The sequence below is a fragment of the Podarcis tiliguerta genome, assembly GCF_965153285.1.
Source record: "Podarcis tiliguerta genome assembly, chromosome: 10".
Lineage (NCBI taxonomy): Eukaryota > Metazoa > Chordata > Lepidosauria > Squamata > Lacertidae > Podarcis > Podarcis tiliguerta.
The window spans coordinates 46,259,526-46,390,139 of NC_139543.1; the positions used below are offsets into that span (position 1 = coordinate 46,259,526).

Here is a 130,614-nt window from a genome sequence, read left to right on the forward strand (position 1 = left end):
GTGTGTGTGAGAGAGAGAGAGAGAGAGAGAGACAGACAGACAGACCAGCAGACAAGCAGGCAGACAGACAGGAGGACAGAGACATGGCTTGGGCCATGATTTTTGGTTTGAGGGTATGTTATGTACTGAGTTGAATAGGATCCAAAATGCAGCAGTCTGATTGGTCCTAGAACAATAGGGTCCAAAATGCAGCAGTCTGATTGGTCCTAGAACAATAGGATTCGGAATGCAGCAGTCGGATTGGTCCTAGAACAATGCAGCAGTATGATTGGTCTGCAGGAGCCACCCAATCCGGCTCCAGATGGAAGTGAATCCAGAACCTGATTGGCCTACAGGAGACTTCCATAATTATCCAATCACGTGCAGCCCATTGTGTAAATAATGTATATAAAGCAGATACTTTGAGGGGACATTCATTCCTCCTCACCACTATGAGCTGAATAAAGAGCATGAAATCCACTCTCGACTCTGAGTATATTTCAGGGTAGTATTACAAAGCATCTCTGTTTTCGCCTCTGCAGTGCCACGAGGAAGGGCCACAGCTCAGGACAAAGCATCTGCTTTGCTTGCAAAAAGTCCCAGGTTTGGTCGCTGGCATCTCCACGTGGAGTCTGGAATGTCTCCTGCCTGAAGCCCTGGAGAGCTGCTGACAGTCAGTGTAGACACTGTTGAGCTGGGTGGGCCAGTGGCCTGATTCTGTATAAGACAGTGTCACAGAATGGGTGGATGAAGAGGAGTGGTGGAACCCCCAAGGAAAGAAGGCTCAGAGCTAGGGGATCTGTGGTGGGATGACGACAACAGGACAGTCTGGGAGGAGGAGGAAGAAGCTGAAGGGGCAACAGGGTTTAGTGAGCAGGAAGAGGCTGGGGCAGAGAGCAGTCCAGACTCAGAGGCAGGAGAGGAGTGGGGCCAGGAGGCAGAGAGGAGGCTGGCTGCTGAAGAGTCCAGGGCAGGCATAGGCAAACTCTGGCCCTCCAGATGTTTGGGACTACAACTCCCATCATCCCTAGTTAACAGGACCAGTGGTCAGGGACGAGGGGAGTTGTAGTCCCAAAACATCTGGAGGGCCAAGTTTGCCTATGCCTGGTCCAGGGAGTCTCCCCCTCCTGCTGCAACCAGCTCGCCTCCTCCCTGGTTTCCCAGAATATCTGGAGGAATGAAGAGGGTGGAGCAACGAGAGGCAAGACAAAGGAGTCTGAGATTGCTTGGGAAGAAACCAGAGAAGTCTTAGGGAGAGGTGGGAAGGCAGGGACCTTCAGCCCTCGCAACTGCCTCATTGGGGCAAGACTTACTGGGAAGAGTTGCTGTGGCCTCCACTTTATTCTTTAAATACAGAGTTAACTTCACTGACACTGGTGGTTTTATTGCTGACCTCTGCCTGACAGATGGCTTCCTCTGTTGGAGGTTATGCTAGATATCGGGTCTTACCACATGGTATCTACTCCTGCATCACACACTTAGGTTGTATCCCCCTTTCTGTTCTTACTGGGAAACTTGTATCTCCCTTGCTTGTTCCACAGATATTGCCTACCCGACAGTGTCTCTCAAATTTGGGTCTCCAGAAGTTGTTGGACTACAACTCCCATCATCCCTCGCTAGCAGGACCAGCAGTCATGGATGATGGCAGTTGTAGTCCAACACAGCTGGAGACCCGAGTTTGAGAAACACTTGTGGAAGCTTTCCAGTTGTCAACCGTGACAGATAGATGGGCAGTGACTACTTGCAGATTTTAGGGTACCTGCTCTCTCAAATATGAATTGTGCCCCAAACAGAGCTGCAGGGGGTGGGGTGGGGGGTGTTGATTGAGGGAGGGGGGCCAACTAAGCCAGGTGGGTGTGAGAGCAGCTTATCTTGCTCTTCTGAGTTTAACAGCAGCCCGAAGTGCAGAAATCAGCAGGGGAAGCTGTTCGCAGCATGGAGCCAACCACAATCTATTGACTGCGCATTAAGCTGTCAAAGGCACAGCTAGAGTGGCCAATATATACGGTGTGTGTGTGTGTGTGTGTATCTATATCTATATATATCTGGAGACTTAAAAAGAAGAATGGAGTGTGTGTGTGTGTGCGTGCGTGTGCATGTGTGTGTCTGCATGCACATGAGCACCCACGCACACCTTCATGTGTGCACTGTGTGCGAATAGAGTTTTAAGAATGAAAGACCTAGAACCACAGAAGGATAAAGCTGAAGTACAATGGAATAGGTCTGCCGCATCTTCCAGGGTTGGAGATAGGTTGCTGCTCCTATAAATGGCAAACCACTCTGATGTGGGAGGGGCTGTGAACAGGGCCAATGAAGAACATAAGAAGGGCTGGATCAGGACAATGGCCCATCTAGTCCTGTATCCTGTTTTCACAGTGGGAAACCAGCAAGCAGAACATGAACACAAGGGAACTCTCCCTTTCTGTGGTTTCCAGCACCTGGCATTCATAAACATTGCTGCCTCCAACTGGGGAGAGCCGCATACATTTAAAACACACCCAACACACTTTTAAAGCACATGTCTCCCCACAAAGAATCTTGGGAAACTGTAGCTTGCCCCTCACAGAACTGCAGTTCCCAGCACCCTTAGTAGACTACAAAATGTGACCCCCATCTCAGGGTTGTCCCACGGTGACAGCCTGGAGACACCATGCACCTCCTCCCTGCCAGTGGCGTAGCGTGGGGGGTGCAGGGGGGGCCGGCCGCACCGGGTGCAACATCTGGGGGGGGGGCGCTTGCACTCGCAGCTCTCTGCCCCTACCTGGCTCACTCACTCTCTCTCACTGCAGTGCTGGCTGTGCGAATCCGATCCGAGCCGCCGGGTCACCGCCCACTGTGGAGGGGAGGGTGCGGAGAGAGAGCGAGGGACTATCTGGGGGAGGGACAGTGCAGCGGGGGGGGGGGCGCAAATTACTTGCCTTGCCCCGGGTGCTGACAACCCATGCTACGCCACTGCTCCCTGCACAACAAATTTGAGGCTGGGGAAGGGAGGGGCCTGAAGTGTTTGGATTTGATATCCCGCTTTATCACTACCCGAAGGAGTCTCAAAGCGGCTAACACTCTCGTTTTCCTTCCTCCCCCACAACAAACACTCTGTGAGGTGAGTGGGGCTGAGAGACTTCAGAGAAGTGTGACTGGCCCAAGGTCACCCAGCAGCTGCATGTGGAGGAGCGGAGACGCGAACCCGGTTCACCAGATTACGAGTCTACCGCTCTTAACTACTACACCACACTGGCCTGCTCTGAAACACACCAGGCGGGTGCAGACTGAGCCTAGGAGACCCCAGAGAGCACCCCCTGCCATTCCCTCCCTCGGGGTTGGAAGAAAGCAGCAGAGCCTCCGACATGCCAAGTGACAACGCCGGCCTCCAAGGATTGTGCCACAGAAGCAGTGGGCGATGCCTTCCTTGGAGGTCTGATCTGCTGCCCCTGTGGATCCTGCCACCTGAGGCAGTTGCCTCACCTTGCCTCATGGGTGGGCTGGCCCTGGAGCAGGTGAATCACAGCAAACACTCAGGAAACAAGTTGTCTGGAGAGTTGTTACACAGACTAACAGTTCCCCCTTTGAACAGCAGAGGGCAATGTTGGCTCAGATTAGGTGCACTGCCATTGTGTCAAATATGAATTCACATTCTCTGCTTTTTCCGGGGCCTTGGAATTTGATGAAAATTCGCACTCTTCCCTTAAAAGGGAAAGATGTGACAATTTTGGCCAGTCCTGGATATTCTTGCCCCCGCAACTTCGTGAAATGTATTTTCTCCTCCCCTCAACTCACGGGAAGCCAATTCATATACTACCCGAGTACAGAGTGAGAGAGAGAGACACCTTGTGGCTGTTTATGGCAGTGCAAGTCCTTTTTTTTTGGTAGGAGACGGGAGTAAATGTGAGCTGTCAATTTGTAATCCCGAAAGAGTGTCAAATATATTGTTGTCAATATTTGTCAAACAGCCTTTCCTTCATCAAAGTTCGCTTATCTGTGCTGGGAGTATAATATATAAATGATAAATTATCTCTCTTGGCAAAAAAAGCCTGATTAGTCCTGATTTATATATTTGCATATGGTGTTAATTAATCTCCCAGCTGAGAATACATAAATACATAAAAAATACATAAAATACATAAAAAATAAAAAGTGTGTGAAATAGACATAGGCCTGTATGAACCTATTGCTGAATCTTTGCCTATTACTGTTATGGTTGGATCCTGCCATGCTTATGGTGGTTTATTGATCGTCAGTATTCTATCCATTGTTCCCCCACCCCAATAGATTTACCAGTACAGCTGAGAAGGTTTTGTAATAACGTGAAGTAAAACAATCTGATCTAGGAGCTTTATTTCCTCTTCTCCCTACCCGTCCGCCCACCACAAATGCTTAAATAGCCTCTAATATTTCATTTTCTGATTTTCTTCAGTAAGACTCCAGGGAAACTCCTGCAAGAAGCAGCGAAAACACCAGCCCCCCCCCCAACTTTACTCGGAACTAATAAAAGGAAAAGAGAACTTACAAATAAAAAGGGGGAAATAAACTTACAACCAGCACACACAAAACTCTGGCAAAGGAATAGGTCTTTCTCTGGCACCAAAATGATAGCAGGCAGGGACACTGTTATTCCACAAATGGGGTGCCATAATTGAGAGACGCACCTCTCCAGCCAGAAGGCAGGGGATGATGGAGAAAGGACCTCCCCCAACCCCAGCAACCAGGATTGGGCCGCCTTAAGTGGTAGAAGGTGGTCTTTCATGTAACAGAGGAACCTAATATGAGCTCTGCAGGATGGGAGCAAAGGTCTTGCTTCTTAGCGTGGCCCAGCAGAGGTTCCTGATAAGTCCTCAAGCAGGACTTGAAGGCAACAAGTGTTCAGAGGGGTCCTGCCTCCCCCCCCCCCGGAGGTGGGTACAGACCCTCCAGTTGCCCCTATTTTCTGGAGAAAGTCCTGGATTTACAGAAGCTATCCTGGTTTTGGATTTGATCCCAGAAAGTCTTGCTTATCCTTAGATTGTCTCTATTTTCATCAGAGAAATGTTGGTGGGGTGGAGGAATAGGACGTCTCCAGGTCTTTATTTCACCTGGAACTCAGTTCTGGTGCCTCTCTGGAGGGCACCATTGCCATTCTAAGAGAATGAGGTTCACTGTGAGTTCTGGCACCTCTTTCCCTAGAAAAATAACACTGGACACCCTTATTTTCATCAGCGAAAAGTTGGCGGTTATGTGGGTTATCGTTATTATCATTTTTTAGCATAGACACAGGTGGTGCATGCAGGAGAGAAATTAGTTTTCCTTTCCAAAATGTTCCTTTTAAGCCTTCAGCAAATAATTTAGTAATTAATACACTGGCTTTTAACTATGCCCCACAGGAACCCCTGACATTCCTGGCCAAATTTTGTTTGCTTTGAAACGGGAGGATAAATCGTGGCAGTTTGCAGCTAGGTCCTTATCTCAGGCACTTTTTGCTTAGGCCAGCTGTGGAGAGCCTTTGGCCCGCCAGATGAAACTGAATGACAACTCCCATCCATCTTAGTAAGCAGGGCCAACAGCCACGGGCGATGGGAATTATAGTTCAACAACATCTGGAAGGATAAAGGTTCTCCGCCCCTGGCCTAGAGCCAGTCCTCTGAGTTGCTTTTGTCTCTGAGGCCTGTGCAGTGTGGACATGGGCCCCGCTTGTCAAAAGATGGAACGAGTGGGGGGTCTTGTCATCTGGGCAGCCCCAGACCTTCATACCCACTGCCCAGGCTTGTGCCCCAGCAAGGTCGCTTCAGAGCTGCTAACACAGTAGTTTGACTTAACCCTGGAAGCACACTCCATTGTCTCTCAAGACAGACAGAGGCCAACAATTGAATCCCACCCCAAAATAGTGACAGTCTGGAAGCATCCTTCATAGCCACCCTAGGCCTTGGGGCTAGTTTATGCCTTGGGGCTGGCAATCCACCTGGCATGGACTTCCACATCCCATGTCTTCCCTCCTTACCTGTGACTGTGGCAATAACCTGATTTTTTGATTTTTTTACAGACACTCTGTAAGGCTTCAGTGTAATCTTCTTTGAAAAGAACTGACCTTGGGAAAGCAGCTCTGAACTCCCCGCTGCTCCAGAAAGAGAGGGAAGAAAACAATATCTTTCTGAATTTACACATCCAGCTGGGGGACGTTAAATATTTATTTTGGGCCTCGGAGGATGCCAACATGCATCCGAAATGCGGCAGTCATTAGTGGGCGACTGTGCGGTGTGGGAGAATCGTAAATAGAACCAAAATCTCTCAATGAATTCATACAAGCTGCTAGTTGGGGAGCTGTCGATGGAAGTGCGGAGTCAGCAGCAAACCTCCTACGGAGCAAAGTGGAGCAGGATTAGCCCCAGAGCCCAGCAGATCATCTCGCTCTTCTTGCTTCATTTACATTGCAGTTGCTGAACTGTGTGCATTTCAGAGGGCTCCCTCCCTCCAGGGGTAGATGGGGGCTGGTCAACCTGGGAAGGTAATCCATCTAGAACAGGGGTCTGCAACCTTTAAGACAAAAAGAGCCACTTGGACCCGTATCTGAAGAAAAAAAAACCTGGGAGCCGCAAAACTCGTCATTATAAAAATAACTTTTTTGTCACTTTTTATTATTTCTTTGTTTGACCCCTCAGAATTGCTCCTCCTCATAGAAATAAATGTTAAATTAACAAGTTACCTTTTTGTGTGTGGGTGTTCTTCACTCCCCTTCAAAACAGTGACCAGCGTACATGCCCCCTTTCAATGCAGTGACCAGCGTACATGCCCCCTACAATGTAGCGGGCGGGCGGGAAGGTGACGTCGGGACGGTGTGTGACTAACACATGCACTGCCCCCATGCGACGTCACAGCCAGTACAGCGCCCGCCACAGTGGGGAATGTCGGGGCACACAATGCGCCTCCTCCCCTCGCTAGTATCCGCCTCGGAGCCGCGGCAAAGGTGTAAAAGAGCCACATGCGGCTCCGGAGCCGCGGGTTGCAGACCCCTGATCTAGAAGAAGGAAAACTCTGGTCCAAAACCTCCACTAACTGGCGGCATGTGTTTGGGAGAAGAAAAGGCTAAGGAATAAACCCTGCACAAATTTGGAGCTGTCGTTCAGGAATTTGCAACTGTGCCATTCCAGGCAGAGGGCCTTCTGGGCAGTGGTGCCTGCCCCGTGGAACACCCTCCCATCAGATGTCAAGGAAATAAACAACTACAGTGGTACCTCGGGTTATATACGCTTCAGGTTACATACACTTCAGGTTACAGTCTCCGCTAACCCAGAAATAGTGCTGTGGGTTAAGAACTTTGCTTCAGGATGAGGACAGAAATTGTGCGGCGGTGGCGGCGCAGCAGCAGGCCCCATTAGCTAAAGTGGTGCTTCAGGTTAAGAACAGTTTCAGGTTAAGAATGGACCTCCGGAACGAATTAAGTACTTAACCCAAGGTACCACTGTACCTGACTTTTAGAAAACATCTGAAGGCAGCCCTGCTTAGGGAGGTTTTTAAGGACTGATGTATTTATCGTGTTTTTAATATTCTATTTGGAGCCACCCAGAATAGCTGGGGAAACCCAGCCAGATGGGCAGTGTATGTTTAAACAAACAGACAACAAACAAACAATTATTCCATTGCCCCACCCTCCAGATTTTCCCCTACCCACCCCATAGTTGGTCAGCACTCCATGGTCACTGTGCATGCTCAGTCCCCTAATGGCTATTTTTAAAGCATATCTACCCTTCCTTGAGGGTTTTTTTTGTTTTGTTTACTTTTACAAACCTCTGTTTCTCCACCCCCCCCCCAGCTGACTCTGCAGATGCCTCTCTTGTGCATGAAGGCTCCCATTTTGGTTAATTAAGCCATGCCCCCCCATCTGCACATTGAACATAGAAGGCGTTACGGAAATTACAGGGGGGGGGAGGGGACATATTTAAAGTTAAATGTTACAAATATTATGCCTGAATGTATCCTCTCAACTTGACAGCTCAGGGAAGTTACCTAGCTTTAAAAATAATATAAAATCATCTCCTTTGCCAGTTTCCTCCATTCCAAAGCTATTTTCCCCTTGAAAAAGGACTCCAGGAAGTTCCCAGAGGTGATAGTTGGTGGGCTCATTGTTAGTCAAGGGAAGCCAAATCTCATCACCTGACTCGCCTCAGGCTCCAGACATGCAAAGGAAGTTCTATTGTACTTTTGGGTGGTGGGTACTTAAGACATATTTGTCTATGCTAATCTTATACCTGAGTCTTGCCCTGCCATGTCTGCTTATGCTAATCTTGTACCATGGACTTGTCTGGACATGTTTGCCAAGGTTAACCCCTCCCCTTTTGTGACATGTCAGTGATGTAGCAATGATGTAGCAATGATGCTGTATGAACTGTATTCTGGGATATGGTGGGAAAGTTTTAAAAGTCTTTGTTACCCCATCCTCGGGGTTCAAGTTTCCTCTTTGAACCTATTGCACAATAAACTTTGGTCTACAGCTATTTGCTCTGGTTGTTGGCTGGAATCCTTTTTTTATTCCGCAGGGACCCACGGGCTCTGCCTGACGAGCTGGGTGACTGAGCAGCCTCACACCTAGATTTTTCTGTAACTGTTATGTACTGAGTTGAATAGGATCCAAAAGGCAGCAGTTTGATTGGTCCTAGAACAATAGGATCCAAAATGCAGCAGTCTGATTGGTCCTAGAACAATGCATCAGTATGATTGGTCTGCAGGAGCCACCCAATCCAGCTCCAGGTGGAAGTGAATCCGCAACCTGATTGACCCACGGGAGAATTCCGGAATTAGCCAATCATGTGTGGCCCATTGTGAAAATGATGTATATAAAGCAGATATTTGGGGGGAACTTTCATTCCTCAGTACTATGAGCTGAATAAAGAGCATGAAATCCACACTCGACTTCGAGTATATTTCAGTAACATTGGAGTAGCTAGATCTCACACTGATAAAAGAAAGCCACGCTCCATCCCGCAGCCTTAATACTCCCATTGTGGCCCTTTCAATATTTTATCCGTCCTGTAACTTTGGCTTGTTCCCTTGGTAAGCAATGGACACCTCCAGTTTTGGCCTTCTGTTCGCCAGCTACCTTTGAGTGCAATGTGGGTGTGGGCGTTGTTGCAATCAACAGCCAACGTGTAATTCCAATTTGTGCTTCAAGTCTACAGGGAGGATTCCAGCTCCTTGCTGTTTCAAGGCCAGACAGTGAAGAATCAAGCTCTTATGTATTTGCTAATAGAAATGGCAAAGCTTTTCGATTAAGCTGATGCACAGTCTCTGAACTGTTGCTTAGGGGAGCCGGAGAGCAGAGAGAGGGTGTTTAAACTGGATTAAATTGTTAATTTCTTTGATCACTTGTTTTGTTTGCCTTCATCTGGCACGCAGGGCTACGTGTTGTTCTTTGTTCTGCCAGTGAACAAAACAAAAGAAAAACTCGGAGCAACTTCTCAGGCTCTTAATTTCAAGTTGGCATTATAGATCCCCGGTGCAATAAATGCAGTATTATAAAAATTTGGGCAGCGGTGTGGGAAGGATCATGATTCAGGGGTAGTGCACGGGATTCTCATGCAGAAGCACCCAGGTTCAGTCTCAAAGAAATGATCAAGTAGCAGAGAATCGTGGGGAGGGGCACTGCCTGAGATCCTGAAAATTTCCAGCCCATAGGAGCAGGAAATAGGGAGCTAGATGGATGAATAGTCTGACCTGACAAAAGTTGTATTCAGGATTATCTTGTATGATAGTAGAGAGTTTGGATTTGATATCCCGCTTTATCACTACCCGAAGGAGTCTCAAAGCGGCTAACAATCTCCTTTTCCCTTCCTCCCCCACAACAAACACTCTGTGAGGTGAGTGGGGCTGAGAGACTTCAGAGAAGTGTGACTAGCCCAAGGTCACCCAGCAGCTGCATGTGGAAGAGCAGAGAATCGAACCCAGTTCACCAGATTATGAGACTACCGCTTTTAACCACTACACCACAAGAGAGGATGAGACATACATAGAATCCTAGATTTGTGGGGCTGGAAGGGACCCCAAGGGCCATATCTAGTCCTACCCCCTGCAATGTAGGAATCTCAGCTCAAGCATCCATGGCAGATGGCCATCCAACCTCCAAGGAAGGAGAGTCCAGAACCTCCTGCATGAGACCGTTCTGCTGTCCAGCTCTTACTGTCAGGAAGAGGGAGCTATGGGGCAGAAGAGGGGCAATTAAAAGCCTTAAAGGTAAAGGTACCCCTGCCCGTACAGGCCAGTCTTGACAGACTCTAGGGTTGTGCACCCATCTCACTTTAAGAGGCCGGGGGCCAGCGCTGTCCACAGACACTTCCGGGTCACGTGGCCAGAGTGACAAGCTGCATCTGGCGAGCCAGCACAGCACACAGAAACGCTGTTTACCTTCCCACCAGTAAGCGGTCCCTATTTATCTACTTGCACCCGAGGGTGCTTTCAAACTGCTAGGTTGGCAGGCGCTGGGACCGAGTGACGGGAGCGCACCCCGCTGCGGGGATTTGAACCACCAACCTTTTGATCGGCAAATCCTAGGCGCTGAGGCTTTAACCCACAGCGCCACATTAAAAGCCTTAAACACCTGCTATTCCAGGAACAATGAGCCCACCACATGCCGTTGGGCTACGATGACCACCATCCCTGACCATTAGCCAGGCTGACTGCCGCTGGTGAAAGCAGGAACATAGGAATGTTCCTTACAATGAATTGGATGTTCGGCCTATCCAGCTCAGTATTGTCTGACTGGCAGCGGCTCTCCAGGGTTTCAGACAGAGGAGATTCTCAGCTCTATCTGGAGATGTCGGCGATTGAACCTGAGACCCTCTCCATCCAAGTCTGATGTTCTATTACTGAGCTATAGCCCGGACTCCGCAACACTGGCAAAGTGAAAATGCTTTATATGCGTTGTTTATGCCTTCTAACACTGTCACACCAGATGGCGCTGTGGAGTTCCATGTTTGCTTACCTGATTTCTCATACAGTTTGCAACATGTTTCACTGAAACGCTTCTTTGATGTGTCTAGATCCTTCTCCTATGACATCTGCGGGGCCACAGGTTCCCCTGTAGCATCCTAATCAGCTTCAATAATACTGAATGCTTTGGGACCAGGGACTAAAGCATATGTAGGCAACCTAAAGCCTAGGGGCCGGATCCAGCCCAATTGCCTTCTAAATCCGGCCCTCGGACGGTCAGGGAATCAGCTTGTTTTTACATGAGTAGAATGTGTCCTTTTATTTAAAGTGCATCTCTGGGTTATTTGTGGGGCATAGGAATTCATTCATTATTATTTTGCAAAATATAGTCCGGTCCCCCACAGGGTCTGAGGGACAGTGGACTGGCCCCCTGTGAAAAAGTTTGCTGACCCCTGGACTAAAGTATGCTTTGAAAGTGTGTGTAGGTGTGTGTGTGTTTGTGTGAGAGAGAAGGAGAGAGAGAGAGAAAATCGGCTATTTTATTTTATTTTTTGCAAACACAACAGTATTTTAATAAGAAGTCAGTATTTTAATAAGAAGACAATTCGGAAGCAGAGCCAGGGGTATACCTATCTGAAGATGGAGATTTATGGTTTAATTCTGATTCAGGCTTATTCATCACTGGCTGAAGGATGGGCCGAGCTTTGCACTGAGAAATGATTCAGTTATGAAAAATGGATTCCATTTAAAAGACCGTATCTAAGATTTGCTTTTGCTGCAGGCGCTCAAGCCTTGCTTTCCTTTGCCCCGGCACATGGCCTGTGGTTCTAATGAACACAGGAGGAAACTGGCCATAATCTAGTAAGGGGCTCATACCAATCCTTTTCTCCCTGGGGACTGGCGAATCGTAGGCCTATAAAAGACATGGAGGTCATCTAATTCAGCTGCCTGCATGCAGACCAGTGTGATGTATTCAGGGGAAAATACAGTTAGATACGAAGCTGCACATCTAGTTTGGAACCCTGTTGTTACTTAAGGGCAAGTAAAGCCATTAAGTTGAACCGTGTTTCCTAAACTTTTTTGTAGCTGGAGTACTTCTGGTTTAAGAAGGATATGCTACTCTTACAGCCAATTTTTTGTGTGTGAACATTTTGTCCCCCCCCCCCCCGAGAACTCAGGCATATTTTGCTTAGAGCAGATAATGGTATCTCTCCCCCACTCCTACCAGGTATAGATTTGGGAAGTGCTTTTTTCCTCAAAAAATGTTTAGGGGTACTCTCATTTTGACTCAAGAAAATCACCATTTTATACTTCTAATTGGGAAAAATAAATACAGTAAATGGACAAAAGTACAAAGATTCGCAAAATGTTTAGGGCTATGCGTCCCCCCCAGAAAAAAAGCACTGGACTTGGGTGTGTGGAGAGTGTTATATGACATTAACTGTGCTTAGCTTTTTTTAAAGATTCTGTTTTGTTAATGTTGCTAATAATGTTTTATAGATTATAAATGCCGTATTGATTTTTTAATCATATAATATGATTTTTGCTGTAATTAGTTGCTGTTTTGTTAGTAGTGTTTTATTGACGATTTGTTAATTATTTTATATGACTCATGTGATATTCTGTTCTGTTACTGTTATTGATTGATTGTAAGCCACTTTGATATTCATTTGAATGGAAAGCGGCATAGAAATAAAATAAATCAAAATCAAATCAAACAGGGTTAGCACTATGTGCAAGAAATCTCCCTCGCCAACATAATTAGGCCTTCCCTCCAGGCATGGCCAAAATTGGCCAGCCAGATGTTTTGGGACTACAATTCCCATCGTCCCTGACCACTGGTCCTGTTAACTAGGGATGATGGGAGTTGTAGTCCCAAAATACCTGGAGGGCCAAGTTTGGCCATGCCTGCTGTAGGTCAAGAGTAGCTATTATGGTGCCCTGCAGATGCTGAACCACAACTCCCAACCAGCCAATAGGTAGAGATGATGGAGGTTGTAGTCCAATACCTGGTGGTAACTGCATTGGCTGCCCCTGCTGTCAGCTCACCAGTGCGAACCTGTGAACAGCTGCAAGCCACACTACCCAACATAACAGGAGGACCCAATGGCAATGAAATGCAAAACATGCAGCCTACAGCAATTCAACTAAAGCTTAAAATGTATAGAAGTTAGAGATTGCTGCTTAGAAGCTACCAGTTTAGAAATTATCAAGAGAATCGCTTCCATCACTTCTGGCTTGAATCAGGATAGTGTGTTTTATCAAGTACTATGTGAATTTTATTTCCCTCTGACCTCTCTGTTTGCGGCTTCCCACCCAACCATGTGTATACCAGAAACTCAGGAAAACACTTGGAACTGCAGCTTGTTAAGAGTGTAGAGAAGCGTAGCTCTCTTTGGGAGACGTCATGCACCTTAAATGTGTGTTGAATGTGCTTTAAACATTTGGTGTGGCTCTGCAATATGTATCTGAGCAGAAGGGAAGCTTTGCTGCACTACAACTCCCATCATCCCCCATCGTTGGCCATGCTTGCTAGAGCTGTTGGGAGTTGTAGTTATGCAGCATCTGGCGGGCCAAAGGTTCCCCAGTCCTGATGTACCGGATGAAGTGGACTCTTGTTCATGAAAGTCCTTGTGCCATAATAAAGGTGTTTGCCTTTAAGGTGCTACAAGACTCTTTGCTGCAATAGACTAACATGCTGGCCACTCGTCTGGAAATTGTTAAAACTATCCTAGCATTGCTAAGCTAATTAACACATGTAGTGAAGTAAGGAATAGGGAAATTAACCTTATCATATGCTTTCATTTTTTTAAGTGTTGATGTTCGTTTTAATGCAGCATTTTATGTGACTGCTTTGTATGCACTGCCTTGGTTAGCAGAAGCTGAAAAGAGGCATAGAGATCTTGAAAACAAACCAGTAAAGGTTGTAGCTTTGGGGCTGTCTGGAGTCACCCAACCCCAGGTGGGCAGGGAGAAAGTCATCCCCATACTTTGAACTTTTCAAAGGCAGAATATATATATACCCTATTGAGATTAGTCCTCAGCTGCCTTGCAGGATATCTTTGGGAGAAGAAAACCCTACACAAATCTGGAGTGAAGTCTCTAAGATGGTTGGATGGAGCCTTGTATGCCTCCTTCTAGCAACTCCTGCAGCCAAGCTGGTGCCAAACATATTGCTCTGCTTTCCTTTGGACCACATTAGTGAGGCCAAGAGGAGGGTCTTGTTCTCTGAGCAACCCAGGACCCCCAGACACACTTCCCAGGCTTGCACCCTGAGAAGAAGAAGAAGAGGAAGAAGAGTTTGGATTTGATATCCCGCCTTTCACTCCCCTTCAGGAGTCTCAAAGCGGCTGACATTCTCCTTTCCCTTCCTCCCCCACAACAAACACTCTGTGAGGTGAGTGGGGCTGAGAGGCTTCAGAGAAGTGTGACTAGCCCAAGGTCACCCAGCAGCTGCATGTGGAGGAGCGGAGACACGAACCCGGTTCACCAGATTACGAGTCCACCGCTCTTAACCACTACACCACACTGGCTCTCAGTGTTACCTGAGGAGGTCACTTCGGTGCTGCTAACACAGCAGTTTGAATAAATTAAAAAAATTACACCCAGAACAAACTTAGTTGGTCCATAAGGTACTACTGGATACTTTTTAAAATCATTTCGACTGCGTCAGACCAACACGGCTACCTACCTGAATCTAGAATCACAGCAGTTTGACTTCACCCCCATTGTCTCTTGAGAGAGATGGATGCCAACAATTGAGATCAGCCCTCAGAACAAGCCTGTTTGAGGGATGGAGAGAGGAACAAACAAATAAGATGCTAATTCTGTGAGTCAGGAGATCTGCTTAGAATTTTTTAAATGGGTATCAGTCTCCTACTCTCTTAGGGACAGCCCGTTGGGGAAATTACCTGGGTACTTGACTATCTGGTGCATAAGTAAAATAATTCCTCATTTGCTCATGTTTAGACATTCAGATGTTTCCCCTCCGCCACAAGAGATGTTAAGCACACCTTTTAATCTGGAATGTACATCTTTTAAATGCTGGATAAAAACCCAAAGTGTCTTTGGAGGGAAATGGCCAATGGTCAGAGAGGATGGGAACTGTAGTCCATTGATACCGGAAGAATCAAAGGGTCCTCATCCATGACCTAGACTTTTGGGTGCTTGCCGCTTCAGTAAATATGAGGAGGGCAGGGAAAGTTTTGTGTTGTTCAATAGAGTGGCATTATATAATGCATTGGCCTTGACTTCATGGTACACTTCCCATAAAGGTTCCCCATCTGTTCTAGTCAATATGCGCTTTGCATTTCAGTTACAGACACAGGGAATGCAGAAAGCTGATTTAAGCGTGACGCCTCGCAGCTGTTATCTTGTGGGGGGCTTATTTGTGACATTTGAGTAAGCTCGCTTCAGATCGCTGAATTAATTTGTACACAAAGCCCACCCCGACCCAGCGCTCTTGATGGATTTGCATAATCCCTCGCCCTACTGACCCTTAATCTCACACAGAGCTGCGGATATTACAGGAGGACAAATGCAAAGTTACAATTCCGACAAGTTTAGAGGGTGCAAAACTGATTGGTGCCTGAACCATAAAACCTTCAACCGGAGGCGGCCTGCCCCATATCGCAGGGTGAAGCATTCGCCTCATGCCGCTGAGAGGGAGGCATTCTGGAGCATAGCGTTTGGCATTCACCTTCCCCGTCCCCAAGTGGAGAAGTCAGACATGAGGCAGCACTTGGAGGGGTGGCCTGCCTCCTGCCAAGTTTGACAAGAACTGGAATGCAGTGGCGGAGAAAGATGAATGCGGCAGGAGGGGCCAGGAGGTAGCAATTCAGCGTCACCCCTGCCCCTGAACCTATGCTATAGGGAGCAAAGAGTCCAATGATATATTGAGGGCCGCAGGGCTTCTTGCCACTGCTGTACTGTATCTGTCATGAAACTAAAACTGAGGTACAGGGGTACCCCTCAAGACAAATGCCTCAGAAGACGAAAAACCCGCTAGACGAAAGGGTTTTTCATTTTCTGAGGTGCTTCGCAAGACGGATTTTCCAAAGGGCTTGCTTCGCTAGACGAAACAGCCCTGCCTCTCCTGTCATGGCGACGGTCGCACGCTCGCTTCCCCGCTCCTCCGGCTCCCTCCCACCTTCCTGCTGACGGCTCCTCCGGCTCCCTCCCACCTTCCAGCCGACCTTCCGACCTTCCGGCTGCCTCGCGCCGCTGCCCACCGCCCTCACACGCTCCCCTCAGGAGCCGTTGCCGCCAGCAGCCAGCGTTGCAGCCAGAGTCGCGCTCCTGAGCCCCGCCGCCCTCCAGCAGCCGCGTCGCGTGGTGTCCACAAGGTGTGGGTGAGTCCAAGGACCGGCTGTGGCAGCTGCCCTGCTTCTCCCCACCCCTCCCCGCCGTGGTGCTTCACAAGACGAAAAAACTCGCTCTATGAAAAAACTCGCAGAACGAATTAATTTTGTCTTGCGAGGCACCACTGTATTCTAACAACAACGTATGCTGGGTAGACAAACTGTGCTACTCTCTATTGCTGCCTCTGTGAATGTGATCACAACTATGCATACAGCTATGAAGTTGCACAAGACTTTACTGCGCATTGTGCACATATACAAAGGAATGTGTGGTCGGTCCCCGGTATACTTGGGTTCTCCCACATGTCATGCACACTCTTTCTTATGGTGGCATCTTCATGAGCACGCCCAGCATGAACTGACCTCCAACGTAGTGTCTGAACAGGGCTTAGGGAAGCAAGGAATCAGATGAGGAGTGTGTGGTCAAGTTTACTTTGGAAAAACCAGAAGCAAGACTTATTGTCAGTGCCAGCTTCCCAAATCGTTATCTTGACCTTGACCGGAGACAAATATCCAATGCATTGACTATCCTTTCGTGTATGTTTTCTGGTCTCAGATCTGATCCCAGGTCCTTTTTATCAAATAGATATAGGTCAAGAATGGTGAAAGTAGCGTAGATTCCTAGTGAAGATGGAAACAATCAGGTCTGTATGCTTATTTCCATTTTGGTGGGATAATGCTATACTAGGAGTGAGGCACATCTGGCCCATGTGTTGATCTTGGGCTGTTTGGCCTTCAAGACCTTAAAAAATAAAAGTCATGCAAAACTGTCAATCAACTGTGATGGCCCATTGATGTCAGCTGATGGGGTGTGTGGGCTGCTTCCCTGCAGGATTATCAACCCCCACCCCACCCCTGCTCCACGATAATGGGGAGTTTAAATCCTGCTCAGTTTGACTGTGTGAGTAAATTCCCTGTGGGCAGTCAGATCTGACCTTAAGAATCTGGCACATAGTGGGGTCCAAAAGGTTTCTCAGCCCTGTGCAATATCATCCCTTTTCAGGGGAAGCTATCATTCCCTTTTGCTTTAAGCTTTGACCGTTTCTTTGCCACATGCCCCCCGTGATCCTTGTGCAAGAGATCTTGTTAAAATAAGAAAAGCAGAGGGAATAAATAGTCATTCTGCGGGAGAGTCATTCTGGTTGGCTGCTGTGGAATAACTAGCAGCAACAATTGCCAAAGCTCCATTTGGTCTCAGTTCACTGAAGACAGTACAGCTTGTACTGGCTTCTGATCATTCATTTGAAACTGGCGAATTGATTCTTCTGACTGTAGGCAAAGAAGCGAGACTGGAATTTAACGCTGACTAGATGCCTTCGGTTGAGTTCTCTCTCTCTCTCTCTCTCTCTCTCTCTCTCTCTCTCTCATTCTCTCTTTTACAGCTGCATCCGAGAGGGAGAAAGAGAGAGTGCACAATAGATGTGCGGTGACTGGCAGGGAGAAGACAGGAGCTGCCTTGAACATACCCCCACCTCTGTGAAACTCTGCCACTCCACCAAAATTTCCCTTCCCAAAGATGAGTCAGCAGCAGAGTTAACACCCGGCTGTGTTAACTGGAGCTTAATGGAGCAGAGGAAATGCAAATGCTGAATTGTGCTTGTTCGCAAAGGCGCTCCATTACACACACACACACACACACACACACACAGAGCAGATTAAAGACTGCACTTTTCAAGCAATAGAGGATGGAGGCCACAGGTGCGTCTCTGCAAAGTCTGTAGAACAGGACTACACGCTGAAGTAATACAGGAGCTGCTAGAGGCACCGACTCTTTGAGCAGCTCCTGGTCCTGCGCTTAAAATTCCAGATATGGATTTGAACCAAAAAGTGAGATTTTTAGCTCAGTTTGCTAGCTGAAACGATTTGAATAATTAAAGAGGCTGTATTGATCTGGATGGATTTACTACTGGGAATATGCATGTGATTGGCTTGCATATGTACAGAAATAGATGTTTATTAGCTGAGCCTGCAACAATTATTGCTGGACGTTGATGTGTTTGTGGTGTCTATTTCCTCCAGAAAGATCGGGTTTGTTGGGGAAAGGTGGGAAACTGATCACTCATCTAAAGTTGGATAAGGAGAATGTATTCCCTGCCCCCAGTCTGTCCCAGTCCTATAGACATTGTATTATGATCCAGTGTTGCCACAAACCTCTGCCCTCCCCATTTTCAATGGCTGCCAGTTGATACAAGGAGGCTTCTCAGCTTTTCTGACATGCTGTGTCTTTCCCCTTAAAATGTGCTTCCTCTCCTGGCAACCGTGCACATTTTGCAAGGAGGAACGGAAACCCATTCTTTGCTGAATCTCTGCAAGTGTAAATTGAGCTCCTAATTAACTAATAGGCATCCGCTAGACTTTTGAAGAACTGCCTCTTCTGGAATATTGCACTGTAAGTTGCATAAATTGCTTTGTGGAACAAGTCCCCAGGTCCACCAGTTGTAGCTCCATGACTGAGCCCATTTATGTAAATCCTGCTAATGTGATGATCATTTCAAATATGGAAATCACCTGTGGCCCTAGTGATGAACAAGTTGCCCACCCTCTGCAATGGAACATCCCTCCTTGTTTCAGAAGCTCAAAATGTGCAGCTTTGGTCTTTTATTTCTTTTTTCCTTTTTTTAAAAGCTTAACATTAATTTGCAAAAACCTGTGGGCATGGAGAAATGTTGGCAAGACTGACCCCGATATGTGTTATTATTACCAAAGGGAACAACTCTGAGATATCTGCTACAGCCTTTTCTCCTCCATTTAATTATAGAAACATTAGTGCAGGCAATTAGGGACAACAAAGAAACAGAGGGAAGGAGGGAGAGGAGCAGAGGAAACGCTCAAAGTTCCTCTTTGTGCTTTTTGATACTAAACCGGAGGGTCTGTCTAAATTAGCTGGTTTCTCAATGCAATTTGTACCTGGAAATATTGTGAATGGCTTGGGAAGCCCGCACTTAATTTTTGCAGTCGGTTTTGATCAGTGCTCTACTTCCAGTATTATTAAGTGCAAAAGTTAGGAGATAGCAAGCTTGCAGCAGTGCTTGTTTCTTAACTATCAAGATGTACCTCATCTGGTGCATTATCTTGCTCATTCTCGTCCCTTACCACAGTATTTTTCTTTACCATCATAGGCATCCTTCCAATTTTTTCCTGTTAATATTCTCCAGCAATTGTGGAAACTTCACAGTATCTTCTGGACATGTTACAAAGTCTCTTACTGCATCCTCTTTATTTGTACTTGCAACAGACTTAGGGCAACAAAGAGTCTTGTGGCACCTTATAGCAGGGGTCAGCAAACTTTTCCAGCAGGGGGCTGGTCCACTGTCCCTCAGACCTTGTGTGGGACTGGACTATATTTTTTTTGGTGGGGGGAGGAATGAACAAATTCCTATGCCCCACAAATAACCCAGAGATGCATTTTAAATAAAAGGACACATTCTACTCGTGTAAAAATACGCTGATTCCTGGACCGTCCGTGGGCCAGATTTAGAAGGCATTTGGGCCACATCCGGCCCCCAGGCCTTAGTTTGCCTACCCATGCTTTAAAGCCTACCCAGTTTATTCTGGGCTTTGAACAATAAAAGTTTCGTACATTCAGTTTGTGAGAGCATAAACTTTGGGGAGACGACAGTCCATTTCTTCAGGTACATGAATTGTCATACACATGATAAGATAAGAGATAAGGAGGAAATGAAATGCAGAAAAGTACAGATGAGATGGTAATAATTACATTATCATACAGTTGGGTGGATATTGTTGCCTGAGGATTGCCTGATGTAAATGTTTCAGTTGGTAATTTCCACCTAAAGAGTTTGAACAGTTGTGGCTGTAGGGCAGGGATCAGCAACCTTTTTCAGCCATGGGCCAGTCCACTGTCCCTCAGACCTTGTGGGGGGCCGGACTATATTTTTTTTTTGGGGGGGGGATGAATGAATTCTTATGCCCCACAAATAACCCAGAGATGCATTTTAAATGACAGCACGCATTCTACTCATGTAAATAATAATAATAATAAATTTTATTTATACCCCGCCCTCCCCAGCCAAAGCCGGGCTCAGGGCGGCTAACAACAATAAAAACAATCCGACATTCTAAAAACTTTTCACCATAAAATCAATCAGAAACAAATTGATGGCAACCAGCAAGCAGGACCCTGTGCAGATTGCCAGAGGAGGGGGTCAGGCTGCGCCCTGACCAAAGGCCTGGTGGAACAGCTCTGTCTTACAGGCCCTGCGGAAAGATGTCAAGTCCCGCAGGGCCCTAGTCTCTTGTGACAGAGCGTTCCACCAGATTGGTGCCACAGCCGAGAAAGCTCTGGCTCTAGTTGAGGCCAGCCTAACCTCTCTGAGGCCTGGGACCTAAAAACACCAGGCAGGCCCCACAAATAACCCAGAGGTGCATTTTAAATAAAAGGACACATTCTACTCATGTAAAAACACGCTGATTCCTGGACCTTCTGTGGGCCAGACTGAGAAGGCGATTGGGCCGCATCTGGCCCACGGGCCTTAGGTTGCCTACCCCTGCTGTGGGGCTTGGCTGTAGACAATGGGTTTGATGGTATGTTTCGGGTGAAAGGTCGAAGAAGTGTGTCAGCGTGCATAGTAGGTTTCTTTCATATGGTAGTGCTTACATGCCTGTTATATGATCCTACAAATGTTGCTATACTACAACTCCCATCATCCCTAGCCATCTGTCATGGTGCCTGGTGCTGATGTGAGTTGAACAACTATGTGGTTAGAAAGCAAACTTCTTCAAGGGTAGAAGAGTATTGGGAAATGATACATAATGAATTGGAAAAAAAATATGTTCAAGAGTACTCCCCTGCCCCAAACACACAGAGTCCTTTCTGTTGGGGATAATTCAGACTGAAATTCCCAGGTTTCAAAAAAAAAAAAGGTTATTTATGTATGATTATTTATGAAATACATAAATAAATATTTATGTTTACGTACTACTGAGATCCATGTTTTGTTAGCCCCAAAATGGAAAATGAGCGAGATCTCAACCTAAGAAGAATGGATAATTAAATTGACAGAAGATGTGCAGCTTGCAGACTTAACATATAGAATAAGAGAACCAGAAAAACACACATGTAGAGAAGATTGGAAAACGTTTACAGTGGTACCTTGGGTTAAGTACTTAATTTGCTCCAGAGGTCCGTACTTAACCTGAAACTGTTCTTAACCCGAAGCACCACTTTAGCTAATGGGGCCTCCTGCTGCCGCCGCGCCACCGGAGCACAATTTCTGTTCTCATCCTGAAGCAAAGTTCTTAACCTGAAGCACTATTTCTGGGTTAGCGGAGTCTGTAACCTGAAGCATATGTAACCCGAGGTACCACTGTACTGAATATATGGGAAATAACTGTGTACAGCTGAAAACACTGGCAGCATTAAGATAAATTCAACAGTGTAAATCAGTTTTGATGGATGTAATAATGGAATACTGAATGGTGTCGTTTTTGTAAAATATTCAGGGATTTATGTTATGCAAAAATGAACCATGGAAAGAGAAGAAGAAGGGAAGTACGGTACTTCTTGCATAGCCTGATCTAGGTGACCCCTTTGGAAATTGTAGCAAAGTATGGGTATTTGTAGGAGATGGAGTGTGTGTCTGTTCTTACATATTTATCTGTACTGTAAAACAAATAAACAGTGGACGGGTATACAATACAGAGTGGGAGGAAGCACACATAGAGGAAGCCACTGCAGTTAGTGGCTTGCAGCACAATCCTAATCAAGTCTATTCAGAAGTAAGTCCTATTGAATTTAGTGGGGCATACTCCCAAGTAAGTGGGGGTTAACCTAAGTGATTAAACCAACCATGCTTGTAGTTCAGATCTCAATATTGCAATGACTGAGTTGCTTTGTTAGGCAAGTCACTGTATTCTGGGCTCTGATCAACAATAAGGAAATAATAATGCTGACCTACTTATAGAAGTGTTTTCTGAATTAGTCAGATAACATTTGTGAAGCACTTTGGATACACATGAACACCATATAAATTCTTGTCATTTAACCAGTTTGTAACAGTTGTTAGACAATGGAGACTCAGGGTCAAAGCCCTATTGCTAACCCACAAAACGTATTGGGTGATATTGGGCTAGTCACCATCTCTCAGTCTAATCTAATTTACAGGGGAAATAAGTGAAATCATTTATATTTCCAGGAGATCCTCAGAGGAAAAATGGAATACACTAAATGGGAGAGTCTATCTTTAATGTGAGGAATCTTCAAAGGGTTACAGCTGGCTATCAGGAGATAATCACCCCAAAATGAGAGATACGGGTAAGTTCCCTTGAATTAAACAGTTTGAATTTACTTCTGAGTAGATAAGAGTAGTGGATTGTACTGTAATGCTGCAATCCCTCACATGTTTCTGGAGTATCACTGAACATGATAGGAGTAAACATACATTGGTATTGCACTGCACAACACACCCTAATGCCAATGAATGGACAGTATTATCTGGAAATGCAAAATAACCTCCACAGATGGATGCTATCATCTTCTCTAACACTGATTGGTAAAATTCAGGTTTGGTGGAGTCTGAACAAATATGGTGGATGGTGGGTGGAAGAAATTAAGTCATAAATCTAATGTAATATATGGATGGTTTTGCTGTAAATGTTTTATTATTCCATTAAGTGTTTTATGAAGACTTTTATGGCGAGTCACACTATTTATGGGATTATTTTACCCAGATATCTTTGCTGTTTATTTTTACTTGTTCTCTGCTCCTGTTATAATATGTATTTTATCTTTTATCACAGTGATCAATAGCCAAGTCACTGCTAAATATATATGTGTTAGTCCACGAAAACCTTTACTGTAAATTATTGTTTATTCCAAGCATACACAGCAGAACGAGCTGTCTGTGTCTCCCCCTTTTAATGCAGTATAACAACTTCCCTGAATCGCTGACTGCTTTAACAATGTACCACTAAGGCTGCAATCCTACACCCCACTTGCCTGGGAGTAAGTCCCACTGAGCCCAATAGAGGTTGCATCTGCATAGGCATCCATAAACAATTATGATAGAACATAATTGTTTTTCAGGGTGAGAGGGGGCTGAGGAATAATGATTTTCTGAGTCCTGAGCTGGAGGAGCTATGAGCTGCTAGGCCATGGGTAAGCAAACTAAGGCCCGGGACCTGAATCCAATCACCTTCTCAATCTGGCCTGTGGACGGTCCAGGAATCAGCGTGTTTTTACATGAGTAGAATGTGTCCTTTTATTTAAAATGCACCTCTGGGTTATGTGTGGGGCATAGGAATTCATTATTTATTTATTTCAAAATATAGTCCGGCAGTGGCGTAGCGTGGGGGGTGCAGGGGGGGCCGGCCGTACCGGGCGCAACATCTAGGGGGGCGCGCTCGCACTCGCAGCTCTCTGAGCGCTAAAATCCACGGGTTAGGAGGCGCAAATTACTTGCCTTGCCCCGGGTGCTGACAACCCATGCTACGCCACTGTAGTCCAGCCCCCCACAAGGTCTAAGGGGTAGTGGACCGGCCCCCTGCTGAAAAAGTTTGCTGACCTCTGTGCAGCTAGGCAGGGCTGAATTTAGATGAAGAGAGGCCCTAGGCTGCTCCATTTGTGAGGCCCTCACAAAGTTCCTCATCCCCCACCCTCACAACTGGAAGAAAATGGAAGAGTGTTATAAACAAAATTGAGTGAAGCCAAGGATGATGACGGGTATTTAAAATTCTACAATTCACAATTTCTCCTCGAAAGGACATAAGATATTATTGTTAAATACCATGGTGATTTTAAAAAATGCATAAAATTAACACTGAATTTTTTTTGCAATAACTGAACTTTGTAAACGTTTTGTGGCCTGGGCAGGTCTGGAACTAGTTCCCATGTCTTGTTCCTCTCTAAAGAGTCAAGTTCGGCCTTCATGGCATTTAACCATGGCTCAGCATCCTCTGAGGTTAAACTTTGGACCTCTTGGAAGCTTACACCAATATACCAACCAATATACCAACAGGACACAGCACACCCACCATCCTAAGAAAACTCCTTAATCCCGATTGTATTTGCTTTTATGCTTTGGCCGATTTACAAAAAGAAAAACATACACCAATAAATAACTTTTAGAAAGGGACAAGATTAGATGCGGATGCACAAAGCATGCCTGCCTGTCCCTCAGAGCCCCCACGTCACACAGGGCTGGGCCTCTGCGGCTGCAGCCTCTCTCCTCCTGCTTGCCCGCTCTCCAGATAGATGCCACTATGAGCTGCCCAAGGGAGGAGGCCAGCAGTGGTGGCCATGGAGAGGCAATGGGATGCTCCTGCCACCATCACTTGGGACAAGGACCTGCTCATCCTCCTCTCTGAACTCAGCAGCAATGGAACTGGTGGGGGAAATAGGGACATTCCAATATAAAATCAGAAGCCAAGATGGCTTTTGTACGTAATTCCAGGACTGAAAATTGGGACACTTGGAGGGTATGTCATTAAGATGACTGGCTAATCAACCTTGATTATTATGTAGTTGCTATATCTCCCTATCTTACAGAGCCATTGCTAGGATTATTAGTAAGATAATGAAACTGGAAAACTCAGGAAGAATGCAATTTTTAATGCCCAGGTACAATGGTACCTCAGGTTAAGTACTTAATTCGTTCCGGAGGTCCGTTCTTAACCTGAAACTGTTCTTAACCTGAAGCACCACTTTAGCTAATAGGGCCTCCTGCTGCTGCCGTGCTGTCGGAGCACGATTTCTGTTCTCATCCTGAAGCAAAGTTCTTAACCCGAGGTATTATTTCTGGGCTAGCGGAGTCTGTAACCTGAAACGTATGTAACCTGAAGCATATGTAACCCAAGGTACCACTGTATTGCTATTATTAGCATCAGTCGCAAGGATTCTTTAGCTGAGATTCCTGCATTGCAGGGGGTTGAACTAGAGGAGTGTAGGGGACCCTCTACAATTCTATAATTATATGGCAAATGATTGTAAATACACAAGGTAAAGGTAAAGGTACCCCTGCCCGTACGGGCCAGTCTTGACAGACTCTAGGGTTGTGCGCCCATCTCACTCAAGAGGCCGGGGGCCAGCGCTGTCTGGAGACACTTCCGGGTCACGTGGCCAGCGTGACAAAGCTGCATCTGGCGAGCCAGCACAGCACACGGAAACGCCGTTTACCTTCCCGCTAGTAAGCGGTCCCTATTTATCTACTTGCACCCGGGAGTGCTTTCGAACTGCTAGGTTGGCAAGCGCTGGGACCGAACAACAGGAGCGTACCCCGCCACGGGGATTCGAACCGCCGACCTTTCGATCGGCAAGCCCTAGGCACTGAGGCTTTTACCCACAGCGCCACCCGCGTCCCACTATGTAAATACATAGTGACGTTAAATAAAGCTTGTCCTTGTGAGTTTAGGTCAAGTAAAAGGGGATGGAGGTGACCTGCCACATCAGACAGGGATGGGTAATCTGAAGTCCTTGGCCTAATTTCATGTGGTCCTCAGTCTGATTTCTTGCAAATGGGGTGGAGTCTGGAAGGGGAAAAACGGGGAAGGTTGGAATAATGAATGTGGAAGGGGAGTCCTCAGTGATCAGTTCAGATCTCTGGCCTGTTCCTTCTGATATGCTGGACAAAGAGGAATAGTGGGATGGGGGGGAGGGGAAATAAGGGGCTGGAAAGAGAAAAAAATGGTATCTGATTAATAAGTCTCTGCCATGTATCCCCCACATCTTTATATGCAGTTGCCCCTTAAGGGGATCAAACCTGGAACCATGGTATTTTTAGCACCACATTCTAACCAAGTGAGTTACCCACCTATGCAAATAGGTGAGTTTGTACCAGTGGAGGTATGTTGAATGCTTCAGATTTAGTGAAATCTACCTTCAAAACTATCCATTTGGAAATCAGCCCTGAGTGCTCACTGGAAGGACAGATCCTGAAGCTGAGGCTCCAATACTTTGGCCACCTCATGAGAAGAGAAGACTCCCTGGAAAGATGTTGGGAAAGATGGAGGGCACAAGGAGAAGGGGACGACAGAGGACGAGATGGCTGGACAGTGTTCTCGAAGCTACCAGCATGAGTTTGACCAAACTGCAGGAGGCAGTGGAAGACAGAAGTGCCTGGCGTGCTCTGGTCCATGGGGTCATGAAGAGTCGGACACGACTAAATGACTAAACAATAACAACACCTTCAAACCTGCCATCTCCAGTATCTACTCTGTATTGTTTTTAAATATAACTACCATCAATTTCTGCGTTACTCTTGACTGTTTTCTAGCTAGTTTATTGTGTTTTGTACATCAACTTGAGACTTGTGGGAAAGGTGACTGATAAATATTAATATTAATAATTCCTGCCATAAGGCCAGGAATTCCCACCGGCACAGGAATTCTCGCAAGTTGCTGGGTGTTTTTCACCTCCACTTAAAAGCTTGGTGGGGAGGCAGGCAAACTAGTTGGGACAATTTCACAATTCCTTTGAAGTCTTGAAACCCCTTGGCCTTGAATCTGAACTGGGCTTATTCTAGCTACCCCTTTGCCTTGGCTATTTTCTGTTCTTTCCTTCATGCCAAGTTTGTATCACTAGTCTGCAGTGATAAACACTTCTTTACTTACAAGAAAATGCACCTGTTGTCTTTTTGGGTGGAAGGTGGAATCCTACCTGCCTGTTCGTTGGCTCTGTCTTGCAAGCCATTGTGAGGCACAAGAGTAGCCAGCAACAATGGCAGTAAGGAGGGTAGGCTCACTGAGGGAATGGGGTCACATTGAAGGTCTCCTATCTAGGCCTCCCCCTCAAAATCTGCCTATTTTATTTTTGGAGCACTCCTTGATTGGTTAGCAACCCTAATGTGGAGAGGCAATAATTTTTCTCCTCCACTCAAACGCCACTGCAGATCAGACAAGAATATCTACATCTATTATTAATATTTTTTACTTTTAAAAAATCCAGAATCTCTACATCTAAAGCAGGATTTTTCTGCACCCAGGCTCCACCTTTAACCCCAATCTTCAACATGGGACTTGCTTCTTATTTTTGCTGCTCTTCTTCATTTTCTCCATCTCTGTCTTCCTGGTTTTCTGCAACTTCTTTCCTCCTGCAGGCTCATCAGACCTTCCCTGTTTCCTTGAGGTGCCAGTTTCATACTTTCCTGTTTTCAAACGCTTTTAATACTTTATACTGCTGTGTGTGTGTGTGTTTAAAATGTTGTAAATAGTTAATGTTGCTGGGTGTTGTTGCCAGTTTAATGTTTTAAATTGGTTTTATTGCTTTTTAAATCCCTTTTAGGTTACCTTGGATGCTTGCCTCAACACAATTCCTAAAATAAAAATCAAATAGCAAATAGCAAGCGCTTTTGTATTGCCTGCTTGAGTCACCCCCCCCCCAGCCAAAATAAACTTCAACACACATGCTTCAGGTGGTAGATTTCTTTGGGGGCATTATGAAAGGTCAAAAATATATCATTAATTTATTATCATAATTATTTTATCACCAGGGGCACCACTAGTTGTATTTTATTTTGCCATAGGCAGCACAGTATCTTGGGCTGTCTTGGCTATCTGCATTTGTGTGAGTGTTCAGTGGCAGCCATTTTAGATTCGTTCCCCCACCTAGCTACCCACCCCTTTCCTCATGCCAAGCTGGTAATTCTGCTTCGTTTCTGGAGTTTGCATCTTTTGTTAATAGCTGCAGATTCAAAAGGCCTTCAGGAGTCTTTATTTGTCTTTCATAAGAAAAAAAAGGGGGGCGGGGATATTTATAGCCATTACTAACTGTCAGCCAATATTAGCTCTTCAGAAAATGTATGGTTTCAGAAACACATAACCTTTGCTTATTCATTTATTTATTGAAAAGTGTTTATAAGCTGCTTAATATTTATCTTTAAGCATAGCGCCACATGAAAACAACAATCAGTATCATTAAAACAAAAATGCTACACAAAACAGCTGCATAAAAGCATATAGAAACAAATATGCATGAAATACAGATGGAGAAAAAGAGCACCCCCGCAGTCCAGTTCTATGTGTCAGGGAAAGCCTGCTCAAAAATATAAGTCTTTACATGATGTCTGAATCAACTGATGGCTGCTGCTTCACGTATGACAGAGGGAAGGCTATTCCATAGTGCAGGCGCAGTAGCAGAAAATGCCTGTTTTCAGGTCAGCGCCTATGGTATTTAGTAGGGCAGAGCTTTCCAAACTGTGTGTTGCGACACGTTAGTGTGTTGGCTGCAGTGTGTAGGTATGTCACGCAATATGTGTCCATATCTCCTACAAGGAGTTAGTTTAACCTCCGGCTTGACAGTAAAACTGAATTACTGTGTCGCGAAGTGATGCATGTCTAAAAAGTGTGTCACCAATTTGAAAAATTTGGAAAGCTCGGCGGTAGGGTGTGGTAGAATTTCCCCAAATGATCTAAGACAAGCGATCTTTCAGGTCTATACAGGGGCAGGCGACCTTTCAGGTCACATCATTCACTTGGCACTAGTGCTTGAAGAAAAGCAGATCTCCTTCGCCCCATGCCCATGATTTACCGTATTTTTCGCTCCATAAGACGCACCAGACCACAAGACGCACCTAGTTTTTGGAGGAGGAAAACAAGAAAAAAAATATTCTGAATCTCAGAAGCCAGAACAGCAAGAGGGATCGCTGCGCAGTGAAAGCAGCAATCCCTCTTGCTGTTCTGGCTTCTGGGATAGCTGCGCAGCCTGCATTCGCTCCATAAGACGCACACACATTTCCCCTTACTTTTTAGGAGGGGAAAAGTGAGTCTTATAGAGCAAAAAATACGGTATTTCTTTCCAAGGTTTCAAGTTGGCGGTTCTACAAAAGTGCATGCAACAATCCAAATCGGTGTACTGGAGCAATTGCTTGCCTTCTTCAGCAATCAGCAGGCAGAAAAGGAAGAGGCTGGTACGAAGAACCAGGGAAAGTTCTGTACCACATCTCCTGAGAAAAGATGCTACAAGCCATGTCAGTCTTTGCCAAGTGGTGCAAAATTCCAGGGATCTTGGCACTTAACCAGGGTTCATGTTTCCTTTGAAATGAGGCACAGCACAGACTGTAGTGTCTTTAAGATATATGGTTTTCTTTACATACCCACCCACCCACACCAGAGCCTTGATGGAGGGAATGCAGAACTTTACACTTCAAGAGTGTCTCTTGTTCCCTCTCTCGTAGCTTCAGCAAAGCTTGTGTACAGAGCAGAAGTTAGCGATGGTCCCCGGTCTCTGGGTGCAGCCTCTCCCTGCCAGTCTGCATGGCAGTTCTGCCCCACCTTTCTTCAAGCTCTTTCCGAAAACCTCCAGCAAAAGGACACAGCTCACCTTAATTCTCAACACACTGATTAAAATCCCAGCACCCAGGAATCTACGAGGTCAGGGCACCCAGACACCTGGAGGAGTCACAGCACCCCCAAATCCATAGCAATAAGGACCTAAGAAATGTCTTGCATGATCAGTCCAAAGGTATATTCTAGACTTCTGCTGTTTTACCAGTAGTGAGCCGTTAGATAATGGGAAGCCCCAAAGTAGGAATTGAGCATCGTAGTCTTCTCCTACAACTGATATTCAAGAGCATACTGCCTCTGATACTAGAAATAATGTATGATCATAGTAGCCATTCTTACTCTCTACAAATCTGCCCAATCCCCTTTTAAGCATCTTGTAGTAGAGAATTCTATAGTTCTAACAACCTTTTGTACAAATAAGTAGTTCCTTTCGTCTGTCCTGAATCTCCCGATATTCTGCTTAATTGGATGACTCCAGGTGTTACTCTTATGAGATCTACTTTCCCCCAACCATGCATAATTTTATACAGCTCTTTTACAGTCCTCTTTTACTTGCCTTTTTTCTGAGATAAAGAGTCCCAGACACCATAACCTTTCCTTGCAATTGAATTGCTCCAGCCCCTTGATCATTCCGGTTGCCCTTTTCTGCGACTTTTCAATATTCTTTTTGAGATGTGACAACTGGAAGTGTACAAAGTATTCAAAGTGTGTTTGCATCAAAGATTGGCATAAAAGGGCATTGTGATATTGGCAGTTTTATTTATTTGACTTTATGTTTCCTAATGATTCCCAACATGGAATTTGCCATTTTTTCACAGCAGCCGTCCACATATTGGGTTGAGCTACACATCACAACTCAAGACCCAGAGGATCCCTTTGCAATATTGCAAAGCAACTCTGGATCCTGGGCAGGTGTGACAAACACCTGGGAATACACCTGACCTCTTGGATCACACATAACTTTCTTGTAACCCAGGCAACAGCCAAGACAACAGGTTGTAACAGAGGAAGGATGAGAAAGGATGCAAGGCCACTTCATCTGAGCAACTTTTGGCTCCTGGTTCTTGACATTTTCCACCCCAGCTTGTCATTAGAAGAACATTTAACTATTGCATCTATATAAGACAGATCAACACCATACATTTAAAGCACACCCAACACACACTTAAAGCACATGGCTTCCCCCAAAAGAATCCTGGGAAGTGTAGTTCAAGGTGCTTGGAACTGTATCTCCATGAATGAAAAACTAGAGTTCCCAGGAATCCCCCCCCCAAGGGGGGGAGTAATATACTTTAACTGTGCACTTGATGTGCACATTTGAACAGATTTCTTATAACTGCCAACTTTGCGTGGACATTTGCATAGCACATACCGTTTAATATGTTTACATTAAGATGAACATATTGATGACTGCCTTTTTAATGTGAACGGATTGGTTTTTTCTGCTTTTCTCTCACCCCTATTTTTATATTTTTCCTTGGTTTTAGTTTTCTTTCTGTTTTGGCAAACTTTGCTATTATATATATAAACAAAAACTAACAGAACTTGTAACTAAGACCTTGCACTTGGCTTCGCTTATTTCCTCCTCCCTTCCAACCTACTGTATTTGCCTTTCGCGTGGCGTCTTTTAAGATTGTAAGCTTCCCGGCAGATCCGTGGGCTGCTCTGAAAACATTTTTGGGCTGATGGGAAGGATGAAAAACAAAGAACCACGACCAAATGCAACCTGCTCCTATAATCCCATGGGCCTGTTGAGCGACAAATCCCCTTGCTTGAACGTTGCCGGTGCCAAGAGGTCGCAAAAAATAAAATAAAAATTAAAAAAAATCCACAGAAAGGAATAACAACAACACGGACCTTCTCTACAGGATAATACAAGATGTGAAACATTTAGGCATTGTTACGTGATGGCTAAATGCCCCTTCGCGCCACCGGCCGAGCAGGGAGGAAGCACATGTGTTCCCTAAGGGATCTTGTGGACCGATCCCTCCGGACCCTCTTGGCTTTGGGATCCCTTGCTCCCTTTCGCCGCCGTCCTCCCCGCCCGCCCCCCCGGGCGAGCGCCTGTCTCTCCCCGGGGAATGGCATCCACACGGCGCGCATTCCTGAGCCGGCGGAGGGGCTGCTGGGACTTGTTTTGGCTCGGAGGGCGAATTCCTCCATTCAAACGCCAGTGTGCAAATCTGCCCTTGCCTGCCTATAGCCCGGCCCCCTTTCCGGCCCCGGGACCAGGCTGGTGACTGGTGATTGCTCCCGCCAGGTGTGCGTGTGTGTGCAAGGGATGAGTAGGCGAGAGTATGCAGGGGCGAGAGGCGGGCCGGGTGCGGGGCTAAGACGGAAGAAGGCGAGGAGGGAGGCAAAGGGCGCGCGCGGAGCGGGGAAAGTGGACCAACTCCCCCGGCTGCTCCTTCCGGCTCGGGAATTTGCTCCTTGGGATGCCCGATTCCTTGCGGAATTAATGAGCCGCTCAGCTCAGAGGCTCAAGGTGATAGTCCTCATGGTGCACAGAGGAAGCCGGTGAATGACTGTGCGGGGCCGGGCTTGCAGGTACACTTTGTGTGTGATACCCAGGAATGTTTCCTGAGACCCTTATTGTGAGTGTGTGTGGCTGATGGTCCCAAGTCCTACTGCAAAGTATCCTACATGTAAGTATGTAAAAAGGAAATATTCGCGTTTCTTTTCTTCCTTTTCAAGCCTGCCTCTTGTTTCCCTCCGTTGCCCCCCCCCCCCGCCTGTTTCTAGATTGTAAACCCCTGGGAACAGAGAAACGGCTTTTGTATTTATTTTCGCTAACACCCTTGCATAGAGATAGTGTTATTTAAGTAATTGTGTGAGTAGTTATAGAACTACAGTGATGTGAGTGGTATTTAATTTCTGCAGTGAGGCCCAAGATTGCTTGGAATGGCACTCCCCTTGCCCTGAGAGCTTGAACTCTCTGCACCTTCCTCAATATCCGTGCTAGTAGTATATGCGTGGGAAGCCACCTGTAATTGATTTTTGTGAAGGAGGAGCATGTCTGCACATGGTCAGATGTATGCTCATTTTAAATTCTCCCAGTGCTGGATCTAGGCTGCACACACATTGCCAGCTTAAAATGCAGCAAGGTTGTTCTTTTTTTCTCAGTTTGGATCAAAGCCAGTTTGGAAGGAAAGGCATCAAAATGCCGTATGTCATAAGAAATGACAGGATACAGACAGAATAGATATGGATTGTGGCTAATGTTGTGCATACACTGCTTTTCAAAACCAGCCATGGGAGTGCACTGGATGCAAAATAAGAGGGGTGTGTGTGTGCACTAAATTGTGCAGCAAGTCCTATAGATCCCTGGCTTAAATTAAGATCTCTTGAATCCCGTAAACTGTTTTTGCCACCTCAGATCCTTCCAATAGCCCATGTTGAGCTGCATCTGGCCATACTGAATATTTGATCAGTGGCATTATTTAAGGAGGCGGTGAAAAGTGAAAATCACTGTGCCACTTTCAAAACAGTTTTTTTTCCTCCCTTTGATCGACTCAGAGATTTGTGGTGGGCTGGCAGCAATTCTACTGTGTGTACTTTGGACACACAGGAATCTCAGGGAGAGAGATGCGTGAGGACTGAGCAAGAGAAAAAGGGGGGGGGGGGGAGCCTGCATGTGTGGAGAAGAAAAGAACCATTCTTCATGTCATTAAGAATTAGTTAATGAAACAGAAGGGAAGGACCTTGCTGTAGAAAATAACACAGGCTTTTGTTGTTCTGTTGCCAGCTGTACTTAGGATAATCCACCCTTCCCGGAAAGTGAGATGGCCCATGGATGCATATCATAACTAAAAGGGGGATATCAGAAGCGGTCGCCAAAGTTGAAGTTTTTATCCTGGGCTGGTGCTACCTGTGATTCTTCAGCATGATGGGTAAGTCAGTAGAGGTGCAACGGGCTGCAGAGCTGATTGGCTTATTTTGAGATTGAAGTTGTTCTATATGGAAGTTGTGTATGTGTCGTCTCCCTTCCTCTCTTAAATATATAACCCCATAAGTCACTTGGGATTTATGGCAGAGAAGCCACTGTAGGAAATACTTGCCCTGGGGGGGAAGAGGCAAGACCTGCGACTGATGACTCAGCAGATCATTTGTGTGTCTGAGATTGATGACTCATCCTTGGAATGGCCCTGCCCTGCTTAATCAGCCAGGATGGGGAGAAACAGAGTACACTTATTCGCATTTAGTTCAAGGAGGGATGGGATTCCCCCCTTTTACTGTCACAGGCAAACTGTAGTTTGTCAGCTTTCTTTAGCTTCAAAGGGAAGCTTTGGTGCTCAATAGCTGCCAGCCTATTGTGCAGCTATTAATACCACAGAATGTGTGTCTAGGATCAGTCAGTGCCATCTCTTTAGCTTATCTTTATCAGCCGCCAATGGGCTTATTGAGATGTTAGAACAAAGAAGTGAATGCTGACCTTAATGAATGAATGTATAAAGTTGTATTGCTCAGAACATTGTTCCATAACAAGACCCTCCGGAATCAGACCAGGAACCTTTCGGGTCCAGCATCCTGTTTTCCACAGTGCCTCATCTGGCGCTTAAAAGATTGCAGTGTTGACAATACAGTACCTTGAATTCTTTATGGTGAAATACTCAATGCTTCAGCCTTGTGTACGTGTGAATACAGCCTAGAATTCTCCTCACCAGTCGCTGTTCACCCCGCCCCGCTCCAAATCCATTATCCCTGTTTTGTCTAGATACAGTCATACTTCATGTTACGTTTGCTTCATGTTACGTTTTTTCAGGTTGCATCCCACGGTGACCCGGAAGTACCGGAAAGGGTTACTTCCAGGTTTCACCGCTTGCGCATGTGCACAAGCACTAAATCGTGCTTCGCGCATGCGCACAAGTGCCAAATTGTGCTGTGCACCTGCACAGATACAGTGCTTCAGGTTGAGGGCTTTTTATGTTGTGAACGGGCCTCTGGAATGGATCCTATTTGTACCAGAGGTACCACTGTATTCAGTAATATCGTCTGCAGGGCCAGCTCTACCGTTAGGCAGAGAGAGGAGCATAGGAAGTTGCCTTTATATTGAGTTGAGTCACCTGGCTCAGTGTTGTTTACATACTGACTACATGCTGCTGTCTGGGATTTCAGACAGCGAACATTCCCAGCACAAACTGGAGACACCAGAGATTGAACCTGATGCTTTATGCATGCAAAGCAGATGCTGTACAAAAAAAGCTATATCGTCCATCCTCTCTGAGCTCTGGCTTTCCTTCTGCCTTAGTCAGCGAAACTTGGGGTGCCTCCCCAGTCAGCAGTGGAAGAAACCCAGTCTGCTTCTCCTGTGGATAGTGCTGTATGTTTCACATGCTTTGCTTGCCACCCCTAAGCTATCCTGCTGCCCTCTGGTGCTATAGAAGATGCTGTCCCATCACCAGTATTGAAATAGGATTCAGATGCCCGTCCAATTGGCTCTGATCATGGGATATGAGAGGGGACGCCGTTTTGTGCTTCACTTCAGGAAACAAAATGTCATGGACTGGCCCTCATTGTAAGAAGACTGCAGACCTAGCCGTATTGCTGAATATAAATTCCTCCACAATCATTTCCTCTTTCCTGGGAACCATAATAAAAATAGGAATAAATTACTTGTACTCCACCCATCTGACTGGGTTGCCCCAGCCACTCTAGATGGCTTCCAACATAATTTAAAAACACAGTGAGATATCAAAATTTAAAAACTTCCCAATACATTCCCGCCTTCAGGTGTCTTCGGAAAGTCGTTTGTTTGTTCATTTCTTTGACTTCTGATGGGAGAGTGATCCACAGGGCAGGTTCCACTATCGAGAAGGCCCTCTGCCTGGTTCCCTGTAACTTTACTTCTTGCAACAAGAGAAATGCCAGAAGGCCCTTGGAGCTGGATCTCAGTGTCTGAGCTGAACTCTGGGGGTGGAGACATTCTTAGGAATTGCAGAGCACTAGTAGCGGCAGCAGCAAAGACATTTCTTAACAAAATTCTCAGTAGCTCAATCCCTTGATCCTCGGAGGAAACTGTGACAATTAAAAGTGCTATAAAACCAATATTAAGTTTGCAGACAAGGTCAGCTAGGACTTCTGAGTCAAACAAAAAGTTGTGTAAAAGTTCCCTTTTAAGTTACTTAAGGAATTCAGCCCTGTTCATGACTTGGAGCCTACTGGGTACCATATGTCCATTTTATTTATTTATAAAAATATTCATATACAGTGGTACCTTGGTTTATGAACTTAATCTGTTTGGAAGTCCGTTCTTAAACCGAAACCATTCTTAAACCAAGCTGCGCTTTCCCTAATGAGGCCTCCCGCCACCGGTGCCCTTCCACCATTCAGATTCCGTTCTTAGACTGAGGTAAAGTTCGCAAACCGGGACACTACTTCCAGTTTTGCGACGTTTGTAAACCGAATCGTTCGTAAACAGGGCTGTTTTTAAACTGAGGTACCACTATACAGGTACCTCGGGTTACATACACTTCAGGTTACATACGCTTCAGGTTACAGACTCCACTAACCCAGAAATAGTGCTTCAGGTTAAGAACTTTGCTTCAGGATGAGAACAGAAATCGTACTCCGGCGGCGCGGCGGCAGCAGGAGGCCCCATTAGCTAAAATGGTGCTCCATGTTAAGAACAGTTTCAGGTTAAGAACGGACCTCCGGAACGAATTAAGTACTTAACCCAAGGTACCACTGTACCTCTATAGCATAAAAATATCAAAGACCTTTACAGCAATATCAATATATATTAAAGAACCACATTAAAAATTGTAATTGGAGACCATCAGTTTCCAGTTATGGGAAGGTGCTTTTCTGATTGTTTGCATAAGCCTGGTGGCATCAAAAAGTTTTCAGGAGGCATTTAAAGATTTAAACAGAAGGCGGCTGCTGGATCTCTATGGGCAGAACATTCCTCAGGATTGGACTGATAACACTAAAGGCTTGGTTTTTGCTGACTGGTGTTTGCTGAAAGAGGTTTCCGTGGGAAAGCAAACATTTGACTCTGGGGCTCTGCATTACGTATTTGTTCTAATCTTCAATTTCTTAGAAAAGGCAGGGGAAATGGAGCTCCAGGGAGCTGCAGGTCAGGTTCAGGCCTGCTGTTATGAGCAATGTTGATACTGGGCTGCTTTGGAGGCCCTGAGGTTGGGGATTTGCTCCTGTTTGATGGCGTGATCGCAGTTTTGTTCCCCGGAGACTGCTGACTTTGCCCATGTAAAGATTGCCATTTTTGAGCTTTGGAGGGAGGGAGTGGAGGCAACATTTTCTGCTTTATGGGAAGGTGTTTAGTGTGTGTCCGTATTACCAAACAATTGGGGATGTCTATTTGTCGTTGAGCAATCAGATTTATCAGCTTGGTTCCTTTCAGGGGCCTTTAAGTGCTCTCACATTCCTGCTGGTTTGGCTTGGTGGGAACAGTGCACCACTCTGGTTTGCCTTAAGGTGGGCAGCTGCCAGAGAAGGCGAGGCTCCTGCTTCTTCTGCACAAGGTCCACTTTTGTGAATGCCAGCTGCTTGGAGTCACACCTGGGGAGGAGAGTGTTCATGCAATCAGGTCTGACATCCCATAAGCATCAGGGTGCGGCCTCTGTGAGAGCGGGATGCTGGACCAGGTGGGCCATTGGCCCTGATCCAGCAGGGCTCTCCTTATGGTCTCAGCATGTTTTTATCTGTTACGTAGCATTATCAATACACACGGTGGTTTACAGACTAAAATTGAGACACCTGCTTTGATAAAGTTAAATTTCCGTAAGGGTGCAGAGGAGGAAGAGCAGGGTGTCCTTTTAGTAATTAAATGTCAATGCATGGCAAAAAGGGGAAAAATATGAAATGCATCAGCACCTGAAGAGAATAAACAAGGCTACTCTAATCTATTTATGTCAGGCATGTCCAAAGTCCGTTTTGGGGGTCTAATCCGGCCCACTCGTCGGTTTCATCCATCCCCTGTGGCAGTTTATTTCCTGGGGTAAAATTTCCAAAAAAGCTCAGCAACTTTGGTTGGCCCTCACACATGTTCAATTCATCAAATCTGGCCCTCTTTTAAAAAAGTTTGGGCACCCCTGATTTATATAGATACAAATTTAATAATCATTTACTATAATTTTATGGAGTCATGTTGAGTTGGAAGGGACCACGGGGGTTATTTAGTCCAGTTCCCTGCAATTCAGGGATCTTTTTCCCAACATGGGGCTCAAACCCACGACCCTGGGGTTAAAAGTCTCATGCTCTACCGACTGAGCTATACATCTCGCCATAGTGAGGAAGATTGTGGCCAGGTGTCCTGTGTGCCTGCTTGGTCTGCCACTCAGGTGCTCCCTGTTGCTGATGGGCAATTTCAAGGCCCTGCTCTCCCTTATAATTCATTGTTTTCCCACTGGACTTGTCCTCTGACCGCCCATCAGATAGAGGATTGTCTTTTGGAAATCAGGGCAGATGGCCACCGTAGGCAATAGTAACAAAGAGGAAAGGGAGCAAATGCAGTTCTTTCTATTTAGTTCTCAGGTGGAAATGAGAACAAAAGGGTTAACCCAGCTTTCCCTCAGGCTGATCCCTCCAGATGTTTTGGACACATAACACAATGGGAGTTTTTGGCTCTATGGCACCAGGTTGGAGATGGATGCCTTCTTTGTGGGCTTTGAGAAGGGACTTGAAAGATGCTAAAGAGGAGACATTGTAAAGGCCTTTTGGCAGGGAGATTATCTCTGTTGCTTCTGGGCGACTTCCAGACCATCAATAGTGTGTAGGAGGAAATCAGTCAGATGCTGGAAATTTAGGTTTTTGTAATTAAAGTGGTGCAACAAATCTACTTAAAAACAAATAAAAAACCCAGATGTCTTGCAATTAGGGAACTGATGAGAAAAAACACTAAGAAGTGTGAGTTAAATGATTCCAAGGAAGTCAGGATGAATACTCACTGTGGTATAACCACCCCACAAACATTTCGGACCTCATGCTCAATAAACAGCAAGCAAGTTGGGATGAATGCTGAATAAACTGGTTTGTCTGGAGGAGCACCTGGTCACTACAGCAGCAGCAGCAGCAACAGCTTTGTTGTTTCTTCCTTTGGGTTTGGTTTTGCAGTCAAAGGGTGCTTGCAGGCTGTCACAATTTTCAGGTGAGTTTCAATCCATATACCATCAAATTCAGGTTGTGTGGTTGTGGTTGGCCAAGAGGTCTCGTACAACAAACCTGCTTCTGCAAAAGGCTAGACTTTTTTTTTTTCCAGTAAGGAAGGTGATGAGTGAATGCTCTGGAAACCATGGAATATTTGCTTTGATGCAGCGTCATCTAACCTCTGTGCTAGCAAGTCACAATGAATGCTTGGTAAATTGGCTGCCTGGAAGCACCCCAAGAACTGGTGTCAAGTCCAATGCCAATTCCTTCATTATCCATGCAGTGTAGCCCATACTTTTTCTATGTCGCCTACGTAAGAGCACATCGCTGCGCTCCCTGTAAATGGAATGAGAACAACAAACAGACATGTGCCTCCATGTTGTCCTAAGGCTGGCATTCTCCATTCACCCAGGAGAGGTGGGAAATAGCCATCCTGATTGTGAGTATGGGAGACTGGCTGAAAGCTCATCAAGGCGAAACGAGTTCATTTTTTTAAAAAAATATTTTTATTAAGCAATTTCAACATAACAAATTATCAAACCATATAATCACACAGATTATTCCCCCCCCCCTTTTCCCCACCTCCCTTCCATCCCTCCTGCCCCCCACCAGGGACTTCCCTCAGTTCCTCTCTCTGATTTCTCTGCATGTTATAAAATTATACATATCCTTGTGTTGTCTATCTATCATGTTATCAACCAATAAATTTGTGTATGTTTATTCAAAACATGCCAAGGAGTCCAGTTCATTTTGTTGTCTTTTTAGATAATTTGTAAAAAGTTGCCATTCTTCCTTAAAGTTGCAGTTGTCCTTGTCCCGCAGTTTATATGTCAATTTAGCCAGTTCTTCATAGCTCATCAATTTTTCTCACCACTGTTCTTTCGTTGAGATTTCCTCATTCTTCCATCCTTGTGCTATCAAGATTCTTGCCGCTGTTGTAGCATACATAAATAAGTTCTTTGTTTTTCTTGGCAGGTCTTGTCCTACAATCCCTAACAAAAATGCTTCTGGTTTTTTTTTACAAATGTCATTTTAAACGTTTTTTTCAATTCATTGTATATCATTTCCCAATTTTTTAAAACTTCTCTACATTCCCTCCACATATGGTAAAAAGTCCCCTCTTTTTCTTTACATTTCCAACATATGTTTGACGAAACGAGTTCAAATTTAATGACCCAGTCTGTGAACCCCTAGGGCCTAAGGAGATAGTAAACGAAAGCCTCTCGGAGGCAGGAGAGGAGGAAGATGCATTGTGGGAAAAGATTGAGAGTGTCCGGCACAAGCTGACCCGCTCCCTGAACCCAGCCAAACTGACTCCATACCTCCGCCAGTGCCGTGTGATTGATGAGCAGGATGAAGAGATGGTGCTGAGTCCCCATCAGTTTCCATGCAAGAGCAACCGGACAGGTGAGAGAAGTGAAGAACTCACATGGAAAGTACAGCGCTGGGGGTGAAGGCTTGCTTTGTATAAAGCAGTCCTGGCCCAAAGCCCTAATCCAGGAATGGATCCCAGACACATGTCTCTACAGTCCTGGCTTATTGCTTTTATTTATCATGGCTTCCCATTGCATTTTAATATGAAAAGAGCTTCTCTCTCTCCCTTTCCTTCTCCCCCTCACTCTGCCTTACCCACACAACAATCACTATGATTTATGCTCTTGTTCCCATTTTACAAAATGGGGCTTAAGATTCATGCAGGGAGACTGAAATGAAATTGGGCTCAAGCCTTCCGGATCCAGCAGCTTCTGCATGGTTTTGGGACAGCGGGAGAAGGTTGGAGTAGTATCTTTGGATACTTGAAGCTGCTTGGTTTTTGGTTCAGCTCGCTGCTGATCGTGTGGCACTCATTTGTTCTATTATTATTATTACTTATTGTCTTCCTCCGCAGGACTCCTCATGGATATCTTGCGAAACCGAGGGAAAAGAGGCTACGAAGCATTCCTAGAATCCCTGGAGTTCTATTACCCTGAGCATTTCACTCAGCTGACGGGGAAGCAGCCAGTTCAGCGTTGCTCGATGATCCTGGGTAAGAAGTTGTGGAAGCCTTCTCCTTATAGGTCCCTTGGCACAGGAGGCCAACAGCCTGCTTATGTTAAGCAGGTCAGTGTTGGGTCAGTGCCTGGGAATCACATGCCGGGTGAATGGGCATGTGGTGACCAACCTAGTGCTTCCGCTGCCTTTGCCGCCACCTCTCCCTGCCCCATCCCATTCTTGACAAGCAGCAGTGGTGCCACATCTGGGAAGGCAGGGCAGGAGCAGCACCCCAACTCCCACTCTGTGACTGCTGCAAAGTGTGAAGCAGAGATGTGTGTTTGTGTACACGCAGTGGGATGCTTCAGTTGGACAGCATCTTCCTGGCACGTGGCCAGTGTATGTTTATAAAGGAATATCTCCACATGTGGCATTGTCTACTGCTGCAAATGCCAGCCAACATGTGGTGAACATGTTCGTCCTGTGAATGTGTGATTTGACTGCCCTTGGTTAGAAACATAGCAAGCTGCTGTACACTGAGCTGGACCGTTGCTCCATTTGGCCTGGTACACAATTCAAAGTGTTGGTGCTGACCTTTAAAGCCTTAAATGGCCTCGGTCCAGTATAGCTGAAGAAGCGTCTCCACCCCGATTGTTCAGCCTGGACACTGAGGTCCAGCTCCAAGGGCCTTCTGGCCGTTCCCTCCCTGCGAGGTTGCAGGGAACCAGGCAGAGGGCCTTCTCGGTAGTGGCGCCCTCCCATCGGATGTCAAGGAAATAAACAACTATCTGACATTTAGAAGACATCTGAAGGCAGTCCTGTTTAGGGAAGTTTTTAATGTCTAATGTTTTATTGTGCTTTTAACATTCTGTTGGGAGCCGCCCAGAGTGGATGCGGAAACCCAGCCGGATGGGTGGGGTATAAATAATAAATTATTAATTATTATTCCTAAACTTCCCTCCACCCCGTGGTCTGCTTGCAAATTGCTGAGGATGTTGGTGGACCACTTAATGATTTTCCTGCCTGTTGCAGCAGTTGTGATATGCTGTGACAGATGCGGCATGATTTTTAATTGCATTGTTATTGCTGCTTTTATTTCATATGTTGTATTACAGTGTGAATTCCATAAATACAACATAAAATAAAAATCCGTATGAATATTAAATGCACTGTGCCCGCTGTTCACATCTGCTGCTCCCCCTGTTCTTCACAGACACACCATGGGCCACCTGTATGAAGCTTATGGACCACAATTTGAGAACCCCTGGTCTACGTGATTGGTAGCCAACATGACTACCAGTCAGATGTTAACTACAACTCCCAGGTGTTAACTACAACTCCCATAACCTTTGGACGTGCTGGCTGGGGCTGATGGGAGTTGTAGTTCACCATCTCTGGAGATCATCAGGTTGGCCACTCTTGATCTACACCAGTGTTTTCCAACCTTGGGTCGCCAGCTGATTTTGGACTACAAATCCCATCCTCCGTAGCTAGCAAAACCAGGGGTCAGGAATGATGGGAATTGTAGTCCGAAAACATCTGGAGACCCAAGGTTGGGAAACACTGATCTACACGTACTGATTTTTGGGCAGGAGGCTCATCCCAGTGCTACCTGCATATGCTGAACATTGACTCTGGGAATTTTTTTGCAGACAAGACAGGCACCCTGCTATTGAGCTATGGCCCTTGAGAGTCCATGGGTTATCTGCAAAACGAGTCCTAGAGTAGACCCACTAACCAACATAGGCCCATTAATTTCAGTGGGTCTACTGTGAGTGGAAACATGGTTGGCTGTAACCACCATGTGCCCAGTTTGCTGAGCATCCTCTTGCTTTCCAGACGAGGAGGGCCATGAAGGCCTGACTCAGTTCCTGATCATGGAGGTGAAGAAGATGAGGGCTCAACGGAGAGGGCAGTTGGAAAAGGAACAAGGGCTCCAGGCGAAGAACCGGGCCTTGGAGGAGGAGGGCGCCCAGCTGAAGCAGCAGCTCCAGAGGCTGCAGAAGGTGCAGGAACGTTACCAGAGGTTCCAGGAGGAGTGGGACTCCCACAGCATGGAGCTCCTGAAGCTGAAGGATGACAACTACATGCTGGCCATGCGCTACACCCACCTGTGCGAGGAGAAGAATGCTGCTGTTCTCCGAAGCCGGGACCTGCAGCTGGGGGTATGGAGAGCAGGGGGAAAGAGAGAGGTGGGGACTCTTGGTGAATGCATGCAGGTGTTAACAGGGCAATGGAAACAGGTGTACACACCCAAGATAAACCAAGACCGCTTCCGTGTGCCAGGAATCACTGTGTTAACGATGCACTGCCTGCCTGGATGTAGGTGCTTTGGTTTCATTGGCCCCGGCCTGCCAGCCACTCCTTTATAGGGAAATTGGGAGAAGGTGTCTGAAGGCTGGCCAGCGAGTTGCTTGACTGTTGTCTCATATTTGAAGGTTTAAAAAAGTTTCCCCAGAGTAGTGCTCGAGGAAATTAGGCAAAGGAATGCAGTGATTTGGAATGAATGCCACCACCAATGGATTCTAAGAAACACAGGAGTGTATATGCAGTGGTACCTCAGGTTACAGACGCTTCAGGTTACAGAAGCTTCAGGTTACAGCCTCTCCTAACCCAGAAATAGTACCTCAGGTTAAGAACTTTGCTTCAGGCTGAGAACAGAAATGGTGATGCGGTGGCAGTGGGAGGCCCTATTAGCTAAAGTGGTATCTCAGGCTAAGAACAGTTTCAGGTTAAGAACGGACCTCCAGAACGAATTAAGTTCTTAACCCAAGATACCACTGTACCAGGAAAGGGAACGCCTTATATTTTCCAAATGACACTATGTTATGGGTGTGTGAACTTTTGTCGTGCAATCAGTTTTGGAGGACTGGTGTCATAAGAGAATATCCAGGCTGCTGTTTTTGCATGAAGGCCAGAGCGTGCATATACTTTAGGAAAAGCTCCAGGTACAAATAAAAGGTTCTGAATTATAGAGAAGTAGCTGTGTTCTCCAGCAAGTCTCATAACATGATAATTCTTAAGCTGAGGTTTACTGGGGTAGCGAGCCCGTCTTATACCCAGTCAGATTATTTGTCAGTCTTGGACATTTTTGGAATGTAGCCAGTGTTTGCCCTACTCAGAGCAGACCCATTGACATTGCTAAACAGGACTAACTCACTGATTTCTATGGGTTTACCTTGAGTATAACTGAGTTGGAAACAACCCATTGTGTCTGATCTGGCTGGCAGCAGCTCTCCAGGCCAAGGGTCTATCACAGGCATAGGCAAACTCGGCCCTCCAGATGTTTTGGGACTACAGTTCCCATAATCCCTGACCACTGGTCCTGTTAGCTAGGGATCATGGGAGTTGTAGTCTCAAAACATCTGGAGGGCCAAATTTGCCTATGCCTGGTCTATCACCTCACCTGATCCTTTGAACTGGAGACACCTGGGATTGAACCTGCTTCCTTCTGCATGCAAGGCATATGTCTTACCAGGTGTAGCATTTCCTGATGTTCCAAATATTCCCAGCCAGCTTTTTCTCACTTTCCAAGTCCCTCCTTGGGAGTTTTGCATTCTCTTGGGCTCCTCTCAAAGCTCTCTCTCCCCCCACTTCCCCTTCAGTTAATTTAGGCATATGTATACACCCTGTTTGCTTTCTGTCTTGTGGTTTCTCTTGTGTTTGTATCCCTCCCTACTTGTCCTCCCCTTCCTTTTATTATCTCTCCCACTTGTCCCCCTGTACGGCACGGCCACTGTGGAGTAAGCAACTGTCTGCTATTTTGCTCCGTAAAGCCCTATGCATATTGATGACGCCGTAAAAATGATTGATGGCGGCAGTCCTCGCCTTCGTTGGTTAGATCTGAGCCCTGTAGTTACTTTCACATTTGCTCCAGGAAGGCATTAATACGCAGACCATGGCTAAGGCACTTCTTAATCTTCTCTTTAGTGAACTGAAAAGGCGCTTCGTTTGTGTTTATAGCAGAGCATCTTTTCATGTAGGATGCAAGTACCAGAAAGTGAGGGCCTGCTTCTAGGGTACCTTTGTGTATGTCTGCCTGCACTTATTCACAATGGAACATGTATATAACATGTCATTCTTCTTGTAGATTATTTTTATTATTTCCACATTTCCCACTCTGTCCCTAAAGGTTCAGGATAGGATGCCAACAGCAATTAAAATTACGATATTTGACATTTTTTATAGTGGCTCACAGTATTCAAAATGCTTCATGTAAAATAATAAATTATTGTTATTGGGAACCAGGCAGAGGGCCTTCTTGGTAGTGGCGCCTACCCTATGGAATGCCCTCCCATCAGATGTCAAAGAAATAAACAACTATCTCATGTTTAGAAGACATCTGAAGGCAGCCCTGTTTAGGGAAGTTTTTAATGACTGATGTTTTAATGTATTTCAATCTTTTGTTGGAAGCCGTCCAGAGTGGCTGGGGAAACCCAGCCAGATGGGCATAGTATAAATAATAAATTTATTATTAATTAATTATTATTATTATATCAGTAATTCCCTTAAAACTCCCCAGTTGGGTAAGGTTGGTTTTATCAAATATACCATGGGTAGGGAACTGGATCAGATTGGCAGGTTGGACCCAGAATTCCTTCACCTTCCAAGGGCCACTCTGGCAGCTGGGCAGGGCTACTCACCTGTCAATCAGCTGACATGATATGATGTCAGGTGTTCCAACTTTAAACCTGTAGCTTTCAAGAAGATGCTTCCTTTGCAGCCTCTTTAATTCAAGCTGCATCTGAAAAGAGCCATCCTTTGTAGCCGTGTCTTGACTTCTAGCTGCGGCTGCAAAGGAAAACCGCTGTAAGTGCACTCCTGATTCTATGTTTCTAGCTGTAATTCAGTAGCTTTTGAATGGGGTGTGGTGACCAAAAAAGGTGCCAGTATTAAAAAGCTCTGAAATCTACCGGCAGTTGCCTGAGCTGCATCAGTGGTTGTCAAATGCTGGCTGCCTGGTGGGAAATAAAGAAAACCAGGTGGATGGGGGGAACAGAATGAAGTGTTGAACCCTGAAGAAGAAGCATTTTTGCACTGCAACATTTTATTGCAAGTCCCACTAGTCACCCCCATTTTACAGAAGCGGAGGCTGAGGCTGAAGAGAGGAATTTGCCCCAGGCCCTCTGCTCAGCTCATGGCAGAGTCAGGATATGAGCCTAGCAAAACCAACCCAGATCTGCAATATCAGTATGTAGCAGCAATTAAAGAAAGCCTCATGCTTATTTGCTGTTGCTAAAACCTGTGTTCATGTGAAATGGTTTAGTGTGTGTGTGTGCTCACGAGAGAGATGAAAACTTCTTTATTTGCCCTTCTTGTGATTTATGGGACAGAACGTTGATCTTTTCCACATTTGTTTTAATCAGATAAAGAGTTTGGTGTACTGTGGTTTAAGCATAGTAGGTTTCGTGTGTGCTTGTGTGTTGTTATGCATGCAAGGCAAGCTTAGGATTTCCCCCGTTGTTGCTTGGTATGTAGATGTGTCATCTGATTGTTTTTGTGCTCCCAATCACTTCCCAGCTGATGACTCATCAGGAAATTTGTAGGTACTCCAGGTGAGATAAAAACATGAATGGACCTTTAATTGAACTTGTAAGGCCACTAAGGAGATGCTGGTTAGAAAGTGGTTGGAAGCTTAAACGGTTGGGTGATAAACCCACATCCTAAGGAGTCTTATCATTCCAAATACCTGAAGGAGTTTATAGGGCTGCAGCTTGGTCACCTGGCTTTCACCTTGAGCAACTGACATACCCCTTTCCTCTCTCCGAGACAGGAGAGTTTCACTATGAGCTAATCTGTTCTGATCTGATTTTACTTATCTGGAATAACTTCTTATCTGGAATAATAATAGTCTTCTGGTTCCTGGGATTCTTGCCACAGAGCTCTTACTCACTGTTGCCCTGCGGTATCGTCTTCATCTTCATTCCTGGGTTTACCTAAACTGCTCCTCCCTGTTTACCTGTATCCTGTACTCCTTCCTGTTTATCTTGCACCACCTCTGCACTTTCTGTCACAGCACTATGGAAAACAATGTCGAATGTGGGTCTAGTGCAGAGATAGCCAAAGGGGTCGTCCTCCAGTTGTCAAACTACAACTACGGTCAACCCAGCCAACTTGGAACAATGGTCATGGATGGTGGGAGTTGTAGTTCAGCAACAACTGCCACACTGACTGCCCCATGCTGAGAGAGAGAGAGAGAGAGAGAGAGAGAGAGAGAGAGAGAGAATAACTTGATTGATCCTGTCTAAGTTGGAGTATTTCTGTTTTCATATTAATTTAATTCACAAAGGAGCAACCCCCCTCCCGTTTTTGCAAGCCTGTTTTCCAAACAATATGACATATGTCATAAAATTTATGTACCACTTGCTTGTTAAAAAAACCCTAAAAGCAGTTTACAAAAGATAAAATCAAGAAAAAATTGCAAACCTACTTTGTCAGATCAACCCTGGTCTTCTGCTTTGCATCTGAGGCTGTCCAGGCATCTGGCAAGTCTCTACTCCTCCCCCAATTTTGGGAAAAGGGAAAGACAGAGCCATTGAACATGAAAAGAAGGTTGGGGGTTGGGAACGAGGAGAATGCCATCCTTATAGGACCCTGATTTTTACTCCAGTAGAATGGCCCAAGGCTATTAGGAATAGCTGATCAGTCCCAATTTCTATCTAATTCTTGGCATTCTTTCTTCTTAATCAGAGATATTGAGTGCCTGTCCTAAAAAGAGAAGTGGTTGTTTTGGCATCCTTCCCTTTTGATCTGGAAGTTCTGATTCCGATCCCCAGAATCGTAGGATGGGTTATGGGGAGAGAAGCTCACTTTGCTCAGATTCATTCATGCTTAGTTCATCCCCTTGTCTTTATTATCACTTGATAGGTTTGAGCGTTTTAGACTGCGGCTTTATAATTTGTAATTACATCGTTTTATGTTTTCAAAGTGTTGTGAACCACTTTGAAGAAGTTAATCCTTCAAAGGCAGCCTGCCAATCAATCAATCAATCAATCAATTAATCAAATCAATCAAATCAGTAAAGAAAAGGGGATTGAGCGGCTGTGGCCTTTGTTTCCTATATTTCAGGTAGACCAGATGAAATGCAAGGTCAGCAGCCTGGAAGAAGAATGCTCCCTACTTAGGAAGCAGGCATCTGCAGCTCCCCAGAGAGAAGTGGAGGATCGTGGCCTTGCTGACACTATCTGTGAGTTGCGAGCAGAGAACCAGAGACTGATAGCTTCGCTTCAGGAGCTGCAGAGCAGCCTGCAGGTACTTGCTGAAAATGTTTAATGCTAACCCGTGGAGGGGCTGTACTGAATTGCATCTAATGTCTCACCGCTGAAACTTGAGCTTCTCCTGGATGGTAAGAGTCAGCCTCTGTGTGTGGGAAGTTCTTCTCGGTCCAGTAATGTCTTCTCCAGTCTGATGGGGATACCTCAAAGGCAGAGCATATGGTTTGAATGTGGAAGGTCCCAGGAAAATTAAAAAGACATAGCCCTGCTGGATCATTTAGTTCTCACAGTGGCCAACCAGATGCCTGCAAGAAGCCTTTCAGCAGGACCTGAGGGCAACCTGAAGATCAAAAGGGCCTGGGACAGTTGGTATAGTTCAGGATGGGCATAAACAGTTGCTGGACTACAACTCCCATCATCCCTGACCATTGGCCATGTTGGCTGTGGCTGATGGGAGCTGGAGTCTTAACCACACCTGGAGGTGGTGCAGAAGGTATATGTTTGTGGGATGCAGGCTGCTGGAAGGTCTGGTTCAAGACACCTGCCCATCACAGTGCTTCAGCCTCATCTCCGTTGCCTCTACCTGTCTCTGCTATCTAGCTAGATGTTTGATTTTACGTGTGGCCCTCCAACAAGGCTGCCCTATTCTCATTGCTGCTGTGCCTTGCCTTTTTGCGAACCTTTGTTTTCCCCTGACCCAAATAAACCCTTTTCAAAGCTCCTAATTTCACCTTTGTGTTGCTGGAGCTTGCACCACCCACGATTCGTTTCGAAGAGAAAATGTGCTGAACAGGCAAATCTCCTGCAGCAAGGCTGGTCCCTGATGCTGCATCCAAGGCGACCACAATGTTTCTCATGGAGGATGGATCTCAGTGCCCCTGTTGCTAGATCACGGCTCTAGCCCTAGTAAAATGCTAAGAGAAATAAAATCTGTTTAAAAGAAAGGCGTCTAGTGTTGGCTTAGAGATGTAGGTAGAATACCAATGGGTGGTTTCAACAGCTGTGACTGTTTAGGAGATGAAAGCTGCCTGTTGATATCTGGGTTACAAAATCTTAACCCACAGATAGTATGTGAACACATTATTTTACCGTTTCCCCCTGTTTTGTTTAAAAAAAGGTATCCTGCATCACAGACCTCTTGTGGTTTGTGAAATCTCTTATCTCTCCACCCTAAATGCTGTTTGTACGACCTTATATCACGATACACAGCCTATTTGCAAAACCTGGAGAAAAATGTTTAAAACACATTTTCAGTTTGAGATTATTTCCAATCCCCCAGCCCCCCAAAGAAGAAAGGTTTAACCAGGAGAGGACATAATTTAACTTGGGGATGTGAAAATAAATTGATTGGTGAGGAGGCAGCATCTGGATAGAATCAGTTCGTTATATAAATCTATTACATGCTCAGCAAAATGTTGATATTGCCATTTAAAACTGTGTAATTTAAACTTGGAGTGGTTTAAGAGCAGGGCCCATAAAGCATGAAATTATAAGGTTCTTATCGTGGAAGACGTGACCCCATCTTTCCGTGTTCCTAATGAACCATAAAGCATTGCTTAGTTACGACATTTTGACATTACAGCTTCAATCATTCACAGTTTGGTTCTTTAGTTTGAGATGGAGGGTATATTTTCCATTCAGTATCTTGGATATCCCTACCGGCATGTTACGTGCAAACAGAGCTAGCATGTGAACCAGCTGTTAGGGCACATCCACCCTGCAGACCTCCCGTCATTCCTTTCCCCAGGAAACCTTGGGAGTTGTAGTTCTGTGAGGTGGTGGATAGGGAGTCACCAAACTAGAATTCCCAGGACTGAGAACATAAGAGCAGCCTGCCAGATCAGGCCAATGGCCCATCTAGGCCAGCATCCTGGCATAAAAAATGGTGTGGCGCCTGTAGTGTAAGAGGCACCTGCAGTTTGTGGTGGGGGAAATTATAAAACAAAACAAAAAAAGTATATATAGATGACGTTTTCTACTCTGAAGCCCCCAGTGGGAGATACTGTAAACAGCCATCCTGCAAGTGCTGACTGCTGTTTCTCTCTCTGTCCATCATGCTATCCCTAACTCGGCTCATCCCACTAGGCAGGTGATTCTGCGTTTCTGTCGCTTAGGTAGCAGGTGAAGGTCCAGTCCCAGGCTCTGAGAGGATCCTTCTAGACATTCTGGAGCACGACTGGAAGGAAGCGCAAGCAGACAGGCAGGAACTGTGCCAGAAACTGGACTCTGTGCAAAATGAGCTGCAGTGGGCTGAGGAGCTGAGAGATAAGGTCAGTTGCCCCTTCCCCGGGCATCTGTTTTGGGGGAAGCTTTGATGCAGTTGTGGTCTGAATGCATTCAGTTGTCTCAGCCAGGTTTTGCAGGGCCCTTCACCAAGTTGCTTTCAAAAGTCACCGTTCTCTAAGTGGGTCCTCTCCTCGCTATGGCTCTTTTGCTTCCCCTTCACTCCGGCCCCAGCCCAATCTGCTTCACAGAAACATTAGGAGCTGCCTGATACCAAGGCAGCCCATAGCATCATCTAGCTCAGTGTTGTCCATAGTGGCAGCAGCTTTGCAGGGTTTCAGACAGAAGTCTCTTTGTCAGCTGGACCAGAGATGCTTGAGATTGACCCTGGGACCATCTGCGTGCAAAGCGGATCCTCTGCCGCTGTGCCATGACCCTTCTTGGGCTTCACTGCCCAGAAGGAGAGGGCAAGATGAGTGGATGCTGCCGCCTGCCCCTGCCTTTGCTCTTTCCACTGCTCACTTGCTTGGAGAGGGGAAGGTGAACAAGCAGAGGTAGCCAGGAAGAAGAGGAGCAGGACCAAAGTGCTGGCACCGGGTGTGGCTCTTGGCAGCTGCCCATCAAGGCTGACTGCTGACACTAGCCCTGTTCAAAGCTACTACCATGAAGCCAGGCTCTCAACCCCATTAGCTGGTGTATGCTGAGCCGTGTGTGCTTGCAAAGAGGTGACAATAAATATTTGCACATGCATCCTTCTTTTTTTCCACTTAATGTGTTACAGATCTGGTTGCACAGGTTGCAGGTCTAAACCTGCAGCAGTTTTAAGCCCTAAATATATTCCTTGAAAATGTAACCCTCTGGATTCTCTCCCCGCCCCCCATCCCACCTCTCCAGTATCTGCAAGATAAGGAAGACCTCCAGCTGAAGCACCAAACTCTGCAGAAGAACTGTGACCTGTACAAACACAGAATGAATACCATGCTGGCTCAGTTAGAGGAGATTGAGAAGGAAAGAGATCAGGTGAGCGGCTTCTTTAAGGCAGTCTCCCCTTATGCTAGAAGCAAGGGTCTCTGATAAGAGATAGAATCCCTCTACTATCATTCTGGGTTGCTAGGTGAGGACGAGTGGTACTGATGTAGTTAGTCATGAGAATCAAGAAGCCAAAATGGAAGGAATGCTAAGAAAAGTATTTGGAAGCAGAGGAGATCAACTGGAATGGAGACCTTTTTGGTGGCTTCCTCCTCTCCTTAGTTCTATGTCACCATATAAGGCAGTGGCTGAAAAGCTCATCACTACATTGGGCCACAGTGGAGAGAACCTGTGTCCCACCTGTTGTTGAACTCCAGCTCCTATCATTCTTGACTATTGGCCATGCTGGTTTGTGGCTGATGGGAATTGGGAGTCCACCGGTATCTGGAGGGCAGCAGTGTCCAGTGAGAAGGTGCTCCCATTAGAAGCTGTCATGCGGAGGACCCCCCCCCCCACTCTATTCCTGAAGCTGCAGGGAGTTGAGGATTAGTATCCTACCAGCCAAGTATGAGCCTTGCTGTACCTGTCTGCGATTTGTAGTCCGTAAGTGTGGGATATGATACTGAGCTCCAGAGCTCAGCATCTGGGGAAACCCAAAATTTCTCCAGAAAGCAGGCTCTCTAGTCCTTAAGACACCAATGCATACAGATGGCACCTGGTTGGCAGAAGAGGACCTTGCAGTAGCCAAGGGTGGGGCATTATTGTTCTTGGTAACTCCTTGTCCCTGTCCCCTGGCTATGGAAAGCAGAATCGATAAGCTGTGCAAGATAAGCAGAGGCATGCAAAGTTGCTTAATTTGTATACTCCATTACAGTATACAAAAAACAAAATCAGAAGAAAGTGTCTGTCTGCGTGTAATTCCACCTTCCCAAGGTATGTCAACCACCCCCCACCAGGAATGTGTTTCGTTTCAGGCAATCCAGAGCCGAGATGGCGTTCAGCTGCAGTACTCCCAAATCCTCATTGAGAAGGACCAGTACCGCAAGCGTGTCCGGGCCTTGGAGGAAGAGAGGGATGAGCTGCTGGGCAGACTCACAGAGGCCGAGGGGAAGATTGGCACCCTTGAAGCCCAGGTCCAGCGATGCCATTGCACCAGGGGCCTAGGCAAGAAGGTGCGTTTTGAAAAGAGGAGAAAGCTTTTGGGCAGAAAGGAAGGGGAGAAGGTGGATATTTTGGAAGGTGGGAAGGTGCGGCAGCTTAGACTTGAGTGGAATAATGTTAGGAGGGAAGGACAGAATTCCTTGCACGTTAAGGGGATGGGCTGAAGGTAAACTAGCAGCCGATAATTTATCAAGCTCTTGGTTTGTTACTTAAGCCCTCAACTGCAAACTTGCAGTTTTACCAGCTGTCCATCTTCAAATTCAGGTGGGTCTTTCCTGCTTTTCTTCTTATGGAGCTTGAGCTGGCAGGCCTGGGTTTCCAAGGTGGTCTCTCATCCAGGCCCTCACTCGAGCCACACCTGCTTTGCTTCAGCAAGGTAGTGTCAGTGTTTGTAAAAAGCAAAAAAAAGGAGGAAAGGGTTCTGACCTCCCTTTGTCTCCTCGTCGGCACAAAAAGAGTCCACGAGAATATCCTTGCAGAGTTTTATTCTTGAAAGTCCTTGTGCAAAACACAACTGAACAACTATACACACCAGCACCAATCAACCAACCCAAACACCAGCCTCAGCACAAACCAACATTTCCCACTTATATATACAACTTGCTGCAGGCTGCTGAGTCATGCTGACCCAGCTTTATTCGCATTAAAGAAACAGCGGCCATTTTAGCCGTGACACCCCTTCTGTTTCTTAAATGCGAAAAACCCCAACAGAAACAATACATACATACATTATATGCATAAACCCAGTTTTGTCATCAATTCATTATGGCATGTTGCTGGCAAAGGCTTGGTAAACAAATCAGCAATATTATCTTGTGATTGACAATACTCCAGTTTGATTACCCCATTCTGTACACAATCTCTCACATTCGCATGACGGATAGCAATATGTTTTGATGCGGATTTCATTATTTCCGAGCCCGCTAATGCAATGCACGATTGGCTATCTTCATACACTTGGATAGGCAAATCTACTTTACAGTCTAGATCTTTTAGTATCTGTATAAACCACAAGATTTCATTGCATGCTAGCGATAGGCTCCCATATTCTGCCTCACAGGATGAGGTCGCAACAAATCCTTGTTTCTTTGACCTCCATCCAATTATGGAATTGGCAAACATCATAACCATTCCACTTGTAGATTTTCTGGTAGCTACACAGCTTCCCCAGTCCGCATCAACAAATACTTCTAGTTTTTCGTCTTGTGTACTAGATATCTTCAAACAGACATTTAATGTCCCTTTTAGATATCTGATAAGCCTTTTCAAAGCACACCAATCGGCAGTACTGGGTTTAGATACACGTTGGCTCAGAACATTTGTAGCACATGCAATGTCTGGCCTTGACCACTGGCTTAAATACAACAGTGATCCTATTTTTGAGTGATACAACTCAGGCTGATCAAATTCATCATCACACACTGTCTTTGGGAAATCTGGTGTCATGGGAGTCTGAACTGGCTTGCAGTTTTCCATGCCAAACTGCTCTATCAAACGAAGAATTTTCTCTTTCTGACTCAATAGGAAGCTTCCATCTGCCTCCTGCCTTACTTCTACTCCCAAGTAATTGCTTACAGGCCCTAAGGCTTTAAGCTTAAACCTCTTTTCCAGTTGACTTGTGAGCTTCTGGATCTCATCTGTGGAACTCCCTGCCACAAGCAAATCATCAACAAAGACCAAGAGCATTAGATATTTGTTGCCTGTCCCCTTGGTGTACAGGCATGGATCAGCCACACTCCTTTTAAAACCAAGTTTTACAAGAGCTTCATTTAAACACTGGTTCCAACACCTTCCACTTTGTTTGAGACCGTAAACAGCCTTTTTCAAACGCCAGACTGCACCATTCCCCTCTTCAAACCCAGGGGGTTGTCTCATTAACACTTCATGGTCTAAATTTGCATGCAGATATGCAGCATCAACATCAAAATGGTGCACTACTAGTTGTCTTACAGCAGCAATGGAAAGCATTAAACGAAAAGTTTCACTCTTTACAGTGGGAGAAAACACTTCATCATAACTCTCCCCTTTAATCTGAGTGAACCCTCTGGCTACTAATCTGGCTCGAAAACGTGGTTCCCCAGATGCAAGGGTTTTCCTTTTGTAAACCCACTTGCATGACACCACTCTGCCACCAGGTGGCGGCATTATGACCTCAAACACTTTGTTACGCTTAAAAGAGTCCATTTCTTCTTTCATTGCTTGTTCCCACAAAGCACGTTCCCCAGGGGGTAAGTCTAAGACTTCATTATAACTTTGTGGTTCTACACAACTCACATTGCATACTCTCACTCCTCCTAGGGTCAAACGCTGAGGAGGTACACCCTTGTTTGAACGCTGGGAGCGTCTAGGCACAACTACTTCTTCTTCCTCCCTTATCTCTGGCTCTTCTTCCTCTTCCTCTAGAGAAGAAGTATTATCTATTGCCCCATCCTTTGGGGAAATCTGTGCCTCCTCCTCATCCTCATCCTGCTCCTGTGTTGCCAATGGCTGAGAAGAAGCCTCTTCTCTCACTTGCAGGGGCAGTAAGCAATCTGGGTTGGCATGGATCGCAGTCCATCTGTCCTGGTCAGCGAAGTCTGCACTTCGTGACAGAACCACACGTCCTGGGCATAGATTGAAACGCCACCCTTTGCCATAGGACTGGTATCCCACAAACCGCAGTTTCTGCGCTCTAGCGCCCCCTTTCTGGCGCTGAGCTTTGGGAATATTTACATGTGCCCAAGAACCCCAGTTATGGAGCATTTTCCACTCTGGTTCTTTCCCAAACAATACACGATAAGGAATATCTTTTATAGAGCTAGACCAGGTTCTATTAATCAAAAAGTTTGCTGTGAGAAAAGCCTCACCCCACAGCCTATGGTTGTGACCCAATCCTGCATCCACTAGCAGGCAGTCCTTTACTGACTGTATTACAGCCCCACGTCTTTCACACAGACCATTTTCAGCAGGGCTATAAGGGTTAGTCAAGCGATGAGTGATCCCCTTACGTCGCAACCATGTCCCAAATTGTTTGTTCAGAAATTCTCCGCCCCTATCTGTTTGCAGCTGCACAACAGGGCGAGCAAAGAGCTTTTCAGCTTGGGCAACCCATTCTCTGAATGTGGGGAAACACTCAGATTTCTGCTTTAACAAAAACAACCAACTAAAACGTGATTTATCATCAATTACCAGAAAAGCATATCTGGCGCCCCCTTCAGTCTTCTGTGGAAAAGGGCCTATCACGTCACAATGGACAAGTTCTAAAACCTCTTTAGATACTCTGTCGCTTTTAGAAGCCACAGGCTTTCTCTTAGATTTGGCCATTTTACATACATTGCAATCTAGGAAACAGTTACAGCTATTTACTTTTAGGTTCTTGCACACCTTTTGCATTTCTGAAAGCACACGGAAATTGGCGTGACCCAGTTTTCTGTGCAGTTCATGTACACACCCCTTATGAACTGGCAAATTATCCTGAACCACCTGGGCTGCTTTAACAGGCTTGTCCTGCATTACATATAACCCATTTTCCAACTTTGCATGGCCACATACCTGAGTTCCATTCTTTATCAGACAGCCATCCTGCGTGAACTTAACACTATACCCTGCTTTAATCAAACAGCTTACAGACAGCAAACAATAGTCCAAACTGCTGACAAACAGAGTGTCTGGTAGAGTAGTGTTCAAGCACTGCAGGAAACATGTTCCCTGGCCACCAATCTTGCTTCTACGACCATCAGCAAGATAGATTGAGTCTTTTCCATCGGCTGGCTTCCCCAGGGTTTTAAAGTCCTCCCGACGGTTGCAGATAATCCTGCTGCTCCCAGAGTCCAGCAACCATGTTCCTCGAGGTATTTTCCTCTCCTCTCGAGAAAATGCAGAAACAAACTGAGCAGAACGCATGTTCTTCTTCTCTGAAGAGAACCCCTTCTGCTTACGTTTCTGCGTCGATTGCTGTCTCTGCTCCACGTCGTCTCCTGGAAGTCTTGCCCTGCATTGATGTTGGAGATGCCCAGGTTGGTTGCATCTATAGCACCTCCTCACCACCATGGCCAAGTCCAAGCCTTGGCGTTGCTCCATTGGCAGATTCTGCTGCTGGCCCCCTTTGCTGTAACTCCTCCGCTCTTGGAGTTCAGCCTGTCTATCTGACCTTCTTTCTGCTTCTTCGGTCAATCTTCCCACCACATACTCAAGGGTCAGATCTTGGGGACGCATACTCTCCATGCTGTTAATCACAGGCAACCAGCTTTCAGGCAAACTTGAAAGGATAATGTAGGTTTGGTCAGTCTCATCATAACGCTTACCTCTCTGCTGTAGTTGAAGAAACAGAGATTTCAGCGTTTGAAGATGAGTTGCCAAACTCTCACCTTCTTTCATAACAGTCCTGAACAGCCTTCTGGTCAGAGAAATGATAGTTCCAGCAGTTTCTCTGACATGCATTGCCCTTAATAAATTCCAGCACTCAAACGCTGTGCTGGCATTTGCTACATGCAATAACTGAGAGTTGCTCAAACACAGCATAATTTGGGCACGGGCCCTTTCATCCAGCCGTTTTTTCTCAGCAGAGTCAGTTCTCAAAACCTCAGTTTCAACACAGTCCCATAGTCCATCTCTCCTTAACAACTGCTGCATTTTAATTGACCAACTCAGCCAGTTGCTTTCTGAGAGAAGTTCAAAAGGGATGCCTCCCCCAATATTTACAACTTGGGAAGACTGGAAATCTGCCATCTCTGCTGGTGCTTGCTGAGCCCCTTCTGTGGGGCCTCCAGCAATCTCTCCTGACTCTCTCTTTAGAGTCCAACTGGATGGTCCTGGCTAGCACTCACCGGCTTCTAGCTGCTGCCTCTGTTGACCCTCAGGTCCCGCCTGGCTCTGCAACTGGTGTAGCCGCTCTGTGAGTCGCCTACTGTGGTCCTCTAGCAGTTCAAACTGTTCCAGTAGCCGACGCTGAATGCTTTCCTGATCCTCAGATCCTAGCCGCTCCAGCGTCACTGCAGACAGTTACAGCTTGCCACCAACTGCTCCAACGCACAGCCACTGGCTCCGTACACCACCAGGACTCACCAGCTCCCTGCTGAGATGCTGTCAGTCGTTTTGCACTCTGCACATGCTCAGAAACACTGGGCCCATAACCTGTCAGTGTTTGTAAAAAGCAAAAAAAAGGAGGAAAGGGTTCTGACCTCCCTTTGTCTCCTCGTCGGCACAAAAAGAGTCCACGAGAATATCCTTGCAGAGTTTTATTCTTGAAAGTCCTTGTGCAAAACACAACTGAACAACTATACACACCAGCACCAATCAACCAACCCAAACACCAGCCTCAGCACAAACCAACATTTCCCACTTATATATACAACTTGCTGCAGGCTGCTGAGTCATGCTGACCCAGCTTTATTCGCATTAAAGAAACAGCGGCCATTTTAGCCGTGACAGGTAGCTGGATCATGCGCCTTCATGCCACAACCTGGGAGGGACCCTGCTGTGTTGTGAAGCACATGTCATAATAAAGTAGGCCATGAGTATCTGCCGTGTACATCCGTAGTGGAAGCTTTCCTACCATTCAGTAACAGAATAGCTCTGGTTGCAGCTCCACCTGCCCAAGATAGACAAACAATAGCTCAAGCGTGTTGAAGATGGTGTGATTTCAGGGAGCCTCATTACCTGTCGTATGCACATATATTTTTGAACCATGCAAGCCTGTGTGTGTTCACTCAGAAGTAAGCCCAATTGTTTTCATTAGGGCTTACTGCTAAGTAAGTGAGCATAGGAGTGCAGCCTGTGTGTTAGTTAATTTCAGTGGTGCAGTCTTGTGGTGCAGTTAACCTTTGAAGTGGCTCATGGTCAGAGGTGTTGTGGCCTCTCCTCTGTCCCCCCTAGAATCACTGCAGGAGGTGCAGCTTGGAGAGGGCAGCTTCTTGTCAAGTTTCAACAGTGCCACCTCTCTCGTTGAGGAGCTGACCCCTGAGACGTCTTTTGTTTTTCCACCCTGCAGATGTGTTCCTCCTCCCATTCACTTTGCTCCATCCTAAGCAGCACTTGGAGCATGGTAGAGAAGCCTCCATCGCTGGAGGGTGGAGTGGTTGATACGCCAGGCGTCTTGGATGTCGTCTTCCCTGATGACTGTATAAGCCAGAACGGGGTAAGAGAGGGGTTGGATAAAGCCAGAATGTAGTAGAACTCATGCCTTGCATGTAAACTTTCCCCAGATTCAATCTCTGGTATCTCCAGTTTAAAAGAATCAAGTGATCTAGGGACGCGGGTGGCGCTGTGGGTTAAACCAGAGCCTAGGATTTGCAGATCAGAAGGTTGGCGGTTCGAATCCCCGCGAAGGGGTGAGCTCCTGTTACTTGGTCCCTGCTCCTGCCAACCTAGCAGTTCGAAAGCACGTCAAAGTGCAAGTAGATAAATAGGTACCGCTCCGGCGGGAAGGTAAACGGTGTTTCCATGTGCTGCTCTGGTTTGCCAGAAGTGGCTTAGTCATGCTAGCCACATGACCTGGAAGCTGTATGTTGGCTCCCTCGGCCAATAAAGCAAGATGAGCGCCACAACCCCAGAGTCGACCACGACTGGATCTAATGGTCAGGGGTCCCTTTACCTTTACCTTTAATCTTGGTAGGGCTGGACAATATATCAATACATCATCCAAAACCTGTTTGAAAGTCCATATTGTGATAATCGGTTTCATCATTTTTGACCTGGCAATATATTTTGAATCATGATGTGTATGTGTGCTATGCAAAAATTATGATGTGAGGAAAACCGTGAAGCCAGCCAAAGCTTCTCTCAGTTCCTGCAGCTCCTTTAACTTAGCCAGCTCAGCTCTCCTCCGCCTCCTGCAGGGGCCAGCGCATCACAAGAGCAGGTGCTGGCAAAAATCACTATGCGGTGGAAAACGTGAAGCCAACCAGTGCCTCTACATAACTCCATCCTCATTTCAGACATTGTGATATATTGGTATATAATTGATAATATCACGATGTCGAAAACCAGATATTGCCCAGCCCTAAGTCCTGGTGGGAAAGACCCCTCCCTGAGAGCTGTGGGCAGTCAGAGGAGACAACGCAGTCCTAGCTGGGCCAATGATCTGACTTGGAATGAGGCAATTTTCCTCTGTTCCTGAGAGTTTAGGCAGCTGTTTCACTGTTTTGCAGAGCAGTGGGTGTGGATGTAACCTTTGTATCCTAGGCTAGTTTCTGCACACTCCCTTGTTTATCCAGAGTTCAAGAACATATTCCAGTCAGGCTGAAAAACACTAAATGAGAGTATGAAGCAGCAGCTGGGAAGCTTATACAGTCTGAGAAGAGTCTCAAGGGCCAGGCAGGTAGGCTTGGAGGGCTGCATTCGGCCCCTGGGCCTGAGGTTCCCTGCCCCTGCTAGAACTCCTGCTTTGCAGGGGGTTGGACTAGATGATCCTTGGGGTCCCTTCCAGCTCTACAATTCTATGATTCAAACTCTTCAACCCACGACCCAATTGGTGGCGCAACTCTGCCCTTCATGCTGCCTGTTGTAACATGCACCCCCACCATCCAACCAACCCCCATAGGCTTTCTCCTCATATACAAACTTATACAGTGGATCCTCAGGTTGCGAACGTGATCTGTGCAGGATGCACGTTTGCAACCCACGTCTGCGCACGCGTGGGTTGCGATTTGGTGCTTCTGCACATGCATAAAGTGTGATTTAGTGCTTCTGTGCATGCGCGACCACCAAAACCTGGAAGTAACCTTTTCCGGTACTTTCGGGTTTCGGCGGTCCGCAACCCAAAAAAACGCAACCTGAAGCGGCTGTAACCCGAGGTCTGACTGTACACACACTTGATTTACAGTTTACTAGGTTTTAATCTGGCTGATGAGCAGTGAGACAAGGAAGTTTGTGGTGTGTGTGGCGTTTTGGCTTTCAGGTCTTTTCTCCTCTCTCCTTAGGAAGTGACTCCAGAACGCGAGAGAGAAATAAACCGCCTTTCCATCTTCCCCTTCCCCCCCTGCACTGGCTCCATTCTTCGGAGGCAGCGTGAGGACGGACCGACCCCCATCAAGAGGTGACACTTGGAATCCCAGCACAATGGCACTCTCTCTTACATGTTGGTGTCTTCAGCCTCAGGCAAAGCCTCAAGGGATTTTTTTAAAGCATTGAACTTGAATGCTTTAAAATCCCAGTTCTTCCCCTTCTCCAAGTCTCCAGCTTCTTAAGGGGGGGGGGAGGGGGGAGAAGGAGGGAGGTAGAATCTGTGTAGGAGGGCAGGAGAGTAGCCATATAGGGCCTTTCATTGGATGTGATGATGCTCTTTTCATAGTTTCCCATCACGGATCCCAGGCTCTTATCCCTTTTCTGTTCTCCCACTGTCCTGTTTCCTGGACATAAAGCTTTTTTTAAAGGTGGGGCTGTCATGGAGAGCAAGGAGGCAGTGAAGGGGGGGGGGAACAAACCCCATTTTGAGTTGAGTGCAGCTTGAAAAGGGCTGGATCTGACTCCAAATGCAGCCAGCCTTCTTTGAGCAGGAGAAGATTCCCTTTCAAACTTCCCCCTCCCCATGTCTACATGGGACAGGAGCCGACGGGCAGGTAGGAAGAAAAAGGGACTCCGTGGGCAGGACCTGAGACCTCGTGGTCTGTGCATGCTGTAGGATGCAAGGGGGTGGCAGGCAGCAAATGTGGAGGACCTAAGAGGTTTTCATTGCAGCTAGGGAGATACGGGTGCACCAGTTATAGTAGATCGCAGGGATAAATGCAAGGGAGGAAAGGTGGGGTGAATTCAATATGCCCTCTCCGGAGAAAGTGGGGTATCTTTTTTGGGTAGGACCAGATGATGTCTGTGTGCAGGAGGATGGATGAGCAGCTGTCGTTTATGAGAAGGGATGCAAAAGCTGGCTCTAGGGCTGCATCTATGAGCATCTCTGCAATCATAAGCCCTGGAAGTGGCTTGATGGTACTGCAGGCAGTCCCACCTAATGTAGCTAAGCCTGTTTTGTCCTCAGCTAGTATTTGGGACGGCTGACTGTTCAGGAACCTCATGCAAACCACCCTGAGCTGTTTGGAGACAGGGAAGGATCCAAATGCAACAAAAGACATCAAGAGAACACTGGAGAAAGGTGGAGGGATGGTTTTGATGTTTGTATGCTTTTGAATTAATCCCTTCTATGTTTCCTTTGTACTTTCAGTTGGTCCTGTGGGTCCTTTGGCAGCTTGGAAGACTTAACAGGTATTGCCAATCCTTCTCCTGCCCCCACCCCCTGCGTTACAGAGCCTCTCTTCTTGAGAGCTGTGGGCTCCCCCCCGCCAAATCAGCTGCTTGCCCGTGTGCCCACGAGGGGGCACCCTTGCCCCACACTTCCCCTGCCAGCTCTTGGGATCCACCTCCAGGGTCTCGCCAGCACATCGTTCTGAGGCTATTCCGGTCTGGTGTGTTTAATTTACAGCGGGTTTTTGTCTGACAGTGAATTTGATTCAGTTTCAGAGGAGTGGGAACCGGAAGAGATAAATGCTTCAGCTTCAGGCTGTTATCGGTTCTTGGTGACAGGCTGTAAATCTCCCAACGCCTGTCCCACTGTATATCTCAGGCCTTGGCTAGATTGTGGAGTTTTCTACCAACGCCACTCCTTGGGGCAATTGGCCCGTGTGCAAAGAGTGTCTGGCTTCTGCAGTCGGAGGCTTTGGAAAGTGGAGAGATTTGCCCAGAGTCCACTCCAACATACTTGGGGAATCCACTCCTGGATTTGCCCTGCTCCCTCCTTTTATGGGCATTTGAAGAATCCAATCTAGGTATTGGTAGAGTACAGCTGACCATCCTGTCACCTGCCTGCCACTCTGCTTGATACATTGTTCTCCAGAACTTATATACTGAGGGGTCTCCTCTGAGATTACTCTAGCTCAGGTGTGTGTTTGTGGGGGGACCTTTTTTCAGCCCAAGAACTGTATGAAGGAAGAGGCACAGGCACAGGAGGGCAACCAAAATGGTCAAAGGCCTGGAAACGATGCCTTATGAGGAACGGCTAAGGGAGCTGGGCATGTTTAGCCTGGAGAAGAGGAGGTTAAGGGGTGATATGATAGCCATGTTCAAATATATAAAAGGATGTCACATAGAGGAGGGAGAAAGGTTGTTTTCTGCTGCTCCAGAGAAGCGGACACGGAGCAATGGATCCAAACTACAAGAAAGAAGATTCCACCTAAACATTAGGAAAAACTTCCTGACAGTAAGAGCTGTTCGACAGTGGAATTTGCTGCCAAGGAGTGTGGTGGAGTCTCCTTCTTTGGAGGTCTTTAAGCAGAGGCTTGACAACCATATGTCAGGAGTGCTCTGATGGTGTTTCCTGCTTGGCAGGGGGTTGGACTCGATGGCCCTTGTGGTCTCCTCCAGCTCTATGATTCTATGATTCTAGGACCAGAGGCAGAGCACTGAATGTAGGTTAACATTCACAACACACAAAAGCCAGAGGTTCCCCCCCACACCCAGTTCTCCATTCAGGCAAGCTTGGATACATAACCACAGTTTGGGGACACACTCCAGCCAGGCGAAAGGAGAGTGTGCAACAGGGCCACTTAGGGGGCGTGGCTTGCAAAGGAGGTGTGGCCTAGGAAGAGTCCTGAGGGTCAGAGAGGGAGGAATGCAGCCCCTATCCTGAGCTTTCACTGCCCTTACTCTAGCTGTCTGGGATTTGCTTTTCTCCGCAGCTGTCGGTTGAGCAACTGAGCTGGTGTTAAGTGACCTAATAAACTTTGTTGAGGGCGGGGTTGTGTGAATCCTAACCTACATGGCCAGCTGCCCATGTAGCTGGATCATTTAAATGCAGTTCCGGAGCTTGGGGTTTCCCCGGCCCAATGACTTCAATGCCTTTCAGATGAAAGGTGCTTATGAATCCTTGCATGTTGCCCATGGTAACTTCTTGTTGTTCTGTCTGTCTCTCTCAGGAAGCGCCATCAACACTCCTTCTTCTGCCAGATCCCGTTCCTCTTCCAGCAGTGCCTACACCAGGGCAAAGTCAGAAATCTGCTTGTCTAGAAGCTCTGTCAAGCAGGACTTCTCCAGGAGGTCTGTTTCCCTTTCTCAAACAAACACTCCTGCCTCCCTGATGGTTTGGAGAGGCAGCCCTGTGAATGCAGGCATCCTAGGTGGGGCAGCCACGCTGGGTAACTCTGTGAGGTCTGTGCCTGCAGTTGAATGGCATCCGTTTCCAGGACTCATCTCCCCTCCCTGCTACTGGGTCCTGCAACCATTGCTGCTGCTTCCACCGCTTCATCTGGTTGTGAAGATTGGAACACGTAAAGCTGCCTTTTATAGACTTGTTGACCCATCTACTCCATCAGTGCCTGCTCTCACTGGCAGCAGCTCTCCAAGTTCTAACCAAGGTCCCTCTAGTCGAGCATCCTGTTCTCAACCAGAAGCTGTGGTTCTTCCAAAAGTTGTTGGGCTCCCAATTCCAGTGAATGGCCAGTAAGACAGAGATTATGGGATTTGTAGTCCAAGCAACATCTAGAGGGCCACAGGTCCATCCTGGCTGCATATCCTGCTCATTGAAACAGAGAATGAGAGGTACCAGAGTCTAAATCCATGCTGTCTTCCTTCCCCATTCAGGTCTGTTGTGGTGCATCTGCCTCACACAGGGCCCATAGATGTCCCAGCACCCCAGAGCAGCAGACTGGCTGGGGACATCTCCATCCTTGGAGGAAACACAACTGGGATTTATGTCCAGTGGGTGAGGCCAGGCTCAGAAGCGGAGCGCGTGGGGCTCAGAGAGGGATGCCGACTCCTAGAGGTATGAATGAATGTATGGAATTGCATATAATGTCGGAGTGGGAAGAGTTATAAGGAAGTGGAATGGGTGGGGGGACTGCAGTAATAAACCGAAAGGTGACTCCCCTTGTTTATCTCTCGGTTAGTCAGATATACAATGCAGAATGACACCTAGTGGCTGAATTCTTTATTGCAAATGTCTTACTTCAGACATTCAGCTGCTGCCTAGTTACCTTTGCACGGGTCCCCTCATACTTTTACATAACTCCTGCAATGGAGATGTCATTTACACCCATGCATAAGTAAACCTGGTATCAGGTCGTAAATGGTTTATTTGCATAAATCCCCCCCCCCCCCCATGGAGGATGGCGCTGATATGTGGATGTGGGCTTGGTCCATTCCAAGACTATACTAATTATACTTCACATGTAATTTAACCTTTGCAAGCAATCAAGGTGGTTAGGGAGGGATGTAACTTGGTGACAGAGCACATGCTTTCCATGGAAAAAAGTTCCAGGTTCAATCCCTAGTATCTTCAGACAGGACTGGGAAATATTCCTGTCTGAAACCCTGGAGAACCACTGGCACTTTGTGCAAGCCGGCTAGGTAGGGAGCCTGTGGCATGGTGCTCCAGGTGTCGATGGACTCCAGCTCCCATCAGCCCTAGCCAGCAGAGTCTGATGGTCAGGGATTGTGGGAATTGTAGTCCAGCGACATCCTTAATGTAGGGGATACTGAGCCAGGTGGAGTGACGGTCTGACTAGGTACAAGGCAGCACTCCGTGTTCCCAAAACACTTCATATACATTACCTCTTTGTCCTTCTTGCAACAGCTGGGTAGGATGTGCCAAGTACTGCTGCTGTCCCCATTTTGCAGATGGAAATCTGAAAGAGAGCCTTGCCTAACAAGTTCATGGTAGAGGCAAGATTCAAACCTAGGATATCCTGAGTCCCAGCTCTTAAGTCTTTTACCTACCAGGCTACACCAACTACGAAAAGATTGGGCGTCCTTTTTAGTTTCTGAATCTGATTTGCACACCTGTGCCCACTTAAATGCCCGACTCCCATCGCCTGCCCTAGCGATGCTGGGGAGCCTTTTCCAGCGCACAGGTTGCATTTCCATCTGTGCAACCTTCCATGGGCCAGGTGCTCGTGGTGGGAGGGGCCAGAGGCAAAGCAGGCAGAGCAATATATGCCGATTTTACTTTTGTTTGACAGGCTAGTTTCACATCCAGGCAAGCAGGAGGCATTAGCAGAGTTAACAGACATATTCCAGCCAGGCAAAAATGCTCAAGGAGGGTGTGACTGGGGAGAATCTCAAGGGCCAAGCTGGGCCTAGGGTTTCCCCCCTTTGTTCTATAGCTGCTCTTAATGTCTGTCCATGTGCTACCTTAGTGGCTGATATTCATCTAGGCTGCAAGAATGAGCTTCCTTTGTTCCTGATTCTCCCCAGAAGTTGTCCCATTCCCCAGCATTTACCTGGGCACTGGGCTGAATGTGCATAGGCCACAAGTCCACCTCTGAACAGAGCGGCCTGGAGCCTGTTTCAGTAGCTCTGGAAAGTTCTTCTTCGGTTTAGGATCTCCCAATTCCCTGCACCCCTTCTTTGAAGAAAGATCAAAGAATCCAACAGCAGCCTGTTTTTTCAGATCTCCTGTCCCCGGGAAACCTGCTATCAAGCATGCATTAACAGCCTACAGCTTGCTTGCTTGCTTGTTTTGTTTTAAAGATTGCAGAGGGGATGGATGGAGAGGTAGCAGCACGGTTCTTTTTCTTTTTTTAAAGTCCAGATTAGTATTATTTTTTTACAAAGCTAATTGTAACTGATCCCTGCATCTCTGCTCTGTGTGTGTTTCTGCGGCAGCTTAGGGGTCCACAGCTAAACGGGGAAGTGCTCTCTCTGGAGAACTGCACCCTGGAAGTAGCTTACCTGAGTCTGCTGCACTGGGATGATCCATCTGCTCTGCTTTTCCTCCCTGATATGAGAGGTAAGCCACTTTTTCCCAATCCTGCATATCTAATTGTTCTATCCTTAACTAATCTGGACAGTCAAGGCTGTGGGTCTGTTGCACAGCTGTGATGCTGCTGCAGAAACATTTTAGCTGAATATCTGGCCTAGGGTGCCGCCACTTTTCAAGTTTTGATTTATTTAGGAAAAGTAAGCACAAACCAAGTTTCTAGTCCCTGTGGCTATGGAATGATATCTTAGAACCCTGCCATCAGATCGCACGAGACTTGCGGTTAGCCAAGAGTGGCAGTTCAGTGCAGTGCCCCTGTTGTAGCTCTATGCTTTTCTTTTGCAATACTTGAAGTGTATACCACGCCGTTCATTTAGGGTGTCATATAGATTGCCATGCTGGGACAGATTTCCTATTGCTGCTGCAAGTCTCTGGTATCCCATGGCTTTCTAATTTGCTTGTACAGCTTTAAGGATTACCCTTGCGGTGATAAGAGCCCCTAATTTTAATTTAAGTCACCTAGATGGAATTTGTCCAAAATCTGGCCGGCTCAAGCCAGACTCCCCACTAGCTTGGATTCAGATCATGGGAGTTAGTGCCTGGAGGGCAGTTTGGGTTGGAAGCCCAGATGCCTCTTCCCTTTGAGTAGCAGGGCCGTTATGGGGCCCTCTCTCCATAATCGGCTCTCTATAATCAGCATCTTTAAACTAGTGCTTCTTTTACATACAGAACCTCACTTTATGGGACTTGTCCAAGTAGCCTTGTCACAATGCTGGAACTGCAGAATTCCGTGCAAAAGAGCAAGGAGAGGGGACCAGCCACTGACTCTTCCTGTTGCTCCGTTTTTGGAGCAAGGCAGTGTTGTTCTGCTCTCATGCTGATCAGTAACAGGATACAGAAGTTCTCTCTCTCTGTCTCTCTCAAATGCTTTTTTGAACACCATGTTCACAGGAGGGATAGGAGGAGTAGAGGGGCCACTTATTGGGCCCCCTAAGTCACACCTGCTTATCTGATGTTGGAGAGGGATACATGAGGCATCTAGATCTCCCATCTTTTCTTTTCTTTTTTCTTTGGAGCTCCTGTGAGTTCCTAATTTTATGTGGAACTTTCCCCCCAGCTACACAGAATTTGAAGACTTCTATCTATCATTGCCCTCTCTCGTGTGACTTTTTCTGTGCACTTTACATAATGCATCATCGCGATGAGCTCCATCAGGTTCCTTCCTCCATCAACAATAACTTGGAGACAACCGCTCTACTGAGCTCCAGCTGTTGGAGAGAAAGGAAGCAGGGCACTCCATCCATCTGCTCTGCCAAGAGACCAGCAACTCATGGCTCCTCCTCCTCCTCTCCTTGGAACTCTTTTCATTCCAGCTGGTCATTACAAGAGCTTCCTTACAACAACTTGTTCCTTATCTGCAAAACCCAAACAAAAACCAAGTGCGGAGGGGCCCTTTGTTACAATACTGCGTCTGATTTTGCCTTTTTCCTCCTCCTCCCTCCCAGTCACTTTTCCTTTTGTGCTGTGTCATTTAGATTGTAAGCCTGAAGGCAGGGACTGTATTGATGTTTGTGAGCTTCTCCTTGAGCCCCCTTTTGTTTTCCTGAAGAAGATGCTTTGGATCAAAAACTAATGCATTTATATGAGTCTCTCAACTGCTATTTGCTGTCTCTTCTGCATGCTAGAGCCTGTATTGGTGGGGGGGGGGGGGAGCAGCCACAGCAGGAGAGATCTGCTGCTTCCATGCCTGGCTTGTGAGCTACCTGGTTGGCAAATGCAGGAGACAGGAAGCTGGACTAGATGGGCCTTTGGCCTGATCCAGCAGGGCCCTTCTCATTTGCATGCTCTTCTCTTTACCAGGATACCAGCCTCTCAAAGAAGCACTGGATGCTGGGAAGAAGGTTCCTGGCGACTCCTTTTACGTGCGGGCCAACCTGAGCCTCCTGGAGCTTGCTGACCCTTACGCCTTGTGCGTGAAGCACCGGGAGATCCTTCACGTCACAGACACTTTGTACAAGGGGCGGCTGGAGTGGTACTGTGCCCGTGTGGATCCCTTCACCCTCCAGGACTTGGACAGTGGCACGGTACCTAACTATAGCAGGTAATGGACCTCTGTCCCTTGGGTGTGATTTAAGGCACAAGAACGTAAGTGGGCAGAGGGCTGCTTTGCATGCACCAGGGATGCTTCCAGTCTTTTGGGGTGGGATTCAGTCATACTGGCAAATTCAGCCTGTGCAGTTATAGCCGAATGAGAGAATCATGGAATTCTAATTCTACTAAGTTATCCTTTAGGCAAGGGAGGCCTTATGCAACCACCACATCCCCCCCCCCCCCACCTTGCCCTGCCCTGCCCCAATCATACTTCTTGCAATGAGGGAAGAAACTGGAAAATGCAATGGAAAGTGTGGGGGTAACACTTGAGGCAACATCCTCTAACCTCGGAATGGATGCTCAGTAAACAGCCACCTGTCATCTAATCTCCCTGCGAACAAATCGGGATGAATGATCAGTAAGAGGGTGGTCAATGCCTGGCATCTCTAGTTAAAAATGGGGAAAAGGACAGCAGCAGCAGGTGATGCAGCCGAGATTTGCCCGAGACAGAATTTTAAAACTGGAGGGAGGGAGAGAAGGGTCAAGGGGTCACCTAGTGCAATCCTGTGCTTGGGTCTGGAAATCCATAGAATTCAAGCCTTCCAAATGCTTGATGGCTGCCCAGCTTTTGCCTAAAGATTGGCAGTGAAGGAGGAACCCTCCACCCTGCTTTGGTCATTGGCTGCCTTCTAAGCTGCTCTTAGGAGCACAGGGAACTTATAAGAAGTCAGGCCCACTGGAACATCTGGCTGCGTCTGCATTGACTGGCAGCATCTCCCCAAGGCTTCAAGCAGTGGACATTTCCAGCCCTACTGGGAGATGATGGGAATTGAACGTGGGGCCTTCGGCATTCAAAGCCCTGCACTACAACCCTTCCCATAACCATTCAAGACTTTTCTCCTGATGCTCAGTGGAAAACTCCCTCCCTGTAACTTAAGCACATTGAGATGCAGTCATGCTCTTTGGGTAGCAGAACACAGAAAACAGCTGCTGGGCAAAATAGAGACCATAACAGAGATCTTGAGAGCAACTAATGCTAAGAGATGGCATAAGGCAGCTTCTTAAGACTGCCCTCTATTTTTTTGTAGCTGCAGCACTTGACTAGCACAAGGTACGGTGAGTTGTAACACATAGATCTAAGCACCACTATGATATGTGGGTGCTGTAGGAGAAAGGTTTATCGGGTAACCCACAACTGGGAGAGGGGAGGTTGTTCGTGAGTGCCTCCCTGCCCCCATTTAATTTCTTTTGGTAAGGCCCTCCTCCTTTGAGGAATCCTAACAGTTGGAGAACAGCACAAGAGCTTTGTGGGACATTCTGCCCCCTGAGAATTGCCCAAGTCCAGTCTGCAGGTTTTTAGCAGGATCTGCAAAAGCATCCTTGTTTAAACTGGGTTTTTAAAGGTATCTTGTAATATTTATGTAGCATTATTGGATTAATTTTAGATGGACTTGGGTTTTGGAGTGCTAATTGAGTTTTATTTGGTGCCGTGCTTTTTATTGTGTTTCCATTGGATTTTTAGAGAAGGCTGAGTGCTGGGTGAGGCAACAGAGGCAGAAATTTGGTGGGGGGCAATCGGGGGAGACGCGGCCACGCTGCTGTTGCAGAGGCTGCCTGGGAGCTGTAGGGAACTGGTGAATCAGTGGATGTGAGCTGGGATTCGGGAGAACCGGGTCAAGTTGCCCCTCAGCTCTGGAATATCCCTGTGGCCTTCCCTGGTTAGGATCTGTGTGCTGAGCTCACCTCCAGTATCATTAGAGATGAATGAGAAGAGAATTGTGTTAAAGCACTTGGAACAGAGTGGAAATAAGTAATGACCACACAGTCCTGTGGCATCTTAAAGGCTAACAGAATTTGCCATAACAAATGGTTCTTGCTGCAAAAGACTTAACACGGCTTCCCCTCTGGAAGTAATGATGTGTATATAAAAGCTCAGGCTGCAACCTTTAATAATTTAAATTAATTGGTTAGGGCCATTTTAATAGACTAAAAAAAAAAGGACCTCTGGTTTGATTGGGTGGTAAGTTTTTATTTTTTAAAAAGTTAAATGTGAGTTTACCCTAAATACTTGCAAAAACTGAAGGTGGCAGGCAAATCTTAGAAGTGGCACCCCCCCCCCCCACATCACTTTCTACACAGATGGCCCTTGCCGAAGCATGCACTTCCATCACCATGCCTCCCCTCACTTACATAAGCTCTTGTTGTAATTGTACGCACATTTATGCACATTTGATTTTTTAAAAAATCTGTTTGATTAATTGACTTTCCTTAATGAAAGCCCAGTTGTGCCTCCCTCTTTCCAGTGTTGAATTCTACACTGAATTCCCCGTCACTTTCCAAATTGCATCAAGTCTGGCTTTTGTTTTTGTTAACAAAAACAGAGTTTTTGTTCCTGACAGAGTTCCTTAATCCACTTTAGTTGCACAGACCTAAAGTTCTGATGTGCACTTTAATCCTGCAAAAAGCTGACTGTTTGGAAGCACTGGCAGTGTACCTCTGTGTTTCCATGCCTTGCTAAGCAAAACAGGAGCTGAGGCTCACCATCCTGGCTGTTTGTGAGGATGAGAGATATCTCAGTATGCCTTCTTCACTAAAAAGGGTGTTGGGAATGATCAATTCCTGTGCCTCTTGAGAGCAGTTGGCCATGGTACTGCTTCTCTCTCTCTCTCTCTCTCTCTCTCTCTCTGTGTGTGTGTGTGTGTGTGTGTGTGTGCGCTCCCATCAAGCTGGTTTTCAATTGCCGTCATCTTTCAGGGCTCATCAACTCTTGAAGATACAGGAGAAAAGTCAAGTGGCAGCCCAGCAAAAAGGCTGCAAGACTAAGGTAAGCTGGAGGTGAGAGAACAGGGGGGATGTGTGGGTTGGGAAGAAAGGACTGGTGGTGGTATTATTATTGTTAATCATAAAAGTTCTTTGATTCCACTCTTGGAGAGCCCCCCTCTCCAAAAGCCTTCCAGAACAGCTTGAACTTAGTAAGGGAGTCCCTATCCTCAGGGTTGCAATCCAAAAGGAAAAGGGATTGAGATGGAGCAGAGGGGAAAAAGCAGATAGAATGGTTGCTGCTCATTGGTGATTTTGGTATAACTCCTTGGCTGTTATGCCAAAGTTGTTGAGAGAGGAGGCTCACATTTGTAAGCTGTGCACAAGAGGAATTGTCTAGACTCAGTCCTGGAACCTGCAAATCAGTCAATCAATCAGTAACTGCCCTTCAGCCGAAGATCACTGGGCGGTTTACAGTATAAAAACACAAAATGATATGGTGCAGCCAGTGTTGTGCAGCAGATAGAATGAAGGACTTGGACCACAGAGACCTGAGTTCAAATCCTCACTCAGCTACAAAACACAATGCGCAACCTTGGGCCAGTCAGTCTCTCTCCAGGCTAGCCTACTAAATATTCACCCCTGGGATAAAGGGCTGAATATGATAATAATAATAATAATAAGTAATAATAAGGTTCTTTCCTGCAACGTGTGATGTACCATAAAGGAGGGAGTGCTTTTGAACATGCAGGAAGTACTTTTATCTAGCTGTGGAGTGATCAAGTCGCACCCATCTGGAATTGCCGTGAAAAGTCTAGCGGTCTTAAGCCACCACGAGTGGCTGAAGATGCAGGATTGTGATGTTTTAGACCAATTTATAGGCAAAAGGGCTCTGCATTTTAGGAAATCACCGTAGCTCTTGACTTAGGGAGGCTCACCATGGCTAAATCCAGGGGTGCGGTGGGGAAGGAAAAGATGGAGAGAGAAAACCCCACCCTGGTCTAAGCCTTTCCCCTTGTCCACAGGCTGCAAAGCTTGGAGCAGTCCTCGGGTCCGACTTCCTGGCCTCAGTGTCTGGTTTCTTGGATCGGGTGTGTGAGTGGGTAGCTGGTTTCTTGCTGCCTTTCTCTCTCCGACACACAGCCTAGGCGAAAAGTGCTACACTTCCCTGTGTGGTAGCCGTTGTCTCTGCTGGTGCAGCATTTTCTTAGGGACAGCCTTCCCTTATGGGAGATGCAGAGAAATGCCTTGCATTGTTATCTTGAGCCGTTTTCTCGAAGGACCGGAGCTTGCGAGAGAGGAAGGCTCTTAATTGCTGCTATGCCCTGCCTCACTCGGGGAGTTGTATCTCAAGGCACAGCCTATTTAACTTCCAATAATAAACATGTAGCTGTCATTTTGCAAGCGCCTGAGTGATGCATGCTTTGTTCTGTCTGTCTCCTTCCCCCTCCTCCCCTTCCCTCCCTTTCTCTTTGTTCTTTCCAGCTGAAGAAACGGGCCCTGGACCAGCTTCGCCTGGTGAAACATAAGCAGCAAGGGGGGCAGAGTGAGGAGGCCCCTTGGCAAGAGCTTTGCCCAGGTGAATTTGCAAACCTCTGCTCCCAACAGAAAAGAGTTGCTCATGAGTTAATGTCAGATAAGTAGCTCCCACGAATGGTCTACCTACTGTGGGGTGCGGGCTCTCTATATAGGGGCAGTGTCTCTCTCTCTGTGTGTCTATACAGGGTCTCTCTCTCTCTCTTTCTCTCTCTCTCTCTCTGTGTGTGTGTGTGTGTGTTTTGCATATTCATGAGGATTTGTTTGATTTATTCAATATGCAAAACACCACCCAAAGATCACAGGGTGGCTCACAACATAAAAATACGAAGTAAGAACCCAAAATAGAAAGGAGAACAAAAGCAAACCAGTAACGCCCCCCTCCCCACAAACACGTTTTTAAAAGACATAGAATGTTAATCAGCCAAAGGCCTGGTGGTAGAGAAAATTTTTCACCTGGTGCCTAAGATATGTAATGAAGGCGCCAGGCGAGCCTCTCTTGGAAGGGCATTCCACAATGGGTGGGTGGGTGGGGGGCTGCAGCAAAGGCCCCTGTGAACCTCTTGTGAAGGAGGCACATGAAGAAGGGCCTCAGGTTAATATCACAGGGTCTGGATTAGTTCATATGGCGAGAGGCAGTTGTTGAGGTATTGCTGTCCTGCGCTGCTTAAGGCTTTAGAGGTCAAAACCAGCACTTTGAACTGGGCCCAGAAACTAATCCAGCCAGGCCAGAATTGGCGTTATATGCTCTGACTGTCTGGCCCCGGTGAATTTATTTATTCATTCACTAATTTGTGGATACTCCACCCTTTAATTATGCAATCGGGGTGGCTTTCAATAAAATGAACGGGGGGAACCCACATTAAAATAGCTAGTACTTAAAAATAAAGAATAACAGCTAATCTAGAAAATCATAAAAATGGGCCAGGATTAAATAGATTTTTTTTTTAAAGCTTTTAGTTAGGCACTGATGAGGCATTTGAGTGGCTTCCAGGTGAGCCTTTCTCTTGGGAGAATGCTCCATTGCCACAGTGCCACCACTGAAAAGGTCCTTCCTTTGTTAACCACATGTTGATCTTGGAGAAAGCACTCTGATGATAACCTTAGAGTTGGATTATGCCGGCATTGTGTGCCTGCCAAAGAAGTGGGAAGCATGGGAATCTCATTCCTTCCCTCTCGTTTTCCCCAAGATAACTACAGAGTGGGGGTGGGGGTCCCTTTCAACCCAAGGACCCCATTCTTTCAAGGGCAACCTTCCGAGGGTCAGGAGTAGATGCCAAAGCGGGCAGAACAATGGGTGTGATTCTTGCCTTTGTTGATTAGGTTACATCACAGCCTGGCAAAAGCATTTGAGGAGGGTATGGCCTGTGGGAGGGATATGTGGCCTGGCACAGTCTCATCGAGGGCCAAATGGAGAGCTGCATGTGGCCCCCAGGACTGAGGTTCCCTACCTTGCAGTAAATCATAGATGATGGTGATAGGCACTTGCTCTTGCCTGAATAAAGCTTGTGCTTTATTCACTGGTCTTATTTGCTAGTCTTTATGGTCGGCTGGACCTAATGGTCAGGGGTCCCTTTACCTTATGGTAGGGCGGTAGGGATGGGGAAGCTGTGGCCCTCCTGGTTGCTATTGGACTCAAATTTCCATCAGCCTCGACCAGCATGGCCAGTGCTCAGGAATTATGGGAGCTGCAGTCCAGCAGCACCTGGAGAGCAACAGGTTTCCCATCCCTGCTTCGTGGTGGGTCACAGGACTCCTTGTTCCGCTTGGAAAATAAATAAGCAGGCCCTCTCCAGCCAGAACAGGGCTGAGCAGAGCTTGCAGGGGTCAGGGAATGGGGACCTCAAAGGTCCACGCAGCTCCCAACCATCACCATATTAAAGACATATAAGGAATCACTGAAGCCAGCAAGCCTGCCCTCGCTTCTCTTGCTCACTGACCCTGCCTTTTTATTTGCAGATGGAACGGAAAAGCCCTACAGCCCAGTATGTCCTCTCATGGTTCAGACCCGTCGTCCTGTCATGCTCTCACCTGCATGCTTAGCACCCCATCTCATTAAGAACCTTCTGGCTCTCCCTTCCTCCCATCAGGACTTTTGCTCGTGCCCATCTGGTAAGCAGGAGAGGCTGAGTGATTTGACAATGGGCCGGTGGTGAAGCCGGAAACGCCAAGTGGGTCTACGTCCTTTATCCTAGCTCTGGACTTGCACCTTGAGACCATGCTAGGAAATGAGTCTCTGGTTTAATAATCTTTACTCCTACAGGAGTAAGCATTGAAAGTCTCCTTTTCATGCCTCTAGCTCAGAGTTGGGGGTGATCCAGGCCTTGCAGAGGTTGCAACTCCCCATCATCTGTAACTGTTGGTCCTACTGGCTGGGGTTGATGGGAGATGTAGCCCAACCACACCTGACGGACCACAGGTTCTGCACCCTTGCTTTGAGCAAGGATCTTCCTTCTGTATCTTGAAGTGGGGGGTGACTTTTGACAAGACTTTCTGCCTTTTGCCCTTCCCTACCTGAGCCCCACAAATGCGGGTTCCACACTTTGGGTGCAGGAAACAGAACTCTGAGGATCTCTATTCATGGAAAGTAGAGATGGGAGACCTATGGCCTTCCTGATATTGTTGGACTCCAACTCCCATCGGCCCCAGCCAACGTAGCCAATGGCCAGGGATGATGGGAGTTGGAGTCCAACAATATCTAGAAGGCCACAGGTTCCCCACCCATGATGCAAAGAAGAAAACCGGCCACTGACCCATGTTCATGGCCCATAGTGTTGCTGCAAAGAAGGTTTGCTGATACGAAATTAATGCCTCCTAATGCAGTGAAATGTGGGACCTTGAGATTGTGCTATGATTCTTGTTCCGTGTGGTGTGGAAAATGAAAGGACAGGAAGTTCTTCTGCATCGAGGTCAGGGCCAATAGATGGAGCTTGAAAAAAATCCATTGGTTGATCCCCTTAACAAAACTACTGGGAACTACAGTGCTAAGGTCATAAAAACAAAAGACGTTGCTTCTGTTTTCCTTCCCTTGCAAAAGAAAAAAATAGAGCAATTTTTTTGGGAAAAGTTCTGCATTGCAACTTGCACGATTTACAGCGCGATCCAATGCATGTTTATTCAGAAATATCTCCCAGTGTGTTCAGTGGGTTTGACTCGCAGGTTAGCCTTAGGATGCCATTCCCTGCACTCTGAACTGAAACTGGGACTTAATTTTGATTAAAGAGAATTTCAGATTGAAGGTGCACGTCTTAGCCCAGGCCAGGGGTCCGCAACCTTTCTCAGCTGTGGGCCGGTCCAGCGTCCCTCAGACCATGTGGTGGGCCGGACTATATTTTGGGGAAAAAAATGAACGAATTCCTAGGCCCCACAAATAACCCAGAGATGCATTTTAAATAAAAGGACACATTCTACTCATGTAAAACATGCAGTTTCCCAGACCGTCCGTGGGCTGGATTGAGAAGGTGATTGGGCCGTATCTGGCCCATGGGCCTTAGGTTGCCTACCCCTGACCTAGGCTTTGAAAGCAACCCACCCCCCAATGATAACTCATGCTTATTGTAACATCTCCTCCACGACTTGTCCTTTTGTGGTTTTTGCTCCCTGCATTCACAGATGCCCCTCCTGACCAAAGACTCTCCTCTGCCTCCTCCAAGAATATCCTTATCGCTGATGGGATCTCTGAAAGCCAGAGGAACTGCGGGAAGATGCGCACCATCAAGGAGGCTATTGGAAAGGTGAGGACTAGAGCGCTGCAATTTCAGGGCTGAGAGGCAGGGCGAGACGAACGGTTATGCTAAACCGCCTTATGGAAAAACTCGAGACAAATTAGATTCCCCTTTTATTGTAACACTACCCAGCCAACTCTTTGTGGCGAGAGCTTCTACACTGCTATTCCCAATTACTCTCAGAGCAGGGAGTGTACTAGCGGCCATCTGGAGCTGTGGGAAATTTAATGGCTACACTTTGGCCCTGCTTCCAGGGAAGGGGAATCCAAATTATCTTCCTCTGCCTCAAACCAGTCCCAACAAGCTGTCTCCACAACATCCTATGTAAGCTCCATGGCTGCCATTTTGTGTAATATCTGTACACATCCCGTTTGTCCTTCTCCAGAGAAGAGGGTCTTCTGAGTGCAGATCTGCAAGCTGGTGGGCTCTGCAGGTCTGTGGGGCGATGCTCTCCTTGACTAGCATGGGAGACCGAGTGTCCCTGAAGGTGAGTGTCGAGTTCTCCTCCCACCCAGACGTATCGGACACCCAGCGTGCTGTATATCAACTGACCCTGCCCTTCAATTCTCTCTTTTTCCTCACTGGTTTGGTTGTAAATCCCATCCTTTAATGGAATTACTATTGGAAAAGCAATGATATTTCACAGTGTAGGGTTTGATTTAATGTAACTTGTCAGGGACGGGTTATTTCTTTTCCATTTAAATCAGTAAATCTGTTGGATTTCCTTGCAGAACAAACACTGCCTGCTGGAGCTGGAGGTCCAGGTGGCGAGGGAACTAATTAAAAGTGAAATATACCCCATCGTTATCCATGTCGAGGTCACAGAGAAGAACGTCAGGGGAGTCAGGTATGAAAAGCCCTTCTCAGGATTGACACGGGTTGCAATGCAGATGGGAAGAGCTGGCTTCAGATGGTATAGGCAGTCTGGCGCCCCCTGCTCTGCCGTGACACAGCTCCAGATGAGAGCCCTTCTTCCTCTAGCTGAGCCTGCTGGAAGAAGCACCAACCTTTCCATTGTGCCTAGACCCAACTCCGCGCCCTCCTGAATTACCACCTGGAGAAGGGCAATAGCTCAGTGGAAGAGCATCTTCTTTGCGTGTAGCATGTCCCAGGTTCACCCTCTAGCACCTGCTACTAGGAGAGACCCTGTCTGAAATCCATGTTGCATGCACAGTATCCCAGGTCCAGTCCTTGGCATTTCCAAGTAGGGCTGTGAGATAGCCCTGTCTGAAATCCCGGGAAGCTGCTGCCAGTCAGTGTGGACCGAGCTAAATGGACAAATGGCCTGGTGCAGCTTGCTCAGTAGAGGACGAGGCTCTGAATCTCAGGATCATGTGTTTGAGCCCCACGTTGGGCAAAAGATTCCTTCATCGCAGGGGATGGCACTTGTGGTCCCTTCCAACTCTGCAATTTTATGATTCTATGAATATAAGGCAGCGGACTGGGGCATTGAACTGTCTAAGGAGGTGTAGCAGGCTTGTTGAAATTTCCTCTTCTGCGCTGCAATCAAAATTGCAGGAGCCATGTCCTCTTTCTTGCTTTGGCAGCTGACCACCCTAGAACACAGGTGTCTCACAGTGAGAAGATGAGTAGAACAGCTGACAAGTTTCCCTGAAACACAATTTCCCTATCTTTGTTGGTCCCCTCCCAAACTCCGTAGCCTCAAGGAAGTGTTTTTAGGGAACTATTCTCATTCTGTGTGTGGACACGGGTGGCGCTGTGGGTTAAAGCCTCAGTGCCTAGGGCTTGCCGATCGAAAGGTCGGTGGTTCTAATCCCCGCGGCGGGGTGCGCTCCCGTCCTTCGGTCCCAGCGCCTGCCAACCTAGCAGTTAGAAAGCACTCTCGGGTGCAAGTAGATAAATAGGGACCGCTTACTAGCAGGAAGGTAAACGGCGTTTCCATGTGCGGCTCTGGCTCGCCAGAGCAGCGATGTCACGCTGGCCACGTGACCCGGAAGTGTCTTCGGACAGCGCTGGCCCCCGGCCTCTTTGAGTGAGATGGGCGCACAACCCTAGAGTCTGTCAAGACTGGCCCGTACGGGCAGGGGTACCTTTACCTTTACCTTTTTCTCATTCTGTGCAAGAGGACAATAAGACCCAGTAGGCTGAGCCAATATTCTGAATCAACTGACGGGACCATAGAATTGCAGAGTTGGAAGGGACCATCTAGTTCAACCCCCTTCAATGCAGGAATCTCAACAGAAGCATCCACGACAGGTGGCCATCCAACCTCTAGTTAAAAACCTGCACCTTCATTGCTTCAGTATTTTCCTGCAACTCCTTCACAAGCAGTGCTGATTCAGAAAGCTTTTAAAAACCACCACATTAGAAGTTCATATAGGTAGTTGCACTATATCTTGGTTTTCTCTATATGGATTGGCAGTGGCTCTTCCCAGTTTCGGACATGCAGTTTTTCCTGGCCTCGGGTGGAGATTGAACCCAGGGACCTTCTGCATGCGAAATGAGTGCTCTGCCAGTGAACTGCGCCCCATCCCCAAAGACGCTGTGGACCATAAGGTTTCACCGGTTGCCCAGACTCTCCTTTGGGCGGTTACAGTGTCTGCTGAATGTTTTTAAGCTCCTTCTGCAAAAATCCTGAATGTTTTGCTTCAGATGGGAACGCACGTGGACTGTGATTTGTGACATCGTCCTGGTGCAGGGGGCGGAGGAAGCTCCCAACTGGAGCGTTTGCTTGGCGGTCCATCAGTTCTTGGGATCAGACCATTAGACTTCAACATGCTTAAGCTAACATGCTTGACTTAACCCATCTCGGCGAATGCATTATTCATAGCGTCTCGAGGAGTCTACTGATGGCATGTTTCTCTGCTGTGCTCTTCCCTCCTAGGAGCTGGCTGGGGAAGCCGGGGCTTCGCGACTCGGAGGTGCTGAAGCAGTGCTGGAAGGCCAAGTGGACTCTGCACACTTTGCCGTGCTTGGGGGCCTGGGTGGATCCTCACGCCTGGGGCAGTGCAGAGGAGCTGGTGAAGGTGGTGCGGGCCCACGTCTTCCAGGAGCAGACCAGGATTGTGTGGGTCGAGGAGAGGGATTTGTGATGGGTGTCTGGAGGTGTCTGCAAGCAGAAAAGCCTCTGCAGGGCAGAGGCTTTGATCTACGACCCGCTGATGATGTTCTGGATCTGTGATTCACTCCAGATATCCTACAGACATAGCCCATTTCCTTTGTGGTCCAGTCGTTCCCTCAATTAGCCTGAGGATGGGGAAAATGTGCCTCTGCATTTCACTGCCTCCAGTATCGACTCCACTCTCCCAGGCCCTTCCTCATTTCCTGTGTTCTCTGTGGCTGTTGTCTCTACCTCCATTCACATCCTGATGGAAGTATGTGTGTGCATTAGAGGGGGGATGAGGAGCCCTCGTATGCACACATATGGACATACAGTGTCCCCTCAGCCAGAGGGACTGTGAGCGGGCAGGAGAGACACCCTCTGCGCCCGCCGCTTTCTTGTGCCTAAATTATTGATGGACCCTTTTTATGGAAAGAGAATTAAACAGCATTAACAATGGAAATGAACGACTGGCTGCTTCTTGAGTTCACTGGGAAGGAAGCACATTTCCAACTTGTTCCTAGTTGCCTGCCTCTGTCTCCACTCCTTCCTTTTTGCCTAGTAATAATAATTTATTGTTTATACCCCACCCATCTGGCTGGGTTTCCCCAGTCACTCTGTGCGGCTCCCAAGAGAATATTAAAAACATGGTAAAACATCAAACATAAAAAACTTCCCTAACCAGGGCTGCCTTCAGGTGCCTTCTGAAAGTCAGATAGTTGTTTATTTCCTTGACATCTGATGGGAGGGCACCACTACCAAGAAGGCCTGGTTCCCTGTAACCTCACTTCTCACAATGAGGCAACCACCAGAAGACCTTCAGAGCTGGGCCTTGGTGTCCGGCTGAATGATGGGGATGGAGACGCTCCTTCAGGTATACTGGGCTGAGGCCGTGTAGGGCTTTAAAGGTCAGCACCAACACTTTGAATTGTGCTTGGAATTGTGCACAATTCTTGAATTGTGTCTCTTTGCCGTTCACCTGCTGCCTCTTGTGTGGCTAAAGGCACAAACTGTAAGTAGGAATCTGCCTTATACCAAGTTGGACTTGCAGTGTTGTCTGCACTGACTGGTGGTGATTCTACAGAGTTTCAGGCAGGGGTCACTTCCAACCTTACCTGGAGAAGCTGAAGATTGAAGCTGGGATCATCTTCTTGCAGAGCAGATACTTTACCAGAGACGCATGGCCCCCTCTAGGGAAAGAGTGGCTGTCGCTTCTGTTCCTGGGCAACTTCCTGTTCCTCTTTGATTCCTTCCCCCTCAGGAACAGCTGTAGTGCTTTGTCAGAAACAAGAGGTTGGGTCCACAAGGGCCTCCAGAAAGTCAGCTTTTGCACTTACTCAACAGAGGCTGTCTTCACTTAAATCTCATGAGCTGGGTTTGCCAACAGGGTGCCCTCCAATTATAGCTCCCATCACCCCTGACCATTGGCTGTTCTGCCCTGGACTGATGGGGAGCTGGAGTCCAGTAACACCATGTTGGCTGCCCCTTGATGTAGGATGACTTGCTAAGATCACTCGGCCTTGAACTCTTCCATCTTATCTTTTCCCCATGGACATGGGGGCCAAGAATGGGGTGGAGCGGAAGAGGATGAAGCACAGTAAATGAAATGCACGGAGGGGGGAGAGTTAAGAGCTACCATGCAGAAGTCAGCCCCAGCTGGCTTTTGGTACATAACAGAGCTCTTGGCTTACCTTCTGAGTTGTGTTCTGGGAAGGATGTGACTTAGAGAGAGAGAGAGAGAGAGAGAGAGTTGGTCTGCTCCCAGAGCTTGTCTTCTGTTGCTTCTAGGGGCCCACAGACATGTGCAAGATGCCACAAAAGTCTGGCAAGTGTTTGTAAAAGGAGGGTTGTGGAAAGCTGGTATAGAGCAGCTCCATAGGCTCTTCCTGAGTCAAGCCATTGGCCCTTTTAGCTCAATGCTGTCTATACACTGGCTGGCAGTGGCTCTCCAATATGGTCTCTCCAAGCTTTACCAGCACCTTGTTCCTGGCTTGAAGAAACTCAGACATTTTTTTGGCAGCTGTATTTCACTGTAGGAATCACACCCCACACTGTTTCTCTTCCCTGTGTTTGTTTCGGAACCTGTTTCTGACGCCCACAATTTCTTCTGGGGCCCACTTGCGGTGGCTACTTCTGCATTTGTACTTTACCGGTTCCTTTCACGCCAGCGGCCTGGTTCCCTGTGTGGGCAGAGCTGGGTTAAAGAAGTCTTGGGTAAATATTAACCCTGCAAGTTAATTTGGCCTGCCGCAGAGCAAGGGCAGCTCCAGGCGTGTTAGCAGAGGAATGCCATTTGCCTCCTCAGGCAGCTATTAGAAGGGTAGTAAATACCTTGTAGAAGTCGTGTAAAGAGTCATTTAATGCAGCTGCATTTGGGAAGGTGCAAATTGGGGGGGGTGGGTTGTTCTGTAAAGCCATAAAACTAAAGGAGGAGGTTATTTCTCAAGAACATCAACAAAAACACCACCAAAAGATGAAAAACGGCAGCAAGGATAAGATAAGCATTAACATAACAGTCCTATGCATGACTACTTGTTGTAAGGCATCTTTTAATATTCCTAATCATAATTCATCTCAGTTGTGGCCTTATAGGCCATTGCAGTTTCTCTGAATTCTCGATTTAGAATCGAACCCAAAGATATGGGTGTTCTGAGAACAGGGATTAGATTTATGTTTGGACTGTGGACTGTGACTTTCTAACACTCTTGTGCAGATGGGCTTTTCAGGCTTATAGCCAGTCTGGTTTCATAGGTTCAAGAACCCCAATATATCGGGATACAAATTGCTGGATAGGAAGGGGGAAAATGTTGCTTGCCTGCTGCTAGTGTTGGACACATCTGACCTTGGCTGTTCTGGATTCCCTCTTTTTCAATGCCTTGGTTGGCAGATTGAGAACAGCACTTATTTTTTATTTTGTTCATTTGTTTAAAATATAAATATCCCTCTTTTTTTAATTAGGTGGCTAAGAAATAGCAGTACAAATAAAAACGTCGGCAAAAACATTTCAGCGTTGAGTAAAAATGCAGGCTGGATAAGGAACAAATGAACCTATTGGATTATAAAACAAATCCTTTAAAAGCCCAGTCGAAAAGGAACATCTTTTAAAAGTCAGCAGGATTGGACTGTGGGAAAACTAGTGCCGGGGATATAGAAGAAAGGGTATTGCTTTTTTCCAACTGAGCTTAGCACCTGTAGCAAAGGGGCTTTATGTGTGTCCTCTTCCACAGCTGTTGAAGGGTAGGGAGGTTCCTGTAGTGCCCATGTATTACAGAGCCTTTTCAAGTCAAAAGCCAACATGTTGAATTTTACCTGGATGTTAATAGGTAACTTGAGCAACTGATCAGGCTGAACACACTCACATGTGTCATTCACCTTGTGAGGAGTCGGGCTCGGATATGCTGCACAAATTGGCCCTGCCAAACAGCCTCCAAGGGTTGCTCCACGAAAAGTGCCTCCTGGCAGCCCATCCTTAAAGACACAGAAACATGAATGATGGTAGCCAGAGCCTTAGTGGGCGGGTTGGAAGGATATTAACTGAAGCAGTAAGAGAGAGGAGGCCAGATGATTTTGTGCTGGGAGAGTAATATAATAATAATTTATTAAGCACCTAAACAAATAGGTGCTGTACAATCAATGAAGAACAATAAAACAAATGGCCCTGCCAACAGGCTTAGTGTCTGTAAATCAAATGCGGAGCAGACATGGTAAATTATCATCGGAGTAACACTGATAGCAGACTTGAGCAGGCTGCTGGCCTCAGGCCAGTCTCAAAGCAGCATAACAGCTGCAAATTCCACTGGAGGCAGCAGGGACATCCCACCATTTTGTCTGGGTCCAAATCTTAGGAGGGTTGAGGGCTACCATGTATGGTTCTTTACATCACTCTGGGAGTCTCCTGTTACTCTGGGTGCTCCAGGTATCTGTTGATGTTTCTCTTTAGCTGCTTTGGGTCAGAAAACGGCATGCGAAGTGAATGAGGGGACAAATCGACTCCCCTGCGAGGAAAGGTTGCGGCATTCAAGACAATTTAGTTAGCAGAAAAGGAAGTAAGAGGTGGCACGATAAAATTACACATGGCATGGAGAAATCAGTAGAGGAACATTTTCCTCTCCTTTTAATTGTTTTATTAATTTATTTGGTTTTTCAAATGACAATTTTACAGAGATATATCAAACATAAATCATAAAAACAAGATTCCAAGGAATCTCCTGGACTTCCATTCTCTGATATTAATCATTTCCTCCTGCATCTTTTATGATGATCCAAATCTTTTACATCTCCATTTTGTCCAGAATTCACCCTTAAACTTCAAGTGATATTCCCCCCATTCCTTATTAAAATTTTGGTCTAAATGATTTCTGACTCTTCCAGTTATTTTACCCATTTCAGCATCGTCCATCAACTTCATTCTTCTGTGGTAGGTACTGTATCTTCTTTCCATCTCTGGGCCAAAAACATCTGTGCAGCCATCAGCAGCCTTTGGGAACATTACTAGCAGGGTTATCTGAAGATTTGTAAGATGAAATTACTACCTATTCAGGATGAGTAATGTAATAACTTAGGTAATGATATAACCAGAATAGGAAAGGAAGTGAAATGCAAAGATGCAAAATTTAAGTTTGTAAACCATTAGGTGGGAGGGAGGGAAGTCATTAGGCTCAGTTGAGCCAAAGAGATTTAATAAGAGGATATGATGCTACTCAATGTAATTCTATGTAAAACTAATAAAAATTATTATTAAAAAAATAACATCTGTGCAGCCATGGTATGCGGCCAAGGCAAATTTTCCTCTCATATAACGCTAGAACCTGTGGACATCCCATCCAATGAAGTTGATTGTTAAGAGGATTCAGGAAAATGCTTCTTCACACATTGCATAGTCAGACTATGGAACTCACTGCCACAGTAGGCAGTGACACTACCAACTTGGATGGCTTGCAAAGAGGACTGGACAGATTCTTGGAGAAGGCTATCAATGGGTACTAGCCATGATGGCTGTGCTCTGCTTCCACAGATGGAGGGAGCATAGCTGTCAACTTACAGATTTGAAAATAAGGGACCAGCAGCCTCAAAAATAAGGGATCAGCAGCCAAAATAAGGGATTTTAGTCAACCAACAGTCAAACGAAGCCTCAAGTGGTGGTTCCCATAGCGCAGCAACCTGGCAAAGGGGATGCAGCAAGGAAAACCACCTTCACCTCTCCGCTGGGAAGCGCTGAGCAAAGGCGAGTCCCTGGGCAACGCGGCCGATTTGATCGGCACAAGGCATGCAAACTCCACCCCCCAGTCATTCTTAGACTCCTTATTGGGTGAGCAATGCAGCCAAGCAACACAGTTGGAGCCTCCTTCCTCCCTGGCTGGCAGGCAGGGAGGGAGAGGAGCTGCTTCCTTTGAAACCCGGGAAATTTAAGGGACATTATCAATCAGGGACAGCAGCGGGACATGGCGCTGGGATAAGGGACTGTCCCGCCAAATAAGGGACGCTTGACAGCTATGGGAGGGAGTAATGCTTTTGAGTACCAGTTGCCGACAGCCACAGGAGGGGAGAGTGCTGTTGTGTTTGAGCCCTGCTTGTGGGTTTCCCACAGGCGTCTGGTTGGCCACTTTGAGAACATTGGTTCTTCCTATGCTCTCATGTCAGTGGAACACCTCCAAGGATTTGTTTCTCTGGGGTTGCCAGTTTGACCCATGTAGAGTGCTGGAGCTTTGCAAATGTGAAGTTTATCAGGCCACGGCGGTTCCAACGAGTGCATATCACCTTTGCATCTCGAGGCCTAAGGCATGTTGTTCCCAATAAGTCAGTGAAAGAACATGCTGATGTTCAAAGGGAATCTAAAAATAATATATACATTTATATATTAAAATACCAGGGGAGCACCAAAGAAATGGAAAGCTGCCTGGAGTTCTTTGAAAAATCTGTGGCAGATAGAATACCGTGCCTTTCGGAAGAGGTAAATGCTCAGCTATGGCTAAAATGAAGCGGTTCAAGTATTATTTCACCATACATTTTAGTTATTAATTTTATATCCCATTCGTCATCCCAAAGGAGCCCAGGACATCTGTGATAATGCAATGCAATTACAAATATTGTTTAAAAAACATTTTAAAACAATTGAAATGTCTGAAAACACATAACTCTCACAGCCAGTAATTTCAAGGTTGCCAAGAACAGGGTTTTTCAGCTATCAAATGCCTGGGTCAACAGAAATGTCTTAAATGCTTCTTAGAAGTTAATAACAGAAACGGTGATCTGCCATTGAGAAGGTCCTGCCATGGGTCAAATGGGCTGTATCCTGCAACAGCACCACCAACAGGGCCTCCTATGCTGATTATGGGATACTCTGCTGGGACAATTATGGACTTTGGATTTGGGGGGGAAATAGGAGCCATGCAGTGTATAATCTTTGAACAACAGCAACAAAAGAGAAAATAAAATCCTATTGGAGAAAAAGTTAAACTCTGTGTCAGGAATATGATCTGGAGTGAGCCTGGGACTAGGAGTCGGGACCAAACAGAAATCAAGATCAAAGAGCCAACCAGGACCAACAAGACTGGGTTTGCCACAGTTCATGCGGCCTCTGTCGGCCAAGCAAATCACTGCTGAGACAGGAATATGTTTTACACTCCTTCCTGTTGTTCTTCAATGAAAGGCTGCAGTTAAACATTTCACCACGTGGGGCAGTGGTCAGCAGTTCCTAACACTGTTCCCAAAATACTGAATTCTGCAACCTATATAAATTATGCAAATAGAGCAGATTTGCATAATTTCACTTGTTTTGCATAATTGTTTATCATCTATTATGTTTATTCTTTTGAATAATTTATTCTGTGGTGTTTTGTTTTTCAAAAATAGAACTAATCAAGGGAAGAGGAAAAAATCTTGGCCAAACAAGCTAGTGCTCCATTTTCAACCACTGGACATCTTATTCATCTGCTCCTTTGACTTCCAAGAGTTCAGCAGACGTCGTCTAACACTTTCAAATATACATTCAAAGCAACAAGGCCTAGATGCCTGCTTTTTTTTTTTACAAAAATGTAAGCCAAGACCTTTAAAGGTAAAGGTAAAGGTACCCCTGCCAGTACGGGCCAGTCTTGACAGACCCTAGGGTTGTGCGCTCATCTCACTCTAGAGGCCGGGAGCCAGCGCTGTCCGCAGACACTTCCGGGTCACGTGGCCAGCATGACGAAGCTGCTCTGGCGAACCTGCACCAGAGCAGCACACGAAAACGCCGTTTACCTTCCCGCTATAAAGCGGTACCTATTTATCTACTTGCACTTAAGGGTGCTTTCAAACTACTAGGTAGGCAGTAGCTGGAACTGAACGACGGGAGCTCACCCCGCTGCGGGGATTCGAACTGCCGACCATGCGATCGGCAAGTCCTAGGCAAGTCCTAGCCACCCGCTTCCCGCCAAGACCTTTAAGAAGCTGCATAAGCTACCCACAACCAAGTTTTGGTCCACTTGTGTTTTTCTGTGGGATTGTTAGCATCCGCAAAGCTGTGAAATATGGGTCTCCTAGAGGAAGGAATCGGATTGGAGGGTTAACTCCATCTGCAACTGAACTTGGGGAGGGTTGCTCGGCTTGGTGTATGCAGCAGTACTCACTTAAGCAGCTATTGATTGCTGAATCGTAAAAGTGACTGCAAGTAACAGCACTACATTATGAGCACTGGGAGTATGTTGGGAAATAGAGCTTCATAAGCTGGAAAGGAGCATAGTTTCATAAGCTGGAAGGTGGATACATGTCCTGCCTTAAAGAGGACAGTCCTCTGTTTGAAGGGCTGCCCGAGTCCAGCCCAAGTCTGGTTTAAAGAAAAAGAACAATAAAAGGGAAGAGAGGCAGGGGCCTCGAAGATGCTCTTCCAGTTTGCAATTAGACAGCAGACTGAGCAGGTTATGCAGGCATTCCTCAATCCATTAAGATATAAAGGTAAAGGGTAAAGGGACCCCTGACCATTAGGTCCAGTCGTGGCCGACTCTGGGGTTGCGGCGTTCATCTCGCTTTTTTGGCCGAGGGAGCCGGCGTACAGCTTCTGGGTCATGTGGCCAGCATGACTAAGCTGCTTCTGGCGAACCAGAGCAGCGCACGGAAATGCTGTTTACCTTCTCACCGGAGCGGTACCTATTTATCTACTTGCACTTTGACGTGCTTTTGAACTGCTAGGTTGGCAGGAGCAGGGACCAAGCAACGGGAGCTCACCCCGTCGCGGGGATTAAAACCACCTACCTTCTGATCGGCAAGTCCTAAGCTCTGTGGTTTAACCCACAGTGCCACCCGTGTCCCCCCCCCATTAAGATTTATTTCTATTTAAATCATAGTAATCCTACATTTCCATTTCTACAAATGAAATTGCAAATGCAGATCCGAGTTCTCTGAGTGGGCGTGGATGGAATGCGGCAGGCAAGGGGCGACCCCAGTGTGGCTTGGCTCTGCTTCCTCTCTGTGGGCATCGAGGGGGGGCTGTCCTGCCAAGGGCTGCACGGGCCAGCCAGGCTCCACCCTCCACAGGTAGGCAGGCAGGCAGCGCAGTGTGGCTCTGGTGGGGGGGGGGGCGCTCTGGCGGTGTCTGTGGCGAAGTCTGGGCTGACATGGCAGACTCCGTTCACCCTCCTTGCCCCGCCCCTGCCTGGCACACACACAGACGGGGCACCAGCAAACCAAGCTACATCACTGAGTAGATGATCCTTGTGGCCCTTCCAACTCTATGATTCTAAGAATTGGGGCTCCTTATGGAATATTCTGTCACTGATTGTTATGCTGTATAGTTTATTTTATTTCAGATTGTTGTTTTAGTATTTGTATTTAAAAGCTCTTTTTTGTGTGATTGTTGTTAGCCACCCTGGGCTCTTGTGGGAGCAAGAATGGTGTGTCCGGAAATAATAAATAATAATAATAATAATAATAATAATAATAATAATAATCTGATTTGTATTCTCTGGCAAAAGCCTAGTAATTAAAACAACAACAACCCTGTTGCCAACAACCTGTCTGTGATATCTGAATGACCCATTTTCATAATTTAGAATCCCCCATCCGGCCATCTGAAAGCACCCTAAGGCAAAAATCTCGCAAGATGTGAGCTAACGCAGCATCCCAACAGGTGGTCTGGGGGAACATGGACCAGAATTGATAGATTGGAAAGCTAGCATGGTTGGGCGCTATTGCAGCTGGGGGAGCCGGAAGGGATTTGAAAGCTGGAAGGGAATCTAAAAATCTAGGTCAAAAAGACTAGATGTGCATATCTTCCCTTCAAGATGCCATTGATAATATTCTAGAAGGCAACATGTTTTAATTAGGTCACTGCTCATCAAAGCATGTAACAAAGAGAAGAATGTGCATAAAATCCAGAGCAGCATGATCTACTTGGAATGAATGACTGTCCCTTATGGGAAGGTCTTTAGGAACAGAGATGTGGGTGGGGGAAAAGGGGAAATTATCAGTTTCACTTCTCAAAAGCAGGGAGGAGGTCAGCTTCCAGCAGCCAGCCTATAAAGGCAAGCATGTAAAAATAGAAATGTACATTTTGTGTGTGTGTGTGTGTGTGTGTGTCTGCACGCAAATGTGTCTGAGTTTAACTCACATGAGCATTTTTTCATTCCTTGCCAAACTAGGATCGCCAGATGCTCTGGTTTTCTGTTCCGTATTGCAGGAACATCATTCACAGAAGCAGAAAATGTGGCCGGCGAACTGCTCCTGTATTGTTGTTCAAAATGCTACAATTCCATGAAGCGGCGGACCATATGACTCTTTTTTTGAAATCTGGTAGCCTACTGCAAAGGATCTTTCTCTGCTGAAACTCCCTGTGAGTACTGAAAGCAGCAAGCCCTTGGACTCTGCATTTGCAGCCTCAGCAGTGAGTCAAAGATGGTTTGGCAATCTTCAGACTCCAGGTTTAATGGCCTTGGCATTCCTCCATCTGTAGATGGCAGAGTGCATCGCCGCACGTAAGAACCATCCTCATCATGCATTTAAAGCATTCTTGCATCATCCCCCACCCCAAAGAATCCTGGGTCAAAGATCTTTCTCTCCATGGTTGCGGTTTGGCTGTGGAGTCAGGGAACTCTCCATCCCAAACATGGCCCTTTGCCTGATATGTTCTTGTACCTCTCACAGAAGACCATCGAAACATGCTAGTAGAAGGGCTTTTTTTCAGCTGAAACTCACCAGAACTCAGTTCTGGCACCTCTCAGACGGGCGCTATTGCCACAATAAGAGAACAAGGAGGGCATTCCTGGTGAGTTCTTCTGGTACACCTTTTCTGCATAGAAAAATAGCACTGACTAGTAGACGCGGGTGGCACAGTAGGTTCAAATCCCCGTGACGGGGTGAGCTCCCTTTGCTTGGTCCCTGCTCCTGCCAACCTAGCAGTTTGAAAGCATGTCAGAGTGCAAGTAGATAAATAGGTAAACGGCTGGAAGGTAAACGGTGTTTCTGTGCACTGCTCTGGTTCGCCAGAAGCAGCTTAGTCATGCTGGCCACATGACCCTGAAGCTGTACGCCGGCTCCCTTGGCCAATAAAGATGAGCGCCGCAACCCCAGAGTCGGCCACGATTGGACCTAACGGTCAGGGATCCCTTTACCTTTACCTTTAGTAGCATCTATTCTCAAACCAAGAATTGTGCTCTGACCCCAGCATCCCCTTCCATCGCTATTGCACACTGTAGAAGACTAAAACAAAAACTAAATACCTTACAGCTAGTTTGCTACATTTCAAGAGGCAAGTTTGCTACCTTGACTCTTGTTTGTAAGAATTAAGCCGTAATTCTTCCCCTAGATGTTTTTAATGTATGCCTAAGCATGGAAGCGCAGTTAGGGGGAGAGACAGGCATTTGCAAAGATTATCATACAGCTGTTCTTGCCAGGGGTAGCAGTGGCTGCATACATACCGTGTATTTAATTTGGAAATTGCTTAATTGTTTAAATTGGTTGTGAACTTTTTGATGTTTTTTATTGTTTATGACTACTTTTGTTATGTTTGTAAATATGTACTTTTTCATGTTGAAACCTGCCTTGTGCATGGTTTTAACTATGAAAATGTGGCATGCAAAAAAAATGTATGTATGTACCGGTATGTATGTATTTAAAGCATATCACTTTTTCCAATGAATCCTGGGAATGGTTGTTTACACCTCAGAGAGCTACAGTTCCCAGCACCCTTAAACTACAGGTCCCAGGATTTTCTGAGGGAAAGCCATGTACTTAAAATGTGCCTTATAAGTACAATGTGCAGTGCTGGATTTATGTATAAGCTAAACAAGCTATAGCTTGGGGCCCCACTCTCTTGGGCCCCACCAAAAAAATTAAAGGTGAAAAAACTGGATGTACATTTCCAAAATATAAGATAAACAAATAAAATAAAACCTACCTACAGCAATAGTGTTTTGTGTTGTGTTGGCTCCTATGATGTAAGTAATGGGCCCCGCCTGCTAGCCTGCTCCCTAAAATATCGCATATAAAGGGCCCTATTACCTTCAGTAGCTTAGGGCCTCATCAAACCCATATCATGCCCTGACAATGTGTACCCATTGTGTTGCTGCCCCTTAATATTTGAGATGTACCAGGAATTATTCCTGATAAACTAACATATTCTGGTTTCTGTCCTCTCAAACAAACTCAGCCCAGCTCTGTAATGCAAAGAGCAAAGGAATTGCTCCTTTTTACCTCCTTAATTGCCTGCAACCCACAGGTTATCAGGTGTGAAGGGAAACTAATTTGCACCAGGTGATCTTTGCTTGCGCACCCTTATTTACTAGTGAGCCGGCCTGAGAAATCAATGTTTGCAATATGCGTGCCATTTCCTTTACTGAGAAGATAAATTCTCCATAGGGAAGGGGGTGCTTTTCACTGCCTGACAAAGCCGGTCAAAAGGGCAGCAGCTGGGAGGGCAGGCAGGCGGCTGTTCAGATGGGAAGATTTCCCCGGAGACACGCGGGATCTGCCTAGCCGTGAACCCATAAAAGCCATTTACCCATAAAAAGGGGACTGGGCGGAGTTTGCCTCCTTGCAGCCAAAAAATGGAGCTGGGAGAGGGAGGGCAGCAGACAGCTGGTGGGACTGGAGAAAGGCAGTTTCCTTTGCAGCTCTGGCTCTAGCCTGTAATTGCTGGGAGACAAAAAGGAGGCGATCAAAAAAGGAAAAACCTGCCTTGCCTTTTAGGTTAGAAGCTCTGTGTTCTAGCTGGGAAAGAGAGGCTGTTATTTGGGAATCTTCGCTATGGAAAAGTGGGCGCTTTCTTCCCTGCCCTTGGGATGGGTATTTGTCCATGGAGTCTTGACTTGACAGCTGAAGCTCATCCTGTGTGACTTCAGATGGAGACCCAGGGTCATGCCCCCTTTTGTTACCTAGGCTCAGGTGATAGGGTCCTCCTCCTACCTAAAAGCCTCTGTCACCTGCCCTCTTTGATATCTGGAAAATCAGGTCTCCCTAGATCCCATGCTTCTGGCCTCCAGGCTTCCTCATCCCCTGAGGTGTGAGTGGGGGAGAAAAGAGTGAGGCAGACCTCTTTGGTAATTTCTGCTTTCCTGAAGACCCACACAACCCCACTCACTGGCCCCTTCCTCTTGCATTCCTGGGGTATTTATTAGACAGGCCTTGGCCTATCTCTTTCATCTATGCACACAGGCTACAGCAGGATTTGCACTTCAAGCTTTGAACCTCACCCATCTCCTCGCTGCGGGATCGAAAGCCATGGGCCGGCGTCTCCTCCAGACCTCCTCTGGAGTTGTTCTATTTCTTGTGAGCATGGTGCTCCTTTCCACGAGGCGTTCCGGCATCCAGGAAGTGGTCGGCAACCAGAGACTTTCAGGAGGGATATCTGGCAGATGGGCGTGGAGGGAGATGATGCTGGTGGGTGGGGCAGACTGGAGAAACAGGAGGGAGACTGAGCATGGAAAACAACTCAAGGGCCACGATGACGGTATGGCGCATTCTGCTGCTGGGAAAGGCCTCTTGCTGGAAGAGCTTTTCATCGCTGTCAAAACAACCCAGAAGTTCCACCAGTCCAGGATGGGATTGCTGCTGGAGACCTGGATCTCCCAGGTTAAAGGACAGGTTGGTATGAGGGTGAGAGGGAGGGTTGAATGGACCGCTGACACCAGAATGCCTAAGGGAAGAACCTGTGTGTGATTCTCATATGCACTCATGCGCACGCATTGCCTAGAACCAAATGATGCCTTAAGCCAGGATTGGTCATTTGGAAGCCTCAGGGCTGGAAACATCCCCAGATGTGATTTGATTTAGCCCCAAGCCCTGGTGTTGCCTGCTTTTAATCAAAGCATAGTAAAAAAGAAAAATAAGAAAAGTGCCTGCTGTTGCACTTACAAAAAAGAGTATGTTTTTACAACGAAGCTGCCTTATACCAGATTCTAGTCTTTCCACCGTTCATTATGCTGATGGCCATCTGTCTCATTCATCATTTTATTTTACCCAAGAAAAGTAACATCAGTGTGTCTCTCGGAGAACTTCAAAGCAAGCTGAGGGAGCAAGCCGCATAGATTTGGAGGAGACTGATAATGGGGGAGGGAGGGATGCAGAGCAGAGCATGGTGGTATTTTTCTCAGCCAAATCCTGAGTCCTGAATCAAATCAGGCTGGTTTGGATCAACCCAGGATTCCACCATGTTGGGTGGAGGTAGCCCCTGGTCACTCTGGGTTGGATCAGGTCCAGCTGAAGCAATCTGGGGCTGGCAAAAGAGGTGCAGAATCTGGTGGTAGCAAGAGGGGGGGGGGAGGAGATATATAGGGTTTTAAACCTTAATTAGACACCGTGCAAGGTGCTCAGATTGGTTCAGAGTCTGGTGCCGAGTTGAGTTGGTCTCAGGTTGGATTGGTGTCTCTTCAAAGTACCCAACCGAGCCCTGAATTGGATCAGGGAGAGACATGCACAGCCCAACTGTTCTAAGTATGCTTTCTTTGTGTGGGAAAGGTTGTCCCTGGACTAGCTCCCCAATGCCTCTCAGGGCTTTTTAAGCTGCCTTAGAAACACTGGCCTTCCAAAACACTTGTTTATGAGCTTCTCCACATGTTAAAGGTAAATGGGCAAAACGTATTTGGTGAGACAGATTTCATACTGTTTTCACTCAGGAGGAAGGTAGAATTGGTTGACTCTGAGGCAGACAAAGGATTGCATTCATGTAATGTGTGAAACAGGCCTAGGAATTCATACATTCATTTGTGTATGAGTATATACTGTGCTTTTTTTCTATCTATTTTTTCATATTGAAATACTGCTCCTCAATGACAAACTTAGATTCACAAAATGTTTAGATACCCCTGCATCCCCCCAGAAAAAAGCACTGAGTATATATCTCTCTCACACACATAAATAAGGGTAAAGGACCCCTGACAGTTAAGTACAGTCTCGAACAACACTAGGGTTGGGGCGTTCATCTCGCTTTCCTGGCCGAGGGAGCCGACGTTTGTCCGCAGACAGTTTTTCTGGATCATGTGGCCAGCATGACTAAGCCGCTTCTGGAGAAACCAGAGCAGCGCACGGAAATGCCGTTTACCTTCCCGCCGGAGCGGTAACTATTTATCTACTTGCACTTTGACGTGCTTTCGAACTGCTAGGTTTGCAGGAGCTAGGACCGAGCAACGGGAGCTCACCCTGTTGCAGGGATTTGAACTGCCAACCTTCTGATCAGCAAGCCCAAGAGGCTCAGTGGTTTAGACCACAGCGCCACCCGCGCCCCTCTCTCACACGTACACAAAGCAAAATGTTGAGGACCTTGCAAAATGTACGCAGATAGTTTGCCATCACACCAGCACCGAATGGTCTTTCAGGGGCGGACAGTTCTGGTTGACATATCATTTAGAAATTCACGTCTCCAATTGGTGATTTAAGGAGCAAATGTGCCGTATTCAGCCCTGCTATATTCCCAGCAAATGTGTTTTTTCTCCCCTCCCTCGTATTTTTTGTTGTGGTTGCTTCGTCCGCCTGGTTCCTTTTCTTTATCGCTGTCCCTCAGCTCCTTCATTCTTCCAGAGACAAGAGGCTCACAATAAAACCCAGGCTGGATTTGTGAAAAGGCCTCGCCACCGCCAGGCCCAGGGGAGGCCCACGTGCCTGGGCGACTGTCTGAATGACTTTGCCCATATTTCAGTACATAATGCAAGTACACTGTTTAACCAGCCTGCAGGCAGCTGGTGGGGAGATTGTTTAAGGCTTGTGTCTCTCTCTTTCAGTCCCCTTGGCTTCTTGAAAGCCCATTTTCCGCTTGAGAGGAGGTATTCTTTGCTGGACGCGATCCCCACTCTGCCCTTGGGATGGAAGAACATGCCACATGATGTTGTCGAGAGGGCCGGGGAGGGACTGCGGGGAAGAGGAGGAGGAGGAGAGTAGGGAAAACAGCAGAGAGCTTATAGGTCTTTTACACACGAACAGATGTTCTTTTCTGAATTCAACTTTCCTTTCACTACAAAGCTTCTGTTTAATCTGCTGTCAGATATCTTGCAAACATCACAGCAGGATTCTCGAGGGACAAACCTGAGCTATTCAGTGGTCACCCCTTGGGCTCATGAGTTATTTAGGGATGCTAGATCAGACCAGGTTCTCCAGCCCCAGGCTGGTGACTAAAAGCTCAGTGTGAGCTGGCTCAGCACAATGAAACCTATATATCGAAAGCATCTGTTCTACAAAAATGACTCATACCTATATCAGATATTATTGGGGCTCCAGAGCCCTAGCAGAACCCCCTGGTGCTACAGTAGGCGCTTACACATTGCACCCCCCAAAAGGAAATACACCCCCCCTCTCCAAAATAGGTCAAAAGAGAACATACATTTGCAAAAACAAAACAACAACCCACACATGCAAATTTATATCCATAGATAAAAATCTAGAAGGACCATACTTCAGGGATTACTGCTATGGGTATGTGCATGCCTGTATAGGTTCTAACTGTTTCCCCCCTCACATTTTTTTAATTCAGTTTTAATTAGGACAAACAGGTGACAGAAAAAAAGAAATGAAGGGAAAAATAAATACAGATAAGCTGTCACAATTGTCAATAAAGAAATACAGGAAATGTACTGAAAGGAAAAAGATGTGTAGTCTATAATTGCAATGAGTCCTGCAGTTTAAATCAAAACAATTAGAAATTTTAATTCAAAAAAGATGATAAAACGTATTCCATCAAAACACCCGCATAGACCTGTGGTATCCGACACTCCTGTGCTTGTATATAAAATAAAATTAGACCAAATGGCAAAGCTGCAATCTTGAACACTTGGGAACCCTGGACGCATTTAGGTTATGCAATATTTTTTTCCAAGAAGGGTGATTTGCCAAGTCTTGGAATAGCAATAGTCTAGATTACTGAGATCAAAAGTTCTGCAAAACTTGGCAATTGTGGCTCTGGTTGCTGTCAAAGGATGCAAAATCAGTTCCTTGTTATTCAGGTCTTGATCTGAATCTGCAAACAGATTCAAAAAAGAAGACAAGGAGCGGGGTGAATTTTGTCCAGTTATCAATGGATTCTCAGAAAATACTTCCATCCAGAACCCTTTTACCTTGAGGCAGTACCATCACACATGTCAGTGGGTTCCAATACTCTGGCACCCCATCTAGCATAAGGGGGGAAGACATCTATATCGGGCCTTGAACCAGAGCATTTTCCAGTCTTCTTCTATCTGCCCTCCACAGGTGCTAACTCCTACTCTCCCCTGTGGTGGTTCTTTAGCTTTAAACTGGACTTGAACTGGACCGCCCTCCAAAAAGAGAGCTCTTTCAAATAGAGGACTATACTCTGACAGCCATTCAAACAGAGGACTGACCTCAGTAAAGTAGGACACATGGCCACACTAACAGATGCTGGTGCTGTCACGGCTAAAATGGCCGCTGTTTCTTTAATGCGAATAAAGCTGGGTCAGCATGACTCAGCAGCCTGCAGCAAGTTGTATATATAAGTGAGAAATGTTAGTTTGTGCTGAGGCTGGTGTTTGGGTTGGTTGGTTGATTGGTGCTGGTGTGTATAGTTGTTCAGTTGTGTTTTGCACAAGGACTTTTAAGAATAAAACTCTGCAAGGATATTCTCGTGGACTCCTTTTGTGCCGACAAGGAGACTGAAGAGAAAAAGGGAGGTCAGAACCCTTTCCTTCTTTTTTTGCTTTTTACAAACACTGACAGGTTATGGGCCCAGTGTTTCTGAGCATGTGCAGAGTGCAAAATGACTGACAGCATCTCAGCAGGGAGCTGGTGAGTCCTGGTGGTGTATGGAGCCAGTGGCTGTGCATTGGAGCAGTTGGTGGCAAGCTGTAACTGTCTGCAGTGACGCTGGAGCAGCTAGGATCTGAGGATCAAGAAAGCACTCAGCGTCGGCTACTGGAACAGTTTGAACTGCTAGAGGACCACAGTAGGCGACTCACAGAGCGGCTACACCAGTTGCAGAGCCAGGCGGGACCTGAGGGTCAACGGAGGCAGCTGCTAGAAGCCGGTGAGTGCCAGCTAGGACCATCTAGTCGGACTCTAAAGAGAGAGTCAGGAGAGATTGCTGAAGGCCCCACAGAAGGGGCTCAGCAAGCACCAGCAGAGATGGCAGATTTCCAGTCTCCCCAAGTTGTAAATATTGGGGGAGGCATCCCTTTTGAACTTCTCTCAGAGAGCAACTGGTTGAGTTGGTCAATTAAAATGCAGCAGTTGTTAAGGAGAGATGGACTATGGGACTGTGTTGAAACTGAGGTTTTGAGGACTGACTCTGCTGAGAAAAAACGGCTAGATGAAAGGGCCCGTGCCCAAATTATGCTGTGTTTGAGCAACTCTCAGTTACTGCATGTAGCAAATGCCAGCACAGCGTTTGAGTGCTGGAATTTATTAAGGGCAATGCATGTCAGAGAAACTGCTGGAACTATAATTTCTCTGACCAGAAGGCTGTTCAGGACTGTTATGAAAGAAGGTGAGAGTTTGGCAACTCATCTTCAAACGCTGAAATCTCTGTTTCTTCAACTACAGCAGAGAGGTAAGCGTTATGATGAGACTGACCAAACATACATTATCCTTTCAAGTTTGCCTGAAAGCTGGTTGCCTGTGATTAACAGCATGGAGAGTATGCGTCCCCGAGATCTGACCCTTGAGTATGTGGTTGGAAGACTGACCGAAGAAGCAGAAAGAAGGTCAGATAGACAGGCTGAACTCCAAGAGCGGAGGAGTTACAGCCGAAGGGGCCAGCAGCAGAATCTGCCAATGGAGCAACGCCAAGGTTTGGACTTGGCCATGGCGGTGAGGAGGTGCTATAGATGCAACCAACCCGGGCATCTCCAACGTCAATGCAGGGCACGACTTCTAGGAGACGACGTGGAGCAGAGACTGCAATCGACCCAGAAACGTAAGCAGAAGGGGTTCTCTTCAGGGAAGAAGAACACGCGTTCTGCTCAGTTTGTGTCTGCATTTTCTCGAGAGGAGAGGAAGATACCTCGAGGAACATGGTTGCTGGACTCTGGGAGCAGCAGGATTATCTGCAACAGTCGGGAGGACTTTAAGACCCTGAAGAAGCCAGCCGATGGAAAAGACTCAATCTATCTTGCTGATGGTCGTAGAAGCAAGACTGATGGCCAGGGAACATGTTTCCTGCAGTGCTTGAACACTACTCTACCAGAGACTCTGTTTGTCAGCAGTTTGGACTATTGTTTGCTGTCTGTAAGCTGTTTGATTAATGCAGGATATAGTGTTAAGTTCACGCAGGATGGCTGTCTGATAAAGAATGGAACTAAGGTATGTGGCCATGCAAAGTTGGAAAATGGGTTATATGTAATGCAGGACAAGCCTGTTAAAGCAGCCCAGGTGGTTCAGGATAATTTGCCAGTTCATAAGGGGTGTGTACATGAACTGCACAGGAAAGTGGGTCACGCCAATTTCCGTGTGCTTGCAGAGATGCAAAAGATGTGCAAGAACCTAAAAGTAAATAGCTGTAATTGTTTCCTAGATTGCAATGTATGTAAAATGGCCAAATCTAAGAGGAAGCCTGTGGCTGACAGAGTATCTAAAGAGGTTTTAGAACTTGTCCATTGTGACGTGATAGGCCCTTTCCCACAGAAGACTGAAGGGGGCGCCAGATATGCTTTTCTGGTAATAGATGATAAATCACGTTTCAGTTGGTTGTTTTTGTTAAAGCAGAAATCTGAGTGTTTCCCCACATTCAGAGAATGGGTTGCCCAAGCTGAAAAACTCTTCGCTCGCCCTGTTGTGCAGTTGCAAACAGATAGGGGCGGAGAATTTCTGAACAAACAATCTGGGGCATGGTTGCGACGTAAGTGGATCACTCATCGCTTGACTAACCCTTATAGCCCTGCTGAAAATGGTCTGTGTGAAAGACGTGGGGCTGTAATACAGTCAGTAAAGGACTGCCTGCTAGTGGATGCAGGACTGGGCCACAACCATAGGCTGTGGGGTGAGGCTTTTCTCACAGCGAACTTTTTGATTAATAGAACCTGGTCTAGCTCTATAAAAGATATTCCTTATCGTGTATTGTTTGGGAAAGAACCAGAGTGGGAAATGCTCCATAACTGGGGTTCTTGGGCACATGTAAATATCCCCAAAGCTCAGCGCCAGAAAGGGGGCGCTAGAGCGCAGAAACTGCGGTTTGTGGGATATCAGTCCTATGGCAAAGGGTGGCGTTTCAATTTACGCCCAGGACGCGTGGTTCTGTCACGAACTGCAGACTTCGCTGACCAGGACAGATGGACTGCGATCCATGCCAACCCAGATTGCCTACTGCCCCTGCAAGTAAGAGAAGAGGCTTCTTCTCAGCCATTGGCAACACAGGAGCAGGATGAGGAAGAGGCACAGATTTCCCCAAAAGATGTGGCAATAGATAATACTTCTTCTCTAGAGGAAGAGGAAGAAGAGCCAGAGATAAGGGGGGAAGAAGAAGTAGTTGTGCCTAGGCGCTCCCAGCGTTCAAACAAGGGTGTACCTCCTCAGCGTTTCACCCTAGGAGGAGTCAGAGTATGCAATGTGAGTTGTGTGGAACCACAAAGTTATAATGAAGTCTTAGACTTACCCCCTGGAGAACGTGCTTTGTGGGAACAAGCCATGAAAGAAGAAATGGACTCTTTTAAACGTAACAAAGTGTTTGAGGTCATAATGCCGCCACCTGGTGGCAGAGTGGTGTCATGCAAGTGGGTTTACAAAAGGAAAACCCTTGCATCTGGGGAACCACGTTTTCGAGCCAGATTAGTAGCCAGAGGGTTCACTCAGATAAAAGGGGAGAGTTATGATGAAGTGTTTTCTCCCACTGTAAAGAGTGAAACTTTTCGTTTAATGCTTTCCATTGCTGCTGTAAGACAACTAGCAGTGCACCATTTTGATGTTGATACTGCATATCTGCATGCAAATTTAGACCATGAAGTGTTAATGAGACAACCCCCTGGGTTTGAAGAGGGGAATGGTGCAGTCTGGCGTTTGAAAAAAGCTGTTTACGGTCTCAAACAAAGTGGAAGGTGTTGGAACCAGTGTTTAAATGAAGCCCTTGTAAAACTTGGTTTTAAAAGGAGTGTGGCTGATCCATGCCTGTACACCAAGGGGACAGGCAACAAATATCTAATGCTCTTAGTCTTTGTTGATGATTTGCTTGTAGCAGGGAGTTCCACAGATGAGATCCAGAAGCTCACAAGTCAACTGGAAAAGAGGTTTAAGCTTAAAGCCTTAGGGCCTGTAAGCAATTACTTGGGAGTAGAAGTAAGGCAGGAAGCTGATGGAAGCTTCCTATTAAGTCAGAAAGAGAAAATTCTTCATTTGATAGAGCAGTTTGGCATGGAAAACTGCAAGCCAGTTCAGACTCCCATGATACCAGATTTCCCAAAGACAGTGTGTGATGATGAATTTGATCAGCCTGAGTTGTATCACTCAAAAATAGGATCACTGTTGTATTTAAGCCAGTGGTCAAGGCCAGACGTTGCATGTGCTACAAATGTTCTGAGCCAACGTGTATCTAAACCCAGTACTGCTGATTGGTGTGCTTTGAAAAGGCTTATCAGATATCTAAAGGGGACATTAAATGTATGTTTAAAGATATCTAGTACACAAGATGAAAAACTAGAAGTGTTTGTTGATGCGGACTGGGGAAGCTGTGTAGCTACCAGAAAATCTACAAGTGGAATGGTTATGATGTTTGCCAATTTAATAATTGGATGGAGGTCAAAGAAACAAGGATTTGTTGCGACCTCATCCTGTGAGGCAGAATATGGGAGCCTATCGCTAGCATGCAACGAAATCATGTGGTTTATACAGATACTAAAAGATCTAGACTGTAAAGTAGATTTGCCTATCCAAGTGTATGAAGATAGCCAATCGTGCATTGCATTAGCGGGCTCGGAAATAATGAAATCTGCATCAAAACATATTGCTATCCGTCATGCGAATGTGAGAGATTGTGTACAGAATGGGGTGATCAAACTGGAGTATTGTCAATCACAAGATAATATTGCTGATTTGTTTACCAAGCTTTTGCCAGCAACATGCCATAATGAATTGATGACAAAACTGGGTTTATGTATATAATGTATGTATGTATTGTTTCCGTTGGGGTTTTTCGCATTTAAGAAACAGAAGGGGTGTCACGGCTAAAATGGCCGCTGTTTCTTTAATGCGAATAAAGCTGGGTCAGCATGACTCAGCAGCCTGCAGCAAGTTGTATATATAAGTGAGAAATGTTAGTTTGTGCTGAGGCTGGTGTTTGGGTTGGTTGGTTGATTGGTGCTGGTGTGTATAGTTGTTCAGTTGTGTTTTGCACAAGGACTTTTAAGAATAAAACTCTGCAAGGATATTCTCGTGGACTCCTTTTGTGCCGACAAGGAGACTGAAGAGAAAAAGGGAGGTCAGAACCCTTTCCTTCTTTTTTTGCTTTTTACAAACACTGACAAATGCTGATTTGGGGCACTGTGGAAAATTGAAAATGGCTGTCCACAACTACTGCCAGAAGAACATGCATCAGAGGAAGTGCCCGAGAATACACTTTGCTGAAATCCCTTTCATAACTGAAGCTGGCCACGATCTATCTATGTTGTATTTGTTTTAAAAGCAATTTCTCAATGGGTGAGGTACTCAGCACCAAAACACTTGCTGGGGTGGGGGTGGGGTGAATGCCATTCTACAATGACGCTAGTGACCTGTTCCACTGAATGATCAACACCCTCTCAAAACTGCAATATGCAGGGTCCTTCGGGAAATACCAGCTTCAGATCCATCTGGATTTTTTCCAGCACAGAACAAACAAGCATATCAAAAGATTATCAACTAATCAATTAATCAGCAAAGGGGAGCGTGAGTCTCTCTCTCTCTCTCTCTCTCTCTCTCTCTCTCTCTCTCTCTCTCTGCAAAGAAGCTGGGTCAAATACCTACTTTCCATCATCATATAGCACTTTAAAACCATATCAGAACTTGTTACAACCTCTATTTTGCTGCATCTCTGTTAGATGGGGGCATTATTATTCCATTTGTACAGATAAAACACTTTCTGAGTGTTCAAAGCATTTCACATTCATTACTTCAGTAATAATCTCATATGACGCATAGCCACGGTGGAGAGAGTTATGTGGCTTGTCACTGGATGGCAGGTATGGAACTCAGCACATTTTAGGCCCTGGAATAACCCTTCTCTCTTCTTTTTCCTCAGACATATGTCTTCACTGATAAAGAAGATGATGAGCTACGGGAAAAACTGGGTAATCCGGCCTTCAGTGTTGCGCAAGATCTGGAAACTGACTTCTGTAAACTGTGTGTCAGGAGCGCTTGGGTAATAGCATCCTTACACGACTGACCGTGGGAAAGGGTTATAGCTCAGCCACAGGGCACATGCCTTGCATGCAGAAGTCCCAGGTTCAGTCTTGCATCTCTGAATGAGGTCTGGGGGAAACATTTGGGGTGTGTGTGTGTTGTGGCTGCTCCTCCCATTATTTCTGGGTTGAATCGAATGATTTATTTTTCTGGTATTGTGCGTATATGCGGTTGTGTGTGAGGCGATCGCGTGAAAGTGGGGGAGGGGACGCCTATACTGTAATAGATGGGATAACTCAGTCTTGACTCAGGGCTCAAACATACATGTACTTGTCCCGTGCTGCCTAGACATGGGCCTGAGTGGTTTTGCATTTGCCCCACTGATCCCTCTTGGAAAACTCACTCTTTAGGGCTAAATCGGAACAAACAGCAATGTATGGAAAACCTGATTGCTATTTGTTCTGATTCAGCCGTAAACTGCAGGTTTTCTCTGGGGAAAGTGGCTTGGCAAGAAGAAAACTGCTTGGACTCATGCATTCTAGGCACAGGAGAAGCGAAAATGTGGACAAGCCCTAAGACTGGGAAGACTCAGGTTGAAATCCCTGCTCAGCCATAGAACTCACTAGGACACCTGATAAGGGGCAGTCAGTTTGACTGTCTGTTGAACTATGCTCAATCTTATTAGTATTATTAGTATTTAGTTTGTATACCACCCTTCATCCAAAGATCACAAGGCAGCTCACAACATAAAATAATAATTATTAAATACAAATCAATATAACTGAGTCTATCCTGGGTCTATTCTGAGTATGACTTAAGGCTGTCTGTGTAAAGATAAAGAACCCTGAGAATGAAGAGCCATATCAACCATCAGCACCCGGAGAACAGACTGAGCAGGCACACAGGTAACCCGGACATAGTCCTCTCCACTTTGGTGAGATGTGCTGAGTTTCTATTTACGGTAAATTATACTACTTATTTCTAAATTTGCATGTATACATATCTGCACATTTAATGCAAATTGGCACCTCTTCTACGCCTCCCCCCATGTGTTTCTTCTTTATTGGTGATGCAGAAATCTCCACCCAAGGCTTACGTCTGCGTAGACATGCGTAGACTTGCTCTGGCATCGCTAGTTCCAATCCAAATCTGCTTAATCGACAAGGTCCTCAGGGTCAAATACTGCTATGCTTGGCTCTTCAGCTATCAAGTAATTAGTAATTTCATTTACCGCAGCTTGTGCAGTTCTCCAGAAACACTGAATTAATGGGCAGAGCCAAAAAATATGACATAAAATCTGCAGGTATTGAACTGCAACACCAGCTAACAATCTGTGTTTGGTAAATACAACAAACAGCGCGATCCAAACCCCCAATCTATCCACTGGAAGAAGTTTAGAGGAGTTGGAGTGGAGGTATCTCTCTATACCCTGCCTTGACTTGACTCTGCTGACCTCCACCAATGGCAGGGAAGCCCCAGCAGTGAGGAACAGCTCAGTGAACCACCCAAATGGCAAGTAAGTGGAAGCTACCATTAGTGGTGTCTCTGCTACCAGTAGCATTTCAGGGGAAGGGCTGGACTGGGTCTATACAGGATCTGCTGGATCCTGAGCTGGTCTTACTGCTGTCATGTGTTGACAGCATGCCGGATCTGGGCCTTCTCTTACTTCTTTCTTATTAATAGCTTTTAAATACAAAAAAACAGCATGGATAATACAGGTTTTGATACAAAGAAACTAAGGAAAACTTGGTAAGCACAGGGCTATTTACAGATGATATAGAAGCGTGTAGGTTGTATACGAAATCCATCTATAAGCAAGACAAAAATACGTAGATTGACCTAGACAGGAAGGAAAAATCATAGATAAGCAGGAAGAGAAGTTACACATAATTTCAAATAAAGTCCAAGTATTTTGGTACATAGTTTTTGAGGATCATGTGACATATAATTTTAAAATGGCCACAAACAGTTGTAAAATCTCCTGGATTGCCCTCGCCTCATTGTACTTTCAAATTTTATGTTAATTTTTCAGAAACTGCAATAATTTTTTAAAATATATATATATATATTGCATGTCTAAGTTTAGATTCTTTGCATCCTTCGAGTTCTGAGATATGGTGAAACTCGCAGCCCACCAACATAAAAATGATGAGGTTTCTTAGCCCAATCAGTAAAAACCAGACAATTAATATCAATTTGGATTGTGCAGCACATCAGCATGTGTTGTCAGGCTCATTGAGCATTAACACTGCTATCCAATTTCCCTGCACAACTGGACAATACTGTCTACCGATTATGGAAGATCTGGGCCTTTTTGCTGCATCAGCCTGAGAGCTGGTGGAGCAAAGAGCCATTTTTCTGCCCCACTTCCCCCGCCCAGCTGTTGTGAGTAGTGGGGCAGTGGATGTTGTGGTGGCTGTGCTGCCCCCATGAAGCTCTGTCTCTATTGGCCAGGGCTTTGGATTACTCTGTGTGATGTTAACTAGGTGTACCACTGCTATTGGGTGGGATTCACTGAATGAGTCCTGTCATCAGAAGCCACGTACAAGGATTTCCACTTGAGCAACAAGGTCCCACCCTCCTCCCATGCCCCAGGCCCCCCAAATTGGGGTCAAAAGAACCCCAAGAAGAGCACACAGGACGAGGGGAAGGAAGATCATTCCGTCTCGCAAGCTGAAATAAAATCAGAAGACGGCGACCTTGAATTCCCCCCGAAGAGGTTTTTTTTTAAGGTTGATATTCAACGCTAGTCCTACTCAGAGTATACTCACTGTAGTTAATGGACATGAGTAATGTAGGTTCATTAATTGCACTTGGTCTCCTCTGAATAGGGCTTAACTGAATACCACTCATAGATTTTAAACTGTCAGATCACAATATTGGAAGCACAGCGTTTATTATTATTTTTGTACCATAAATCCATTGTAGTTGCTCTTTTGTTGCCGCCATTTTCTCTCCAGATGAGGCTTCTGTTAAGGAGGTCCTAACTCATTTCCCCAGCTCTCAGAACCTCAATATCATGTTGCTGAGAAAATGAGATCCTTTCCCTGACTAGCGCTATCATTGCTAATGTGATTACTATGCAGAAGGTAATTGGCAACTCTTGTCAGCACCCCCTTGGGTAGTGCCTGGGAGGAGAATAATGACCATCAACGAACCAATGCCATTATCTGACTTTGCTTGATGAGCACTCCCTCGCCTGGTTTTGCTTATCAATAATTTGACTAGGTGTTCAACAATGAAATGTGGGGCTGTTGGTTTTTTTTACGAAGTTAATACAACTTTGAGCTACTGATTCTACTTCGCTCTGTGCTTTCTAGCTAGTGAAACAGGAAGGAAGGAAGGAAGGAAGGAAGGAAGGAAGTCCCTTCACTTTACAATTCCAGCTCAGGCATGCTCAGCCAGTGCCTGCAAGCTGCTGTGTAGAGCTGTCTTTTCAGCTCCTACTTAGGGGTGCAATTGGCAGGACATCCGATAAACTACAGTATTGGGGAAAACCGTTGCCCAAATGCATTGTGGTTCTCAGATCTTGGGCAAGGGTAAACAAGCTTCACTGGAAGTACTACAAATAGTTTTGTTTTTAAATCTAGAACTATCCACAGTACTCCTGCAGAGACCAGAAGAGACCTGTATCTTCTACGAAATCAAGAGGTGGTAAAGGGAGTGATTCAGTCTTGGTGCACAACTAGGGGATTACGGACAGATCTGTCAGGCAGAACATGGGAATATTCAACACCTGTAGAGCAGGGTGGGGGATCTGTGGCCTTCCAGAAGTTGGTAGATTACAAATCTCATCAGCTCTGACCTTTGTTGGCTGAAGCCGATGGCAACTGGAGTTCAACAGTATCCGGAAGGCCACAGTGTCTGCACCCCTGCTGCATTTATTTATTATTATTTATTTCAATAATTTATATACTGCTTTATGCAGTAGTTTTGATGTGTTGTACGATGAAGATACAAAGGAGATGCAAAGGATGAAATCAGTAAAATTAACCACACAGTCAGAAAAGTTTACTTAAAATGCCTGCTGGGGAAAAAAGAAAAGACTTCACCACGCAGCTTAAGTTTAGTAGTGAGGCAGGCCTGCTTGATCTCAATCAGGAGGGAAGTCCACAGAGTTGGGCCCATGATGCTCATGGCATGGTTGCTGGTCATTGCGAGCTGTGCGACTGACTGGTGGATGACCACTAACAGCAACTCTGCTCATGACCTCCATGATCAGGCAGGGACATTAGGAATCTTGCAGTCCAATCTCACTGGACCCAAGTTCTTAAGGGCCTTGCGAATTAAGAACCTTGAAATTGGACTCGTACCATATGGGCAGCCAGTGCACGCTTTTAATCGCCAGAGTTATTTGCTGGTGGTAGTCTGTTCTCTCACAAGTAGTCTAGCTCCAGCATTTTGCACTGGTTGGAGCTTCCAGACCAGCCCCAAGTGTAGCCCTACAAAGAGCGTACTACAGTAATAAAGTCTTCACATTCCCAATGCATGAATTAGGATCCCTGTCCAAGAATGGCTATAGTTTCTGTACTAATCATAGTTGGTGAAAGACACTGCTAGTCAGTCTCTGAGCTTCCAGTGACAAAGATGCATCCAGTAGACTCCCAAACTATGAATCTTTTATTTCAAAGTCCAACCCCACATATAGCAGGTAACTGGGCAATGTCTGTCTTACCCTGTATCTCAACTTATGGGGTGTCTAATTCAAGATATACCAGCATTCTTACTTCTCATTGAGCATGGCTGTATCTAGTTTTATTATTTGGTGCAGCAGCTAAGAAAATTTGAGCAAATATCTTGAAGGAAATACCAGTGAATTTGAAAAGGTGATTCACTTGAGTAAGCTAAGTCAAGCGTAATCACTAAGAGTCTTTATTAAGGATTTATTTTAGCAATGGCTTTTACATTAAATGAGAATTGGGAAGCTCAATTGGTCATGGTTTTTTGCCTTCCAGACATTTTACTTTTTTAAAAAAGCTACTATTTGCAATGGCCTGTGGCTTCAAGCAATAAACACTGACTGAGTTTTTGACTGCCTCTCACTAAAATGGTGACTCTTTGGAGCCAGCAGACTTAAGACAGTTATTGCAGCAAGCCTTCCTCTGTTCACTGTGTACTCAGGCTTATTTAAAAGCCATGGTGAGCTTTCCTCTCATCTAGGCTATTCCCACCCCACTCTCTAAATCATGGGTTGCTAACATGGCTGGCACCATGGGAGCACATTTGCCCACAGAAGCCTTCCCTGGCCGCCCCAGGTTCTTGCCCCCGAGCCCCTCTCTGCTGAAATGAGGTTTGAAAGAAGTCTTTTGTTGCGCACACACGTGTGTGCATTGTTGTAGTGCATGTGCAGCTTCAGGGTATGCTTGGTGCAACAGTTTCTCTCATTTGCAAATGTGCCCAAAGGCCTGAAAATGTAGGGGAGCCCAGCTGGATTATCACAATGTGCCCTAAATGGGGCTGCCCTCGAAGATGACTCAGAAACTTCAGCTAGTCCAAAATGGAGCAGCCAGATTACTGGCTGGGGTTCCCTTTAGAATTCCTATACCCCTTGTTTTAAACAGCTTCATTGGTTGCCAGTTCATTCTGGGGGTGCAACTCAAGGTGCTCATGTTAGTATTTAAAGCCCCAAGACCCTAAATATCTGAAATAACACCTCCTTCTCTACAAACACTCTTAGGTGTTAAGAGACTGGAAGAGGCAGCCAACTTGAAAGTACTCTGGGGGTGGGGTGGGGGAGAAAGGACATTCTCTGTGGCAGCCCCTAAGTTGTGGAACTTTCTCCTCATAGAGGTGTCTCTGGTACCTTCACTATACAGTTTTCAATGAATGTTGAACATGCACCTCTTTATGCTGGCCTTTGGTGCTTGAGATGTATACTTTTAGGACCCACCCTATTCTTGTGTCTGTAGTTTCTTTTAAACTGTTTTTAACGTTTCATTTTAAATTGTTGTGATGTGCCCTGGGACCTTAGGGTGAAACGTGGGTTAATGAAAATAATATACAAACCAGCTTATTCTATTTATATCATTCTCACCCCTGCACAATGACTCTGTGAGGTAGATAGCTGGGAGAAAGTGACGGGTTGAATGTCACCCGAGGAGCTTTCATGGCTGAGTGGGGATTTGAACCTAGGTCTCCTTCAGTTCTGGTCACTATGCTGAACTGCTGCAGAGCATTGCTGTGGTACGGAAGACTTGGAGATGTACTGCACAATGATGCCCTTTGCACTGGGGAAAGGTCTCCCATCTTTGTCTTGTTGAGGGTATAAGCTTGTCTATGTTTGAAGTTGCTTTAAATAAATCAAAATAGGTCCAGGAACCCATCCAGAAAGCGTTTCTCCTTTTCCCATTAGGTGACCACATGATCATCACAAACTGCTCTGCAGAGTACAGCCATCCAGCACTTTCTTGCAAAATGGCAGCGGAGTTTGATGCCTTTTTGGTTAGCGGCCTAAGGTGAGCAAATGGACTTGAGTTGGGAGATGTGACATGGGATGGAGTCCATTTCTGTCCAAGTTTAATGAGATTATTTATTGACATATAAATGTTGTCAATAAAAGTAAACACTTGTTCTCCATAGTTGGCTTTTTGTGGTCTAGTTATCCAAAGCTCCATTCAAACTGTAGTTTGCCTCTGCAAAATTGTCCTAGGAGGGAGCCACTAATTGGAGCCATCTGAGATCACTCAGGAAATGCAAACGGCATTTAGCATAGGTAGCATAAGGAGTCAGCTCCCTCTGATCAACATGCACTACAGAGCAATTGTCTGCTTGCTCCAGGTGGTGAATGCCAAGGTTAGTAAATTAAACTGTGTACGACAATGACGCAGTGACAGAAGTGCAGTTATACCAACCATGAATCAAGTGGCGCCTAGATTTAACTGGTGGGATAGATGCCAAAAAACTGTTCAATAGCTAACTATGACAGGGCAGTCTGGTCCATTAGGGCAAATGGGACACAACCCAAGCAACTCAGTCTGCGCTCAGCCAACCACCAACTGCTTGTCTTCTTTCTTACAATTTGTGTGAGTGTGTGCTTGCATGCATGCCTGTGCCTCTTATTGGCTGTGGCTCCACTCACTGTTGTTCTCCCTGCCTTCTACCCTATCAGTCCCAATGGGCAGCAACCGCCATTGTTATGGAATCAAGTTGAAATTATATTCTCCTCTTGAATCTACCGGCCTTGTATTTCTCCTCCTTCTCCAGCTGGTTTTGCCACCTTGATGACGACAACTACCTGAACCCACAAGCTCTGCTCAAGCTCTTGTCTTCCTATTCTCCAGACCAAGATGTGTATATTGGGAAGCCCAGCTTGAACAGGCCAATTCGTGCCTCAGAAGCTTCGCCTAACAATCAGACAGTAAGTCCAGCCCCTTTACTTCAGGAGTAAACAGCAGGTTGGCTGGGAAATCTAAGGGCAGCTAGGTGAGCTTCTGCACCCCAGACAATAACAACATCTGGTTTATCACAGTTACAACTGCTTTGAGGAGAGAGAAGAATGTATACCAGGGTGATCTCAGGAGCAAATGTTGGGTTCCTATCATAAATTTCAACAAAACATTGAATCTCCTCTGTATTCCACCCTTTGCCTATAAGGGAAGAGACTGCATAGCTCAGTGGTAGAGCATGTATGCTAAATACCCAACATCTCCATTTTTCCTTCTTTCAGAAGTCAGTGTATTTTTGGTTTGCCACTGGAGGTGCTGGATTCTGCATCAGCAGGAAGCTGGCCCAAAAGATGGCTCCCTGGGCAAGGTGAGCAGTGACCACTAAAAGATCTTGTATAAATGTCTCTCATTTCACGTCTTCCTGCAATGGCTGGGGTGGGGAACCTGTGGCCTTTCAGATGTGGTTGGACTCCATCTCCCATCAGCTCCAGCCAGAATGGCCAGCGGTCAGGGACAATACAGATTTGCGTAAAGTTTGCACCTGCTGATTTATATGTATGGAGGCACATTGAGCCAACTGTCTGAGGGAAAGCTGCTCTGCAAGTGAAGTTTTAACAATTAACCCCCTGAGCCATCCCTTAACAATGCTCCTGGATGGGAGGTTAATAGATGTAAATGAAGATGAACATTTGCTGAAGTGTGCGCCTGCACTCACTGTATCTTTCAAAGGCATTTGCATGTGCACGCTGTAGGGATCAGACAGTCCTTAAGGTACTTTGGACCCAAATTGCTTAGGGCCTTGTGAATTAACACAAGAATCTTGAACCTGGCCCTGTGGGCAAATCAGCAACCAGTGCAGGTCTCTCAGTAGTAGAGTAACAGGCTGTTGGTAGTCTGTTCCTGTGAGCAGGTTGGCTGCTGCCTTCTGTACTCCTTGCTACTGCCAGACCAGATACAAGGGCAGCCCCACATAAAGCGTCTCACAATAATCACATCTTGAGGCCACCAATGGATGGGTGACTGCAATCAGGCTGTCGTGGTCCAGGACTAGTCGCAAATGGCGTACCAGCCAGAACTTACAAAAGCACTCCTGGACTCAGAGGTCACTTGGGCCTCTAGGGATAGTGGTGGATCAATGAGTACCCCCCAGACTAAACATTGGATGAACTTTCTGGAAGAGCTGTTAGGCAGTGGAATGGTCTCCCTCAGGAGACCGTGGACTCTCCTTCCTTGGAGGTTTTTAAGCAGAGGTTGGAAGGCCATCTGCTATGGATGCTTCACCTGAGATTCCTGCATTGCAGAGGGTTGAACCTTGGGGTCCTTTCCAGCTCTATGATTCTATGATTCTATGACTGTTACAACAGGAATGACATGTTTTGGGCCTTTGGCAATATCTTAGAACTCTCCAGTGGTTAAAAAAAAAAAAAAAGGAAACTGATTTGAAAACAGGTGCAGACTTTCTAAATGGCAAATGAATATGCATGATGTTGGTCAGCCAAAGGTGATGGCAACCTTTGTTAGAAAACCATATGTTTAGGGAAGAGGTCATTCGTGGTGTAGTGGTTAAGAGTGGTAGACTTGTAATCTGGTGAACCGGGTTCGCGTCTCCGCTCCTCCACATGCAGCTGCTGGGTGACCTTGGGCTTCTCTGAAGCCTCTCAGCCTCACTCACCTCACAGAGTGTTTGTTGTGGGGGAGGAAGGGAAAGGAGAATGTTAGCCGCTTTGAGACTCCTCAGGGTAGTGATAAAGCGGGATATCAAATCCAAACTCCTCCTCCTCCTCGTTGTAGAGCAGGGATGGGGTACATGTGGACCTATAAGTTGTTGTTGCTGGACTCCAGCTTCCATTAACCCCAGCCGGCATGGTCAGTGGTCAAGTATGATGGGAGTTAAATCCCAATAATGATTTGGAGAGCCAAGGATCTCAGTCCCTGATGTAGAGTGATATTAATGCACATGGGTCAATCTCCACTGTAATTTGAAAGTTGTGCTATTAGTAGTATTAGCATGACTACTTTTTTATCTCAAAGCACAATGTTTACATAAGATGAAGAAAAATCGACAAAATATATATGAGACGAAAGCAGGGAATATACCAAGGAGAAATAAAAACAGCTGTTTCAACAACAAAAAAGTTACAAAAACAAAACATATGGTTGAACATTATCATTAAATTTTTCATTCCAGTAATGAATAAACAATGCCCAGTGTTCTACAAACTTGTTATCTAACTGGCATCTTTCCCAAACCCTTATATAATATGTCAGTTCAGTCATTTTGGCTATTTGCCCAATCTTTTCCTCACAGTCGTTAAACTTGGAAGTGGTTGCACTTTTCTTCTTAGCTGCCAAATTAATCTTGATTGTGCACAAAAGGTTAATAATAAATTCAAGATCACGTGTCCCAACTTTTCTAGGTATATCACAAAAGATAGAATCGTTTGTGAATCAAATGGTAATTGGTAATCTATAACATCTTTTACTATCCTAAATTATTGCTTGTCTGCCAATATATTTGTATTTTGGGGCAACATGACCAATTATGAATAAAATCAGCTGGAGCGGAATCATCCCACTAGAAATCTAAAACACACAGATACACATACGCACCCTAAAGTAGCTCAAAAAGGATTTGATTGCACTGATCCTTAATTTTATATACATTTTCTCTCAAGTTCACACAGAATAATTTTGAAGGAACATTGTCCCAAATCTAATTCCATGCATTTTCTATGAATGTTTGAATCTTTCCCCTATTTTCTTTTGTACCACTGAATTTTGTTTCGATTAACATCCAAAACCGATCATGGCCCCGACTGCACTGGCTACCAATTTGTTTCTGGGCCCAATTCAAAGTGCTGGTTTTGATCTATAAAGCCTTAAACAGCTCTGGACCACAATACTTCAAGGACCAATCTCCCTTCCTCTTCCCATATGAACCAACCCAGACCCCATAATCAACATTTGAACCCTTCTCCGTTTGCCTTCTCCACGTGAGGAGCAACACGAGAATGGGCCTTTTCTGCAGTGGCTCCCCATTTGTGGAATGCTCTCCCCAGGGAGGCTTGCCTGGTGCCTTCATTACATTTCTCTAGGTGTCAAGCGAAAACATTCCTCTTCTTCCAGGCCTTTGGCTAATTATACAATCTATAGCCTTTTAAACTGTATCTGTGAGGGTACTGTTTTTGTTACTTACTATGGTATGTATTTTTGCTTTTTATATGGTAAACCACCTTTTGATCCTTGGATGTTGGGCAGTATAGAAATATACATCATCATCATATATGACCAAATACTTGTTTTTAGTCTCAGTAGGAGATATTTACCTTTCCCACTGCAGAGCAAACTGAGAGTCTTGCACACCCTATGCCTGATATCGACACTAGAAGACAATGTAAGAGGGTCAAGGCCCTTTCGTGTTGCCCTTTGCTATGGCTCACTGGCATGCATGCTAAAGAGGAAGTCCTTCAGGAAGTCCTCCACACTAAAGGAAAAATAGAAGATAACGATGTCCAGGTCAGGCAGTCAGGGCTTCTCTCGCCATGTACTTCCTCCCACAAATTGATTTGATGGTTTATCCCTCCTTCAAACTGGTTTGATGGCTTGCCCCTCTAAAATGCTGTGTGCTTAACAAATACCATATCTGAAAATCCTGGGGTGAGGAAAGCCAGAAGATCTTACACTAGATGTTCTTTTTATGGCAGTGCATTTCCATTATACACAATTCTTCCTAATTAAATTATACCACTTCAACAATTTAAAATTTCCTAACAGTCCTAGATCAGGCAGGACCTTATAAATATTGAACAGATGCTAATGGTGAGACATTTGACTCAGTTTAGGTTTATAAATCTTCCATGTCTCCCACACAACTAATATGTACTAAAGGACAGTGTATTTTCTTTAAAATCTATTCTGTCTTATGGCATAATATAATAAATAGTTCAGGGGAAGGGAATTTTTACATCCTAGTGTCCCAATTCTGTGCTTTTATCAGTACCAAACATTCCCTTGCTGCTGCTAAGGGTGATGAAAGGTAGCAAAGAAAAAGATTTGATACAGCTAATTGCCTGCTCCCAACTCTACTGTATGTGGCAAAGACGCATGCCAGTTTCATTCTCATTTTTTGCCTCTAGCCCGAATGAACTTAGTAATATATTGTTGCCAGGTCTTTACAGTTATCAGTATAGATAGGAAGAACCATAAATAATGGTTTGACAAAATTATTATCTTTACTGTACAGATTGTTCCAAACCATTAAATCTTTAAATTAGCCCGTAACAGAAACTTCTGCATTTCCTTAATCACGTTAACATAATTATCCTCAAACAACCTATTCAAGCAATCGGAAGACTATATTCCAGGTATTTAATGACATAGGTTTTCCAGGAAATTTCAGAAAGGAGGTGTGCTTCAACTTTCATTTGTTTCTCTGTGTTTAATACCAGAATTTTGGATTATAAACCCCTGATCTTATAACAAGATACTTCATTGAAAGAAGTAGCAGACAAAGTTATTGTAATGAATTTTCATTCCTCTAGTAAAGTCCGTCCAGTCCAGTCCATAGGATTTATTAATTTTAGCATTTTTCATCACTTTCCCCCTAGTAAATAATGACTTCTGGTTCTATTGCATTTTCAGGAATGAAATACTTTACTTAAAATATCATATATATTGTCTAGAAGACTATGAGCACAAGTCTAACCAAGCCTATTAAGAAGTAAGTCTTATTGAAACAAATGGGGCTTTCTCCCGGCTAAATTGGGTTGGAATTGCAGCCTCAACAAACGCTTCAGATACATACAGCCTCTCCATGTTTGCATGACGAGGAGTCATTTCCTTTGCTACTTTCATTGCCAGGATTTTTGCCAGCCTTTCTCAAATTCTGTACAGCCAATCTTCCAATGATTGAGGACCCCATAACATAGAAAGACCCTATGCACATACTATAGGCTCTACAGCTTCTTCCCTCACTCATGAGCAGTTCGGAGAGAGGGGTATGACAAGATGGCAGTGGCACAGCCCCACTCTCTCCCTCCATGTGATCACAATGGTGTGAAGGACACTGACCCAAAATCACTTCTGTTGCAATACATTCAAAGCTTTTCCCATGGTGTGGCTAGACTATACCAGTTTTTGCCAACTGGGTATTCTCCAGATGTTTTAGACTACAACTTGCATCAGCCTCTGTCAGCTGGCTGGGGCTGATGGGAGTTGTAGTTCAAAACATCTGAAGCATATCAGATTACGATACGATACTATAATCTTTATTGTCATTGTCCCATACAGAACAACGAAATTGAAAAATCTACATAAGACATTCAAAAACCAACAAGCCTGCTTACCCCAGCTATCCCAAGCTGGTTAGCCCGCTAAAAACTCTGATACCCCATTTTTAAATACTCCCATAGAGACTCCTTATATTGCATTTAAAACCAAAATCGCATTTGGGTAGAAACTGTTTCTCAGGCAGCTAGTCCTAGTCTTTATAACCCTGTACCTTCTTCCAGAAGGCAGAAGCTGAAAGAGATCATTTCCGGGGTGTGCACTATCCTGCGCTATCTCTGCAGATTGTTGAAGGCTCTGTGATTCTGTTCTCTTATGAGGATCATGCCTATTTTAAATGGATCAGTTCCTAGACATTTTCCCAAGCTTTTTGCTCTCTTTAAAAAACAACAAACACCAAACCTTCTGCTTGCTGATTTCTTTTCTTTTTTTTTGTTTATTTAAATAAACTGAAAGTTTAATTAACTGCCCTGTCACCACTGACTTTTCTCCATCCCAAATTACAATATGACCCATAGTCTGTATGTGTGTGAGTTTAAAATACTGCTGAATTTTTTCCTTGGTAACATTCTTAAGCAACAGAGTATTTAATTTCCAAGACTGAAACGAAATGGTATGTCCATCTTTCAATTACATGGTTATTGGTGCAAGATCTGCATAAAGCTGAGACTCTTACCTTAACATCTACTGTTTGTGCTAAAACACCCGCTGTGAAGAGACAAAATGAATATATAAATGTGAGTAATGCAGTCTCAGGTCAATGAATAACAACACCTCCATGAATCAATAGGCTAAAAAAAGCTCTCGAGTCTAGATTCTTCATAATACTTCTGGAAACATTCCAACCAGAGAGACCACATCTTGATTTGTCCAGACTCAATGGATTTATCCAACTAGGGTCCATTGTAATCCCTTCCTACAATCATCTTGCCTTCAACAACATTTTGCAGGCATTGAAACAGTCCTGGATTCCCTCTCTCTCCTTTGTACCAACAATTATAGATATAAATACATCCCAAGGTGCTGTTTTGATCTACTACATATGTGCCTTTCACAAATTGTCTATTCTCATATGCAAAATAATATAATTTCTTTTTTTTAAAAAAAGACCAATTTGACATGTATTTTTAACAATTGCTACTCTCCTTTTTAAATAAAACAGGCTGCAAAAATGGCTCCTAACTTTCATGTTAATTGGTTATGAACAGCACTGGGGACAGATTTAGGCACTTTGTAGATTTTGTATTTCCAAAATATACAGGGCCACTGAAAATCTCTTTTGTGTCTAGCAGAAACTAATCCCTGGGGTCCACCAAGACAAAGGGCAGGTTATAAACAAACAAATTAAGGTTGCAGTCTTAACCTACCAACTTGCTATAAGTCTTATTGAATTCAATTTCTGAATAAAGAGTATATAGCAGGGTTGGGGAACCTGCAGCCCTTCAGATGTTTCTGGACTTCAGCTCCCATCATCCCTATCCATTGGCCATGTTGGCTGGGGCTGATGGGAGTTGGAGTCCAACAGCAATTGAAGGGTTACCTTTTCCCCAACTCTGTAATAATAACACTTCATGCGGCCAATGAACTGAATTGTGGGCCTCCAGATGTTGTCAGATCCCAGCTCACTTCAGGCCAATGGTGAGAGATGATGAGCGTTCTAGTCCAGCAACTTCTGAAGAGCACCACGTTGGCTAACCTTGATGTAGATGATGGTGTTGTCAGCCTGCCTAACTTCTGTTGACCTCTGCCTTAACTGTGCAAGCCTGCTTGTGTTTTCTCAGGAGCCCCATTGTATTCAGTGGTGCTTACTCCCAGGTAAAGGTGCATAGGATTGCAACCCAAGACTATTACAAACTATATGTTTTTGAGCTCCAATAGCAATGGCCATGCCAGGGCTTTCCCTCCTTTCTCTCCCTCATCCCATTTTGCTGAACATCCAGCCTGAGACATTCCGGAAAAGTCAAAACTTTGCTTACTATTTGTGATATTTTAGTTACCCCCAATAAATGTATTACCCCACAGTAGTTTTCAGCACAGCTACTTCTCTCTCTCTGCATTCAGTTACCATCCCTCCCACTTCTAAATATGGATTTCTTGCAGGGGGAAAAAAACCCAGCAGCTTCCCTTCTCTTTTTGAAGTTTTAAACCAAATAATGAACTCATTAATTTTCATATTACACAGGAAGTGGGCCAGGAAAAGGAAGCTGCCCTGTTGAGGAACTTATTAGCACATTTGTCTCCTTTACACAGAGTATTGATTCAGACATCTGATTTGCAGGCAAAGGGGGTTCAAAAGGAATAGGGTGGATTTGTTGAGCACGCATTCGAAGAGTGAAAAGACAGCTGAATCTAGAGGCTCGGCCATTGACTGGTTGCAGTTTAGAGGACTACAAAGCTAGCACCATTCATTGGCATTCCCCAGCCTGGTGCCCTCCACATGTTGGTGGGCTATGTAGCTTTGCAAGAGTTCCCCCCTAATGGATTGATGTAGGCATAAATACAAGGGAAGCCTTTCTAATCCCAGAGAACAACTCTTAAGAACCTGAGCTAGAAGCTTCCTCCTGTTTGATTCTCTGAGCAAACACTGATGGGCCAAAACTAGCAGATGTACAAGAATTGAATGAAGCTTGACCTCCAAGTCATGATGGCTATATATTACTGCCAGGAATGTAGGCATATTATTATTACTATTACAGAGCCAGACATTGGTCTATCTAGCTAGGTATTGTCTACACTGCCTGGCAGCAGCCATCCAGGATTTTCGATGGGGGTTTCTCCCAATCCTACCTGGAGATGCTGGGGATTGAACCTGGAACCCTCTGAATGAAAAGCCGTGCTCTACCTGGGGAAAACTGCAGTCAAATCCGACAGTGCATATTCTTGTTACTTGGTGAGCTTGGGAGCTAATGACCCCAGAGCTGTATTGCTGATAGGCAGAGACTCAGACCATAGAAATGTAATTGGTAGAGAGGGCTCTGTGTGATGTCATTTCCCCCTCCTCTCTTGAGTGGGAAGAATCAAAGAAGTATTTCCTATTCCTTCCCTCTCTCTTTCTCTTCGACCGGCAGGAGGACATCTGACTGTGCCAAGGGCTGGCAGGTGGAGGTAGAGGACCAAAGCAGTGGGCTGTTCTCATCCACCGCATTCAAGAAATCCAATAACAGAGTTGTGCACAATTGCACACAATTATCATTGTGCGATGCTAATTAAAAATAGTATTTAAACCCAATAAAATGGCTATGATTGTACAGTGGTGCCTCGCAAGACGAAAAGAATCCGTTCCGCGAGTCTCTTCGTCTTGCGGTTTTTTCCGTCTTGCGAAGCAAGCCCATTAGCGGATTAGCGCTATTAGCGCTATTAGCGGTTTAGCGGCTATTAGCGGCTATTAAAGGCTTAAGGGATTAGCGGATTAGCTGCTAAAAGGCTATTAGCGGCTATTAAAGGTTTAAGGGATTAGCGGATTAGCTGCTAAAAGGCTATTAGCGGCTTAGATCAGCTGATAAGCAGCTTAGATCAGCTGTTAAGCGGCTTAGCGAACAGCTGTTAAGCGGCTTAGGGGCTTGGGAAAAAGGGGTGGGGAACCCCAGGAATCGCAAGACATTTTCATCTTGCGAAGCAAGCCCATAGCAAATTCATTTTGCGAAGCACCTCCAAAACGGAAAACCCTTTCGTCTAGCGGGTTTTCCGTCTTGTGAGGCATTCGTCTTGCGGGGCACCACTGTAGTGCCACACAACTTGAGGCCAGAATTACACAGATGTTTATGTATGTGTGCCACCTCTCAGCCCTACCTGCCCACTATGATATAATTCACATTCCCTGGAGAAACACGGGTCTTCCACTATCCCCACTGTCAGATTCCTTTCCTTAATTTTATGAAATGAATGGATCTGGCCTGCTTTGTTTTCCAGTGGCAACAACTTCCTGATCACATCTGAGCTCATCCACCTCCCAGATGACTGCACCGTGGGCTATATCATTGAATGTAAGCTAGCCGGTCACTTGGTCCCTAGTGACCTGTTCCACTCTCACCTGGAGAACTTGCACGTCATCCAGGGTCCCCAACTTACTAAGCAGGTGAGATGATGCAGGAAACACCATCTTGCCCTTGTTGGAGAGAGTGGGCACTTTCCAAATGAACTGTTTTTGAATGACAGTTCAGATGCATGAAATTGCCCCTCCGCTATGCATTTGTTGCCCAGGATCCAATCATCTCCTCTTGAAGTTGCACATCGGTCGCCGTGATATAGCATTTTCTCAGTCGAATTGGGATGTGTTGTATTTTGTACCTGGGGGTAACATAATTCTTTCCCCAGATGAACTCATCCATTGCTGCTGAGATTGCTGGGGCCAGCCTTACACTTTTCGCTACCGCCTGTGGCATGATATCTCCCCATCCATTATGTGTGACCAGATAGCCTGCTATTGTCTTTGAATGGGGATTCGCAAGACTATCAGAATGCGGCTGGGGTTGTCTGGATAAGAGAGAGGGAGGGAGGGAGGGAAGGAGAGTCAGGAGAAGGAGAGAGGAGCAGGCAGGAAAGCAGTCATTCACATCATCTCCTCAGTAATTGTGACACTGATTGAATCAATCATGCATTATTTAGAGGAGGTTTTCCTGACAAATGCTTCCCCAGACACTTCTCTGCAATAATAGGCAAGGGGATGGAAAAGCAATTAACTAGCCAATAAAACTTCTGCCAGTCAAAGTCCAAGAAAAGGCAACTCCTTCCACTCAAGAATAGAAGTCTTAGTGCCAATAACTTGCCCTCTTCTCCCCTGAGGGCAGTGTGACCCAACCAGCAGAATCACAGAGCGAAACTCTGGCTGGACTGTACCATTTTAGAAAGCGGAGGGTAGGTCACATGTTTCAAGGGTGGGGAACTTGTGGCCCTACAGATGTTGTTGGACTCCAGTTCCCATTGGACCCCTTCAGCACAGCCCAATGGTCAAGGGTGAAGGGAGGAACACCTAGCAGCCAATGAAAAGGCTTGGTAAGTTAGAACACTTCTACTGTTGTTGTTGTTGTTGTTAAACAAATGTATAAACTGCTTCATAGAATAAAGCCATTGAAGCATTGTACAAGATAAAGATAGAAAATAACACAAAAATGCAAGCTTTAAAATCAATGAAATAATTGCAACAAACTCTGAAAGCAATAAAACAAAACAACAACATAGCCATTTCTGCCACTATGCTGTTAATATTCCATAAATGACTGGGTCAGACCTTGGGGAAACCTTAAACAAAAACGGGTTCAGTAAGTACCAAAGCATTAGGCACCTGCCTAATTTTGGCAGGCGATTGATTCCAGAGGGCTGGAGCTGTGAAACTAAAAGCCCAGTTTCTAGCACAAGCTAAGCACACACTCTCTCAGCAGTGCCCCATTATACCTGGTATAGTAGTTTCTATGTTGGTTTTTTAAACACCAACAGCATGGGGGGGGGGGATGGCGGCAGAGAGGTTTCATCTTGAATGCTCCATCCCAACTAGAACTGCCCCCATGTGATTCTGCTGGTTATGTACTTTAGCTCTTTAATCTGATCCCTTGCATGGCAATTGCTCAAAGGCAGAAGAGATGCGAAGAGCTTGGGAAAATATGGCTAAACCTGTGTTCCCAACAAGTCTGGAGCACCTGGAGAAAATAGAGGTTACTAGAAACTACCCAGGCATTGTAATTTGGCTTTGAATAGTTTTCAGGTAGCAGAATGCATGTGTGTGTAATAAATTGGAGAGGGCAGGAGACTCGTACCGCTGAGAAGTATCTTTGGCTGTGATGCGTGAAAGGAGTTTGTTGCCCACAGGGCATGTATATTCCTCAGTCATCTCTCTTCCTTTCTGGTATTTCCTTGTAGGTCACTCTCAGCTATGGCATTTTTGAGAAGAAGCTCAATGTCATCGAGCTTTCTGGTCCCTTTTCTCCACAAGATGACCCTTCCAGGTATCTCCCATGAGAGCAGATCTTTCACAACGTGCTGGCAATGTTAAGAGGGCTTGAAGGACAAGGGTAAAAAGCCTGAATAGAGCCAAACCGGGGGTACCAGCAGAGCTTTGGGTAGGGACAATGCTGATGAGGAGCAGAAGCCTGCAGTCCTACGGCCAGAGCTGAGCCAAGCATTTCTGCTGCTCATGGTTTGCTCTCTTTTATCACCCTTTAAGCTCAGCCTTTATTGCAAAGTCTGGAACCGAAGCCAAACATTCAAGGTTATTCAGCCCCAAGGGGATGGGCAGGGCGTACTTTGGCTGAGGCGCCTATTAAATCTACACAGGATTAGAGGGTGAGAAGCATCCATCTAGACATTTCGCTGCAGTGCAGTGTGAGAGCATCTGGTGTTGGATGGGGCACTGGGGAGCACGTACTCCTCACATGCAGCCCTTTCCCCATCTGCAGCAAGAGCCGTCTCTTTACATTCCTTCTCTCTCTCTCTCTCTCCCTCCTTTCTAGGTTCCGATCGCTTCACTGCCTTCTTTATCCAGACACTTCCTGGTGCCCACAGCCAGTCATCCTGTGAAAACTGCTCAGAAGGTCTGACCGTGAATGGTGGAGAAGAACATGAGAAGAGCCCTGCTGGACCAAACCAAAGATTTACCTAGCCCAGCCTTCTGTTCTCACAGTGGCCCAGGGGCCCAGGGGCTGGCCACAAGCAGGACATCAGTGCAGCAGTACTCTACTGCTCCTGATCTCCATCAACTGATGGAGATGCCTGAGGCAGTTCACAGCCATCATGGCTAGGACCTCTTGATAGCCTCATGCGTCATAAATTTGTTTATTCCCCCTGTAAAGCTGTCGAGTATTCCAAATCCCTGTTCAACAGAGACCACAGTAGCTGTGTGTTGACTTAGCTGAGGGCTTTATTGATTACTGAAGGAACAGCTGAGGCAAGAGGGGAGATACGTTAAAGTGTGTGGCAAGAGGATGGATTGAGAGCTGCTCTTCAAGTTATGTCAAATGAGGAGGTGTTGTTGTTTAGTCGTTTAGTTGTGTCCGACTCTTCGTGACCCCATGGACCAGAGCACGTCAGGCACTCCTGTCTTCCACTGCCTCCCGCACTTTGGTAGTTCTTACATTCCAGGTTCCTATGCAATATTTTTCTTTACAGCGTTGGACTTTCCTTTCACTTCCAGGCATAGCCGCAACTGAGCGTCCTTTCGGCTTTGGCCCAGCTGCTTCATCAGCTCTGAATCTACTTGTACTTGTCCTCCGCTCTTCCTCAGTAGCATGTTGGATGCCTTCCGACCTGAGGGGCTCATCTTCCATTGTCATAACTTTTATATGCCTGTTGCCTTTGTCCATGGAGTTTTCTTGGCAGGGATACTGGAGTGGCTTGCCGGTTCCTGCTCCAGGTGGATCACGTTTGGTCAAAACTCTCCACTATGACCTGCCCATCTTGGGTGCCCTGCTCAGCATAGTTCATAGCTTCTCTGAGTTATTCAAGCCCCTTCGCCACGGCAAGGCAGTGATCCATGAAGGGGGTCAAATGAGGTAGTAGACTGCAAATGTGACTGCCCTTGGGCCAACTCACATAACATCTGCTGTGAATCATATCTCCTTACATGCCACATGTACTTTCATGTGGGACTCAGTTCATATGCCTTGCCTATGCTATCGCTTTTCATTTTGATGGATGTATCACACTGATGACCTGGTTCATCACATGTGATGCTCTACGTGTGCCTGAAGGTATGTTGAAATATGCAAGCCTTGTGTTTTTCCTGAAAGTGTCACACCACTGCTTTTGAACTTTGGGTTCACAGATGTTGCCAGACTACAAATCCCTTCATCCATGGACATTGGCTGAGCTGGCTGTGGTATGTGGGTACCCAAGGTTCAAGAACACTGTTCTGTATGCTTTAGGGACCAGGGTCTTGTCAGATTGGCATTCTACCCTAACATTGACAGCATCAGTTGTGTCACTGTTGCCTACAGGGATGGACAGGCAGTGGGGAGATTGGGGCAGTGCAGATGCACCAGCAGGTGTGCCAGAACATTTGCACTGCATGGACTTTGCTGCCAACTTGCCCCTCCTCCTCTACCTCTCAGGAAGCAGCAATGATGTGACTGATGGGTGGTTACCACCCCACCACCCTGACTCCTGCTGGTCATTGAGATAACCATCAGAGACTTCTCTGGGTGTACAAATTGCAAAGATTGATAACAGTCAAAGAAAAATCCAAGAGCAAAAAAAGATGTGAACCATGTCTCTTGTGCAGTTGTCCTCTATTTTTGCTTTCCTCCTGGTGACCTAAGGCAGGTTGTGACTAGAGAGAGTCTCTGGGGCCATAGGCCAGTGGAAGAGCTTCTGCTTTACATGCAGAAGGTCCCAGGTTCAATCCCCAACATCTCCAGGAGGCCCTGAGAAAGACTTCTGTCTGAATCCTTGGAGCATCACTGTCGACTCACTATATTGCAGTGCCCACCTTTGGAATGGTCTCCCCATGGAGACGCACCTGCCATTCCGGTACCCAGCTTTGTTTTCCTAGGCTTTGCCAGACATTGTAAGGCACTGAGAAAGTTGTGTTTTCATCTGCTGCGTTTTTACTCTTTTTATCTTTCACTGGCTGTTCAAATATTATTGCATTTAATGTTTGATTGTATTGTTCTGTTTTTATTGTGAGTCACTCTGGGAATGCACACTTGTTGAAGGTGTCGGATGAGCAAAATTAATCAATACATAAAATGTCCAAGAATGATTCTCTACTCACTGAAATCTGAAAAGGCACCCTTAGCTGTATCTGCAGTAGCAAAAGTAATGGGAGGCACTTTTGTTTCTCTACCAATTAAGGCAGCCTTCTCAGTTACGTCCACGTCTGCCCAACATAGCACAATTCAAGGTTCTGGCCTTGACTTATAAAGCCACAAGGACGTATGGAAAGCCTGATGGATCAGGCTAAAGTCTGAGTATCCTTCAGAAATCCTGAACTGGGTTTTGGCAGACGCAAAGTTAGGGGTGGTAATAATAATACTGGTAGCAACAATAATTAATTACAGTGGTGCCCTGCAAGACGAATGCCTCGCAAGACGGAAAACCTGCTAGACGAAAGGGTTTTCCGTTTTGGAGGTGCTTCGCAAAACGAATTTGCTATGGGCTTGCTTCGCAAGACGAAAATGTCTTGCGATTCCTGGGTTTTTTTTCCCCCTCCCCCCTTTTTCCCAAACCCCTAAGCCACTTAACAGCTGTTCGCTAAGCCGCTTAACAGCTGATCTAAGCCGCTTATCAGCTGATCTAAGCCGCTAATAGCCTTTTAGCAGCTAATCCGCGAATCCCTTAAGCCTTTAATAGCCGCTAATAGCCGCTAAACCGCTAATAGCGCTAATCCGCTAATGGGCTTGCTTCGCAAGATGAAAAAAAACCGCAAGACGAAGAGACTCGCAGAACGGATTCTTTTCATCTTGCGAGGCACCACTGTATAATTTTGCGTGGGGTAGGGTTAGGCTGAGAGATGGTAACTGGCCAAAATGAGCATTATTACTCTGTCAGAATTTGAACTTGACACCCTAATGACATAACCACACTAGTGCCATTTGGATTTTGCACCTCAGGCACCAGATTGTTTAGGGCTAGCTCTGCCTCTTTGTGAATCAAATCTGATGATTTTGTTAAACCACTTTCTAGGGATCTGGAACTTTGGCATTTCCTACCAACTTCTCAAGCAGCAGATTTTGAAAGGGCTGCCCTTACTCTAACATTCTACGTGACTCTACACCTTAACATTTTGTCTCTAAGGAGCCTGTTCTTTCATCTGAGAAGTTCCTGGCGACAATCCTGGCCTTGTAACTTCCAGCTATTCCTCCCTCTGAGTACACAGAGGCGTGTGAATCAAATAACAGGGCACTGATCAAAAGCCCTGGGAAAACGAAGCCTGCACTTCAATGAAATGTGAATCAGTGTGCGTTCTGAAGCTCTTGGTGCGAAATGAACCTTTTAAATAAATAAATAAATTTGAGTGAATGAATGGTGGAGAATTCATTTTTTATTTTTTGATCAGGACAGAAGCTTAAGACCTTTTGCAGAATAATCCACAGTCTGTAAAAGGAGGTCCCTTTCTTTAGTCTGTCCAATGCTTTGAGCTCCAAAACTTTAAGAAGAACCATTCTATCTGAAGAACAAAAAGAAGGATAAGCAGTCCTTTCTTATGGGGGTACTCAGGGGGTATGCAGTACCAGCACCTATTTCCCCCCTAAAAGACATGCACTGAGGATAAGGAGATCAATGACCACCAACCTGCCCACAGTGAAAGTCCCTACGCACAAGAATGAAAAGAACAAGAAATTGTATCTGCAATATACCACACAAACAAACATGCCAATTACTATGAATTACCAGTAATACTCCATTTCAGCTAAATGTAGTCTTTCTCAAATTTGTATAATTTGGGAAGAATTATTTTTGTGCTGAGCTTTAAGGCAGCATCTCTCCTTGAAGTTCGACATGAAAAGACTCTTACCCGAGGGACTAGGACTGGGTTAGGCAAACTCAATAATAGATTACATTTGGGGCTTATCTACACTGAAGCAAAATGTGGATTTGCACCTGCCTGTCTCCCCATTAATGTAGGCGGGGGTGCATCTGCAAGTCTTCCTTATCTTAGTGTTGTCCTGGACCTACCCCTGCCCCGCGCCCATCCTTTAAATGTAGGTTTTCCCAATCCTGGTCATTCTGAATTTTCCAAGCATTGAGAAGCCCTGCAATTAAAAGGAAAGGTCTGGGGTGATGCTGGGATGGGGAGGGCATCATGTGGATGCCCCATCATTAGGTAAAGGTAAAGGTACCCCTGCCCATGTGGGCCAGTCGTGACCGACTCTGGGGTTGCGCGCTCATCTCGCTTAAGAGGACGGGAGCCAGCGCTGTCTGAAGACACTTCCGGGTCACGTGGCCAATGTGACGCCGTTTACCTTCCTGCTATAAAGCGGTACCTATTTATCTACTTGCACTTAGGGGTGCTTTCGAACTGCTAGGTGGGCAGGAGCTGGGACCGAACGACGGGAGCTTACCTCGCCGCGGGGATTCGAACCGCCGACCATACGATCGGCAAGTCCTAGGCACTGAGGTTTTACCCACAGCACCACCCGCGTCCCGCCCCATCATTAGGATAACACTAATGATTCAATTCTCATCGTTGCAATTCGACATAGAAACAATACATAACCATGCCAATTGAACACCAGTAATAGTCCCATTTCAACTAAAGGCTGACTGAACCATTGCAAAACATTGATTTGCCCCAATCTGAACCACCGCTCCCCATTAATGATGTTTTCAACATGTATCCCCAAATAGTTAAGATATTTCCAAACCAGCTAGAGAGCTCAGTTGGGGATAACTGTCTAAACATATTTCCATTAAGAAGGATTGTACTTAGATCATAAGCAGAACAAGACTTAGAAATACAACATTTGCTGTGAATAAGGACCAAAAAACTATTCTGAAGAGCTTGATTGTAGCAAAGCCTGAGAAGAGGGTATAAAATGTCTGTAATGCATGAGGTAGGAGGGAGAGAGATAGAAAAAAAATATCTGGGCTTAGAAAATTACTTGGCTTTGAAAAAGAAAATTAAATGGGGAATATAACATTCACCAGGTTTTAAAATGCTACCATAAAGATGATGTAGAACACCCGGTTGTCCACTGAGGGAAAGATAAGATCAAATTAATTGGAAGTACCAGCACTGTAGACCAGATTGGTTGTCTTGGGTTATTCCGTGCATATAGAATTTGCTGCAGAATATGGTAGCCTGTTCAGAATCCTAAGTATCTCACTATCTATCTATCTATCTATCTATCTATCTATGAAATATGCCAAATCATCTCATGGCTATCTTCCAGCATGACCAAGAGGTAGTGGGGACTATGAAGATTGAGGGTTGAGGAGTGAGTTAGCAGCAGTTGCAGCAGTAGATTCATGCCAATACACGAGGAGATGAATAAAGAGAAGTGTTGGTTACAGAAGAAGTCAAAAGACTTTGCCATAGCCCCCAAGACAATGACTTATCAGAGGGCATTTTTACATCTCCTGTTCTGGGTATTGAATGAGACACTAGATTCTACCTTTGTTTCTCTGAGTAAAACAGGGGTCATGTTTGTGGGCTAGGGCTCACATGCCTCTTCTTTCCCTCCACACCTGCTGGAGCACCCCCTGGCCACCAAGATTATGGCAGGGTGCCAATTACGCTCTCAGGGCATGATTTCCAAGCATGTGGTATAGCAGCTGTGTTCAAGCTAAAGGCAATGACCCTGGACACAGTCGTCCTTTCCTTAGGGAATAAAGCTGGGGATTCAGGCCATGAGAGGGAAGTGCTCTCAGGGCCAGCCTCAGAATCACCTAACCACAACGAGAGCTTGTGGCATCATCCCCTCCCCCGCCAGCCTGAAGACATTGTATAGCCCTCCTCTGACTCAGAAGACCTCAGCTTGGAAGCCCTAGAGCAGGGCGGTCCAACACATGGCGTGGGGGTCGCATGCAGGTGACACTGTGGTCTAAACTACCGAGCCTCTTGGGCTTGCTGATCAGAAGGTTGGCGGTTCAAATCCCCACGACAGAGTGAGCTCCCATTGCTCTGTCCCAGCTTCTGCCAACCTAGCAGTTCAAAAGCATACCAGTGCAAGTAGATAAATAGATACCATTGTGGCGGGAAGGTAAACAGCGTTTCCATGCACTCTGGTTTCCATCACAGTGTTCCATCGCACCAGAAGCGGTTTAGTCATGCTGGCCAAATGCCAGCTCCCTCAGCCTGAAAGTGAGATGAGCGCTGCAACTCCATAGTCGCCTTTGACTGGCCGTAGCCGTCCAGGGGTCCTTTACCTTTACCTTATTATGGTGGGTTTTGAGGAGAGGTCAGAAGAATGTAAGGGTGTTTGCCTCATGGGGTTGTGGAAGGTCGCTTGAGGCCTAATGGGGAGCATGGGAGAAAGGATGGAGTTGCTTGTGGAAGCAGAAAGATGGTGAAGTTAAAACAAATGAAGGTCATGTGTCAGGATATAAGGGTGGAGAGATAAAGTGGGCAGGCAAGGACATGGAAGGTTTTGAAGTTGATGTGATGTAATAAATAAAGAACGATGTCTTGGGCGTCAGTTGTTATATAGCCTTAAGTCAACAAACTAGATTTGGGAAAGCCAGATTAGTGTCCTGCTATTTTGCACAGAAGGGGCTCTTTGCAGATTTGTTTCATATTGCCAGGAAACCTATGGACAGATGCTCAATATCAAAAATTTGCTTAATAAAAGGATTATAAAGGTAATGTGAATATTATCAGGCTACAAAAACATGTACATGAAATAATGTGGTTCCTAAAATACAAGAACAACACAGTCTGCAATTACAGAAATGCCAAGGTTCTCGAACTTTAGTTAATCACATCCGTTCTAAATTCTCTTTGCGAAAACAACAACACAGGTTTATTATGAACAGACTCCCCGAAGGATTTTAAAGTCTTTGGGTAGGTACAGATTTAAGTACAGGTAGCAGAAACTAATTAGTTTACCTTTAGGCCAGTTGGCCAGCCTTCAAAAAAGGGAATTTCAATAATATTTAGGAGTTCAAACCCTAGGTCTTATCCTTGCAGTAAAATTACCAAGTCATTTTAGTTTTAAAGATGAATACTGTTATGGGAAGTGTATTCTTACAATCCAGGGGGGAAAGGCAAGGGATCTTTATGGTTGCAAGTCATCTATGGCAAAAGTGCTTCAATGCTCCATGGGAGAGGTTTTTAATCTTTACTTTGAGGGTCGAGATCTGAGTGGCCCCTTTGTTGCTCATAAGCACATAGCCTGCAGATTCCATCAGTATCCAACAGGTGGTGGTAACTTCTTATGAACTTCCATTAAGAATTTTCTGGGAGCTAGATGCGAAGTTCCATTTAGGACCTGCAACAAAATGTTGCAGCATGGAGTGCTGCTGTTCAGGCATCCAACCACCCAGCCAACTACTGAATAATCTCAGGCACATTTTTATACTCCTCCACCCCCACCTTATTTGACTATTTTCTAAGCTAGAAAGCCCCTTGTCCTCATAGGGGAGTTCCTACAGCCTCTTGGTCTTTTTGGACACCCATTTCTTGCCTGCCTAGGTGTTGTTGGCCTTCTTCACTTGTGTGTTCCCTTCTGCACTTTCGGGTGCAAGTCCTTGCAGGCCACGTTTATATTTTCAAAACCGATTGTGGTTCTAAATAAGCAGAGCCTCTTTAAGGCTGTTCCTGTCGCAGCCCCGCTCCCCTGCAAGTGACAGGAGGGAGGGGAAATCTCCTGCAAAAAACTAATTTATTTCCATGTTTGAGGTGATGCGTTATTAATTACTGACCTGAGGTCTGTTGAGCTGCTGATCTCTGATGTTTAAATTGCTTCCCAGGACTTAACAAGGTCATGGAAGTTAGTCAAATATTTACACTGAACACAGTAAAACATCATTTTGTGCCTCTTCAACCAGATGCTTGTTATTTAACAAACTCTCTGGGCAAATTAAGTTGAATGTCTTGTTCATGACTTCTTACAACTTGCCTCTATTTCTGCTGGAACAATGACGTCTCTACAGCAATAGACCTTGGGAAAGGAGAAGCATGTGTCTGCATTAACTCTTCTGGCTACATCCAAGGCCCAGCAGCATCCACCTTTTCTTGCAGCAGTAAGACACAATCCGCCTCATCCCACCAGATGCCGCAGCTTTTGAGCTGAGCAGCTACCGTTTAATCCGCCAAGCCCCAAAGGTGTCTTCACCACTCACCTCTTTCAATAATGTTGGCTAGCTCAGTTCCTCCCATAACTGGTGACGAGCTCCGCACACACTGGAACCTTTGTCCCCATGAAACGTAATGTCTGAATCCGACACCGCTGAGCTAGGTGGGCCTCAGCATAAGGCAGAAGCAGAACATCCTACCTTCCAACACTCCTGAGATGGAAATCAGAAAATCGTGGGTCTTTTGGTGCCATGCTGCATGCTCCCTTCCTCCCTCCCCGCTCGCTTCCTCTGCCCACCCCACACCTCATGCTGGTAGGACAGGGGCGGCAGCTATGGCTGTGGCGGAGAGGGGCCAGCAAGAGTGTTGTGCACGTCTGCCGCAGGAACTGCCTCTCCCGCGTACGAGGGTTCCGCTTCACGAGGGTTCCACTGCAAGCACAAGTGCTGGCTGCAAATGGCTGCGCACCCTCCTCCTGTGCTGTCAGGCTTCGGGGAAGTCCGTCCGCCCCCCGGTGGCAGCAAGGAGCAGAGAAAAACAAGGAAGAGTTCTTACTAATGAGTTTATTCAATCATCACCGTGAGAGACAAAGAAGAAGAAGAAAAAGAGTTTGGATTTGATATCCCGCTTTATCACTACCCTAAGGAGTCTCAAAGCGGCTAACAATCTCCTTTCCCTTCCTCCCCCACCACAAACACTCTGTGAGGCGAGTGGGGGCTGAGAGACTTCAGAGAAGTGTGACTAGCCCAAGGTCACCCAGCAGCTGCATGTGGAGGAGCGGAGACGCGAACCCGGTTCCCCAGATTACGAATCTACCACTCTTAACCACTACACTACACTGGCTCCCATTAATGGCGTTGCTCCAAGTGAGCTCCTCCCCCTTCCCTTCCTAGTATAGCACTTCCCCTTATAGTGGCTCCCAGGGGCTAATTTGTCTTTGAGTCCTTTGCTCTTGCACCCTCAATGAATGCTGTGTTCTGGGAGAAGGGGGATCAGAACTACTCTCCAGTGATAATAGAACAGCTGGCTGCTCTGTCTCTGCCTTCTCTTCTCCCAACACCTCCCAACTCTTCTGTTCGCCTGTCTCTGAGCTGTGACCTTCCTCAAACCACTGCTGTAATTCAATACTGCCTTCCTCTTCTCTGGAAGCTTCCATAGAAAGAAGGGGGGGGGGATCTCCACCATTCCTCTTCAAGCTCATCCCCTTCAGTCCAGTCCCTGACATGTGCTCCATGGTGGCGGTAATGGAGAGGTAAAACGGGACATTTTGGGATCAAATCAGAAGCTGGGATGGCTTCTGTAATTCCAGGACTTTCCCGGGGAAATCGAGACACTTGAAGGTTATGGCACATATGCCAGAACTTTGGAAGAAGAGTCATTGTGTGGTGACACCAGGTTCAACTTGCAGCACTTCCAGGGAGAACTGCAAAAGACTCCCTGCCTGAAGAGCTGCTGCTGGACCGTGCAGGCAATGCTGAGTTGGTGGAGCGGTTCCTTTGTTTCTATGTTGTTTGCCAGCCAGGATGTAACAGTCCCTTCTTCAGCTTAGATGGAGGTAGGTCCCACTTTCATAAACCTCTCCTGTATGAAAGCAGCAGGGAACAGCATGAAAAAGAGAGAGGCCTGGCCAGAC

The 130,614-nt window shown here is 46.1% G+C and overlaps 2 protein-coding genes across 5 annotated transcripts; both read left to right on the plus strand.

Moving 5' to 3' along the window:
• The first annotated feature begins 31,569 nt into the window (after window positions 1-31,569).
• Window positions 31,570-79,401, plus strand: CARD10 (caspase recruitment domain family member 10). 4 transcript variants are annotated; one of them, XM_083400724.1, is made up of 22 exons: window positions 31,570-32,107; window positions 33,208-33,352; window positions 39,762-39,974; window positions 40,456-40,593; window positions 42,378-42,703; window positions 47,607-47,789; window positions 49,867-50,022; window positions 50,870-50,995; window positions 51,919-52,116; window positions 58,074-58,220; window positions 60,004-60,119; window positions 61,239-61,279; window positions 62,986-63,106; window positions 63,650-63,830; window positions 65,672-65,795; window positions 67,626-67,866; window positions 70,611-70,680; window positions 72,102-72,195; window positions 74,112-74,264; window positions 75,765-75,886; window positions 76,609-76,724; window positions 78,723-79,401. In XM_083400724.1, exons 2-22 carry the CDS (start codon window positions 33,346-33,348, stop codon window positions 78,928-78,930), a joined length of 3,081 nt encoding a protein of 1,026 aa, XP_083256850.1. In that variant the 5' UTR covers window positions 31,570-32,107; window positions 33,208-33,345; the 3' UTR covers window positions 78,931-79,401. The 4 variants fall into 4 exon arrangements, with proteins under 4 accessions (XP_083256850.1, XP_083256852.1, XP_083256853.1 ...); XM_083400726.1 differs by having other exon boundaries at window positions 31,570-31,724; window positions 33,218-33,352; XM_083400727.1 differs by having other exon boundaries at window positions 31,692-32,107; window positions 47,607-47,724; window positions 49,871-50,022.
• An 11,562-nt stretch (window positions 79,402-90,963) lies between these two features.
• MFNG (MFNG O-fucosylpeptide 3-beta-N-acetylglucosaminyltransferase) lies at window positions 90,964-121,273 on the plus strand. The gene is made up of 8 exons (XM_083400831.1): window positions 90,964-91,988; window positions 101,545-101,593; window positions 107,998-108,100; window positions 108,849-109,002; window positions 109,312-109,397; window positions 118,226-118,391; window positions 120,170-120,255; window positions 120,760-121,273. The coding sequence occupies exons 1-8, from the start codon at window positions 91,626-91,628 to the stop codon at window positions 120,824-120,826; spliced, it is 1,074 nt and encodes a 357-aa protein (XP_083256957.1). The 5' UTR covers window positions 90,964-91,625; the 3' UTR covers window positions 120,827-121,273.
• Window positions 121,274-130,614: the final 9,341 nt, after the last annotated feature.

What these genes read in the sequence shown, in the direction of transcription:
- CARD10 (XM_083400724.1), top strand. An exon ending in GCCGGGACCTGCAGCTGGGG is followed by an intron (nt 42,704 to 47,606) that starts GTATGGAGAGCA and finishes CCTATATTTCAG; the next exon opens with GTAGACCAGATGAAATGCAA. An exon ending in CTTTTGCTCGTGCCCATCTG is followed by an intron (nt 74,265 to 75,764) that starts GTAAGCAGGAGA and finishes CTGCATTCACAG; the next exon opens with ATGCCCCTCCTGACCAAAGA.
- MFNG (XM_083400831.1), top strand. Translation starts at nt 91,626, where the DNA reads ATGGGCCGGCGTCTCCTCCAGACCTCCTCTGGAGTTGTTCTATTTCTT. An exon ending in TCTCCCAGGTTAAAGGACAG is followed by an intron (nt 91,989 to 101,544) that starts GTTGGTATGAGG and finishes CTTTTTCCTCAG; the next exon opens with ACATATGTCTTCACTGATAA. An exon ending in TGAGCTACGGGAAAAACTGG is followed by an intron (nt 101,594 to 107,997) that starts GTAATCCGGCCT and finishes TTTTCCCATTAG; the next exon opens with GTGACCACATGATCATCACA.